This window comes from Pinus tabuliformis, chromosome 8, assembly GCF_031772625.1.
Source record: "Pinus tabuliformis cultivar Carrire ecotype Pingquan chromosome 8, CPIR1, whole genome shotgun sequence".
In the NCBI taxonomy this organism is placed as follows: Eukaryota; Viridiplantae; Streptophyta; class Pinopsida; order Pinales; family Pinaceae; genus Pinus; species Pinus tabuliformis.
This window is the reverse complement of record NC_142294.1, coordinates 52362121-52506299: the sequence shown is the minus strand read 5'-3', so window position 1 is coordinate 52506299 and position 144179 is coordinate 52362121. Positions and strand designations below refer to the sequence as shown.

The window sequence follows — 144179 nt, the reverse complement described above, 5'->3', positions numbered from 1 at the left end:
TCCGGAACTATGAAGACCTATCGCAACTCATCACTAGCATACAGGCTTCCCATGCATGAGTATTCAAAATCATGGAGGTTATAGTGCACACTCATGCGATCCCATCACTTGGGACCCTCACTCAGGCGAAGACCAAGAAGCAGGTCCAATAGGAGCTTGACTCATACTTCGACGAGCTGATGCGCACCACCACCAGCCTAGACTTGCCTATCAATGCAGACATCATGCACAAGTACGTTGTTGGTCCGGCCACACTAAAGACAATGATGCACATGCTCAAAGATGAGTTGGATAGAGGAGTGAGTGATCTAGGTGGATGTTGGTGGTCACCCACCAACCCATTTGGACCCCCACAACTGTCTCTTTCAGTCTTTTCAGTTTCCTAAATTACAGCACAGTTTACTATTTTTAGCAGTTTTTCGGGTCCTGAACTTCCGGAGCCGTTTTGAGGCCCTAAACGACGTTTTTTTGGGATTCTGGGGCAACATGCGTCCGTGGACCTATGTTGCCTCCCAAAGTGGTAGTACTCGGATAGATCTTTCTAACGAGCTATCATACGCGTCAAACGGAGATCGTATGCCAAAGTTACGACCCCGGGAAATTGATGTACCAATTTACCCAAACGGGGCCCACAATTTGGCGTTTCATCTTCTAGGGTTAGGTTTCGGGATGTGAAGGGTTTTCCATTGTTTCTCAACAATAAATAGGCCTTCGAGCCTCATTGTAATACAGTTCGGAACAGTTCAGAGGCATGTAGTCGCACATCTCTTCTCAGGGATAAGCTACCATCGCCCTAGCTAGTTTATTTCCATTTCTGGTTGTAAGCATATTTCAGTATTTTCCATTAATGAAATGAAGCATTATTTCCGCTGCATCTCTGTGTTTATGGTTATTGCATCTCTGTATTTATGGTTATCTCTGTAATCTATTGCGTTCCTGCTTAAATCCGGATCAGCGAGAGCATTGTATCCAAATGCTATAGAGGCAAGGTTTAGGTTTCAGACAGATGTCACAGCAGAACGCACAGACACTCTCAAGGACTACCAATCTTGGCATCATTATGTCACTGTTGATCAGCATGAGGATGTCGAGCAGTTGGACTTCTATGGTTGTCTAAGTCCAAATGATGTCTAGTTTGGCTTGTACAAGCCATTAGTCACATGGGTACATGTGCATTGTAATGTTGAGTCATGTCAAGTGTAAGTCAAGTGTCAAGACTGGATGTAACAGTCATAGAGTAGGTGAAGAGTCATGAGGGTAGTTGAATGGTCACAAAGGGGAATGTCAAGGGCCGCCCCACCCTTTGCTATAAATAGTCCCTCATAACTCATTGTATAGGCTTTTGGTCAGCCAAGCTTCTATTAAGACTATCTTGAAGAAGGCCTAGATAGTATTGTAACGTGCCTTGGCTTCTCCACTGCACAGAGCTAGTACATATCTTTGGAGGAGCAGGCATATGTGGCTGTAACATTCCACTATTGCAGCTAGCAAGTTTACATGGATGTATTGTATGATTGTGACTTACACTTCTTTATATAATAAGAGCCAACACATTTTCATGCATATGTTGTTATTGTAGTTGGATTGTTCCGATTGCCTTAATGATATATGTTGTTTAACTTACGTACTTGTGTATGAAATGATTTGTATGCAATTAGATGAATCTTGTTGTTAATGTGTTGCATATGTTATTAATGTTGTCACCGTCTGTGTCGACTGCTCTGCCGGACATCAGACAAACCTTTCTCATGAACCTTGCTATATCAACCATCACACTCGTCTCGGATTGATCTGTGAGTGTTGTTCATGTTATCTTACCTTGTATGTTGTGACTGCCGCATCCAAGTGGACTGCTCCGCTGGAAGCTGTGCATGTCCTTTGTGTGGTGTGTTCCTAGCCAAGTTGGGACTGATCCCTTTCAACCTGGAACTCACCTTCACCTTCCTCTCCCTCCGAAGTGTTGGAACCTCTCGTACACATTCCTTGACTCTCTGCATCAATCACATCCTTGCTATTGACATAGTTATCTTACTTGCCTCTGTGCGACATCGTGGTCAAGGCGTTACCTTACGACCCACTATTGGGACTCTTACGCCAAACGGTTTGAGGTCTAATTGGGACATCTTACCGGGGAGATCCCCTTGACATGTTGGCGGGTCCAGCACTGTCAACAGCACCAAAGACATTCATCCCATTGATCAAATGGAGATGCACAAGCAAACTGATGAAATGATATCTTATACTTTAACTAACACTGCTTTGTCAGTATCTAAATTGCAGGTTTCATTTGCTAATTAGTCACAGTTGAAAATGGAGAAAGTATCCTCCCTAACAAAAGATAATATGATCAAGTCTTTGGAAGACTTGGTGGTTAAGATAGGATATGATCCTAAAGATGTCAATGCTGCAGAGGAGATTATCAAGAAGAAGAATTTGGACATTGCAGCCTTGAGAAAGCAGCTTAAGCTGCCAGCCACAGAGGATCCATTGACCAAGGACATTGAAGAAAATGAGGCACAGAAGGCTGACATGATGAAGCTGATCATAGAGCAGAACATACAAATTAGACAGATGGAGGTAGAGATGGAGAAAATGATAAAGGAGAAAGAAGAGAGTCAGAAGATGGCCATTATCCCCCTAGATGCCATACCCATTTCTCAACTTCCAGCAACAGGAACAACCACTACAGCCACTTCTTCTACTCATACTGCAAGTGTTGAACAAGTGACCAAGACACTGGAGAACATGTCACTCCAGTCAAAAGAGATCAAGACTTTGCAGGATCAACTCAAAGCTTTAGAAGTACAAAAGGCCAAAGCTGAAGCTTCATGTGTTACTGAAATGCAGAAATCATAGAGATTGTTGGAGAAGTTGAAGAACGTAGAAAGGGATATGTTAATTGGTCAGACCTTAGCCCAAGCCAAGGAAACCATTTGGATAAATATACTAGACTCTATGAATGAGATTAGGCCTTCTATCCAAATCATCTTTGAGCAGAAGGAGTTGATAGAAAAAGCTACATAAAACATTGTGCGGGGAAGAGAGAAGCTTGGAGAAATGCCCATAGAAGCCTCCAAGATTATCAGATTCCTAAATTCTAAGTCCAAATATGAGCTTGAAGAATTAGGAATCAGTGACAGAACTGTTACTATTTTAGAGGTCAAGAAAGTTTTGACCAAGAGGAACCTTATTGATCAGTTGGAAGAAAGATGTGAAACATTGGAGTTGCAAGTAAACAGGTTTACCAACAAAATTGAAGCATTGATCCAGAAAGGACTGCCGAACATTTATGTAATAAATGAGAAATTGATCACTCAGGAAGACTATGTCCTAAAGATGAAAGAAATGGCGAGAAGCAGTATCGAGTTTAGTGGGATTAAGGGCAATATGACAACAAAGACGTTTTTGGAAACCATGTCAAATGATTTCTACGTACAGAATGAGGTAAAACACATTTTTACAGTGAAACCAACTTTTGCCATATACATAGAGGTAGATGAAATTCACCAGAGGGTAATCCCCTGAATGGAAAATGAATGGAAAATGAATGGAAAATGGCATCAACCCATGGTACTCATCGACCCATATTATTCATCGACCCATGGAATTTACCCATGGTATTGTAAATGGCATCCGCCCGTATTTAACAGGAACGCAATAAAACACAGAGATAACCATAAACATAGATATGCAGCGGAAATAATACTTCACTTCATTAATGTAAAATACTGAAATATGCTTACAAACAGTGATGGAAATAAACTAGCTAGGGCGATGGTAGCTTATCTCTGAGAAGAGATGTGGTGGCTACATGCCTCTGAACTGTAAAGGCTACATTGTGATGGACAATATGTCCTTTTACAAAATGTGACTTATTACTTATAGTATTTTTCAGTTACAATACCACGGGTCAATTCCATGGGTGAATGAATACCATGGGTGGATTTTACAATACCACGGGCGGATGCCATTTACAATACCATGGGTAAATTCCATGGGTCGATGAATAATATGGGTGGATGAGTACCATGGGTTGATGCCATTTTCCATTCGGATCAATACCAGATAAAAAGAGATGGGAAGAACTGATCAATTTACTAGATTAAAAAGATAATTTGGGAGCAGTAAGACAACGACTAGTACATCAGCCAGCATGACAGTCAGTACACCAACACAGCATAGTTTCAAGTTGACTTAGCAACCGAATCCATCAAAAGAGAGCCACCTTTCCTTCCAGATGTCTACGTGGCCTATTTTTCTACAATAAATGAATCATATTATTTGTAATTAGGCTAATAATACACTGTCGATTTGACAACGATTTTGTAAATGATTTTATAATTATCAGGATAAATGCTTCACTGTTTGAAGTATTAAGGGTTGATTTCTGAATGTAATTTCTTCTAAATATTGTAATTTTCAAAGTGTTGGAGCATCAATAATATAAGGACCTTTCACGGGATTCACGTGGTGAACTAAACGGTGACATGTCTCTTCTGTTTATTTGTTTAAACATTGTTTTTCCTTCTCTGTTATTCTGAATTACTTAACAGAAACTGTGATAAATAGGATTTGTTACTTAGAGCACCCTATTTTGGCTGTTGGTAATTTTAATGTTTTCCACTAAAGTCAAATCAAGGAATTCTTAATTGCTCCTTGATTTCTACTGAACCTTACACTTCTGTTATTTCACCATCCATTTAATTTCTGAAAAGATCCAAATAGTGCAACCTAGCTTGCCCTGTGAGAACTCCTCTAAAAATTGATGCAAAATCCAGTTTAATTTATAGACTCCATAGCCCAATGGAATTATAACACTTAAATCAACCAAACCTTTCAAACAAAACAATCAGTACAATCATAACTAGCCTAAAATTCACGTAAAACAAAGCTAAATTTTATAGAGAGATCCCTCTCTGAAGCTGGCAGGGCTAGATCCCAGCTTTCAAAGTGGTTTTGATGTTGTCTTATGTGTTTACTCCCTCAACCTCAAAAATACAAAATGACAACATTGTGGCAACCATATTAGGGATGAAAACTCTTTAGATTGAAAAATCATTATTCCATGGTATTCGATCAGTATTTCTATAAATCAAAAATTATATATCATAATGAAATACATGATCTGAGGTTGTTATTTTGTATATATTTTAGTGTGTCATTGATTTTGATTTTTATTTGTGTGATGATTTTTAATAGACCTGGCTCCCAAAAGAATTTTCACTAGAGCTCACCCTAATCCCAACCCTGCTGAATTTGTAGATAATCCAGAGAAATTGGTGAGAAAGAAAAGTCTTACAGAAAGTCAAGGTAGTAATAGTCCTTTGTCTAGATTCAATTCTCTTCCTGAGAATAGTCCTTTTTCAAGGTCTAACTCTCTTCCAGAGAAATTTGAAACTATTCAGGATATAGAGTTTGATTTGCCTTTCCAGCATAGTTTGTTTAGATCAAAATATGAGACTTTTGTAGATCAGACTGTCATTGATAAAGCCCTACTGCAACCATATATACCCCAAACCCAGCTTCTTGAAACAGATCCTGATCTAGAATCCCTACAAAAATTTGATAAATTACAAGGTCTAGTTTCAGTTTTGGACCAAGCTATTAAAGAAGCTTATATTCAACAATTTGTTGAATTTTCTGCTTTAACAGTTGCAACAGCCTCTTTGTCCACCCAATCTTCCCAGTCTGTTCATCTACAACCTCCCATTCCTACTCATTCCATAGTCTCAACTTCCTCACATGTGATATCTCAAACTGTTATTCCTATTATCCCTGTAGTTATCACAACTACACCTACCTCATGTCCATATTTCAGTCAATCTTCCAAACCAATCATGGCAGCTAGGTATGCACCTTTGGTGTTACCAGGCCAGCTAAATGCTATGCCTGGAGATTACCAATCTAAAATTGTGACCTTTGATAACACTGGTTCTCATACTGCTCAACAACATGTGGATAGAATGAATGATGTGTTTGACCTTCAAGAAGTAGATGAAGTCGATGTAAAAATGAGATTGTTTGCTCAAAGTTTAGGAGGTGATGTAAAAAAATGGTTTAGGAGTTTACCTGCAGGAAGTATAGCTAAGCTTGATGCATTCTGTTATGAAACCAGCTCACAAAAAGATAGAAAAGAGAGATCCACGCCTTAGAATTCAGCCTCTTCGAGGGGGAAACCTCCTTTACATTACATAAATGAACAATTCTTGGATGATACAAATGACAAAACCTCCTTTCTATATATAGGAGTCTAAGGAGTCACAATATAATCCAGCCGACCTAACAATAATAATATAAAGCCACAAAAATAACAATAGAGGGATTCTATGGGGCACAGAAATAACAATATGGGGGTAATAGGGGCACAACAATATAAATAAGGGGTATAACTACAATAGTAATGGGGTAATCACTAGTATTATAGGGACCCAACATGCCCCTCTCCTTCAAAAAAGTGTTGTCCTCAACGCTTGAGTAGTTCTGGATACTTCTGCATAAAATTCTCATCCTCCCATGTGGAATCTTCAGCGGATAAGTTCTTCCACTTGATAAGATACTCTGAAATTGATCGATTTCGTAGCTGTCGAGTTCTTGTTTCTGTGACTGCTTCCGGTTCCAATATAATTTTTCCTTCCTCGTCAAGTTCTGGCAATATTGTTTGAATTGGAAGCTTGTCACCTATAACCTTCTTTAAACATGAAACATGGAAAACTGGGTGCAATCGAGAAGCTGCAGGAAGCTCCAATTTGTATGCCATAGTACCAATCTTTTGCAACACCTTGTACAGACCATAATACTTTGGTGATAATTTATTATCCTTCTTAGCTTGCTTTAGGGACATTTGCTTATATGGTTGTAGCCGTAGGAATACCCAATCACCTACATCAAAACTTCTTTCACTGCGATGTTGATCTGCCTGTTGTTTCATTCTATTTTGTGCCAACACGAGGTTATCCTTTAAGAGTTGGAGGACTTGTTGTTGATGTTCGATGTGATGTTCCACTGCCTGAACCTTAGAATTTTCTCTTAAATATGATGTGATGGATGGTGGTTGATACCATAAAGTGCCATAAATGGGGTCATTTTTGTTGTTGTATGGAAGGAAGTGTTATACCACCATTCAGCCAGAGGCAACCATTTGACCCATTGTGTCTGTTTATCAGATACAAAGCAACGAAGATATCCTTCCAAACATTTGTTTACTATCTCAGTTTGCCCATCAGATTGAGGATGATAAGATGAGCTATGAGCTAACTGAGTACCAAGACAAGAAAATAATTCTGTCCAAAAATTTCCAGTGAAAATGGGATCTCTGTCACTTACAATAATCTTTGGGTTTCCATGTAGCTTTTGAACTGTTTCCATAAATGCAGTAGAAACTGTACTGGCTTTAAATGGATGTGATAATGCACAAAAGTGTGCATACTTGGTAAGTCTGTCAACTACCACCATGATGACACTCTTTCCCTCAGACTTGGGTAAACCTGTGATAAAATCCATTGAAACCTCCTCCCAACGTTGGCTTGGAATGGATAAAGGTTGTAATAGACCTGGTGTCTTAATTGTTTCAACTTTATTTTGCTGGCAAACCAAACATTCCGCCACAAACTTTTGAATATCTGATTTAAGGCCATCCCAAAAAAATTCCTTCTTAACCCTGTGGTAAGTTTTTAAAAATCCTGAGTGCCCTCCTAAGGGAGAAGTGTGCAATTCCATAAGAATCTTTTGTTTTAGCTGGGAATTCTTACAGAGGTATAAGCGATCTTTGTACCATAACGAATCATTTTGCCAGCTAAATGTATCAGAAGTACTGGAATCTTGTTGTAGCTTTCGAATAAGTGCCCACACTTCTTCGTCATTCTTCCATTCCTCCCTTGCTTCGTTTATCCAATCTGGTTGGATAATAGAAATGGCACACAACAATGCTTCCACATCCTCATCCTTTCTTGAGAGTGCATCTGCCACCACATTTTGCTTCCCTTTTTTGTAGATGATTTCAAAGTCATAACCCAACATCTTTGTGACCCACTTTTGTTGCTCTTCAGAGGATAATCTTTGTTCTAAAAAGTATTTAAGGCTATCATGATCCGTTTTTACCTTGAAGTGTCTTCCCATTAGGTAGGGTCGCCATTTCTTAAGTGCATGGAGTATTGCCAACATTTCCTTCTCATAAATAGCTTTGCTTAAAAACTTTCCCTTGATTGGACGACTTTCAAAAGCAATGGGTCTTTCATCTTGCATTAGAACAGCACCAATTCCATTTCCTGAAGCATCACATTCCACAATAAAGGTTTTTGTGAAGTCCGGTGTAGCTAAGACAGGTGCTTGGCACATTGCCTCTTTAAGATGTTCAAAGGCCTTTGTTGCTTCCGGAGTCCATGAAAATGAATCTTTCTTCAATAATGTTGTTAGAGGTGCTGCTATTCTCCCATAATTCTTAACAAACTTGCGATAATACCCTGTCAACCCAAGAAATCCTCGCAGATGCTTTATGGATGTGGGGATTTTCCATTCCTTAATGGCTTTAATTTTGCTAGGGTCTACCTTAACTCCTTCATGAGATACAATATGACCCAAATATTCCACCTCTTGGACTCCAAAGAAACATTTGGATCTTTTTGCATATAATTGTTTCTCCTCCAATAGTTGTAGCACCCTGTCAACATGTTCAACATGATCCTTCCAAGACTTGCTGTAGATTAGTATATCATCAAAAAATACTAACACAAATTTTCTAAGGAATGGTTTGAAAATTGAATTCATCAAACCTTGAAATGTTGAAGGTGCATTGGTAAGGCCAAAAGGCATGACCAAAAATTCATAATGACCCTCATGAGTTCTAAATGTCGTTTTCGGAATGTCTTCAATCTTCATTCTGATTTGATGATATCCCGAACGAAGATCCAACTTGGTGAAGTAAATTGATCCATGCAATTCATCCAGTAATTCATCAATAACAGGAATGGGGAACTTATCTTTAATAGTGAGCTTGTTGAGCTCCCTATAATCCGGACACATGCGCCATGATCCATCCTTCTTGTGCACCAATACTACTGGAGCTAAGAAAGAACTTTGACTTGGTTGAATTATACCAGCCTCTAGCATTTCTGCAACCATACGTTCAATTTCACTTTTTTGGGCATAGGGATATCTGTACGGCCTGATGTTTGGAGGAACACTTCCTGGAATCAGATGAATAGCATGATCATGATCACGCATAGGTGGGAGACCTTTGGGAGTCTCAAATACCTTGGAATGATTGTCCAGGATTTTTGGAGATCTGGAGAAATAGATGATTCCAATGTGGAAACATCTAGCGAACATAATTGTGCAATTACACCTCTTTGCTCCTTTTTTAGAAGCTTTGTCATGCCATTAGAGCTGATTATCTTTCCTGGTTTCCCTGCAATACCCCTTAATTCAACTTCCTTTCCTTCCGTAGAAAATTTGATGAAAATTTCTTGAAAATTAAAAGCTATTGTACCCAAGGATTGTAGCCATTGGACTCCTAGTACAACATCAGCACCTCCCATTGGAATGGAAAGCATTGGGCTAGTCAATACATATTCTCCCATGGATAGCTTGATATTATGGCACTTTCCAGAGAAATTTATTGTTCCTCCATTTGCAATCATCACTTGACACTCTGGTGCTGGATATAGGAAGCAATTCAATTCTTTTGCTACCCTACAATGAATAAAATTGTGGGTGCTTCCTGAATCAATCAACACTATTACCTTTTTCTTCTTGATTTGTCCTTCTATCTTGATGGTTTGAGGAGTGGTAATTCCCGCCAATGCATTACAAGATATGGTCGGATTTATTTGTTCTTCATCTAGGCTTTGTTCCTGGAGTATATCTTCTTCTTTTGACCTTTCTTGCTCCTTTTCTTCTTCCTCTTCACAATCTATGTAGAATAATTTCTTCTCAGCACACTTATGACCTTTAGTGTATTTGCTATCACAACTGTAACAAAGCCCTTTTTCTCTTTTTTCTTCCAATTGTTGTGGTGTCAACCTTATAGGTTGTGGAAGACTAGGGGCAACAACACTTCCGTCTTTATAGTTGTGAGTGGTATGCTTCCTGGTTGCCATAATTTTGCTTTCCATTTTTCTTGCTAACCTGAATGCCTTCTCTAATGAATCAGGTTCCCAAAGGCGAACATCATGTTGGATATTATCCTTTAAAGACCCTATGAACACATCAATCCTATGCTCCTCTGGAATATCTTTTACCCTTATGTTCAATTTTTGGAACTCCTCAATGTGCTCCATTACTGAACCCTTTTGTTTGAGACTTATCAATTGGCTAAAAAAAGTGTTGCTTTTTGTATCTTCATAATGTGCTATCAATTCTTCCGTAAAAATTGCCCAAGTGATAAATTGTTTACGAGAGCAAAGCCATTGATACCATACAAACTGATTTGGTTCCAAATATGCAGTTGCCATACGTACCTTTTGTGCGTTTTGCACATTATTGAGATCGAAGAATTGCTCCATCTGTAATATCCATGTGGCGGGATCCTTGCCATCAAACTTCCTCATATCGATTTTTGGAATATGGTGATTCTTCGATCCAACATTAGCATCTATGGAATCATGATTAACATTTCTTTTGTTCTCATCATGAGTTTCCTTTACTACCTTTTCACCATTAGTGACCCTTTCTTGTAGCAACTTCTTCAATTCTTCCATGTCTGTCTTCAAATCTATCTTCAAATCTGCCATCGAATCCTCCATCTTAGCTTCCATGCCCTTTATCTTAGATTCCACGCCATTTATCTTAGATTCCACGCCACTTATCTTAGCTTCTGTTAGCTTTTGTGAGCGTGACATTTGTTGCACTTGTTCTTTTAATTTTGATATATCATGTAGCATTTCTTCCTCTTCTTCATGAGTCATGCTAGAGCTTTCAGGTTCCTTACTAGGTGTTTGCATTTTCTTTCCTCGGGGCATCAGTTACCGATAATAATGCTTTACTATGCCCTTTGAATTCCGTTAAACCAAGCTTACACAAAAAATTAAAAAAAAAAAACTACACACCTTTTTTCACTTTATAGAAGCCTGATATTGAATCTGATGTATCTCTGTAATTTCGGATCATCCAGTTCTGAAATTTCTACCTGTAGTAGCCTTCTGTGTCCTCTTTCCAATGCCACAAGTCTGAGCCAAATTGGATTCTCCAAGGAATAGTTATGTGAAATCTCCCACAGTGACTTGCTTTTAGACTGGTTCAGTAGAGTGAACTTGTACGACGTGCCACGAGTCACTGTTTTAACCTTTGAATCTAAAACACACATACAAGAAACTACAGTCCGTCATCTTTCTGTACCTTCTTACGAAATTTCAATCCGATCCCCAGAGAAAAAGTTATGATGATTTTCCTTAGGTCACCTGTTTTGAATGTAATTCAGGAGTCTGCAAAAAGACCAACTTCCTCAGATCATATCTCCGTAAATATCGTGCAAAAAGCTCTAAAATTCGGACCCAAGGTTCAGCGCGATTTCCTCTCAAATGGGTTTTTTTTTCGACTTTTGAAACGTCACAGAAAAAAAGTTATAGCGAAAATTCCACGATGACCTGTTTGGAGTAGCGAAACCCTAGAATCCAAAGCTCTGATACCAAATGTTATGAAACCAGCTCACAAAAAGATAGAAAAGAGAGATCCACGCCTTAGAATTCAACCTCTTCGAGGGGGAAACCTCCTTTACATTACATAAATGAACAATTCTTGGATGATACAAATGACAAAACCTCCTTTCTATATATAGGAGTCTAAGGAGTCACAATATAATCCAGCCGACCTAACAATAATAATATAAAGCCACAAAAATAACAATAGAGGGATTCTATGGGGCACAGAAATAACAATATGGGGGTAATAGGGGCACAACAATATAAATAAGGGGTATAACTACAATAGTAATGGGGTAATCACTAGTATTATAGGGACCCAACACATTCCATCAAAATTTCTTAGCTAGATGGGAAATCAAGAAAAATCCACTTCAACTTGTAAATGAATATAAATCACTGAAAAGAAAGCCAAATGAAAGTGTGGAAGAATACTGTGAACGGTTTAATATTGTTTACAATTCCATTCCACAAGACATCAAGCCCTCCCCTGGCCTAGCTTTAATTGATTTTCCTGATGGTTTCGATGTAGACATGGAATATCAACTTAGAGAGAGAGACCCGACAACTTTGGAAGAAATGCAAGCTAATGCCATAAAAGTCAAAGCTAACATCTTAGCCAAGAAGGCCAAACTAAAATCTGAACGCAGGGTTACCATTAAAGAAGAGCCTTCCACTTCTGCCTCTGATCATAAAATTGACAACCTAGTGAGAGTAGTGAATCAAATGATGCAAATAGTAAACATAAATGACCGAATTCAAGTGAGAGAGAACCAAAATGCTCCTCAAATAAAAACCAAAACTTCAGAAGAAATGTTCCCCAAATCAAACAAAGAGAACAAAAGGGTCCAGACCAGCAGGTTCAGCCTCCTTTTCAGGAAAACTACATTGATGATTAGGGTAATATTATTGAAGAGCTGGATGATAATCAAATAAATATGATGGGAATCAACAATGATGAAACAATTTTCCTTGCTCAAGAGGAGCAAGAACTTTTTCTCCTAGCTCAAACCGAACTAGATTCTGAAGAATCAGGTGAATATAAACAAGGTTTTGAAAATGCCATCATGGAGGTCCATAAGCAGTATAACCTTAGGAGCAAAAATAATTCAGATACTCTCAACACCAAAAACTCTAATAATCCTGCTAAAAAATCCTCTGAAATTGATCCTAGGAAAACCACAGACAATCTTCTTAAGAAAACTGTGGATAATTTTGGTAAAAAGAAAGTAGAAATTCTTGTCAAGAAGATAGTTGATAGTGTTTCTAAAACTACTCAAACAGATATCCCAACCACCAGTCAACATATAACAAGACAAATCACAGATCAATCTAAACTGCCCAACTTGATTAAGATTTAAACATCGTTCAACATTGAGAATGAATTAGCTAAATTGAAAATCCCTATTCCTCTCACCTAGTTAATGAACAAAAACATGTATAGACCCCAAGTAATGAAAGCTCTAAATATAACGGAAAACACAAACTCTGTAAATCTGAATGATGAACAGCCTGAACTTTTATTTGGACCGGAAGTTGAGGGCAAACCACAGGAAGGGGGTGTTCCTCCATTCTATGTTAGCCTAAATATTCTTGATAAGATCCTTCATAATGGTATGTTAGATTCAGGGGCTTCCCACAACTTAATGCCTAAAGTTGTTATCAAGAATTTAGGACTAGACATTACCAAGCCTTATAAAGAATTATACTCCTTTGATTCCAGTAAAGTAAGATGTCTAGGTCTCATCGAGCACCTATGTGTTACTTTAGGACAAATCCCAGCCAAAATTCTGGTAATGGATATAGTGGTTGCAAATATTCCCCCTAAGTATGGCATGCTATTGTCACACTCATGGGGAGAAAAATTACAAGGAACCCTACAGATGGATATGACCTTTTCCACCATACTAGTTTTTGGGAAACAAAGAATATTATATAGGGAAACCTTGATGAAATTCATGGTAAGTAGTCAAGAGAAGCCTCACAACTATCCTCTTTATTCTGTCCATTCAGATTTAGGCTCTTTCATTCTTTATAATAATGGAGATATCAACACTCAGGTGATTAATGCTGAAACTGAAATTTCTAAAACAAACCCAGCCTAAACACAAACAACAGAACCAAACACTCCTCCTGAACATCTTTCGAACATAATTTTTGATGGCTCTTGTAGCAAAGATGGTTCTGGAGCAGGAATTTGGGTAGTGAACACACGAAATAATCAAGCTGAGGGTCATTCATACAGGCTTAATTTCCAATGCACCAATAACATAACAGAGTATGAAGCCCTTATATTAGGATTGTAATTGTTGAAAGAATTATGTGCCAAAATAATCTCCATTCAAGGTGACGTTGAATTAATTATCAAACAAATTAAAGGAGAGTATTAAGCTAAACACCCTAGAATGAGAGCATACAAAAATGTTGTGCTTGATTTTCTAGAGAGTTTTCTTGGATATGACCTTTCTGCAAGTCCTATAAAAAAAATATCGTTCCAAATAATCTAGCTTTTTCAGCGAGCTCCTGTAAAATTCCTTGCCCTACTTGAGAATATACAGTGGAAGTGAAACATCGACCAGTTGTACTAGATAATATGAGGTATTGGCAGGTGTTTGGAAGTGAACACGGGAAATAATCATGTTGAGGGTCATTCATATAGGCTTAATTTCCAATGCACCAATAACATAACAGAGTATGAAGCCCTTATATTAGGATTGTAATTGTTGACAGAATTATGTGTCAAAATAATATCCATTCAAGGGGATGTTGAATTAATTATCAAACAAATTAAAGGAGAGTATTCAGCTAAACACCTTAGAATGAGAGCATACATAAATGTTGTGCTTGATTTTCTAGAAAGTTTTCTTGAATATGACCTTTTTGCAATTCCTAGAAAATAGAATATCATTCCAAATAATCTGGCTTTTTCAGCCAGCTCCTGTAAAATGCCTTACCCTAATCAAGAATATACAGTGGAAGTGAAACATCGACCAGTTGTACCAGATAATATGAGGTATTGGTAGGTGTTTGGAAGTGATAAACAAATTGAAAGTTTTCTGCAATCTAAAGATGAATTTCAAGATGATAGTATTGATTTGGAATATGAAGTAGAAAATCAAATAGTTTTACATTCTAATCTAGAAAGGCAGTTAGAAAATTCAGATGTAAATACACCCATAGATAAAGTTGTAAATAAATTAGAATTGCTTGAGATAGACCCAAAAAAAGAAGAGTTTGAAACACTTCAGTTAAAAGATAACGTTTTACCTAGAGGTCTAGTTCCACTGGAAGAATTATTTGATTTCAATGATGTGGCAAAAAAGCCTAAGATTGAGCCCACAGGAACAACAATTGAAGAATGTAATTTAGGTACTGAAAAAGATCCGAAAATCATAAAACTGTCTAAATCACTCCCAGCTGCTGAAAAACAAAAATACATTGCTTTATTCAAGGAATTTAGTGATGTTTTTGCCTGGAGCTATGAAGATCTTAAAACATATGATACAGAGATTATACAACACAAAATTCCAATTAAGGAAGACCATAAACCATTCAAACAAAAACTCTGAAGAATAAATCCAGTTCTGATGTCTTTAATTGAGAAAGAAATTAAAAGAATGTATGACTCTAAAATCGTAGTTCCTCCTAGGTACTCTAAATGGGTTTCCAATATTGTACCAACTAGGAAGAAAACAGGTGAAATCAGATTGTGCATAGATTTTAGGAACCTTAATAAAGTCTCCCTAAAGGACAACTATCCTTTACCTAAAATGGATCATATTTTGTAGAAGGTAGTTGGATCTTCTAGGATTTCTTTATTAGATGGTTTCTCATGTTATAATCAGGTTTTAGTCCACCCAAATGATCAAGATAAAACAACCTTTACTACTCCATGGGGTACCTTCATGTAGGTGAAGATTCCCTTTGGGTTAATGAACATTGGAGCCACATTTCAAAGAGTAATGGATATTGATTTTGCTGATGAAATTGGTAGATTTATTGTGATCTATCTAGATGTCATCACTATATATTCTAAAATTGATGAAGTACATTTGTTACATCTGAGAAGAGTATTTGAGAAATGTAAAAGGTTTGGTATTTCACTAAATCCTAAGAAAACAATGTTTGTCCTTGAAAAGGGAAAGCTTCTTGGTCATATCATATCTAAGGAAGGTATTAAAATTGATCCTAAAAGGATTGAAGCTATTTTGAAAATCAATCATCCAAGAAACATTAAGGAACTTCAATCATTTATTGGTATAATAAACTTCCTAAGAATGTTTATCCCTAACCTTACATAACTTCTCAGAAACATAACAAACATGTTAAAAAGAGATTAAAAAATCAGATGGAACATTGAAGCTAGGAAATCATTTGACCAAGTTAAACAAGCATTGAAAAAAACACCAATCCTAATCAGTCCATATTTTACTAAGGATTTTATAATTTTTTCATTTGCTTTTGAACATACTATTGCAATTGTCCTTTTACAGAAAAACGATGAGGGATTTGAACAACCCATTTCTTTCTTTAGCAAGGCTTTAAGGGATGTTGCACTTAAATATAATATAATGGAAAAATAGGCTTTTGCATTGATAAAAGAAATTAAAGATTTCAGAGTATATATCCTTCATTCTCACATAATTGCTTATGTACCAAATGTTGTAGTTAAGGATATTTTAACACAAAATGGACCAAATGGAAAAAGAGGCAAATGGATTGCCATCATTCTTGAGTATGACATGGAAATCAAGCCAACCAAGCTTATCAAAGGACAAGGATTAGCCAAATTGATGGTTGAATCTAACTTTAATGCTTTGGATATTAACTTTGTAGTTGCATTGGATGATCAAGAGGAACATGCGACTCCACAATTAGATGAGGCTTTCATGACCTCACCCTAGTATGCAGACCTTATTTATGTTTTATTCAATTTAAATGATCCTCCTGGTCTAACTAAGACAAAGGCTATATTTATGAAGCTAAAAGCAGTTAAATTTTGCATCATAGATAATGTTTTATATTGGAAAGATGTTGGTGGTATTCTACTAAAGTGTCTATTGAGAGATGATGCAGAAAGAACAATGCAGGAATTCCATGAAGGTGACTGTGGTGGCCATCTATATTGGAAAACCACTGCCAATAAGATCCTTAGAGCTGGTTTTTACTGGCCTACACTTTTCCCAAATGTTCATAAGAAGGTAACCTCTTGCCATAAATGTCAAATCTTTGAGGGAAAAAGAAAGCTTTTGCCTCTACCTTTGAAACCCATATCTATTGAAAGTCCTTTCCAACAATGGGGATTGGATTTCATTGGAGAAGTCCATCCTCCATCCTCTACTTTACATAAATGGATCCTCACCTCTACTAACTACTTCACCAAATGGATTGAGGCCACACCTTCCAGACTAGCCACAAATGTTGTTATTATCAACTTCTTAGAAACCAATATCTTGTATAGATTTGGTTGTCCAAACAAGCTTATTACAGACAATGTTGTAGCTTTTAGATCTAAGAAGATGATATATTTATGTAACAAATACCACATTACTTTGGGACATTCAACTGCTTATTGCCCACAGGGTAATGGGTTGGCTGAATCTTCAAATAAAATTATGGTAAATATTATTAAGAAGTTGTTAGCAGACAACAAAAAGTCATGGCACAACTGTTAGGATATTCCGACACATAGGATATAGTTAAGTTCAACTTGGTCTAGTATAGAGTTAGGTAAAGTGTCTTTCTTTACCGTTGTACATTTTGTAACTTACAATCCGACGGTCACAATATGTAGTGATCCGACGGTTCACTCTCACCTCGGTATTACCGACACTTGATCCGTGGCTTGACACCCAATTGGTCCATGAGTTCTATTTAAAGCGCATGGAGGGTCATTGTTCGGGTAATCCGTGCATGAGAGAAGCTTATGTAAATTTTCATTCTTTGATTAATAAATTGCCTGTAGTACCCACGTTGGGACAGGCCGTGGACTGTTTCCCTCCTTGCACTTTGAGGGTTTTAACCACGTCAAAAATACTGGTGTATTGATTTGAGATCTGGTTGTGAGCGGTGTCCTTTTGGTGTTCTTTCTGAGGAACTTACCCTGTAAATTCCTACATGGTATCAGAGCTATTTGAGGGCCGCGTCCGTTGGTGATCCAAATCTGAAGCCGGTAGAACTGCCTGCGGCTGTCGTTTCCTAGATCTGCTGTTTCTGACTGCTTTTGGGCCGAGAGGACTGCTCTGTTGCGTTCGGAGCATCTGTTCCAATGAGGAACCCCTTTCGTTTCACGCGAAAAGGTTTCCGGTAGCCCTAGCTGCGTCATTTTTCAGATCGGGAGATACAGTGTTTTTGCAGTTTACTATTATTTTATCTCTGCTTATTTCGGTTTCGGTTTATTTAGCCTTTTTTTTTAACCGGATCTATACCTTTCATTTCTGCGTATGCTCTTTGCCCTGTGACTCTGTGCGATCTGGGCAAATCAGAAACAGAAAGGAAGGGTTTTTCTCATGCGTATGCTCTTTTCCCTGCACCTTAGTGTGATCTCGGAAAATCAGAAACATTGAGAAAAATATTTAGTTTTTCGGCTAAAGCTAACTTTGAGATTTTTTTTTAAAAAAAATCTAGTTTTTTGGCTAAAGCTAACTTCGAGCCGCAAGGTTCGTTTTTCTTTGCATATTCGTGTTGGGTTTTGTGTTTTGTGTTTTGTAGGGAAAAAGAGCTTTCTCAAGGCAAGCACGCAAACCAAGCCCCCCCCCCCCCCCCCCCCCCTCTCTCTCTCTCTCTCAAATTTTTTGTATAGATCAATTGGTTCAAAGCTATTTTAAGAGACTAGAGGTCTTGGGTTCAAGTCTCCATTTCGTGGGGGCGGATTTTTTCATTCCCGCACATTCGCGCACTTTGCCGGCAACTTCAACAATTTTTTTTTCAAAAAGCCATAACTTCTTCATCCGGAAGCCTTTTTCAGAGCCGTTTTTTTTAAAACCGCCTATTTTTTCGAGATCTATCCATTGGAACACTTACTTTCAGCATCTTCAGCTTCAGTTTTTTCTAAAAAATGGAAAGTCCATGCCAAGTCATTCTTGACAGCACTAACTACTTCCAATGGGTAGCCTACATGGAAGATTTACTTAGAAGTAAAGGTCTCTTCAGAATAGCCACAGACCAAGAGAAGAAACCAAAAGATGAAGACAAGGCTGCAAAATGGGAAAATAGACAAGATCAAGCACGTGGTTTGATAGGGATGTCTATTTCTCCTGATCTTAGATTCCATATTGCAGAACTTGAGACTCCTCATGAAGCATTGGAAAAACTCGCTAAAGTTTTTGGGATTAAAAATGAAATTAGAGCCCATCAACTTGAAAATGAGTTACTTACTTTGGATCCTAATAATTTTTCTTGCATTGAAGATTTCTTGTCCAAATTCAAGACCCTTAGATATCTCTTGGAAGGTGTTAAAGTTAAGAAAGAAGATGGTAACCTTATTTATTCCATCCTCACTAAGTTGGGACCAGCCTACTTTGTATTTGTTTCCACCTTCCATTCCACAAGGGAAGCTTTCATTTGTCAAGGACAAAACTACAAGGCCCCTTCCTTTGACTCTTTTTGTGATTCTTTAATAAGAGAACAAGAAAAACTCTTACATCTTGGTCTTCTTAATCTTGGAAACTCTTCCACGAAAGCGTTAGCCGCCCAGCAGCAACCAAATTCAAAGAATCCTAAGAAGTAATATCCTCAAAAGAATGGTCCTAAACCAACTCAGCCTCAAAATGAAAGATCATTTCAGCAAAATGAAAGATCATTTCAGCAAAATGATAAGACCAATAAAAAAAAATGGAAGAAGACTGATAGACATTGTAACTTTTGTAATCGAGATGGCCACTTAGAATCTAAATGCTTTAAGAAGATGGAAGCCTTGGAAGCCGCAATGAAGAAACATAACATCCATGTGGAGCATTCTTCTACTTCAACTTCAACTTCATCTTCAGGAATGGCACTTTCTGCATGTCGTTGTCAATCATCTCAGTCTGGTTATGCATTAAATGTATCTTCTTCTTCTCATTCTCATGAGTGGCTCATTGATTCTGGAGCCTCTTATCACATGGCCAAAAACAAAGCCATGTTTTCTTCTTTAAATGATTGTAACACCAAAAATATATATGTTGGTGATGATAGATCTCTTAATGTTGTAGGGACTGGAACTGTTCATCTAGACAATGGTCAGTTTAATGATGTATTATGTGTTCCAACCTTATCCTGCAACCTTCTATCTGTATATCAGATAACTCATTCAGGTGAAGGTAAAATCGTTGAATTTTCACCTCATGATGTTGTAATCAAGGATCTGAGAGATCCTAAACAGATTCTAGCTACTGGTATTGCTGATGATTCCACAAGGTTGTATAAGTTTCACAACTTTGGGTCATCAAATTTCCCTCAGTATTTGTTGCTCATAATGATGAAGTGAGCAAACTTTGGCATGAGCGATTTGGTCACTTAAACTATCGCTCCCTTCAGCATCTATGTAAAGAAAATATGGTGACAGGTCTTCCTATGGTATCTTGCAGAGATGGTGTTTGTTCCGGATGTGTACTCGAAAAACATCATCGGGACAGTTTTGAAAAACGTGCCTCTTGGCACGCCTCAGCCCCTTTACAGCTTGTGCACAGTGATTTATGTGGTCCACTTCCTGTTGCTTCATTCTCTGGCTGCAAGTATTTCTTAACTTTCATTGATGATTTCTCCAGACGCACTTGGGTATACTTCTTAAAACTCAAGAGCGAAGTATTTAACACTTTTTTGGCCTTCAAAGCCTTTGTTGAAAAAAAATCTGGACATCAAATTCTTAAGCTAAGAACTGATAATGGTGGAGAATATGTTAAAAACACATTCATCAACTTTTGCACCGAAAATGGAATTCAAATGCAACATACTGTTCCATACACTCCACAACAAAATGGTGTAGCTGAAAGGAAAAATCGCACCTTAAAGGAAATGGCTAATTGTATGCTGCAATCTAAAGGACTCAGTCTTAGTTTTTGGGCCGAAGCAATTAATTGTGCAAATTATATAATCAATCGCACTCCTACTAAGGTTCTAGAAAATATCACTCCAGAAGAAGCTTGGAGTTCCATTAAACCAGATGTAAGTCACTTTCGTGTTTTTGGAAGTGAAGCATGGGCCCATATTCCAGATGAAAAGCATAAAGCTTTAGAACCTAAGAGTGAGAAATGTACTTTTGTTGGATATTCTGAAGATGTAAAAGGTTATAGACTTATTCCATTTAAGTCCAAAAATGTTATCATTAGAAGAGATGTAAAATTTGATGAAAATAAATCGGCCTGCGAGCCTAGTCCGGCGGATGTGCCACCTCTTCCTATCTCTTCTACCTTTGAAAACATTTCTTCTTCAGATGATGAAAGTGAGGATGATAATCCTCCCCCACCTTCTCAGGATCCTCAACTTCCAAGATGGGTCCGTGCTACTCGGGATGCAGCAGGTGATCTTGCCGGTGATCCTACAGATCAGCGACGTACACGTTCTCAGTTTGAAAGAGCCTCTTCTTTACTTGCTCAAGCTCCAGTAAATCATGATCCTGACACTTTTGCAGAAGCTTCAGGCCATCCACATTGGGAAGCAGCTATGAATGAAGAATATCATTCATTGATGACAAATGATACATGGGATCTTGTTCCTCTACCAAAGGGACGCAAACTTGTTAGATGTAAATGGGTTTACAGAACCAAGTATGGACCAGATGGGAAAGTTGATAAACATAAAGCTCGTCTTGTTGCTAAGGGTTTTTCACAGGTTGAAGGCATTGACTACACTGAAACCTTCTCCCCTGTTGCCAAAATGAACTCTATCCGCCTTGTTCTTTCCCTTGCTGCCTCTTTAAAATGGGAAGTCCATCAGATGGATGTTAAATCTGCCTTCTTGCATGGGGACTTGCAGGAAGAAATCTATATGGAACAACCCATTGGCTTCATACAAACAGACTCCAGCCCTTTTTGTCGACTTAAGAAATCCCTTTATGGTCTCAAGCAAGCTCCTCGGGCTTGGTATGCCAAAATGGATAGCTTTCTTTTAGAATCTGGCTTTTCTAGGTGTTATTCTGACAATACTGTCTACACCAAGAAAGTGGGCAACTCTCTTATCATCCTTGTTCTTTATGTTGATGATCTTATTCTTACTGGTAGTGATCCCAACCTTATAAACCATGTGAAGTCCAGCCTTAAAAAGAAATTTGAAATGACAGACTTAGGGCACTTACACTATTTTCTCGGTCTTCAAGTCTTGCAATCCAAGGAGGGTATTTTCCTTTCCCAGTCCAAGTATGCTTGTGATATTCTTCGTCATTTTCACATGGAAGACTGTAAGCCAGCCCCTTCTCCCTTTCAGTCTGGAGTCAAACTTTCAGTCTCTTGTACTTCTCCTGAAGTTGATGCTACCTTATACCATCAACTTGTAGGAAAACTCTTGTATTTAACCCATACTCGTCCTGACCTTTCCTTTGTTGTTAGCCTTGTTGCTCGTTTTATGAAAAACCCCCGTGAAATTCATTGGAAAGCAGCTAAAAGAATACTTCGTTATGTTCGAGGTACAGTACAGTTTGGGATTCATTACAGTGCCAAAGCAGCTCCTCTATTAGTTGGTTTCACTGATTCTGATTGGGCTGGTGACCCTGATGATCGGAAGTCTACTGTCGGTTATGTCTTCACTCTTGGTTCAGGACCTATTACATGGGCTTGTAAGAAACAGGCTGCCATTTCTCTTTCGTCAGCAGAAGCAGAGTATCGTGGTGTCGTGGAAGCTAGTAAGGAAGCCTTGTGGCTTCGTCAGATCCTATCAGAGTTTGGCTTTGAGCAGTAGCATCCAACCACACTTTGGTGTGATAATCAAAGTGCCATTCAGCTATGCAAAGATCCAGTCCAGCATCAGCGCAGCAAACACATTGAACTACACATGCACTTCATCAGAAAGCACATTCATGACCATGTTCTTGAAGTGCAATATTGTTCAACAGATGATCAGGTTGCAGACATCTTCACAAAGGCTCTCACAAAGGCGAATTTCACTAAACTTCGATATATGCTTGGAGTTCAGGAAGTTGTCACTAAGGGGGGATAGGCTCTAGTGCCTCCTTCCTTCTCCTATTGTGTCATATTTGTAAATCCTTCAATCCTATCCCAAGTTGTTCTTAAGGGGGGATGTTAGGATATTCCGACACATAGGATATAGTTAAGTTCAACTTGGTCTAGTATAGAGTTAGGTATAGAGTTAGGTAAAGTGTCTTTCTTTACCGTTGTACATTTTGTAACTTACAATCCGACGGTCACAATATGTAGTGATCCGACGGTTCGCTCTCACCTCGGTATTACCGACACTTGATCCGTGGCTTGACACCCGATTGGTCCATGAGTTCTATTTAAAGCGCATGGAGGGTCATTGTTTGGGTAATCCGTGCATGAGAGAAGCTTATGTAAATTTTCATTCTTTGATTAATAAATTGCCTGTAGTACCCACGTTGGGACAGGCCGTGGACTGTTTCCCTCCTTGCACTTTGAGGGTTTTAACCACGTCAAAAATACTGGTGTATTGATTTGAGATCTGGTTGTGAGCGGTGTCCTTTTGGTGTTCTTTCTGAGGAACTTACCCTGTAAATTCCTACAACAACAAGCTGATAAATGCACTTTGGGCTGATAGGCTCACAACTAAGAAATCAATTGGCATGTCACCATACCAATTGGTTTATGGAATGGATGTTGTTTTTCCATCCTCTTTGGGAGTTCCAGTCATGAAGATAATTCAGGAATTGTAGGTTGAGCCAAATGACATTCAAAGGAGAATTGATCAAACAATCCAATTGTAGCAATCCAGGGAAGAAGTCTATAATAAGGCTCAGGTCATCTAGGAGAATATCAAGAAGGTTTTTGATAGAAGAACAAAAGCATATGATTTCACCTTGGGTGATAAAGTTTTAAAGTGGGATTCTAGAAGAGAGGACAAAGGGAAGCATGGAAAATTTGACAATTTATGGATGGGGCCTTATGTCATTTATGCTTTCAGAGGGCATAATGCATTCTTTCTTAGAAATTTAGATGGGACAGAAATACCTGGTGGACCTGTCAATGGCAGGATGCTCAAACACTATTTCTTTGAGCAATAGAGATTTTTCTAGCATTAATCATTGTAAATATCATTGTCTTTATTATTTTGATTGGGTGACCTATTAACAGAAGTTGAAGCCTGCAGAGAAGGCCCTAAGCTTCCATTGATATGTTACCATAAGTACTGCAACAAAAGGAATCAGAGGTAGATATTACTGAAATAGAACAGTCAAGGCTATTGATCAAATGTTCTTAACACCTCACAAGGAAAGTGCCATCCCCAGCTGGAGCCACTGTTAGGGTCCTATAATTGGTAGGATCTCAAGGTAATTGAGTATTGTATCTCACGGCTCTTATATTGTAAATACTTGTCAATCTGCCAATGATTTCCAAATAAAAGAAAAAATAGAATAAAAAATGAAAGAGGGTATAAATAAGAAAAAAGAAAAAAAAAAGAAAAATATTGAAAAAGAAGAAAAGATTGAACCCCACCAAAAGAAAGAAAATTTAAAAAAGGAATAATACTGAAAGTGTTGCAAGTCTAAATGCCACTTCTGATAGATAGTTTTCGTCATTATTGTTAAATAAAGGTTGTGTGTAGCTTGTTTAAAAGGCCACAATGACTAGCTTTTGGTTTAATCATGCAATGTAATCATGGTTAAACTTGTTTAAATTTATGTAAATTAGGTTAGAAAATAAAGATTTGCCAAACAATCTAATCTTGGTAAATCAATAGTTAGGTAGAAAATGATATTGATTCAATTGTTTAATTTGAATCAATAGGAGAAATAAGGGATAGGCTAGATAGTTTTTCATTATGTATAAAAGAAAATAATGTGGGTTTGTCTGTCTAAGTGCACCTTATAGGAAAATAAAATGTTAGTTTTAGTTATGGGTAGGTAAATTAGATGATTTTGTAAATATTTGCCTATGTCATTTTTTATCCAAAGTTTTAATCATATGCTAAAAGGCAAATATGCATGATGGGATAAAGTGCTTTTTGTATATATTTCATTATCCACCTTTATCCTAAGTCAGGAAGGTAAAAGCATAAAACGCATGGGACAAATTCGGTTTATCGTATTATGATTAAAGTAAATCTCAGTCAACGACATCAAGATTTGTTACCACTCAGCATCCACAACCCGTTTCATTCTTTGACTCCCCCTCTCCATTCTACCTTTACCGCCGGGGGGATGGGGGGTTCTGAAAAAGTTGTTTCCCCGCCAGGCTCCATCCCTTGTGTGGCAGACCCTCACGATTTCGCACCCCCCATTGCGAAACCACTTACCATTCACTACCCCCTCTGAAATCGCCTATCCTTTCCCCTGCCTTACCACGTCCCCACCATGACTCCTCCACCAGTCACCTCCCGCCACGTCGCCTAACCGTTAGCCAATTAAATGCACCCCGGTAAAAGAACTGTTCCGCATTAATTCATAATTTTCGAGTTACCATTCAGGCTTAACGGTCCCGTGCCATTTTCAACGAAACTTTCGCAACACTGTTTAAAATCTATTGAAACCATTGCTCTCCTCCCTTTTCACTTCTTATCCTTTGTAAACTAACAACTTTGCACAACAACCACTCTCAGAGCATTTCGTGCGATCATACCAACACAGAAACTGATAATTCCCTATCTCATTTCCTTGACAGTTCGTTAGCCCAACTGTTTCCCCGGTAAGCTTTCTGTCAACTTCCCTTACTGTTTCTCCGGTAAGCTTTCTGTCAACTTCTCTTACTGTTTCTCCGGTAAGCTTTCTGTCAACTTCTCTTACTGTTACTTTCACTGATACAGTCATGCCTCCCAAAAGCAAAACCCAAGGTAAGCCTGTTAATCCATTAATCCCTCCCTCTATAGATTTAGATAATGTCCCTTTGGCCGATAGGGATTATAGGATTAGTGAAACCCAATGTGACTGTGATTTTTTGGAGCTATATTGTTGGTTAAAAGACAAAAATGTAGACAAAATTGATGAAATTGGGCTATGGGAGTCCAATCTTTCCCGTTACATCTTCCCATTGACATTCCAAGCTCTTGATTTTACCAGAAAGTGTCAGGCATGCTATGTCCCTGCCCAACGAGCTATCATGGCCCCATCAGGTGACATCCTCTTCATTATAATTGCCCAATCCATAGACCAAATAATGATGATTCCCTTTGTGGAAAATAGTACTCCTTTCTCCTTAGAAGCCCTCACCCAACTTTATCAAAAGCTAGATTTTGCTACCAGAGCTAAAATCTTTGAGATCTTCTTTCCTGAGAATGCCCAGTTACCCAAGAAGAATTCTCCATATCCTTCCTCCATCTTCCCTGATCAAGCCAAACAAATTATATCAATGATTTCATATATTTTAGGTTATTATTCTGATCAGTTGGTAGATGAGCCCATTTTAGGATTCCTCTCCATATTTTCCACAAACAACAAGCCTTCCATTGTGTTCAATTTCAGTCAATTCTTGGCTGACAGCATTCATGAACAATTTATAAAGTTTCCCACAGAACAGGTGTTTAATTACACCTATTTTTTTAATCTGTATGTTCCTTTACTATTAGGCAGATAAGTTCAATTTTGCAATGCAGAAGCTTGATGATGCAGGAAACCAACAACAAGCGATCTTTTGGACATCATTAGTCATGAAAGAACAGTAGGAGTTTTCTTACAAGCAATTCATTGAATATTTTGTTCACCCAGCCATGAACATTCTTAACAATGTGATACAACCCATAATCAATGAAGAAATCAAGATAATTTCTCATCTAACAGATTAGGAAAAAACTAGGGATTGGTATTTATACCAAAACTACACCAAGATCAGGGTTTATGGTTGTGAATTGGCACCCTACAAACTCCCCAAATACCTCGCAATGAGGATTTTTTCCCTGGAGTATATTAGATAGGTGTTAAATTCTGATGACATCCATTTTGTAGTGGCCACGAAGAAATTATTGTTCCGAATAAAGACACAGGTGGGCCAACTTGTATGCAATACCAGGACAGCAGGTGAAGAAGTAGACAAGACGCTTAAAGAAATGAAGTTCAATCTTAGCTTTACATGGTCTTATGACCCTTATGGCATAATTTCAAAGCTCATGGTAGAGAATAAAAGTACTCCTTACATCCATACTTCAAGACCTGAAATTGAGAAGTATGCTAATAAGTTGGAATGGACAGAAAACACCTTGTAGGAAGCTAAAGAACAACTCTTTTCTACTTCCAGTTTGCAGACTCCCACTCCTCAGGAAAAATCAAGCAAAAGATAGAGGGAGGAAGGATCATCATCGACAACAGGAAGTGAAGCCAAAGAGTTCAGGATCAGTTACAGGAAGAGGACAAAATTGACTCCTAGGACAGATGTGGACAAAGAAACAGAAGAGCAGGTTGCCATCATAATCATAGATTCACCACCTACAACCAACAAATTTACAACATCTCCTACTGGACCTTCATCATCACAAGGTCACAAGGAAATAGAGCTAGAGTCACAGAATGTCCAAACAGAAAAGGAGAAGACAGTTTTTGATAGGTACAGGGAGATTAAGCTCAGAAATGAGATTCTAAAAAAATACTTATAATCAGTTTTGGAAGCAAACGTCCATCTCATAGAGTAGATTGTTATCAGTGTTTGAAACGGAGCATGGAAAGATGCAGATGGCCTTCCTTGAGGCCCAAATTCCACAACCAAAAACAACAGCAGACTACAAGAGCACTACATTTGAGTTCAGCACTAAAGACATTCATCCCATTGATCAAATGGAGATGCACAAGCAAACTGGTGAAATGATATCTTCTACTTTAACTAACACGGTTATGTCACTATCCAAATTGCAGGTTTCATTTGCTAATGTTCAGTCACATTTGAAAATGGAGAAAGTATCATCCCTAACAAAAGATAATAGGATCAAGTCTTTGGAGGACTTAGTGGTTAAGATAGGATATGATCCTAAATATGTCAATGATGCAGAGGAAATTATCAAGAAGAAGAATTTGGACATTGCAGCCTTGAGAAAGAAGCTTAAGATGCCAGCCACAAAGGATCCATTGACCAAGGACATTGAAGAAAATGAGGCACAAAAGGCTGACATGATGAAGGTGATCATAGAGCAGAACATACAAATTAGACAGACGGAGGTAGAGATTTAGAAAATGATAAAGGAGAAAGAAGAGAGTCAGGAGATGGCCATTGTGCCCCTAGATGCCATACCCATTTCTCAGCTTCCAACAATAGGAACAACCACTGCAACTACTTCTTCTACTCATACTGCAAGTGCTGAACAAGTGACCAAGACATTGGAGAACATGTCACTCCAGTCAAAAGAGATCAAGACTTTGCAGGATCAGCTCAAAGCTTTAGAAGTACAAAAGGCCAAAGCTGAAGCTTCTCGTGTTACTGAAATGCAAAAATCACAAAGATTGTTGGAGAAGTTGCAGAAGGTAGAAAGGGATACCTCAATTGGTCAGACCTTGGCCCAAGCCAAGGAAACCATTTGGATGAATATACTAGACTCTATGAATGAGATTTGGCCTTCTATCCAAATCATCTTTGAGCAGAAGGAGTTGATAGAAAAAGCTACAGAAACCATTGTGCAGGGAAGAGAGAAGCTTGGAGAAATGCCCACAGAAGCCTCCAACATTATCAGATTCCTGAATTCTAAGTCAAAATATGAGCTTGAAGAATTAGGAATCAATGACAGAAATGCTACTATTTTAGAGGTCAAGAATGTTTTGACCAAGAGGAACCTTATTGATCAGTTGGAAGAAAGATGTGAAACATTGGAGTTGCAAGTAAATAGGTTTACTAACAGAATTGAAGCATTGATCCAGAAAGGACTACCCAACATTTATGTAATAAATGATAAATTGATCACTCAGGAAGACTATGTCCTGAAGATGAAAGAAATGGCCAAAAGTAGTATCAAGTTCAATGGGATTAAGGGCAGTATGACAACAAAGGCATTTTTGGAAACCATGTCAAATGATTTCTACGTACAGAATGAGGTAAAACACATTTTTACAGTGAAACCAACTTTTGCCAAATACACAAAGGTAGATGAAATTTACTGGAGGGTAATAAAATTGACCATACCAGATGAAAAGAGATGGGAAGAACTAATCGATTTACTAGATTAAAAAGGTAATTCAGGGGCAATAAGACAGCAGCCAGCACGACAGTCAGTACACCAACACAGCGTAGTTTCAGGTTGACTCAAAAACCAAATCCATCAAAAGAGAGCCACCTTGCCTTCCAGATGTCTACGTGGCCTATTTTTCTGCTAGGAATGAATCATATTGTTTGTAATTAGGCTAATAATACACTGTCGGTTTGACAATGATTTTGTAAATGATTTTGTAATTATCAGTATAAATACTTCATTGTTTGAAGTATTAAGGGTTGATTTCTGAATGTAATTTCTTCTACATATTGTAATTTTCAAAGTGTTGGAGCATCAATAATACAAGGACCTTTCACAGGATTCATGTGGTGTACTAAATGGTGATGTGTCTCTTATGTTTATTTGTTTAAACATTGTTTTTCTTTCTCTGTTATTCTGAATATCTGAATTACCTAACATGAACTGTGATAAATAGGATTTGATACTTATAGCACCCTATTTTGGTTGTTGGTAATTTTAATGTTTTCCACTGAAGTCAAATCAAGTAATTCTTAATTTCTCCTTGATTTCTACTGAACCTTACACTTCTATTATTTCACCATCCATTTAATTTCTGAAAAGATCCAAATAGTGCAACCTAGCTTGCCATGTGAGAACTCTAAAAATTGATGCAAAATCCAATTTAATTTATAGACTCCATAGCCCAATGGAATTATAACAGTTAAATCAACCAAACCTTTCAAACAAAACAATCAGTACAACCATAACTAGCATAAAATTCACATAAAACAAAGCTAAATTTTATAGAGAGATCCCTCTCTGAAGCTGGCAGGGCTAGATCCCAGGTTCCAAAGTGGTTTTGATGTTGTCCTGTGTGTGTACTCCCTCAACCTAAAAAATACAGAATGACAACATATACAACATGTACACAACACCATCTGTACATGGCATGGCATATACAACATGTACATAGCACCATATGTACCCAACACTGCATATGCAACATGCACATAACACCATAGGTACACAATACTGCATATCCTACATGTACACAACACCATTATTGCACACCCTAACACCACATTGTCCTTACCAAACAACCTTGCTTCTAGTGTCTTATCCATGCTTGTCTTAGCATGTCGTAGATCACACTGCTTTCATTCCGTTGATGTATCCCTCAACATTACTTGCCATATTATAACATAGCCATGGTATAATCACATAATATCAAATCATATCCATATGATATTGACCTCATAGATCTGTGAGGGATACTCTTCCCACTCGATTCCTCATAAGTCCAGGAACCTGTTCATGCCATTCACTTGCATAAGAATTCATTCCTCCACAAGAATGATCCCTGACAACCCTGTTAGACAACAACATACAAACAAACATTAGCATAAAACAATGGTGATCCTTGACGACTGTGTCAGACAAAAACACACACACACACACACACATATATATAATCATGATCACAACATAATTACCATATATCACAAGTTCAAGGTTAAGAGAACTTCCTTTATCCATGCACAACATTGAGAACATCACTTCCTAGCTTAGCTAATGCATACGACGCTTCAAATCCATTTACTTTACCTTTCATGTTACCTTTCTCATGATTGTCCTGACACCGTCCATATACCCCAATGGACCCAACCAATCCAACTAGTTGTCATATTCTTGCCTTCAATTAACTTTCCTCTTTTCCAACCAATGCCCAAGACCATCAAAACACAAAAGGAAAGACCAAGAAGCAAACAAGATAAAACCATGAAAAAACAATAACAATACAACACCACAAGCAAAGGGGAAAGGCTTTGCACCAGACACAATCAAAACCCATAAATCAAGCTCAAACAAATCATAAAATACCAAAGGCACAAAACTCCCAACAAACACGATGACTCAATCCCATGGGTTCCCAATGCTTTCAAGGGAAAGCTCAACGTGAGCATTCTTCAAGATTTCATGGTAGCCTCTTTTGCCATGCAATCCCTGCATCATGTTGCCATAAACACATAATTGTCAATACAAAAATAAACATAACGATACACTAGTTGCCTTACCTTGTTGTGTTAAGTACGTTGCCTTGTAAATGAACACATACAGTTCTCAAGGAACTCCAATTCCTTGATGAATCTAGCTATAACTGGAAGTCAACTGCTATATCTGTCAAATACATATTCATGAATCTAGCACATATCCATATAATCTCAGACAAAATCAAGGTTAAAAAGACTTTCTGTATTCATGCAAGCACTCATTTGTTTGGAATTGCGGTCTCCAAACGCAACTAGAGAAATTCTCACCCAATTCCTTTCTTTTACCTTTTACCTTGCTGCAAATTGAATCTTATTATGCATTATCATATCACCCAATTGTTAGTTATATAAACAAATCAGCTATTACCTTGTCATGTTAATACCAAGCATGTTGCCCTGCAACTCATCACATATGTTCCAAAGATGAAGACATCATGTCTATTGATTATCTTTTACCAAGAATTAATGTATCTCAGGGGATGATCTAGGTGGCTCTAGAGAGACACACAGGACAAAGATGGCTCCAAAATCAAAGTATTTGGATTATGCTCGAAACAGGTTCATGTTAAGTATCTCGTCGTCGTGATTGAGGAGGTGTGAACGGCTCGTCAAACTGAGCTCGTATGCGAAAGATAGAGCTCTTAGGGCCCACAGTGTGCCACATGGCATCCCAGTAAGCAGGTGGGACCCACATGGAAGCCCATCAGCCATTGACACTTGGCGTTCTCTCATTTGTCTCCTAAACTTGCATAAGAGACAAAAATCATGGAAAATGGTTATTAAATAACCATATAACGAAATATGTTTCAATATATAGTTATTAAAAATAACTATATAAGACAATCAAACACATGGTTTCGGGATCGACGACAACAACCCCCGCCGAACCCTTTAAACAACCTTATTGCAATCGCAAACCATAAACATTATATATATATATATATATATATATATAGGCCGATCTTTGCGTCGATCGTTGACACACCCCGAAGCCATGATATATATATCGCCCCGACTCCTTTTATCGCGCCAATATATATATCGGCGATACTCCTCAATACACGCCGATTTTGTCGCCACCCGATATCATATATCACCGACATTCCACAGATCGCGCCGATATGTACGCAGCGCCGATGAACGTGATCGCCGATATAGATATCGGCAAAACCCTATATCGGGCACCGATATATGTGCCAACGCCCATTTTAACCGCCGATTGCAACTGTCGATCACTGATATTAGTACAAGAGTGCGGGGTTTTCAAGGGCGGGCCGCCCAATGCGGACCCGACCCCCTATTTCAAATACTTTGTTGGTTATAAAAGTTATATATGGAAGAGGCGGGATTTGATCTCCTGACCTCTCCGTAACCATATGCCTCTTTTAACCAATGCGCCAACCACTTTACATTGGTAAATCCGCCGATAAGTTTTTATTTAAACTCAATATTTTTACCTCTGCACAGAGTTCGAGGAGGAGAGAGACTGCAAGCACAGATTTCAAGGCAGAAGGAAAATTAATTAATATTTTAATGTAGGAACCATGAATTTTGCAGGAGGGCAAAATTCTCACTTTGTCAAAAATTGACAGATTTTATATGGTTTTTACACCTCTCGTCGCCACGAACGCAATGGTGTTGTTCGTTTCTTCATCAGAGGTCTACATTTTCCAGTCATTCCCATAATGCACGTGGAACCATGATTTCAGGAACCATGAACCATGAAATTTTCCCAAGGAGGTAAAATTTTGACATTTCAGAATATAGTCAAGTTTATACTTGTTTTTCATGGTTTTCCGCTGGGATCACAATGGCGAGATCAGATTCGCCATCTGAGTTGCAGATTTACAGTCCATCAATGGAGCAAAATCTTTGAGGAATCCCGGGGGAATCTAAAAGATTCCTTGAGCCCAAAATTCTCAACTTCTCAAAATTCGGATTTTGGACAGTTGATTCAGCACCACTCGACACCACAATTATGATGGTGTCTTCAGATTTCTTATTCTCTCATTTATTATTTTAGCCACTTTTCTAAGTGCCAACACAGAGGTCCACATTCTTGTGCGAGTAGCCATCTTCATGCGATCAATGCCTTGAGATCGATGGTCCGAGCAACTTCAGTAGTGTGACATCCACTTCTTCAGATGGACCTTGGTTGTGAGGTATATGATGTGTTCATGTACTTCTTCTTTATGCATTATGTTGCACAGATCCTTGATTGATGTTGATGCAGGATCTTGTTTATTACATGTTGTCGTGATTCCAAGCTTGATTTGATGCGGAATATTCTATGTGATGTACTTGTTGTCATAACTCTTTATGTTATGCTTTGAGATCCCTTGTTGTATGTTGCTGGGATACTCTTGTTGTCGTCATGCATGTGTTTTGCATTGAGATCCCTTTTGTGCCATGTTGGCGGGATGCTCACCATGCATGTTTTTGTGTCATACTGATAGGAGTCTTTTGATTGAGAATTCCTGTAGTGGAATATCTCTTAGAGCCACTCCTGCATGAGGGCATTTTTCCTTGCATGATTGAGACATCATCTCTGTGTACATCACCATTATTGACAACACTTAATGCAGTGGCCTGCACCATCTTGAAATCGGGGCCCAGAGACGTAGTCCCTCTTGGACGAACTCCGTTATCAATGGCTTATGTTTTCATGTGTTGATCATTGCTATGTTCCTCTTCTTTTCCGCATGTTGATGTTTTTGTTAATGTTCTTTTAAATGCAATTTAACACATCACGAAAGTAAAAGGTCTTGGAAGGGTCCTTCTTCACACCCGGACCTGGATCAAGTGGTATCGGAACGCCTTTGCGTTAATGTGAATTGTAGTGTGAACAATGACAGAGGATGAAAGAGCGATGTACGAGACCATGCTCGAAATTTCCAAGAGAGTGGAAATTATGTGTGAAACTCTACAGAAAGAGACAGAGGAAAAGGAGTGATTGCAGCTTCAGTTACAAGCCACAGAAGAGGCCATGGGTGAACTGAAGCAAAACAAACGTAATCTTCAAACAGAGAACAATGAATTGAAGATGTATCTACTTGAAGAGAAAGAGGAGAAACAAAGTTTTCTACGACAGCTGCAAGCAAAGGACGAGGCCTTGGAAAAGCTACAGCGTGACCCGTGCAAGGTAAAAAGTAGTTCCCCATCTTCATGTATGTTTCTTGATGATGATTTCGCTGTGTTTGAAAATCACACCACAAGAATTGGCTTCAAACTATTAAAGAGAATGGGGTATGAAGGAAAAGGCTTGGGCGTTAATGGCCAAGGCATTGTCAACTCCATCAAAGTAGAGGAATTACCCCGTTAGGTAGGACTTGGGTATGTTAGGAAAGAACTTGGGGAATGCGTTGAGATAGTTAGCGAACCACCAACGATGGATGATGAGCAACCCTCATTAGTTCTTTCCAAATCGAAAGAGAAGGTAAAAGATGTTGATTTCCTTTCGATTTCATCTTCTCATAGTATGGTGTCTGTTGGAGATTTGGAGATCCCAATTACAAGGACAAACATGAGGCTCCTTACAAAGATGAGGCACGAGGAGAAAGAACTTGGTGTTAATAACCAAGGCATCACTCAACCTTTGGAGGTTGTGCATGAGCATCAATTTGCAGGCTCAAGATACACTAAAGGAGAGTGCTCAAAGGTGTCATATTCATTCGAGACATCGTCGAGGAAAGAGAATGATGGGAAAACATCCCCATCATCCCATGGCAGTTTCCATTGCAGGGAGAGAGCTGAGGCAAGCTCTCATCACCATACTGACATCAGAGACAGCAAAGGAAGGTATAACCACTTTCGATCTTCGAATGTTCATTTTTATTATGATCATGTTGTTAATAATGAACGAAGATCAAGGCATCGAAAAACATGTACTTTTTGTGGTTTACCTAACCATACCTTTTCCAAGTGTTGGAAAAGAATGACAACACTCATGAGGCGTGAAAGACCCTCTCAACGACATGAAAAGAAACAGGTTAAGCAGATATGGAGGAAGAAATCCTATTGCAGTCATTGCAATAGAAATGGCCATCAAATAGCCACTTGCTGGAAGCTCCATCCAGAATAGCGCCTTAAAGACAAAGCGTCAATGCGTGAACCAGGAAGAGCAATTGTTCGACAAGAAAAACCACCTCAAGGAGGTGACCCATTCACATTGATAAGTGAAAAATGGTTTTTTTGACATGTTGTCATTTCATGGTAATTCTTTTGTAAATAATTTGTTGCATTTTAAAGTGTAAAAGTGATGATGTGTTTCCATCACTTGGTCAACATCAATGATGTCTAGTCATGTTTTGAGCCGTATTTTGAGTTGCATATTAAAACTCTGAAAGTGATGTTATGTTTTCGTCACTTGTCAAAACAATAATGTTTGGCCTTATGTATTTAAATCATGTGTTGCAGTGATGAGGTGTTTTCCATCACTTTTTTAAGCAACAATGATATGTTGGCCTTGTTGTCATAGCTGGAGTATTACGTCCATCTTGATGTAAACTTGACCACCGAGTATGTGTTATAAACTCGTGGCAAGTGTGGGACGTTTGGGTCTTTAGTTGGTCATGTCATTCAAAGCATGTAATTTGCAAAACAATGTACTACAGGTTGCAGAGGTAGCAGGTGTCGGCTCGTCGCTTAAGGCTCCGAAGAACAAGGGTGAAGGACATGGAAGCGAGGCCTTTTCAAGACGCTTGTGATGTAGATAGGGTACAAAGAAAGTTGCTGATTATTTTTCATGCTTTTGGAGGACCAACAGCTCCTCAGTAGGGAGGATTGATCCAGGTGGCTCTAGAGAGACACACAGGACAAAGATGGCTAAAAAATCAAAGTGTTTGGACTATGCTGGGAATAAGTTCATGTTAAGTATCATGTCATCGTGATCGCGGAGGTGCGAACGGCTCATCAAACCGAGCTCGTATGCGAAAGATAGAACTCTTCAAAGTTTGATATGACAGGGGAAAAGTAGGGCCCACAGTGTGCCACATGGCATCCCAATGAGCAGGTGGGACCCACATGGTAGCCCATCAGCTATTGGCACTTGGCGTTCTCTCATTTGTCTCCTAAACTTGCATAAGAGACAAAAAATCATGGAAAATGGTTATTAAATAACCATATAACGAAATATGTTTCAATATATAGTTATTAAAAATAACTATATAAGACAATCAAACACATGGTTTCGGGATCGGCGGCAACAACCCCCGTCGAACCCTTTAAACAACCTTATCGCAATCGCAAACCATAAACATTATATATATAATATATATATATATATATATATATATATATATATATATATATATATATATATATATATATATATATATATATATATATATATATATATATATAGATATCTATGTATGTATGTATATATATGGGTGCGACAATTGTGGAGGGTTCGGCGAAGGTTATGGTCGCCGATCGACCATAACCTTCGCCGAACCCTCCACAATTGTCGCACCCATATATACATATACATATATATATCAACCGATCTTTGTGCCGATCGCCGACACACCCTGAAGCCATGATATATATATATATATATATATATATATATATATATATATATATATATCACCCTTACTCCTTTTATCGCGCCGATATTATCAGCGCCGATCGCCAATATATATATCATCAATACTCCTCAATACGCGTTGATTTTGTCGCCACCCGATATCATATATCGCCGACATTCCACAGATCACGCCGATATGTACGCAGTGTTGATCGCCGATGAATGCGATTGCCGATATAAATATCGGCAAAACCCTATATCAGGCGCCGATATATGCGCCAGCGCCCATTTTAATCGTCGATTGCAACTGTCGATCGCCGATATCAGTACAAAAACGCGCGGTTTTCGGGGGCGGGCCGCCCAATGCGAACTCGACCCCCTATTTCAAATACTTTGTTGGTTATAAAAGTTATACATGGAAGAGGCGGGATTTGATCCCCTGACCTCTCTGTAACCATATGCCTCTTTTAACCAATGCGCCAACCACTTTACATTGGTAAATCCACCGATAAGTTTTTATTTAAACTCAGTAGTTTTACATCTGCACAAAGTTCGAGGAGCAGAGAGACTGCGGCACGGATTTCGAGGCAGAAGGCAGATTAATTAATATTTTAATGCAGGAACCATGAATTTTGCAAGAGAGCAAAATTCTCACTTTGTCAGAAATTGACAAATTTTATATGGTTTTTACACCTCTCGTCACCAAGAACACAATGGTGATGTTTGTTTCTTCATCAGAGGTTTTCATTTTCCAATCATTCCCAGAATGCATGTGGAACCATGATTTCAGCAAAAACAGGGAGCGGAACCATGAGCCATGAAATTTTCGCAAGGAGGTAAAATTTTGACATTTCATAATATAATCAAGTTTATACTTGTTTTTCAAGGTTTTCCGCAGGGATCGCAATGGCGAGATCAGATTTGCCATCTGAGTTGCAGATTTGCAGTCAATCCATGGAGCAGAATCTTTGAGGAATCCCGGGGAAATCCAAAAGATTCCTTGAGCCTAAAATTCTCAACTTCTGAGAATTCGGATTTTGGACAGTTGATTCAACACTACTCGATGCCACAAATCTGATGGTGTCTTCAGATTTCTTATTCTCTCATTTATTCTTATAACCACTTTTCTAAGTGCTAACACAGATGTCCACATTCTTGTGCGAGCAACCATCTTCATGCGATCGATGCCTTGAGATCGATGGTCCGAGCAGCTTTAGCAGTGTGACATCCACTTCTTCAGATGGCCCTTGGTTGTGAGGTATATGATGTGTTCATGTACTTCTTCTTTATGCATTATGTTGCACAGATCCTTAATTGATGTTGATGCAAGATCTTGTTTATTACATGTTCTCATGATTCCTTGCTTGATTTGATGCAGAATATTCTATGTGATGTACTTGTTGTCATAAATCTTTATGTTATGCTTTGAGATCCCTTGTTGTATGTTTTTGGATACTCTTGTTGTCGTCATGCATGTGTTTTGCATTGAGATCCCTTTTGTGCCATGTTTGCGGGATGCTCACCATGCATGTTTTTGTGTCATACTGATAGGAGTCTTTTGATTGAGAATTCCTGTAGTGGAATATCTCTTAGAGCCACTCCTGTGTGAGGGAATTTTTCCTTGTATGATCGAGACATCATCTTTGTGTACATCACCATTATTGACAACACTTAATGCAGCGGCCTACACCATCTTGACACCGGGGCCCGGAGACGTAGTCCCTCTTGGACGAACTCCGTTATCAATGGCTTATGTTTTCATGTGTTGATGATTGCTATGTTACTCTTCTTTTCCACATGCAGATGTATTCATTAATGTTCTTTTAAAATGCAATTTAACACATCACTAAAGTAAAAGGTCTTGGAAGGGTCCTTCTTCACACCGGGACCTGGATCAGGGGAAGCTATCACATCTATACAAGTCAGTCAAGATTAGTATGACATAATGTCACAAGTATATCAACTTAAACATGAGTATCATAACCATATCCATCTACACATTCCAATCTAGATTAACATGATACATATAACATCAAGATCTTAAGTACAATGACCATAATCATCATGTGTACAACCACAATGCATATAACAACAAATCAACTACCATGCATGACTAACAAACACATGTGCATATGATTACATTGATCAACTAGCATATATCATGCATGTAAACACAACAACAATAGAATGACATGCATGTACATAACCATAATGCTTATAACAACCATTAATCAACATACCTGCATGCCCAACATACAAACTTGTATGACAATATGCTCTTACCCCAAGGTCCAATGCTGCAACCTTGCTTTGATAATATGCATCTCCTGTTCTATCTTAGCCAACACATTAGCATCATGATGACACAACTGCATACAATGACCTCATGCACGACAACCTTCACCATGACAATGCATGCATAACAACATATAGACACTAACATGCATAACAAATGCATATACAACCGACATGCATTCATGACAAACACATCCCAACAACAATATCATCAACTTCTACATGTCAACACAATAGTAACAATGACCACTACCATGCATACATAACAAGCACATATACAACTGACATGCATGTAAGACAAACACATTCCGCCCATCTAGTTGAAATGTTGAACCATACTTTGATACCAATATGTAACACCCTCCTCCCACACTTACCTAAGCTTACCGGTCCTCCGAGGTAATATGTGATGAAGAGTTAATATGATATGATTCAACTCCCCAAGTACAATTAAGGAAGAAGAATAGACAAAACAAGACCAAGTTGACCTTCCTCATAAGCTACAGGACCCCCAAGGGCTAACTAACCACTCTAGGTACCCAACCCTTGAGTTAACTTGCTTTTAAACTAAACTAGACCCCTAGTTGCTCCCATGACAAGCCCTCCATGTGACTAAAACACTCTAGTCACTCCCATGTTAAGGCCTACATGCGACTGCAGACTTTTCCAGGCAGTTTTGTGCCAATGACCATAAATTCTGAGCCACTTTTTCAGGGCTAGGACTCATGCCTCTGCCCAGAACTTGATGAAACTCTCAGGAATGATTAATAACAAGAAAACAAGGCCTCTAATACAAGACTTGAACAAGGACCTGGCCTGATTCATCCTAACCATGACATGCATTTCGTCAAACACATCATGAGCATGTAATGTATAGGTCATAAAAACACATATGAACATAGGTACCTCATACTTATCTAAGAATCGTCAAGAAGGTCTGATGCCTTCTCATAATAGTTGCATTATCATCTATTAGGTCATGCATTCATTGACATTCATTTACTAATCAAAAGATGACAAGAGCCATAAATCAAGACTGTCATAAAACAATACTTATAACCAACATATAACCAAAATGATAACAATGATAGAACAACCATCAAAGTCACATGATAAAAAATACATTTATTCATGAAATATGAGAGGAAAAGAGAGCTCTTATTAACATATGCAAATCCAACCAAGTTAGGGACTTCCATGTACCACCCGACCATAGATTGGGCTAAACAAAATCTCTCTTTCAGCCAATCACCCCCGTGCCATATTTCAAGCATGAATATGGGATCCCATGGAATAAACCAAGAAAGCCAAACCAGGGCTTCCATAGGCCAAACCACCTCAACCCTCAACCAATGATTCCACCTCACGATTGGACATCACTAACCATCACCAGATTGGTCTCCATCCAAGAAGTCCAGGGCTCTAAAGCGTCTGTTCCAACCTAGCTTCCAGGACTAGTAACTCAACCTACAATTGCCATCAAGCCTTAGATCATTTTTCCAACCAAGGCTTCTAGAACTAGTAACTCAACCCACTAAGGGCTCCAAAGCGTTTGTCCAGCCAAGGCTTCCAGGACTAGTAACTCAACCCAAGTTGTTACAAGGATTCTAGAGCATTCATCCAGCCAAGGCTCTAAGAACTAATAACTCAACCCACAGCCATAAGAAACATGAGCACCAACCATAAAACAAAAAATAAAACCCACAACACCATAACTATCCAGGAAATGGCAAGGCTAGGAAAAACCACTGTCAATCCAGGCAATCCTCCATGCCAATGACAGATCATAACCAAAAAACCACATGCATGCCAAAATTAGCAAGGAAATCATACGTGCAATTCGGTACCTAAAAGAAAAACCCATTGTAGTTGTTGATCCCGCTTTCCTCTTAGGCTTTCCTACTTTTCCTTTGTCTTCTTGCTCCAAATCCCAAGTATGCCACACTCCTCCATGAGTGCTCCAATAAAACTCTAAGTGTCCAAGCGTATGAGAGAGAGAGAGAATAGAAGAGAGAGCTCCAAGCTAAAAATGGCAAAAGCCATGAACTGATCCTCAGAAGTCTTTTTATCATTAAGGCCTCTATTTTCTTCATTTTCCTCCTCATGCAAATCCGCGACCTTTCATCTCCCTTTTCTCCTAATTTCCTTTATTTCCATAAATAAAATGTCAATTAATGCCTCATGCCCTTCCAAAGCCTTTGCCATTGCCTTTGCCAAATTTCTCTTTAGCCATAATACACCAAATAAAAACCCACTAGGATGTTTTGCCCAACTTTTAGCTTGGAATACATGTCCCATGACCTTGGTCTTATTTTGCCTTTATTAACTCTATTACATGAATTTTAACCCGGGGTTGTTACAACTATCAATTTTTATTTTATTTTTACTATTTATTATTATTATTATTATTATTATTATTTGAATACAAAATTTTCCAAGCTAAACAACCTATGAAATAGTTCAATAACTATAAATCCTGGTGGTAATCATTTAAAGAATCATTAGCGTCTTATACAATCGTCTCACTTTCTTTATGAAGGCCAACACAAACCTAAGAAAACATATAACACTTCAAAATTACTTCAAGGTCCAAACTGAGTGAAATAATTGATGCAAAGCTTTACTCTTAACTTACATAGTATCCAACAATGGAGGAAAGCATATGTGAAAATTCCTAAGATGTTTCCTAGTTTACACACATAAATTTCAATACAGTTTTCATCCTAAAATTTTTCCATACATAATATATAAACTTTGCTTCTTTACAACTTAAAGGCATAAGGACTTTGCTTATTTACACACTGAAGCCACAAGGAAAACAATTATGTCTGTAGAGTGAGGTAAAGTAGTGACAAAATTAGCATTTCACCTTGCTTAATTTTTGTAGAACTATATAAGCATTCAAGTTAATTTGGATTTTTTGGGAATCTGTTATGTTTCTTGATTGTGCCAAACAAAGCCATGCACTTTTATGTATAGGTAGGTTATTTAGATTGACGAATATATTTTAGGTGGTTAGGTTATTTATATTGACTAATATATGTTAATTTTCCACTTGTTATTGCACGATCAAAGATTTATAGGATTTGAGCATCATTTTTTTTAATGGCCTTCAAAGTGATGAATAACCTTTAGTTGAAAGTTTACATCAACAAAGTAAATACACAAAATTGATTGGAAATAAATCTTATGTAGTATTTCTTGCTGCACAAGGATTGCATGCTTTATACAATGTAGCGGGTTAATCTGAATAAATTATGTGCTCACTACTTTTTTTGTGAACAAGGATTGCATGCTATGTACAAAGTCACATATTATTGTATTAAAGTAAGCATTTTACCATTGTAATGTAGCAATATTTTCTAGATTTACCCTCTTCGTTATAGTATGGTGATGATCATCATTGTGGAAAGAGTTTCATTCAACTTTATACCATTGTAATATGTTTATATTTATGAATTCACTCACTAAGTTTTCTCGTAGTTGAATAAAGGTAGGTCATTGATTTAATCTATCATGTGATTAATCTCCACTTTTAGCATTTCCAATTCTTTCTCGTGCATTTTATCATGGCCTATATATTTCAATTCTATTTAAAAAAATTAGGCTGTATTTTTTCTTCAATTGGATAGCGTTTCTTTTCTCATTCTTCACAACCATTTATATTCCATCATTCTTTGTTAAAATAGTAATGTATCAAAGTTCAAAGTAAAAACATAAGGACCACTGTAATCTTTTTTCCACGTGTTTTTATGTTTAATACAAAGATAAATATTTTCAACGCCCTTGAAAATATTGAAAATCCAAAGCAAATTGCTAACAACTTATTCTCCTTTATACTGAGAGTAGATTGAGGATGCGGCTGGTAGAATGGTGATGGTCAGAATATGGCATATAGAAATTATACATATTACATATTACCCAAAAATTTAAAGAATCACAGAAAAACATTGAAATATATAATGAAGTAACTAAAAAAATGATATACATTTATAGATATGGTATGCACTTAAAAAAAATGTAACTTTCTATGCTTTTTCTTTAGTGTTTCATCCTCTTGTTTCCTTTTCAAGAAGGACAAATTCAAAGGTTTGGCCTTTACTGATTTGAAAGATTTGGGATCCATTTGAACATAGTAACTATGATAAGAATTCATGTTTTTGCCTTTTATCATATGTAACCTTTTTCCAAAGGTGCATATTTATGTTTTGTGTCAATGTTGGAGATAACAATTTACACCTTCACATTGTATTGCTATTAATACCCATCATGCAAGAATTACATGGTTTGAAGAGCATCTTGCTAGCTAGGGGAAGGTCCTGGGTTTTATTTCTAACATGTCCAATTTTCAACATGGTATTAGAGCTAATTGTTACTCTTAGTTGGTAGTGGGTACAAGGCCTCAGTGAAAATGTTGCTTTAGCCGGTGGGGAAACAGAGTGGGTTGTTGGAGACTGCAATCCATGTCTTTATAAATTGATGGAACCATTACTGGCAACTAGAGTAAGAACGTGACAACATCTTTGTAAATTGATGGAACCTTTATTGAAAACTAGAGTAAGATGGTATCATTGTCTTTGCTCTAGTTTTATTATTTTATATGAATTTATTAATCATAAAAGTTAGATTTAATGGTGAAAAATAAGGAGTTTCTATAGTATTGGACAAGGTTAAATTATTGTGAAGGTTGTTTATTTTAAAAGGTATGAGATGCCTTAAGATAATGATTGAATGTATGGTTACATCCAAAGAGATTATATTAATGACCTTGTGACCCATACACACATAAGTGGATCAAAGCCCATCATCATATTCTTTTAAAATGTTAAGGGTTCATATCTCGGGTGGTAGGGTGGATGATTTGTTCTCCTTGCTCAAATTTAATTTCCACAAATTATATGTTGACTTATTGTGATAAAGCTAGAAAAATAGATACACTTGTAAGTTAACATGTTTATAGATGAATTGATCCCTTCATAAACATATTTATAAATTTCTTAATTCTTATTAAGTCATAAGTTCCTTACTATACTTTTACTGTGCTTTAACTTATAAATTATTGATACTCATCTAAAAGAACTAATTAACTTTGAACTCAAATAACGTTAATATATTACCAATTCCTTTGAACATGGAAAACGCTCAAAAAAGCCTAGGCATAAAGAGCAAGGAAATTTCATATTTTGTAGAAACAAATCATTTGGGTCAAGTCAAAATTGCTTGAGGAGACAAAACAGGAAAATGGATTTGGGTAAACGCAAAGCAATATGAGGGCATTTTAAGGCTTAGGATTGCTCACCTTAAATTGGGACAAATGAGAAGAAAACTGATCAAGAGAAATAAAATAAATAAGAGAAACAAAAATAAAGAAGAATCAATCATTTACAGTCCCACATCTACACCTCTTACTTGGTCATCAGATCTATATGTCCAAGAACTGATGAATGCCAGGACAACGCTGGAGATTTTTGGAAGTCAGAGATCACAGTTGCAAACTGATGTCTAATGGAAGGTAATAGAATTTTAAAAGCATAGGTAACAATGTTACAAGAGGCTCTAGAGACAGGAAAACATGAATGGCAAAACATGAAGATAGTATGGCAAAACATGAAAGATTAATAACATCAAATAGGGATGTGATAATTTCTAAACAAACTCAGGTAGATACATAGGTATCTCAACAAATAGACATTTCCAAAGAGAAGGCAAAAATGAATAGTGGGAAAGATAGTCCAAAAGAAATCAAAGCTAGAGCTGAAGACGCTAATGGTTACATAAGGACAGAGGAAGAAGAAGATGCAAGTGCTCGTAGAGCACAGGAAATAGAACACAAAGAAAGACAGGATAGGAAAACAAACTTTATTATCAGGGGAATAAGAGATTATGGGAAGAATGAAAGTACTCTCAATTTGACAAGAGACTTTCTGAAAGAGAAACTACATTGGAAAGGGCAAATTTGCCAAGCAAGAAGGGTTGGGAAGATATGTGAAGAGATGCCTCGACCTATAAAAGTCACCATGGCAAGCGTACAAGATAAACAACAGTTTTTGGGCAAAAAGAAACTCTTGAAAGGCTCATACTTCTTCCTCGATGAATATTTAACCAAAAAACATCAAGAGGAGAGAAGGGATGAAGCGAAGAAAGTTAGAACAACAAAAAATGAAGGGAAAAGGGCATGGTTGCACAATGGGAAAGTCGTTATTGTAGTGTTTGGGCCTCCAAGCAAATTAGGGCAGCAAGCTGGCATTAAAGAAAAAATAGAGAATTCAATAATAGAGACGAAAACAACAAGAGCAGCATGGACAAAAAGGGGTGAAGACTCAAATTTGAGTCTTATGTGCCAAACTGCAGAGCAGTCAAATCCTACCTAGGTCTACCTACATTTAATTTGTTGGAATTGCAGAGGTTATCCTTGGAGGAGGGGACTTGGTTTAGGGCCTATTGCAGAAGGTAGAGACATAATTTGTCTCATGGAAACTCATGAGCATGATGGTTGCAAAACTCCTGTGTTTAATGATTATTTGAAGTTGGCAGTTTGGAACAAGGTAGCAGAAAATGGCAAAGGGTATGGGGGAATACTAGTTTTAGTGAAAGAAAAAGAACGATGTCACATTTAGTTAATTAAAGAAGATGCAAATAAACAATATTTATGGTTGAAAATATCAAAGAATGAGAATCACATAAGAATTGCAGCATGCTATTTTTCCCCTCAAGTCTAAAAAACTTACAAAAATAAGGGGCTTGACAACAAGGATTCGTATGCAGCTTTAAAACAAGATATTGCCATGTACTCTCAGCAAGGAGAAGTTCTTTTAGTGGGAGATTTCAATGCTAGAACAACAAATAATCAAGCTAGCATTCTTTGTTGCAAAGAGGATAACAATCCTATTTGGCTCACTGAAGAGGAGAATCCCCAATGGGTGAGGTGTTCAGAAGATGACAAAGTTAGCAATCATTTTGGAGAGGAGTTGCTTACATTGTGTGGGGCTTTCAACTTAATTATTTGCAATGGTCTAGATAGATGGAAAAGGTCTGGGAACTTCACTTGCAACACATACAATGGGGCAAGTGTCATTGACTATGTGATGTGTTCACAAAGCTTAATAGAAAAGATAGACGAAGTTAATATTGGAGAGCTTATTTGGGACTTAAAATCATACCATAACCCAATTTATATAAGGTTATCATGGTTAGAAGAAAGGCAACATAGGAGGAAAACCCAATGCTCTCGACAATCACTATCAAGGGGAAAAATTCTTCTAATACAAGAAAATGGTACTATCTTCAAGACAATGTTAGAGAGATTAATTCGAAAGGAGAAAACTGGTTTCAAACGCTTCAACAGTCATGAGTTAACAAATATAATTCAAAGTGCACTTGAGAAGTGCAAAAGAGAAAAAAATAGGAAATCATAATCAAATTGTTTTCTTGTAAATGCTTGGTTTGATGAGGAATGAAAAATGGCAAGGAGAACCTTGAAAAAGGCAGGAAAGGAGAAAATGAATGTAAAGTTATATAAGCATATACTAAAAAGGAAAAAAGATGAGTTCATGCAAACAAGGAGAGAAGAGTTAATATATTTAAGCAAGAATAATCCAAAGCTTTTCTGGCAGGAACTGCAACCAAGGAAGAAGCAAATTGAAAATAATATTACAACCAATCAATGGTTTGAATATGCAAAACAACTCTATGAGAAAGAATATGAGGCGTAGTCCCCCCCAGGATCAACACAAATTCAAAGCTATTCACATTACAGGAGGTGGAGAATAGAATTAAGAAGCTGAAAATAGGAAAGACAAAGGACTTGGTTGAACTTCAAGCAAAGTATCTAAAATGGGGAATGAACGCTCTTGCACCACACACCATGGAAATATTCAATAACATCATTCAACAAGGATTCCTAAGAGACTGGACAACTAGCCTAGCAATACCCCTTTTTAAAAGTGGAGACATTAATAATCCATCCAACTATAGAACAATTATGATCAATCATTTGTTTGCAAAACTTTTCGGTGGCATGATAGATGACATAATTAGCAAGTGGGCAAAAGTAAAAGAAAAGAGGGCAAGAGGACAAGTGGGTTTAGGCCAAAATATTCTACAGTCGATCATGGCATCACGTTGAGACACATTGTTCAAAAGGTTTGGGAGGACAAAGAAGAAGTATTTTGCTACTTTGTTGACTTCAAAAAAGCATTTGACACAGTCCACAGGGATAAGTTGTGGCATAGAATGGGAGAACTTGAAATTCGTGTGCATTATAGAGCTGCTGTCCATAGACTTTATGAAGAAGTGAAATTCAAAACTAGAACCTTAGCAGGTATTTGAGAAAGCTTTACAAGTGACATTGGAGTCAAGAAATGTTGCCCTCTATCCCCTACTATTTTTGGTCTATATATTGATAAATTGGAAGAGTGGCTAAATCTGCAAGGTGGAGATGGTGTTCGGTTGGGGGAGTTTCTGATAAAGCTTCTTTTATATGCTAATGATATTGTATTGATTTCTAAATCGGTCCATGGATTGCAAATGCACTTATATGCTCTTGAGCATTTTTGTAGAGCAGTGGGGATGCAAGTCAATACTAGCAAGACCAAAATAGTTATTTTTTCTAGTAAAAGGAAGCAATGCAATCATACTTTCTTCTTTGAAGACAACATTATTGAAGAAGTAAATGAGTACAAGTACCTTGGGATTGATTTCAACAACAAACTCAATTGGGAGGACTGCAAAAAGAAGAGAATTTTAGGAGGGTGGAAAGCATTATATGCTCTTCAAAACAGATGTAGACAGGCAAAGCTTTGGGATTGGAAAACGATTAAAGTGCTTTTTGGACTCTCCTAGTTTGTCCAGTGATGCTATATGGGTGTGAATTGTGGGCTAGCAACACTCCCGTCTCAAAATGGAAACAAATTGAGAAAATCCAAAAACACTTATCATGAGTAAGTTCGAAATAAAATGTTCAGTACCTTATGAGATAATGTTGAGTGAAACAGGGGCAACTTCCATTGAAGTAATTGCTATGGTGCGGCTCATAAGATATCTAAAAAGAATTGAACAAATGAGAGCAGGTAGATGGCCTAAAGTTATCTTCAATGAAGGAATGAGTGAAAGAAATAAAACATGGATGAAACAAAACTACACATGGATGCAAAAATGGAATATCTACCTCAATCCCTGTCCCACAAATAGCAAGGAGCTAAAGGATTTTGTTATGGAGAAGTTTCGTAAAAAGGTATGGGGAAAAGAGTTGGGTAGAAAGAAGAAATATTACATTGAGGAATTCAACCCTACATGTGATCTACAACAAAAAGAGTTAATAGCATTTTGTAGAGGGCAAAGGTTCCTATTGCTCAATTAAGCACCAACTCACATCAACTTCGGTGTGAAATAGGACGGTGGAAAAAACCTAAAGAAGCTTGGGAAGAACGGGTGTGTACATTTTGCACGTCTCGGGCTGTAGAATGGGAAAAAGATTTCATTTTGGAATCTGATGCATTCAAAGACATCAAAAAAAGTTATGAGAACATGTTAACATCAATTTCTTGGCATTATCTTTTTAGCGAGATAATTCACCTTAAAATAAGTTATGAGAACATGTTAACATCAATTTCTTGGCATTATCTTTTTAGCGAGATAATTCACCTTAAAATATCATTTCATTTCATTTCTTCTCCATGTATCTTAATTGCCAATTTAATAATATGTGGCGGGTTTAAAAGCCAATTGTCAAGCGGTCCAGGTGAATAAATTTGCTAACACAATTCCCGTTTGCTCGGATCTTCTGCTATCGAAAACCAAAAATATAATCCCGGCCCGACCTGATACAGAGCTCTGCTGTTCATGCCTACTCCGCATCGAATGAACTATGTCCACGCCCTGACTGGCTCGTCCGAACTTCATATCTGTTGCTGCCGAAACTCTAGAAACCCTCGACGGCCAAAAGATGGAGAAATCCTGCAGTCTGCTGATCCACTTCGACAAGGGGACGCCGGCTATGGCGAATGAGATCAAAGAATCCCTGGAAGCCAACGACGTCGAGCGCAAGATCGACGCCCTCAAGAAGGCCATAATGCTTCTCTTGAACGGCGATAGTCTCCCGCAACTTTTCATAAGCATAGTCAGATACGTACTCCCCTCAGAAGACCACACCATACAGAAATTACTTCTGCTATATTTGGAGATCATTGAAAAAACCGACACCAAGGGCAAGGTCCTGCCAGAAATGATCCTCATCTGCCAAAACCTCCGAAACAACCTCCAGCACCCCAATGAGTACATCAGAGGGGTAACCCTTAGGTTTCTGTCTAGGTTAAATGAGAGCGAGCTGATTGAGCCCCTCATACCCTCTGTTTTGGCTAATTTGGAGCACCGCCATCCTTACATTAGGCGGAACGCTATTTTGGCAGTGATGGCCATCTACAAGCTGCCACAGGGAGAACAGCTGCTTGTCGATGCGCCTGAGATGATAGAAAAGGCCCTGTCGACAGAGCAGGATCTATCCGCCAAAAGAAATGCGTTCTTGATGCTGTTCAATTGCTCCCAGGAGCGTGCGATCGGTTACCTACTACGGAATCTCGACGCTGTGCCAAACTGGGGAGATTTACTCCAGATGGTTGTTCTGGAGCTGATCCGGAAGGTCTGCCGATCTAACCCAACGGAGAAGGGGAAATACATCAAGATCATTATTTCGTTGATGAATTCGTCATCGACTGCGGTCATGTATGAGTGTGCGTCAACTCTGGTGAGTCTGTCGTCGGCCCCGACTGCGATTCGGGCGGCGGCGAATACCTACTGCCAGCTCTTGCTGTCGCAGAGCGACAACAATGTGAAGCTCATTGTGTTGGACCGGTTGCAAGAGCTCAAGGTGTTGCATAGGGATGTTATGGTGGATATGATCATGGATGTGCTCCGGGCACTGTCGAGTCCGAATCTGGATATACGGAGGAAGACGCTTGATATAGCACTGGAATTGATCACTCCTAGGAATATTGACGAGGTTGTCATGACGCTGAAGAAAGAGGTTGTGAAGACTCAGAGCATGGAATTGGAGAAGAATGGAGAGTACAGGCAAATGCTAGTGCAGGCGATACACTCGTGCGCCATTAAGTTCCCTGAAGTTGCAAGTACTGTTGTCCATTTGCTGATGGAATTCTTAGGGGATAGCAATCTTGCTTCTGCTATTGATGTCGTTCTCTTTGTGCGAGAGATCATTCAAACTAATCCTAAGCTCAGGGTGTCCATAATTACAAGGCTTTTGGACACTTTCTATCAGATCCGATCTTCTCGTGTTTGTTCATGTGCACTTTGGATTATTGGAGAATATTGCCTTTCTCTGTCCGAAGTGGAATGTGGTATATCGACCATTAAGCAGTGCCTCGGCGAACTGCCATTTTACACAATGGCCGAGGATGCCACTGATTCAAGGGGTACGGCAACTAACAAATCTCAACCGGCAAACTCCATAACTGTCTCTTCTAGGCGACCTACTATTCTTGCTGATGGAACTTATGCAACACAGAGTGCTGCTTCAGAAATTGCTGTTTCGAGTGCTGCTATAATTCCAGGATCTGCAGCCAATACCGGAAATTTGAGATCAATCCTTTTAACAGGAGATTTCTTTCTTGGTGCTGTGGTTGTCTGTAGTTTGACTAAATTAATCCTTCGTTTGGAAGAGGTACAACCTTCTAGAGTGGAAGTGAACAAGGCAGCTGCCGAAGCACTTTTAATAATGGTCTCTATGCTGCGACTTGGTCAATCTGCAGCTCTCCCACACCCAATTGACGACGATTCCTATGATCGGATTAGTCTCTGCATACGCATCCTTACATGTCCTGATGATTTCTTCAGGAAAGTATGGTTGCAATCTTGTCGGGAGAGCTTTGTGAAGATGCTTGCTGACAAGCAGTTCCGAGAAATAGAAGAGAGTAAAGCCAGAGCTCAAGTTTCACATGCACAACCTGATGATTTGATTGATTTCCGCCTCTTAAAAAGCAGGAAGGTAAGTTTTATTTGGCTCTTCTCCCTTAGTTTTGTTTCGCTGTTGCGTATAGTTCAGTTTTGACATATGTCATTCTCTGATTGTTTCTATGCATGTGCTTTGCCCACGTGTTGTTAGGAAGACAACCATCGGTACAGTGATTTAGCTCTCTGCAGAAATATAAGATGCCATGATTGTTGTTCCCTAATGTGCTGTTCTAACTGGAACTATGACATCTGATGTAGACTGAGAAAACAAACAATAACTCTGCTACAAATTTCGGTTTATGATGCCAACCACAGTTAGAGTACACAGTTAAAAAAGAGATTTGATCAGACCATATCTATTAGGCTACTTGTATTATGTGATTCATGTAGACAAGCAAATCACAGAACTGTTACACCATTAATTTCTGCAGCTTTTCGTTGTCGTTTTATCTTAAATTGCCCGGAAAATTCACTCTCTCTGTACCAGCAACTCATCTCCATGCTCAGTTTTTAAGATAAGATACTTTTATTATTGTCCAATGAATGGCTACAAAACTAGGTAATTGGGGCTATAATAGTACATCTAATGTAAGTACAATTATGCGAATGCCAAGGCATCTTCTAAAACAACGCAAAAGCAGCAATATATTAAGATTTAAGAATGAGCTTAAGGTTAGATGCTAAATGTCTAGCTAAAAGAGATTATATGATAAGGTGCCAGTACAATAAAAATGTTAGAAACTGAAAATTCCAGAAAATATGGGTACTAAGAAAAAGAGAGAGAGGATGTCAAGGCTTGCTGGTGCTAATGGTCGAGAACGAGTGAGGAGACCTATAATTCAATCAGATTGAAAATAAACAAGATGTTCAAACCTTTTCTTAATTCAAGCTTGCATGCATTATTTGAAACTTCACCAAAATTTAAGGCCCAATCTCTTTAAATTTCAGCTTGTTATACAGTCCTTCCTCAAATGTGCTAATACCATGTCTCCTTCAATGAATTTCTATTCTATTCTCTTAGAGTTTGCACTCTCTTTATATTTCAAGCTGCTTTTTTGTAGCTATCTTTTAACTTTCTCCAATTTTTGGATTATGCAAGACTCGGGGAGAGCCCTTGAACAAGATGCACCGTCACAACCATGAAATTACACTCAAGTAATAACGTGCAACCATGAATAAGATAGAGACAACCATAATATGAAAAGCTAGTAGACAAAGTAGGACAACCTTCTTATTGAATGAAAAATAAGTATTACATTATTTCTTTAAATCTAATTTCACAACAAGATCAAAGGGACTGAATAGGTCTCACCTAACCTTTTTCCTTAGCTTAGACAACCCACAAAAGTGGAGTGAAACAAATCTAACTAGAAAACAATAGTAGCAAAATCCTTCAATAATCCATGGTTATATAAAAAATTAGGGAGGGTTTAACAACATCAACCCTCCCCTCTTTTTTGCTAAACTTGCCCTTTTACAAGATTATTTCAGTAGCAAACCCATAGCAAATCTTGAAAAACCCTAATCATCCATGAAAAGAATAAAGAGATGATAAAACCTCACATTGAACTTGTCTTTTTTTCAATCCTTTGAAATATATTCAGTTAAGTGCTTGGAGGGTTACTCCCAATCTTCCAACCATGCCTGTTGCAAATGAAGTTCTCTTTTTATACCTTTCAACCATGCCCCAATGAATAAAACAGTAATAAAAGAGAGTTAGAAACCCTAGAGTTAGGGTGTTCGTCTTAACATGCTTTTTAGGGTTTGATTCAATTACAAAGTGACATGTGTCCACCTCTCCCTTGAGGTAGCTCCTCCAAATATGTGAATCATGCCTCAAATGCAATATACCCAAAAATATCCTCTAACATGCTTTTAGATGCCCTCTTAAAGAAAATGCCCCTCTAGAGGGAAGACACACTATTCAAGCAACAAATTATCATTCTTCTCAACCCTTGAGTGAAATGCTCCTTACCCAAAGACCTCCTTTTGATCATAGAAGTGCTTCTATCACCACATGGTATCATTCTAAGCAAGGGTGTTTCTCATGTCCTCTTTTCTTGCCACACATCATGCTATGGGCCTCCACTAGTGTGAGATGTTTTGCTCTTTTTTCCTTCGTGTAATGTTTTAGGGTATTTTTAGCCCTTAGGATCCTATGTTTGACTAGGGTTACAATAAATCTCATAGATTATAACAATATTATTTATTCAACAATGGATAGTATTGAAATAACACAAGATTTCCATAGGATTAAATATCTCTAGCAACGATATGAGTTTTCAACGACACAATAAGTTGGGATGATAACCCCAGTGAAAACATTAGATTGCTTCAGCCACTAAAACATAATCTTGATTTCAAGATCAATATTCAATTCTTGCTATTTATAAATTGCTGTCTAAGCTTGATTGCAAACAATAAACTGTAACAACTCACTGTAGGTGCAAAAGAGATCAAGAATTCTTGTTCCTCCCTCCAATGCTTCACGACGTGCTTCTGTTATTGGCTTGTAATTGTAGAAGACCCTAATTTGCCCACAATTCATAGATTCAGAGTTCGTCTCCTAAACTAGCTGTGGTAAGGAGCTGTAATAGAGTTTGGTTATCTTCGCTTTAATGGACTTTGTAAGTTTGTGGCCCTAGTTTGCGGCCCTGACCTGCGATGCTAATTTGCAACATTGTGGCCTTGTCCTATTGTTAAAATTGGCAACTAGCGCCAAACTCCACATGGGTCATCTTATTTATGACAACTGATATTTTTCTTGGATTCCTCTCTCCGAGAGGTGTAGGATTGATCTAAGATCATCCAATTCTGACATGTACAAATGAAATTATAAATTTATTTTGATTATGGTCAAATTGTCAAGGTCGACCAACAAACTTATGTAGGCTCAAAAGCCCAATAGTCACGTCTATTCATCCTCAACGTTGCATACAAATAGAATGTGACTTAGCCTCATTTGGACACACTCATCTTCACACTTCTCTCTCTCTCCCCTCATTGATTGGGTACGGATTTCTGGGCCTCTCTCTTTCCACATGTCCGAAATTTCAAGAGAGAGAAATTTTAGGAGATTGAATTTCTGGACAGTTTGACCAAGCGTTGACCTCCTTTGACTGCATTTTTGTGAGGGCTATCTATGTTTGGGTAGGCCGCATTTTTGGGCACAGAAATCGAGGCTAAATGTTGACTGCAGACCAACATTGACTACAGGTGGGCTGTTTGACCAGACTTTGACTGGGCTGAATTTGACTGTTTTGAGGGCTGTTTTATCTTGCTGTTTGAAGGCTGAAGTTGACTGAAGTTGATTGATTTGCTGAGGGTCAAATCTGCCCTATTGACCAGCGTTGACTTTTCTGGTTAGGGCTCTTTTGCTACTGTTATAAATTATCAAATTTGTAAATTGTACTATCTCTTTCTGTTGAACTATTGAAAACTAAAAGAAGATTTGATCAAGGGTTTCCCCACATTGGGGTTTGTCCGTTGCTGGTGCCACATCTCTTGTCCTCTTGTCTTGGCTTGTGTTCTACTGTTTATGTTTATGTTTTATCTGCATTTTACTATCATGTTGATGTGATTGCTAATCTGAATATTGATATTGGGCTAATAAAGAAATTGAAGTAAAATTGCTCTAAAGCATAGAACATACCATTGCTGCCTAAAATTAACATGGTATCAGAGGTGAGGTGAAGACAAAGCCCAAGCAAGAGTGAAAGAGCAATCACCAAAGACAATTGGACAAAGACAAAAGTTTCAATGGGTTCTTAATCCTACTTCTCGGCTGAAGACAAGCTCTATGATAAATTTGACTATCTTGGATGGAAGATGTCTCTTGATTTGACCTTGAAAGAAAAAGAAGTGATGGACTATGTGCAGGGTAAAATCCCTGAACCTCCTTCAAATGCACCGGCTGCTGCAAAGACCAAGTACAATAGAGCTGAAGTCAAAGTAAAGAAGATTTTCAGGGATTCCATCTGGTGGCCTACATCTCCGAATTGAAGGCCTCAGGAGATCTACGACATTTTAGGTATGTTCTATGCTTAGAGCAATTTATTTCAATTTTCACAGTTAGCTCAATCTCTTTTCCAGATTAGCAATCACATCAGCATTAAAGTAAACTGCAGATAGAACATAAACATAAATTAACATGGTATTAGAGCTGAGGAGAAGACAATGCCCAAGCAAGAGTGAAAGAGCAATCACCGAAGACAGTTGGGAAAGGACAAAAGGATCAATGGATTCCTCATCCCTCTTCAAAATTCACCGAGGGTGAAGTCGAAGCAGAGAATATTAACAGAATGGCGCATCGAAACTTTTTGATGTCCTACCTAAAGGTCACTTCATTGGGAAGCCCGGATCTAAGGGTGGAAGGAAAGGTAGATGCCTTGGTTGCAATAAGTTCGGCCATTATGCGAAGGAGTGTCCGAATGGCAGAGACACATCTCTTGATGAAGATAACAATCATTCCAGGGACATCTTCAATGATCAAATGAATGACAGGTAATGCAGGTCATCAAGGAAATGGCCGACTCTTCAAAGAAAGCAAGGAACCCCAGGTATGAAGAATCAAATGTTGTTTTTGATAAGATAGAGAAGCATTATTTGGTATTCTCCCTCTCCTTCAGATTCTTTGGTAATCTGGCTTATTGATCGTAGTACTTCAAGGCACCTCATTGGATAAAAGGGTGCTCGCTCGAATTTGGTAGAGACAGAAACAACCGTGGGATTATACTTGGAGTCGATGCCACCTATCCCGGAAAGGGTGTAGGGAATGTTACCCCTCAATTGAATGAGGATAACTCGATTCATTTACAGAATCTCTTTTATGTACCGAATCGCAAGAAGAACCTGGTGTCCATTTCGGTATTGGAAGTCAAAGGTTACAGGGTGGCACTCATCGATGGAAAGGTACGTGTTTGAAAATAGAATTTTCAAAGATGTTTTTGAGATCAGGGTTGTATCAAGTTACAGGATGGTCCATTGGGGACCATGTCAGTTGACACATCTCAGCGATAACATCGGAGGTCTGTGAGACAGATGGTGATAGGGATGCCTAAATTCAAAAAGAGCATGAAGGTACATGTCTGAGATGTACCGAAGGAAAATCTTATAAGGGGACCATTCCCCTCATGCAACAGGTCCATAGGTTTGGAACAACCCGAGGAGTTTGAGATTCATGATTGGGAATCTCATGTATACAGGTGGAAGAAAGCCCTCTATGGCTTGAAGCAAAACACCCCGGGCATAGTATGAGAGGATTGATAGCTGTCTGATGAAGCTGAGATTCACTAGGAGTGAAACCGATCCAAACCATTACCCGAAGGTTGTGAATGATAAACCTCTCATACCGACACCTTATGAGGACAACCTATTTCTGACAGGTGCAGATCCTCTCATTTGCAGAAGTAAGAGGGAGTTGGATTCCGGATGTGGAATGATAAACTGCAAGCCTGTGACTACCTCGAGGATCTTAACTTTCAGAAGTTATATGGTAGTGATGTCGGACCAGATTTGGGAAATGCCTTTGAGTTTCATAAACTCATTTGTGTTGATGTTCTTGGTGAACTTCTGTCCGGACATATGTTTTGCAGTTAGCATGGTGAGCTCAAATTTGGTTGAGCCTCATTAGATTGGTGCCAAGAATCTTCTGAGATATCTTCGGGGCACAATTTCTCATAGATTGAGATACACTGCCGGAAATATGAAACTGCATGATTATTTGAATACTAACTGGGCAGGCAGTGTGGAGGATCACTAGAGCACTTTTCAGCGCTGGTTCCCTTTGGGTTCTGCTTCGATATCATGGATGAGCAGGAAGCAGAAGTCGGTTGCTATAAGCACCGCCGAGACCGAATACGTAGCTACGAGTATGATCTCGTATGAAGCTGCCTAGTTGAGTAAGCTCTTCAGTGAGCTGTTTGTACATATGATGAATACCACTGTGATTCTCTGTGACAACCAGGGGGGATTCGATTATTGAGGAATCCCATATTCGATGATTGCTCCAACAGATAGACATCAGATACTGCCTTATTTGGGATATGGTAAGTCGATGAGCGAGGAGGCTCCATTGCATTGAGACTGATGTACAGGTCGTAGGCATCTTGTCAAAGCCCTGGGGAAAGATCAAATCTGTGATTTTCCCGAACGACTTGGAGTTGTTGAGAGACCTTTGTAAAAAGGTCCTGCATGTTGCATACATTGAGCTCTGGGGGGCTTGTGGTACTTACTGGAGCAACATACGACCACAGGGCGACTCACCCTCCCCTGGTGGTGCACTATGTACAGGATGACAGGTTCAACCTTCCTCTGTGATACCCTATGACGACTGTGGAACAAGATGATTAGTTCTCTTGTGGGCCGGGATGATTAGTTCTCCCGTGGCAACTATGGAACATGATGATTAGTTCTTCGTGGCATCCACTTGATAGGATGATTTGTTCTCTTGTGGACAGGATGATTCGTTCTCCTGTCGAGGTATCCTACGGTCTACCCATGCAATCTGGGACTCATGGGAAGTACCTCTCATTTGATCAATGAGCAGGGAAATGAGGATAGGGACCATAGTAGTTCTATCGATGGATGCATCGTTGTATCTACCGTACTCCCTATGCTAGGATGACCTCCATTGATCTGGGATCAGTATGAGTGGTTTGAGACACTCTCTTGTGATATTGATCTGGGATCAATAAAACTGACTTCGGGTCAGTAAGAGTGATGTGACACACTCTCTTCAGATGAAATTGACTTCGGGTCAGTAAGAGTGATGTGACACACTCTCTTCAGATGAAATTGACTTCGGGTCAGTAGAGAATGGTATGAGACATTCTCGATCAATTCTTCTTCTTCATGGTTCAGTAGAGCAGAGCAGAGCTCAACAGATCAGAGCAGAGTAGAGCAGTGCAAGGCACTGATGGCAGAGATAGTACAGTCGGACATATGGATCAGTGGATGGAGTTCTCCCTAGTTGAGAGGGAGTGTTAAAATTGGCAACTAGGGCCAAACTCCATGTGGGTCATCTTATTTATGGCAGCTGATATTTTTCTTGGATCCCTCTCATCGAGAGGTGTAGGATTGATCTAAAGATCATCCGATTCCGATAAGTATTTATGAAGATATGAATTTATTTTGATTATGGACAAATTGTCAAGTCGGCCAGCAACTTATGTAGGCTTAGAAGCCCAACAGTGATGTCTATTCAACCTTTACGTTTTAGTATAAATAGAAGAGGACTTGAAGTCATTTGATACACACACACTCTTCATGTGATCTCCTCCTCTCCACGTCTTTGGGTTTTGGAAAAGGAGAGACACTTAGAGTATACGCTGGCCTAAGTAAGGATGATGCCCTAGCCGCAGTAATGAAGGTTCTATATGCAACTAGAGGAAACTTCTAGCCGTAGCATTTAAGGGGTGCCCTAGCCGTAGCATTTAAAGGTGCCCTTGACTGCAGTCAATGATGATTTGATGCAGCAAGGGGAGGCACTTATACGTAGTCTAGAAGAGACTTAATTCCGCAGAGAAAGGAGATCCAAATGCAGCCATGGAAGAAGCCTACGTTGGCATGGAAATAAAGCCCTAACGTTAAAACCTCCTAATGCAGTCATAGAACAAGGTTTCTAATGTTGTCATGCCCAAAACACAGAGAGACCTAAGCTCTGTCCTAAAGGAATCATGGCTGTAGCCTAACGTTGTCATAATGATGAACCTATGAAAAAGATCTTAACACAGTCTCCTAGCCGCATCACTTAAGATTGCCCTAGGCCGCAATCCATGAAGGTATATACGCAACAACAAGGGAAGGATCTAGCCACCATCTAAGCCGCTGTCATCTAAGGACCTAGTTGCTGTCATAATGATGCCTAGCCGCAGTCAAGTCTTACAAGGAAATTTGGCTACAGTTAAAAAGGAGACCTGTAACTGTCAAGAGGAGTACTAATACATAGTATGAAGGTGTCCCTAATATGTTGTCCCAAAGGTCCTTATTACGCAACCCTTATTCGCTGTTCAAGGAGGCCATTATACGTTGTCCTAAGATGCCCTAAATCAACATATTCTTTGAGCCTTCATTCATAGCTAAAGAGTGATCATATTCGTTGATTAGAGGAGTCACTCATTCCACAACAAAGAAACCCTATACGCAGCAAATGAAGAATCTCCTTATCCGCAACAAAAGATGGCACTTATTCACAATATAAATTCAGATTGTTGTAGGTGACAACATGACAATAGAAGGATTGTTTAGTTTGGGTCTGCTTGAAGGAATCTGGAACTATAGCCTAGCTGCTTTGCTAGGCTGCAAGCCATAGCAAGCAGCGAAGGCTGATATACATATTGCAGTATGATGAAGCAACAGAAGTATAACAGCAGCATGATGTAGCAACAAGGTATTGCAGCATGATGATGTATTGAGTATGCCTTGAGTGTATGATTGGGTGAAACACAGTGACAAGTGCAACTGATAATCAAGTATAGCATAGCAGTCATTGAGTACAGATCAGTGATGGTGCAGCATTGAGTGCAGATCAACAATGAGTACAACATTAGATGCAGATCCGTGATAAGAGTAGCTCAATGAGTGGAGCAGCAAAGTGACAAGAGCATCTACATGAAGTGCAACATGGTGCAGCACAATGAGGTGCAGCATGTGGACAAGATGCAACACTATGATAGGTGAAGGAGTCACCTTGGAGAATCAGTTGAAGTAGCATGTCTTCAACTGATCTCATGTAGATATAGAAAGTCAAAGTGTTGACTTCTGTTGTAAATGTACTATATCTATCTCTCTCTATCTGCTGAACTATTGAAGAACATAAAAGAAGAATTAATCAAGGGTTTCCCCACATTCGGGTTTGTCCCTGGCTAGCGCCACATCTTGTGTCCTCTTGTCTTGGTTTGTCTTCTGCTATTTATGTTTATGTTCTATCTGCAGTTTACTTTAATGCAGATGTGATTGCTAATCTGGAAAAGATATTGAGCTAACTATGAAAATTGAAATAAATTGCTCTAAGCATAGAACATACCTAAAATTAACAGGTTTGTCGGCATGTTCAAGGTTAGTAATGCTAATCAAATTCTATTTCTCAAGAATAAGTTGAAGGATATTAAGAAGGGTAAGGACAAGGATATTCAATCCTATTTCTTGAGGATTACTGAGATCAAGAATGATCTACTCTTGAACAGGGGACTTACACACACTACCCTTGGAGGACTCCCACCTAAGTGGTATGTATTTAGAACCACCGTCCTCAATAATGATTGAATTCCAAGCTTTGAAGAATTGACGTCGAAATGCATTCAAGAAGAAACAAGAATGGTGGAGCAAGAAATGCCTTCTAAAGGTAACCCCACTGCATTCTCCGCTCATGCCAAAAGGAGAAATAATGCAGGGTCTAATGTCATTTGCATGGAAAGCCTAGATCTAAGGGAGGAAGGAAGGGCATGTGCTTTTTTTGCTATAAGTTTGGCCACTATGCAAGGGAGTGTCCAAATAGAAGGGACACATCGCATGATGATGATCACAATCATTCCAGGGGCAACTTCAACAACAACGATCAAAGGAATGGCATGTCCAATGGCAAAGGAAAAAGGAATGTAGGACATCAAGGAAATGGTCGACCCTCCAAGAAATCAAGGAACTCCAGGTATGAAGAATCAAATGTTGTTAACAATAAGCAAAAAGAGTACTATCTTATATCGGCCCTCTCCACTGCCTCTCCTCTGGAGTCTGGACACTTTGGGAAATTGTCTAATTGATAGTGGTGCCTCAAGGCACTTCACCGGATACAAGGAAGCCCTCTCTAATCTGATAGAAAAGGAGACAAACTTGGAGATCATCCTTGGAGACGATGCCACCTATCCCGTGAAGGGAGTAGGTGTTAAAATTGGCAACTAGGGCCAAACTCATGGGTCATATTATTTATGATAGTTGATATTTTTGTTGGATTCCTCTCTCCGAGAGGTATAGGATTGATCAAAAGATCATCCGATTCTGACATGTACAAATGAAGTTATGAATTTATTTTTGATTATGGTCAAATTGTCAAGGTCGGCCAACAAACTTATGTAGACTCAGAAGCCCAACAGTCACATCTATTCATACCCAACGTTGCATATAAATAGAAGGTGACTTAGTCTCATTTGGACACACTCATCTTCACACTTCTCTCTTTCTCTCCTCATTGATTGGGTACGTATTTTTGGGCCTCTCTCTCTCCACATGTCTGAAATTTCAGGAGCGCGAAATTTCAGGAGACTGAATTTTTGGACAGTTTGACCTGTTGGCTACCTATACCAATAAGTTTCATATTTCATGATTGGTTATGGAAGGTCCAAATTTGTTCTGCTTTGATGACTCAAAGATCACATATTTCCAAGAGAAACGCAATCTATGTTTATAGCTTGGTATGAGCTTCAAATTGTGATGGATGATTCAACAGCCTAATCTGGATCATTCCATGGTTTAAATTTGCAGTTGTAGAATAGAGAAAGGAGTCTGTCCAAACTGTTTAATCTTGGCAGACAAGTAGTTCAAGTAGAGAAGAAAGGCTCCCAACAGTTTAATCTGGGACCTTGGAAGAAATAAGGGTATAAGTAGATAGAAAAACAAAAGAAGAAGCCAGAGAAAAGAAAAGGCAAGTAAGGGTCTGCAAGTCCAAGTGCACCCTCCAAGAAGAAATAAAAAATGCTAGGCTAGCTGGGTAAGTAGTTGGGGTTGCAGAAAGGTTGTCTTTACCATTACAGGTGTGGTAACTGTGTTTATCAAAGCAAAGCCAATCAAATGACAAGGTGTTCTTCTTCATCAAGTTGCAGTAGGAAGCATGACTAAACTCCCTCCTTCCCCTCCCATTTCATTTCTAACATCCCTTCATCAGCGGAGATTCATGGAAGAAATTGTGATTTCATGGTGGTTCTTAAGCCTTTAAAAGCCACATTTCTTGTCTAAAAATCTTTTCATTTTGATCTACTCTTTAAACTAAGTAAGTTTCAAATAAACTTAGTGGTTTCCCCCTCATTTCACTATCTCATCCATATTAACTCTAATTCTACTATGTAAATCCCCTATATTACCCTTCCCCCTAATATTATTAACACCATGGTGTATAAACCCCAAATTCTGTATAAATACCCCTCCCCTTGGCATTATAGCCAATAAGTCCTATGTCAGGGATCAAAGTGACATCTGGCCACTTGGATGAACCTATACCTCATCTCCCCCCCCCCCTTTCTTTCAAATGATTCCACTCATTAAACCCCCATCTGCAGAGAAAGACCCTATAAAAACCCCTTCCTACCCATAACCCCTTTTGAAACTATGGAAAAACCCAAGAAATCCTGAAAAACCCATAAAAACCCACTATCCCAAGGTTCCCCGCCCGAAATATTTAACTCAATATTTTAATAGACTGGCGGGACCCCCCCCCCCCCCCAACCTGCTCGATCCGTCGGAGGGCCCGCCAGCCGTAGATCCTCTGCCACCCACGATCCAACGGTGGGCGGGCATTTACAGATCTGGATCTGCCGCCCTTTAGCGTCCGGGGAACAGCGGTATCAGGGTCCGTACCCAAGACGCGTGTCAAACGTTGGGGCTGTTCGGAGCCCCCCTCCCCGATACCACTTATTGCCAAAGGCGGTGCGGGGAAACCGCTTACCCCCTCCCCGTTACCACCCATTCCGCACACGTCACCATGACGCCCTTCTGACGTCACCTCCCTTCCGCCCACCCCCGCGCTCGTCACCCTCCATGCAACCCTGCCGCCACATCCGCCTGCCACCTCGTCCGGGCACGCTGGCCTCCAGCTCAGCGTCCACGTCACCCGTACCCGGGCCCGCCGTGACGTCATGCTGACGTCATTGGCGGGAAGGCGCTAAATACGTATTTTTGCCAAATTAGTCATTATAAACGCCCAAGATAGCCGTTTTTTTCCATTTTTGGAGCTAATTTGCACAAAACTCCTGTTGCTCCCTCACCACCAACGTACTTCCGGGTCTCCAAAGTCGAAATTTGATCGTGTCAACTCATCCATCAGCTGCTACAAAGTCTTCAATAGCTCAGCCCGCAGGCTTGTCGAACGATTTATTCAGGTATTCACCGTGAATCCCATGCTTTGCCCATACATACCATTTCTCTGCTAAAATTCACCATTAAAAAACCGGTCAAAATCCTAAATTTAACTCTGTCTGCTGCTTGAGAGTTAACTAAAGCAACCTGCATTGCCCCTGAACTACAATTTGACATTGAAACAGTCATTCCACGGATCAGAACAATAAAATTGTCCTCAAGGTACTTGGCATTGTTCCCTTTTTCCAAGTACAGGCCAGCTGCAAACCAAATCCTGCACACCCTCTGCACATCATTCCTAACAATTCACAGTCCCTGAGAATTGATTAAAACCTGCAGAAACAGGCTAGCCTTCTTCACTGTGAATAAAAGTTCAAGCATTGTCAACATTGAGGCTGTTACTGAACTCTGAGGAGCCTAGCAAGCCACTGCAATTACACTATTCAGAACCAGATTATACAAATGGCTGCCCTTGCACCTACAACTCTAAATGTCACTCCTTTAAATCCACCAAACAAGGACCTGGAGGCCTTGCCCCTTGTTGACAGGGACTCCCTAATTGAAGACTTTGTGGGTAACAGGGATTTCCTGCAGACCTTCAGACAGTTGAGAGAAGACTACCTGAATGGCAAGGACACCTATGGGATATGGGAGTCCAACCTTCCTTACTACTGCCTCCCCTCTGTCAATGTTTTCCCTCAGATTGTGCGTCTATGTGCTGAAAATTATGATGTGCAGCAAAGAGCCATTAAGTCTCCATCTGGGAGCATTCTCTTTCACATCAATCCTGAATCCATTAATAAAATGCTTCACTTTGACGAGACTGAGCTGCTTTTCCCCTTTTCCATGAATTATCTGCTGGATGCTGCTGCCAAAATGACTAGTGAGGAGCTGCAGAATGTCACCAGGACATTCATGAAGCCTCAATGCCAGCCTGCAGGGCCACCTCCCTACATGGATGTCTCCTTTACAGACACAGGCAGACTGCTACTAGATATGATCTCTTATGTGTTGGGGTACAGAACCAGTGAGTATGTGGATGGGACAATGCTGGTTTTGTTGTCTGTTTATAGTCCAGGCCAACCCCCTGCTCGTAAGTTCAACTTTGCCAAGTTCATAGCCAACAAAATTCATGACCAATTGAGCAAAGTGGACAGACAGGGTGTGTTCAAGTACTCCTCTTACATCTATCATCTTTTCATGTATTATCAGTCCCAGGTCTTTCCATGCTACATTAAAAAGCTGGATTATAGAGGGGAAAGAAGATCTGTCATATTCTGGACATCTGTCTATCACCCGGTCCACAAGTCACCTTATTCCTATTCTGAGTTTATTGACCAGTTTGTATACCCGGTCTCCTGCTTATTAATGAGGGCTCCTCCTCCCAGAATGTCAACTGAAATACAGAAAGCCTTGCAGCTGTCCAAGAAATCCAAAATAGGTGACTGGTACCTATATGAGAATCATATTGTCATCAGAGTGTATGGCTGTGAGCTTTGTCCATTCAGGCTCCCAAAGTATGTGCCTATGAGAATATTTGCCCTTGAATATTATAGGCAGCTGATTCAGTCTGACCTAACCCACTTCCACAGCTCCAAAAAGAAAGCTCACCTCAAGTTCAAACATCAGCTGGGCCCTTTCATCATGAATAAAAAGGAAGGTTGGGAAGAGGCTCACCAGATCCTCAAAGACAAATACCAGCTGTCATATAGCTTTCGATGGGTCCCTTATGACCCTGAAGGTTTCATTTCTGCTAGAAGAGTGAAATACAGACTAGTTGGCATTAAGCACTGCAGTTATCCCCATATTGAAAAATATGCCAACCAGCAGGAATGGCTACAGGATTCTATAATTGACAAATTAACTGAAGAAGAAGTGATGATAAAGAATGTCAAGGAATTAGAAAAGACTCTTGACATAGACTCTGTGCAGCAGGTACCCTTCAAACCGCCTCATTCAGCAGGAGAAGGGACCTCGACCTCAAGGACTGCACCAATCACACAAGCATCTTCTACAACAGCACCAGGATTAGACAAAGGAAAAGGAATAATGGGTGCTGAAGAGGAGGCAGTGAAAGACAAGGCTGCCCCTTCAACTGAGCAGCAAACTGGACAGCAAAATGAGCTGCAGAGAGAGGAGCAAACAGAACAGCAGCAAGATCAAACTCCTCCTCCACAAACGGAGCCACCAATAGCACCAATTTTGCAGACCCCAGCCCATGAGGAGAGGGGTACTAAGAGAGACAGAGAAGAGTCCACTCCTATCAGTGGATCCTCCCATCAGCCAGAGGCCAAAAGGCAAAGGGCTGACTCCCCAGAAGTTGAAGACATCACTGAGGAATTCCTTGACAGTTCAAGGAAAGACAAGGAAGCAAGCCAACACACTGGTACCAGCTCATTCCAACAGGAACAAAGCCTGCAACTTGGTTTGGAGGTATCATCCTCTTCTCAGCGAAGCAAGAAGCCTAAAAGCACTAAGGCTTCTTTCAAGCAAATCAAGGCAGCCAATGAGTTACTGAGGGTGGAGGTGTACAAACAATTTATGAATGCTACACCAGCCCAGCAAGAAAGATTAATGTCTGTCTATGACATTAAAGAAGAGAAAATGATATTAAGTCATTTCAGGCCCACAGTACCACAGCCGAAATCAGCTGCAGACTATGTGAAGACAAGGGTGGAGGTAAGGGCAAAGGACATCCACCCCCTGGATCAAATTGAACTCCACAAACAGACTGGAGAAATGGTCTATGCGACCTTGGTGGAGAATACAACTGTGGCACATGAACTAAAGGAGTCACTCAAAAATACCAACACTCAGTTGGATTTTGAGAGAATGTCCTCCCTGGCCAAAGATAACAGAATAAAATCTTTGGAGGACATTATCATAGACCTAGGACATGATCCTAAGGATCCAAAGGGTGTAAGGGCCCTTATGAAGAAAAAGGAGGATGACCTCAATGCACTAAAGAAGAGGTTAAAGCTGTCACCCACAGAACACCCTCAGACAGCAGAACTACAAAAGGAAAAGTAGGTCGATGAACAACTTGACCTCCTAATACTGCAGGATCAGAGGATCAAAGAATTGGAAAAAGAGCTTGAAGAAGCTCTACAGGACAAACAGGGAGAATCTACATCCCAAGCTCCTCCAACAACCTCGACAACAGCAACAACCACAGGGGCACCACTGGACCCCACAACAGAAGCAGCAGGTACAACAGCGGCTCCAGATGCCCACCCAAGTGTAGAAGAATTGACCAAAGCGGTCAAGGCTATGGAGCTCCAGGCAGATGAGATAAAGAAAGCAAAGGAGAGATTGGCAGAACTGGATGCCAAATATGATAAATCAAAGGTAACTGTAGCAGAACAGGGCAGAGAAATAAAGGCCCTAAAGGATAAAATAAAGGCCCTGGAGAAGGAGCTCAATCTGGACAGTGCCATGGCTGACATAAAAAGAATTCTATGGGGTAAGATCACCCAAGCTATCACCAAACAATGGAAATCCATCAAAACAATCCATGAGTACATGGATTTAGTTGGCCAAGCACAGACAGAAATCCAGAGGGCCAAAACAGTGCTAGGAAACAGACCTGAGCAGGCAAACCAACTGATAGATTTTTTGAACAGGCAAGACAAAGAGGAGCTGGCAGCCATTGGCATCGTCAACAGAACAGAGGCCATCCTCACAGCTAAAAAGGTGCTAACTCTCAGAAGTTATGTACAGACTGTAGAAAGAAAATGCTATGAAATACAGGCTGAGGTGGAGGAGTATAAACTCAAAATGGGAATGCTGCAAGCAAGGGGATTGCCTGGCCTGCTGAACAGCACAGGGAAATTGATTACCAGAGATCAATTCACCAACAGGATGGCTACTTACATTGAAAATCAAATCACTGCATCTGGCAGTACTCCTGAGGAAACAGGGCCTCCAACAGCACAGAGCTTGTACACTAAACTTGAAGGCCTATTTTTTATTGAAAGTGAGGCAAATCATTTGTTTGAAACTCCTCCTAACTTTTGGCGGTATACAGAGGCCGATGAGACTCTAATAAAAATTCGGAGACATCAAATGCCTAAGGAGGATTGGTGGCAAGCAATGCTTCAAATTCTGCCACGGTAGCTCCAGCTGTTTTGTCACTGCCACCTCCAGGTCACTACAAGACAAATGACAAGACAAATATCAACAATCAAAACAACTTAAAAGGTGACTTATCTCACATACATGACAGCTGTGCCAAAATCAAACAGCGCATTTTCGGCCGACTTTAGCAGCCATAAAGACCAAAATATCTTCTGACTTCTGACAGCTAAAGCAAAAAGGAGTTACTGCTACATTCACTCCTTCAGCTACTAAATTTTTGAGATTAGCATATCATGAATGAGGCAATAACTCATCTTCATTGATATTTTGATGTAAATTTTTGTATATATACTCCCCTTAGTAACGCATAAGGGGTTGGTAATTTTTACTCTGAGGCATGTATACTCTGTACTTTCAGAAAAGTGTAATACAAAGAGCAATTTCAGCTCAGTGATTTCCTGGAACTCTGGTGTATTGTTGATGATCTAAGTGCTGTTGCAGAATCCCTGTGTTGTCTGGTGGAATGATATGTTTTCTTTAAACTCTGTTCTGTTTCCCTATGTTATTTCATTTTCACGTTTTCATCATATCTAGCAATAAAGAAAAAGAATAGTTCAGGACATGTTATTCACACCCTGTGCTCAATCTGAGATTGCTGTAAATGTTTTCTTCAGGATTAAAACGGACATGAATTCTTAAATGCTCATGTTATATTTAATTCCATGTTGTGACTATTATCTAGAAATTCTTCAATGCTTCCAGGTAACAATTACTTTCATTCATATCAGTTTATAGAAAGATCCTTAAGTGCCTTTCTTATCCTGAACATATCACACCTCAGCTCAAATTCAAAGCGTTATTTCCCAGACAATTAGCCCGCTCTGCAGTTTTCATTACAGGATCAACACAACACACCAAACCAAAGGACCTCTGACTCCATTGCCCAATGTTATATAAGATTTGATAAGAGCATGCAAGTTTTGACTGAAACTTTTTCCAACCAAACAAATAAACCAAATTTGAACTTAACAGCTAGCCTAAAACACCAACAGAACAGAGACAAATCATAAAGAGAGAGCCCTCTCTGATTACAGTTTGGCTAGAAACTGTGATCCAAAGACTGGTTAGTGGTTACCCCGGCCGTATTCCCTTGGGAGTCATAGGGAACAACCTGGGTGTTAACATAAATGGCGACTCCACTGGGGACTTCTTAGGATTTTTCGATTACTATCTATCTTCCAAGGCTACCATCAAGCCTGAAACCAGCCAAGAGGCCTTAGAACAGTTTCTGTACCACAGTGACAGTTTTAGGGAAGAGCTAGTTAGGGAATCTTCATCTTAGCTTTGAAACATATATAGCCATTCCAAAATCTTCATCCAGTCCTTGCATATATAAAAACTTCCTATAAAAGTCCTGAAAAACAGTTAGAAACTGGCTCCTAAGAAAAATCCTCGACATACTAGGGCTAATCCTGACCCAAATCCACCCATCATTGTTGATAATCCAAATACCATCCCTAGAAACACCAGAAAGCAACAAAAACAGGATCAGCCTGCTGTTTTGACCTCAGTTGCAGATTTTCCCAACCTTTCTACTCCACTTAAAGTCCTCTTTAGGTCTGTCCCAAGTTCTCCTAGTTCACCATCCACATCTCAAAGTCCTCCTCCCTCATCCTCATTCACTGCACATATCCCCTTCGACCATCATTCAGGTTCAACTTCACCTGTTACCCCTGTGGTACCCACTGTTCCTATTATCCCATTTCAGGAAAACTATGCTGAAACTTCCACATTGACTGAGCCAAATGAAGATCCTGAGATTAATTTGATAGGGCTAGACGGTGAAAGTCAAGTTTTCTTAACACAAGAAGATCATGAGGATGAGGAAATAAAACTGTTCCAAACTAAATCAGGTGAATCCTTTGACTTTAAACAAGGCTATGACACTGCTGTTTATGAAGTCCATAAACAATACAAGCTGAGGAGCAGAACTGTGAACATCAACCAGCCTGAAAAGAAAAAGGTTAATCAGCAGCCCGAAAAAGTTATAGTCACAGAACCTAGTGACCAACTAAACTTACCTACCAAAGAAGTGATTGTTGAAGAAATCATTGAACCACTGTCCTCAAGACAGCAGTCTTTGGACACTTCATCCTCTCATCCTAATTCAAATATTACTCCTCAAGAAACAACTAACAAGGATAAATCCCAAAGACAAAATAGAAATCAAGAAGAAGATGTAATGAACAGGGAGAGAACTGTCACCTATAACCCCAAAACCCAGTCTGAAAAACCTTTTGATCTTGAAACAGAAATTAGCAAAATAAAAATAGCTATTCCTCTCTCGGAATTAGCCAAGCATGACGGCTATAAATTACAAATCAAAAGGTCCCTACAACTCACTAGCAACAAAGATGATGTCAATGTACTGGATGACACCCCAGAACTCCTTTTTGGCCCAGAAGTAGATGGAAAAACAGTAGTCACAGGGGTGCTGCCTTTCTATGTCAGTTTACATATTCATGACAAAGTATTACATAATGCAATGTTTGACTCAGGTGCCTCTCACAATCTTATGCCAAAAGCAGTCATGGAAAGATTGAATTTAGACATAACAAGACCATACAAGGATCTGTTTTCCTTTGACTCCAGCCAAGTCAAGTGCTTAGGTCTCATAAAAGACTTATGTGTGTCTCTAGTTCAATACCCAAACAAGACAATCCTAATGGATGTGGTAGTTGCTGATATCCCACCTAAGTATGGAATGTTGTTATCAAGATCATGGGGAGCCAAACTCCAAGGTTCCCTACAATTAGACATGTCATATGCCACCATCTCTGTGTTTGGGCAACCAAAAAGACTATACAGAGAAACACTGATGAAGTACATGGTCAGCAGTGAAGAAAAACCTCAAAATTTTCCTATATATGCTGTCCATTCAGACATAGACTCATACATTCTCTTCAATGATACAACTACTCCCTCAAAAGGTGAAGTCGAAACCAAGATATTCATACAGGAGGGGGATGCATTGGAGAGTAGTATCACTCATGAAACAACAGCCAAACAAACATTTGATAGTGCTGCTGCATTAGTTGTCAAGAACATCCAATTGAATGATGGAACTGTCCTAGAAGACCAGCTAGAGAAACAATCACAACTGCTACTTACATTACCAGCCCATGAACAAATCATAAAATCTCCATCCCAACAAGATATGCTATGGTTCCTTGAATTTGATGGCTCGGTCAACAAATTAGGGGCAGGAGCTGGAGTTTGGATACACAATAAAGAAAATAGTCATGCAGAAGGTAGAGCCTATAGATTGAATTTCAGATGTACTAATAACATGGCAGAATATGAAGCTCTTTTACTAGGACTCAAATTGGCAAAATTCTTACAAGCTGCCAGGGTTTCAATCATGGGAGATTCAGATTTAGTTATCCAACAAGTGAAAGGAAACTTTGTCACCAATGACAAAAGACTAAGGACTTATAGGTCTGCTGTTGCTGAGGTACTAAACTTTTTCTCCGAATTCCAAATTACTAAAATTCCCAGAACCCAAAATCTACATGCTCATAGTTTAGCCACCTTTGCAAGTACCTGCAAGTTGCCCTTTGAGCCCCACCATTTTTTCACAGCTGAGGTAAAACACAGACCTTCCATACCTAACAACATCAATGATTGGCAAGTATTTGAGGATGACAAGCAAATAAACCATTTTTTAACTCTACAGCAAGAATTTGCAGGATTAAATATTGACAATGAGACAGCAAGTCAATCACAAATGCTTGATGGAGCAAGTCCATCACAAATACATTTTCAACAGACTGCTCAGCCAATGTCACCTAGAACTGCAAAACAAATGCTCAATCCAACTATTTTCAATACAGAAAGCATCCAGCAAATTCAACAAGTTGACTGGGAAGAGGGGGTGTCCAGTGCTGAAACTGAAATCATTGAGCTAAAAGACAATTTTCTACCAACAGGTTTAACCCCACTAGAAGACATCTTTGATTCAAATGATATTCCCAGGAAGCCTAAAATGCAGCCCCTGAATGCAGCCATTGAAGAGTGCAACATAGGTACAATTGACAAACCCAAGATAATTAAATTATCGGCTTCCTTACCTCCGGACCAAAAGCCAAAATACATTGACCTCTTCAAAGAGTTCCAGGATGTTTTTGCATGGAGCTATGAGGACCTAAAGTCCTATGACACCTCTGTAATCCAACACACCATCCCTCTCAAACCTGATCAAAAGCCCTTTAAACAAAAACTAAGGAGAATCAATCCTATGCTTCTACCAGCAATGGAACAAGAGGTACATAAAATGTTCAAAGCAGGCATCATAGCACCAATCAGATTTTCTGAATGGATTTCCAACTTAGTCCCTACAAGAAAGAAGACAGGTGAGATCAGGCTGTGTGTGGACTTAAGGAATCTAAACCAGGTATCCTTAAAGGATAACTACCCATTACCCAAGATGGATCACATTCTCCAAAGAGTGGTAGGGGCCTCAAGGATCTCATTACTGGATGGATTTTCAGGTTTCAACCAGATCTTAGTTCACCCTGATGATCAGGACAAAACAGCATTTACAACCCCATGGGGAACTTTCAAATATGTAAAGATGCCTTTTGGCTTGAAAAATGCAGGAGCAACATTTCAAAGAGCAATGGATATAGCTTTTGCCAAGGAAATTCATGACTTTTTAGTCATTTATTTAGATGACCTAACACCTTTTTCAAAATCAGACCAAGAACATATAAAACATCGAAGACAGATCTTCCTAAAATGCAGAAAATATGGCATCTCCTTGAACCCTAAGAAATCCCTCTTTGGTTTAGAAGAAGGCAAGCTCTTAGGACACATCATCTCAAAAGATGGCATTAGAATTGACCCAGATAGGATACAAGCTATCCTGCAAATGCCTCATCCAAGAAATGTCAAAGAATTGCAAGGATTCTTGGGAAAAATTAATTTCTTAAGAAGGTTTATCCCAAACCTAGCAGAGCTAACCAGATTATTAAACAACATGCTGAAAAAGGATTCAAAAGTAAAGTGGACTGTTGAAGCCAATCAAGCATTTGAAGGCATAAAATTGGCCCTCACCCAAACCCCAGTCTTAACCAACCCTCAGTTTGACAGAGAATTTATCATTTTCTCTTTTGCTTCCCAACATACCATTGCAGCTGTTTTATTACAAAAGGATGACCAAGGAAATGAGAAGCCAATTGCTTTCTTTAGCAAAGCTCTTAGGGATGCACCTTTGAAGTATCAAATCATGGAAAAACAAGCCTATGCTTTAGTCAAAGCAATCAAAGACTTTAGGATTTATATCCTTTACTCCCATGTGAAAGCATATGTGCCAAGTCCTATTGTCAAAGACATTCTCACCCAAGAAAACTTAGAAGGCAGAAGAGGAAAATGGATTGCCAGTATCTTGGAATTTGACATTGAGATAAAACCTACAAAACTAATAAAAGGGCAAGGCTTGGCCAAATTAATGACAGAAACAAATTTTCAAGCCTTAGACATCAATCAGCTGGACAGTGAAACAGAGCTGGCGACTCCAAAGATCAATGCAGCCTTTGAACAATCCCCCTGGTATTCGGATATCTGTTATGTGTTACAAAACCTGTGTGCTCCCCCAGGACTGTCCAAAACTAAGTGTAGGTTCTTAAAAATGAAAACATCAAGATTTTGTGTGATGGATGGCAATTTACTGTGGAAAAACCATGAAGGGATATTGCTGCACTGTTTAATTGAAAAGGAAACTAACAATATCATGCAGGAGTTTCATGCAGGAGACTGTGGTGGACACTTGTACTGGAAGTCCACTGTGGATAAGATACTAAGGGCTGGTTACTACTGGCCCACCATGTTCTCTGATGTTAAGAAATTCACTACCTCATGTCATAAATGTCAAGTCTTTGAGGGAAAAAGACAGCTGCTGCCACTTCCCTTGAGGCCTATTGCAACAGAGAGACCTTTTCAACAATGGGGCCTAGACTTCATTGGGGAAATTCATCCCTCATCTTCAGGCCAACATAGATGGATCTTAACAGCCACAGACTACTTCACTAAGTGGATTGAAGCTGCCCCATGCAGACAAGCAAATGATTCAGTAATCATTCAGTTCTTGGAGAACAACATACTGGCTAGGTTTGGCTGCCCTGATAAAATTATTACAGACAATGCTGCTGCTTTTAGATCCAAGAAAATGGTGAACTTTTGCCATAAGTTTCATATTACTTTGGGCCATTCTACTGCATATTATCCCCAAGGAAATGGCCTTGCTGAATCATCAAATAAAAGCCTTGTAAACATTATAAAGAAGGTACTTGAAGAGAACAAAAAGAACTGGCACAAAAAACTAGTCAATGCCTTATGGGCAGATAGACTAACAACCAAAAGATCAATTGGGACCAGCCCATATGAGTTGGTTTATGGATTAGAGGCCAAGTTCCCCTCTTCACTAGGAGTGCCTGTCATGAAACTTCTTCAAGAAAGCCAAGCTGAGCCAAATGATATGCAAAGAAGGATAAATCAAATCATATGTATGCAGCAAACCAGAGATCAAGTTTTTAGCAGAGTTCAGGTATTACAAGAAAAACTAAAGAAAGCCTTTGACAGAAGAACCAAAGCAGAAGATTTCAGTATTGGTGATAAAGTCCTCAAGTGGGATGCAAGAAGAGAAGAGAAAGGAAAACATGGAAAATTTGATTCCTTATGGAGAGGACCATTTGCTGTCCAAGCAGTGCAAGGTAATAACACTTACTTCCTAAAAAGCCTAACTGAAGTTGACTTGGATGAAGGTCCTGTCAATGGCAGGATGCTGAAGCACTATTTTGACTATTTCCCATGAGTGCAACCTGAGGTTCCCTTGTATATATGCAGATGTACATATTATTTTCTGTTTAGATTGTAAAAATGCAGCTTTCCAAGCTATTGACTAACCAGCAAAAGGTAAATAGAATCAGAGGTCTACCAAGAAGGGAAGCACAGAATTTGGCACTTCAAAGCAAGCAAACTTCAAGGATGATATGGGCAGCCATGGAGCAAGGCAATCTGACCTGCTGTTCTTGGTCTTTCAAAAGAAAAACCATCCCCATGTGGAGCCACTGTTGGCTACCTATACCAATAGGTTTCATATTTCATGATTGGTTATGGAAGGTCCAAATTTGTTCTGCTTTGATGACTCAAAGATCACATATTTCCAAGAGAAACGCAATCTATGTTTATAGCTTGGTATGAGCTTCAAATTGTGATGGATGATTCAACAGCCTAATCTGGATCATTCCATGTTTTAAATTTGCAGTTGTAGAATAGAGAAAGGAGTCTGTCCAAACTGTTTAATCTTGGCAGACAAGTAGTTCAGGTAGAGAAGAAAAGGCTCCCAACAGCTTAATCTGGGACCTTGGAAGAAATAAGGGTAGAAGTAGATAGAAAAACAAAAGAAGAAGCCAGAGAAAAGAAAAGGCAAGTAAGGGTCTGCAAGTCCAAGTGCACCCTCCAAGAAGAAATAAAAAATGCTAGGCTAGCTGGGTAAGTAGTTGGGGTTGCAGAAAGGTTGTCTTTACCATTACAGGTGTGGTAACTGTGTTTATCAAAGCAAAGCCAATCAAATGACAAGGTGTTCTTCTTCATCAAGTTGCAGCAGGAAGCATGACTAAACTCCCTCCTTCCCCTCCCATTTCATTTCTAACATCCCCTCATCAGCTGAGATTCATGGAAGAAATTGTGATTTCATGGTGGTTCTTAAGCCTTTAAAAGCCACATTTCTTGTCTAAAAATCTTTTCATTTTGATCTACTCTTTAAACTAAGTAAGTTTCAAATAAACTTAGTGGTTTCCCCCTCATTTCACTATCTCATCCATATTAACTCTAATTCTACTATGTAAATCCCCTATATTACCCTTCCCCCTAATATTATTAACACCATGGTGTATAAACCCCAAATTCTGTATAAATACCCCTCCCCTTGGCATTATAGCCAATAAGTCCTATGTCAGGGATCAAAGTGACATCTGGCCACTTGGATGAACCTATACCTCATCTCCCCCCCCCTTTCTTTCAAATGATTCCACTCATTAAACCCCCATCTGCAGAGAAAGACCCTATAAAAACCCCTTCCTACCCATAACCCCTTTTGAAACTATGGAAAAACCCAAGAAATCCTGAAAAACCCATAAAAATCCACTATCCCAAGGTTCCCCGCCCGAAATATTTAACTCAATATTTTAATAGATTAGCGGGACCCCCCCCCCCCAACCTGCTCGATCCGTCGGAGGGCCCGCCAGCCGTAGATCCTCTGCCACCCACGATCCAACGGTGGGGGGGCATTTACAGATCTGGATCTGCCGCCCTTTAGCGTCCGGGGAACAGCGGTATCAGGGTCCGTACCCAAGACGCGTGTCAAACGTTGGGGCTGTTCGGAGCCCCCCTCCCCGATACCACTTATTGCCAAAGGCGGTGCGGGGAAACCGCTTACCGCCTCCCCGTTACCACCCATTCCGCACACGTCACCATGACGCCCTTCTGACGTCACCTCCCTTCCGCCCACCCCCGCGCTCGTCACCCTCCATGCAACCCTGCCGCCACATCCGCTTGCCACCTCGTCCGGGCACGCTGGCCTCCAGCTCAGCGTCCACGTCACCCGTACCCGGGCCCGCCGTGACGTCATGCTGACGTCATTGGCGGGAAGGCGCTAAATACGTATTTTTGCCAAATTAGTCATTATAAACGCCCAAGATAGCCGTTTTTTTCCATTTTTGGAGCTAATTTGCACAAAACTCCTGTTGCTCCCTCACCACCAACGTACTTCCGGGTCTCCAAAGTCGAAATTTGATCGTGTCAACTCATCCATCAGCTGCTACAAAGTCTTCAATAGCTCGGCCCGCAGGCTTGTCGAACGATTTATTCAGGTATTCACCGTGAATCCCATGCTTTGCCCATACATACCATTTCTCTGCTAAAATTCACCATTAAAAAACCGGTCAAAATCCTAAATTTAACTCTGTCTGCTGCTTGAGAGTTAACTAAAGCAACCTGCATTGCCCCTGAACTACAATTTGACATTGAAACAGTCATTCCACGGATCAGAACAATAAAATTGTCCTCAAGGTACTTGGCATTGTTCCCTTTTTCCAAGTACAGGCCAGCTGCAAACCAAATCCTGCACACCCTCTGCACATCATTCCTAACAATTCACAGTCCCTGAGAATTGATTAAAACCTGCAGAAGCAGGCTAGCCTTCTTCACTGTGAATAAAAGTTCAAGCATTGTCAACATTGAGGCTGTTACTGAACTCTGAGGAGCCTAGCAAGCCTCTGCAATTACACTATTTAGAACCAGATTATACAAATGGCTGCCCCTGCACCTACAGCTCTAAATGTCACTCCTTTAAATCCACCAAACAAGGACCTGGAGGCCTTGCCCCTTGTTGACAGGGACTCCCTAATTGAAGACTTTGTGGGTAACAGGGATTTCCTGCAGACCTTCAGACAGTTGAGAGAAGACTACCTGAATGGCAAGGACACCTATGGGATATGGGAGTCCAACCTTCCTTACTACTGCCTCCCCTCTGTCAATGTTTTCCCTCAGATTGTGCGTCTATGTGCTGAAAATTATGATGTGCAGCAAAGAGCCATTAAGTCTCCATCTGGGAGCATTCTCTTTCACATCAATCCTGAATCCATTAATAAAATGCTTCACTTTGACCAGACTGAGCTGCTTTTCCCCTTTTCCATGAATTATCTGCTGGATGCTGCTGCCAAAATGACTAGTGAGGAGCTGCAGAATGTCACCAGGACATTCATGAAGCCTCAATGCCAGCCTGCAGGGCCACCTCCCTACATGGATGTCTCCTTTACAGACACAGGCAGACTGCTACTAGATATGATCTCTTATGTGTTGGGGTACAGAACCAGTGAGTATGTGGATGGGACAATGCTGGTTTTGTTGTCTGTTTATAGTCCAGGCCAACCCCCTGCTCGTAAGTTCAACTTTGCCAAGTTCATAGCCAACAAAATTCATGACCAATTGAGCAAAGTGGACAGAGAGGGTGTGTTCAAGTACTCCTCTTACATCTATCATCTTTTCATGTATTATCAGTCCCAGGTCTTTCCATGCTACATTAAAAAGCTGGATTATAGAGGGGAAAGAAGATCTGTCATATTCTGGACATCTGTCTATCACCTGGTCCACAAGTCACCTTATTCCTATTCTGAGTTTATTGACCAGTTTGTATACCCGGTCTCCTGCTTATTAATGAGGGCTCCTCCTCCCAGAATGTCAACTGAAATACAGAAAGCCTTGCAGCTGTCCAAGAAATCCAAAATAGGTGACTGGTACCTATATGAGGATCATACTGTCATCAGAGTGTATGGCTGTGAGCTTTGTCCATTCAGGCTCCCAAAGTATGTGCCTATGAGAATATTTGCCCTTGAATATTATAGGCAGCTGATTCAGTCTGACCTAACCCACTTCCACAGCTCCAAAAAGAAAGCCCACCTCAAGTTCAAACATCAGCTGGGCCCTTTCATCATGAATAAAAAGGAAGGTTGGGAAGAGGCTCACCAGATCCTCAAAGACAAATACCAGCTGTCATATAGCTTTCGATGGGTCCCTTATGACCCTGAAGGTTTCATTTCTGCTAGAAGAATGAAATACAGACTAGTTGGCATTAAGCACTGCAGTTATCCCCATATTGAAAAATATGCCAACCAGCAGGAATGGCTACAGGATTCTATAATTGACAAATTAACTGAAGAAGAAGTGATGATAAAGAATGTCAAGGAATTAGAAAAGACTCTTGACATAGACTCTGTGCAGCAGGTACCCTTCAAACCGCCTCATTCAGCAGGAGAAGGGACCTCGACCTCAAGGACTGCACCAATCACACAAGCATCTTCTACAACAGCACCAGGATTAGACAAAGGAAAAGGAATAATGGGTGCTGAAGAGGAGGCAGTGAAAGACAAGGCTGCCCCTTCAACTGAGCAGCAAACTGGACAGCAAAATGAGCTGCAGAGAGAGGAGCAAACAGAACAGCAGCAAGATCAAACTCCTCCTCCACAAACGGAGCCACCAATAGCACCAATTTTGCAGACCCCAGCCCATGAGGAGAGGGGTACTAAGAGAGACAGAGAAGAGTCCACTCCTATCAGTGGATCCTCCCGTCAGCCAGAGGCCAAAAGGCAAAGGGCTGACTCCCCAGAAGTTGAAGACATCACTGAGGAATTCCTTGACAGGTCAAGGAAAGACAAGGAAGCAAGCCAGCACACTGGTACCAGCTCATTCCAACAGGAACAAAGCCTGCAACTTGGTTTGGAGGTATCATCCTCTTCTCAGCGAAGCAAGAAGCCTAAAAGCACTAAGGCTTCTTTCAAGCAAATCAAGGCAGCTAATGAGTTACTGAGGGTGGAGGTGTACAAACAATTTATGAATGCTACACCAGCCCAGCAAGAAAGATTAATGTCTGTCTATGACATTAAAGAAGAGAAAATGATATTAAGTCATTTCAGGCCCACAGTACCACAGCCGAAATCAGCTGCAGACTATGTGAAGACAAGGGTGGAGGTAAGGGCAAAGGACATCCACCCCCTGGATCAAATTGAACTCCACAAACAGACTGGAGAAATGGTCTATGCGACCTTGGTGGAGAATACAACTGTGGCTCATGAACTAAAGGAGTCACTCAAAAATACCAACACTCAGTTGGATTTTGAGAGAATGTCCTCCCTGGCCAAAGATAACAGAATAAAATCTTTGGAGGACATTATCATAGACCTAGGACATGATCCTAAGGATCCAAAGGGTGTAAGGGCCCTTATGAAGAAAAAGGAGGATGACCTCAATGCACTAAAGAAGAGGTTAAAGCTGTCACCCACAGAACACCCTCAGACAGCAGAACTACAAAAGGAAAAGCAGGTCGATGAACAACTTGACCTCCTAATACAGCAGGATCAGAGGATCAAAGAATTGGAGAAAGAGCTTGAAGAAGCTCTACAGGACAAACAGGGAGAATCTACATCCCAAGCTCCTCCAACAACCTCGACAACAGCAACAACCACAGGGGCACCACTGGACCCCACAACAGAAGCAGCAGGTACAACAGCGGCTCCAGATGCCCACCCAAGTGTAGAAGAATTGACCAAAGCGGTCAAGGCTATGGAGCTCCAGGCAGATGAGATAAAGAAAGCAAAGGAGAGATTGGCAGAACTGGATGCCAAATATGATAAATCAAAGGTAACTGTAGCAGAACAGGGCAGAGAAATAAAGGCCCTAAAGGATAAAATAAAGGCCTTGGAGAAGGAGCTCAATCTGGAAAGTACCATGGCTGACATAAAAAGAATTTTGTGGGGTAAGATTACCCAAGCTATCATCAAACAATGGAAATCCATCAAAACAATCCATGAGTACATGGATTTAGTTGGCCAAGCACAGACAGAAATCCAGAGGGCCAAAACAGTGCTAGGAAACAGACCTGAGCAGGCAAACCAACCGATAGATTTTTTGAACAGGCAAGACAAAGAGGAGCTGGCAGCCATTGGCATCGTCAACAGAACAGAGGCCATCCTCACAGCTAAAAAGGTGCTAACTCTCAGAAGTTATGTACAGACTGTAGAAAGAAAATGCTATGAAATACAGGCTGAGGTGGAGGAGTATAAACTCAAAATGGGAATGCTGCAAGCAAGGGGATTGCCTGGCCTGCTGAACAGCACAGGGAAATTGATTACCGGAGATCAATTCACCAACAGGATGGCTACTTACATTGAAAATCAAATCACTGCATCTGGCAGTACTCCTGAGGAAACAGGGCCTCCAACAGCACAGAGCTTGTACACTAAACTTGAAGGCCTTTTTTTTATTGAAAGTGAGGCAAATCATTTGTTTGAAACTCCTCCTAACTTTTGACGGTATACAGAGGCCGATGAGACTCTAATAAAAATTCGGAGACATCAAATGCCTAAGGAGGATTGGTGGCAAGCAATGCTTCAAATTCTGCCACGGTAGCTCCAGCTGTTTTGTCACTGCCACCTCCAGGTCACTACAAGACAAATGACAAGACAAATATCAGCAATCAAAACAACTTAAAAGGTGACTTATCTCACATACATGACAGCTGTGCCAAAATCAAACAGCGCATTTTCGGCCGACTTTAGCAGCCATAAAGACCAAAATATCTTCTGACTTCTGACAGCTAAAGCAAAAAGGAGTTACTGCTGCATTCACTCCTTCAGCTACTAAATTTTTGAGATTAGCATATCATGAATGAGGCAATAACTCATCTTCATTGATATTTTGATGTAAATTTTTGTATATATACTCCCCTTAGTAACGCATAAGGGGTTGGTAATTTTTACTCTGAGGCATGTATACTCTGTACTTTCAGAAAAGTGTAATACAAAGAGCAATTTCAGCTCAGTGATTTCCTGGAACTCTGGTGTATTGTTGATGATCTAAGTGCTGTTGCAGAATCCCTGTGTTGTCTGGTGGAATGATATGTTTTCTTTAAACTCTGTTCTGTTTCCCTATGTTATTTCATTTTCACGTTTTCATCATATCTAGCAATAAAGAAAAAGAATAGTTCAGGACATGTTATTCACACCCTGTGGTCAATCTGAGATTGCTGTAAATGTTTTCTTCAGGATTAAAACGGACATGAATTCTTAAATGCTCATGTTATATTTAATTCCATGTTGTGACTATTATCTAGAAATTCTTCAATGCTTCCAGGTAACAATTACTTTCATTCATATCAGTTTATAGAAAGATCCTTAAGTGCCTTTCTTATCCTGAACATATCACACCTCAGCTCAAATTCAAAGCGTTATTTCCCAGACAATTAGCCCGCTCTGCAGTTTTCATTACAGGATCAACACAACACACCAAACCAAAGGACCTCTGACTCCATTGCCCAATGTTATATAAGATTTGATAAGAGCATGCAAGTTTTGACTGAAACTTTTTCCAACCAAACAAATAAACCAAATTTGAACTTAACAGCTAGCCTAAAACACCAACAGAACAGAGACAAATCATAAAGAGAGAGCCCTCTCTGATTACAGTTTGGCTAGAAACTGTGATCCAAAGACTGGTTAGTGGTTACCCCGGCCGTATTCCCTTGGGAGTCATAGGGAACAACCTGGGTGTTAACATGACCAAGCATTGACTAGCATGCATTAATCTCCTTTGATTGTGTTTTTGTGAGGGCTATCTTTGTTTGGGCAAGCTGCATTTCTGGGCACAAAAATCGAGGCTAAACATTGATTGTTGACCAGTGTTGACTGCAGCTAGGGCTGACCGCAGGTGCGCTGTTTGACTAGACCTTGACTGGGCTGAATTTCACTGTTTTGAGGGCTGTTTTATCTTGCTGTTTGGAGGCCGAAGTTGATTGAAGTTGACTGATTTGTTGAGGGTCAAATCTGCCATGACTTTTATGGTTAGGGCTCTTTTGCTGCTGTTATAAATTATCAAATTTGTTAATTGTACTATCTCTCTTTGCTGAACTATTGAAGACTAAAAGAAGATTTGATCAAGGGTTTACCCACATTGGGGTTTGTCCCTGGCCGGTGCCACATCTTGTGTCCTCTTGTCCTGGCTTGTCTTCTATTGTTTATGTTTATGTTCTATCTGCATTTTACTATCATGTTGATGTGACTGCTAATCTGAATATTGATACTGGGCTGATAAAGAAATTGAAGTAAAATTGCTCTAAAGCATAGGACATACCATTGTTGCCTAAAATTAACACCTGTTGTCTCAGATTGTTGTCTTAGAAAACCACTGTATTGCCTTAGAAAATGCCAACGAATTTGTCTTAGAAAATGCCACCGAATTGCCTCAGAAAAATGCTAGCGAATTGCCTCAGAAATTGCCACCGAATTGTTATTTGACTAGGCAGATACGAGCTCCCATGACTTTCCAGACAAGGATAATAGAAGCTAAGTTGCACGAAACGGGGAAACGGGGAAGCGAAACGAAACGCGACCTCCCCAAATTTTGGAAACGGGGAAACGCGAATATATATAATAATAATATATATATATATATATATATTAAAAACATTTAAAAATTATTAATATATATATGTGCAATCATAAAGCATTAATGATACATTTACTTAAACATTTTAACATTAAGATTAAATTTACATCACAATGATCACATTTACTCATGAGTCATCACATAATGAAAATAAAAATATAGGAACTGGAAAATCCAAAATCAGCCTTTATTTATATTAGTATATGAGGCTGCAAGTACAATAAAGACTATAAGGCTGCAAGAACTATAGAGACAAGTCACAAAAGACTAATCCTCATCATAACAATCCTCATCAAAAATAGAAGCAGCAGAATGCTCAACAGTGGATGGTGGTGCTGAAGAAGATGATGCACCAATTCCACTTCCAGAATCCTCCTCAATATTTAGGGCAGCAAGAGAGAGATCCAAATCAGGATTTTCTGCATCCACATCCCATTCTTTAGAAGGACCACTGTTGTATTCTGGACCCCTACGAGATGCAAGGCGAAGGTTGGAGTGCACATAAACAAGATCCTCTGCTTTCTGTGAGCCCAACCTATTGCGCTTCACAGAATGAATAAAACCATAAGTGCTCCAATTCCTTTCTGCTGATGAAGAGCTTGCCACTTGTGAAAGAATACGAATGGCAAGGCTTTGCAAATGTACACCATTTGCTCCATGACAAATCCACCACCTAACTGGATTCATGGTGCTTCTCTCCTCCAAAGCTGATATATCTGCATAATCATCTATTCCTGCAGCAAAACTGGCAAATTCCTCCTTTACCTCCCTATGTAGATGAGAAGGAAACATTCTCATTAGTGCTTTTTTCACCCCAGTAGCCACCTCTCTATCCTTATGGGGTGCCTTCCTCTTCCCATTGCTTTTAGCAATAAGCTCCTCATCATAAAATTTGGGGTTCAAAGCATGTGCTAAAGTGTGCAATGGTGTATTGAAATTGTTCCCGGAAATACCAGAAAAGAGAAGAGAAATATGGCTGTAGCTGAGCCAAATCTGCTGCTACAGAAATCTCCTGCTGAAATCTCCTTCTCTTGCTGCTGAAATCTCTTTCTCCCGCTGCTGAAATCTACTTTGCTCACTGCTCAAAACACCAGCTACTGAAACAACTGCCAATCTCCAAGAGAAACTCCTTGCTGAATAGTGTGATGAGAGAATGAGAGGCACTGCTCTTTTATAACTTTAGAAATGGTTTCTAGAACAGCTTAGAAACCCTAAAAAAATTTAAAAACTAATTAGAATTTTTTTTTTTTAAAAACAAGTCATTTTTTTGGGGAAACAGGGCCCGTACGGCCTGGAAACGCGTTTCCGGCCGTACGGGCACGTTTCCATTTCAGGAAACGTGCCCGTACGGCCGGAAACGCGTTTCCAGGCCGTACGGTACGCCGAAACGCGTTTCCGTTTCGTTTCCGGCCGGAAACGGACCCCTAGGCAACGTTTCCTGCAACTTAGAATAGAAGATAAATGGAGAAGCTACTAACTAGGGTGAAACCTTTCACCACCGAAATTATTAGAGGAAAAAGGGGTCTTAAAACCCTCAAAGCCTTGGGCTCAAGAAAAATTGATGATCCAAAATGATTCCAACTCTTCTTTATTTATAGATTTTCTTATGGGGTTTACTTTCATGTGACGAAAGGAGACATGACAGTCCCTCCTTCCCGACATTGCTTGTCTTCAAGCAAGGGCCAACTTGGGTGCTGTAAAATTTGGCCTCCTATCTTCAAAAATGAAAACTCCTCTTCAATCTCTACAACATCTCCATTTTTCTTATTCCAACAGTTTCTTCATTGTCACGTTCTTTACCAACTAGCTAGGGTTTATATTACCCTTGCCTCTTTGGGGTTTTTAATACTTTTTGCCTAATAGAATCCATACCAGGTTATTGATCCTGCAATTGCCTTATACCAATGTTCAAGGCCCCCAATTTTTTCTTAATGGTGTACGTATTCTTCTCTATTTGAAAGATCCGTGTCTTCAGTAAATCCAATCCTTGATCCAAAATTTTCCTACGTTCTCGAATTTGGCCAAGTGACCCCTTTATATCATACACCGACATTTTTTCTTCCTGTAATAACATACTCATGCCTAATTTTGTTTTGTATCTAGTATACCTTCTCATTTATTTCTTTTAATCTTTGTCCAACTTTTCCAATACCTGTAAGATCCTCTTCTGCATCGCGACCATTATTCTTACCCTCAAACTCATCATGTCCATCATCATCACCTCCTAAGAATTCTGTGACTTTTGCGTCCCCAATGAAGTCGATTTTATCATTGACATCACTATAATTTGCTGTAGAACATCTCATTGCTTCATCTTCCAGTTTCTGTGGCACCAGTATGAATAACTTCGTGTTGACATTCACTGCAGTCTTCTCTACCCTCAGAAGTCACAGCTCCTGACATTACTGCTCCATTATAATCCATCTCTGCGGAGCTTCCATACATCGAAACTTGTTCATGCTGCTTTGTTACTTCTGGTCCCACATCTTGAACACAAGTACTAGGAGTTTCTACCAGCCTATCCAAGTTCCTCTCCCCAAGCCATCTAGTGCCTACCTCGGCATTTGGAAGGTAACAGTTCCCTTGCAAGGGTTTTGATGTGACAATATCAATAAGCCCCTGGGCTTTGAATTGACAATCTTCTATTCTTGCATTAATGAGAGGCTATTTAGAGACTGCAAAATCTTGACCTTGCTGTTTTGCATCACTGACATTACTTGGTTCTGTATTAATCAATTGTTTTTTCTTGTTGATTTTACTCCATGCACCTTGAGGTTCAACAATTGCCCCTTCCGTTCCCTGCAGCACATGTAATCTGTGATGTTCTGCTGGACAGTTTGTTTCTTTCTTCTCCATCAAACCTGTGTCTGGATTAACAGGGAGGACATTTGGTGTTTCACTTAGGACATAATTTTCAACAAGGCAATGTGATCCTTCTCTGTCCACATGTATCTCATGGTTGTCAGCAAGTTGTTGTGATCCTTCCTTATCCTCCAAAGATGCCTTGTTATTTTCAGTAACACAATTTGATCCATCTTTGCTCCCCTTAAACGTCTCATGATTTTTAGAGAGGCGATTTGACATTTCTTTGTCCTCCTCAAAGGACTTGCGATTTGCAGCAATGAAGTCTGATCCTTCAATATTCTGTACAGAAGGTCCCTGATTTGGCAAATTAATCTCTCTTACATTATTAAACTATTGATACATGTAGAAAATTATGCTCTGGAGTCTGTACCCTTAACCCAGTTTACAAGTTTGCATGTGTTTGTTTGGGCCCAACCCACATGTTTTGTCATGCTGATATTAATTTCAGTATGAATTAATTATAAACATTCAAAGAGTACTTCTACTATTTTTCACTTTCCTATCAAATGAAAATTAACACATAATTTTTGTAAGCATTCACACATGTGAGACACTTATTTTTGGTCAAGGTGACCCCAGAAAAACCCCACATCTTGGGGAAAACTGGTCTTCAAAGGAGGATTTTATTGCTTGAGAAAATTAGTGTAAATAAAATACAATACTCATCTCTCTTAGCAACTGAAGCATTAAGCAAATCTGGAAATTTGTGCACATTGAATTTTTTCAGATTTCGACAATTTTTATGCCCCGAAATTTCTGCCTTGAAATCAGTGCCAAATGTGCCTCGATTTCTGTGCAAAGCTCAGCCTTGATTTCTGTGTTGATGATGCCTCAAAAACTGTGCATGAAGTGACTGCTGTGCCTTGAAATCTGTGCCAGACAGTGCCTCGATTTCTGTGCTGCCCCTAACAGTTGCCCCAAAATTTGTGCCTCGAATTTTGGGATGGATAGCTGCTGAATCTCCTAAAAAATTGTGCCCAGAATCCTCGAAATTTGTGCTGCTGTCTCCTTGAAAATCATGCAGCCTGCTCCTTGAAATTCATGCCTCTCTCTCTGCCTCAAAAATCGTGCCTAGAATGGCTGCCTTCCTCAATTTTCATGCTGCTGTAGCTGCCTCCTTGGAATTTGAGCCCTCCTCTAGCTGCAAACTCTTTCCTCTTCCATGAAGTTTTCCTCTCCTCTTCTCTTGATGCTCTTTCTCTCAAGTGTGAAGTGAAGAATGAGCCTCCTTTTTCCTTTTTTGTGTCTTTGGTAAAGATTGAATCCCTAATCCTAGGATCCAATGGATGAGATTTAATCTCCAAATCTCAAGATGTGTGGTTGAGATTAACTCTCTCAATTGACCCCCCTCACACATTGGTCCCATTACTACAAACTTAAAAAGTCTCCTAGTACCTTTTTTTTTTTTTTTCATAAAGTAATTTTTCAACTCACTTTAATATTAGAAAAGTACATTATGTACTTTACACATAATATTAAAAAGTACAAGTGACTTTAATATTGGAAAAAGTACATGGTACAACACTTTTAAGTACCTTTTCCATCCGTGACATTAATATAACTCATAAATGTCACTGAGACAAAAGTAATTAATGTGTCTACTAGGCTAAAAGGGATAAATGCCTACTAACACCTCTCCTTGGTACTATTTCCAACACTCCCTCTTACCGAGGAAGATGTTGCTCACCACTCCCATCCTGTCTTTGAAGAAAACATGTATGCCTCTTAGTGAAGACTTGGAGAGAATGTATGCTACCTACTCATCTGTGGATATATACTCAAGCTTCACTGCACCTCGCTGAACCCAATATCTGATGAAGTGGTATCTGATCTCTATATGCTTTGACCAATCGTGAAATACTGGATTCTCAGAGAGTTTAATACAACTCTGATTGTCACAGTAAATCATAGTTGGTCTCAACATCTGACCAAATAAACCATGAAGCATCTTGCAAAGCCATAATGCCTCGCACCCTGCCTGACTAGTTGCCATATACTTTGCCTCTGCGCTGCTCAATGCCACTGACTTCTGTTTCCTGCTGAACCATGACACAACTGCCGAGCCCAATGAGAAACAACATCTGAAAGTACTCTTCCGGTCATTGACACTGCCAGCCCAATCTGAGTCTGTGCAACCAATCAATCTGACCCCATCACATCTGACATAGTCCAAACCATAATCCACTGTGCCCTGTAAGTACCTCAACACATGTTTTGCAGCCACCTAATGTACTCTCCTGGGTTCCATCATAAACTGATTCAATGAGTTGACTGCAAAACAAATATCGGAATACATGTTTTGCAGCCACCTAGTGTACTCTCCTGGGCTCCATCATAAACTGATTCAATGAGTTGACTGCAAAACAAATATCGGTCTAGTGTTGACTAGATACATTAATGAACTGATCAGTTGACGATACAAAGTGGGATCCACCAATTTGGAATCAAGATCTCTCTTGCAGTGTTGGATGAGACTATCCTCCCCTGTAATAAACAAGCCATCCACATACAATACCAGAATGAGTGGATCGTCACCTACCAAGATAAAGTATAGGTTCGGATCTGCATCACTCTTCTGGAAACCCATCTGCTGCAAGTAGGCATCTATCCTCTCGTACCATGCCCTCGGTGCTTGCTTCAGTCCATACAAGGCTTTCTTCAACCTACACACATGAGACTCCCTCCCATGCAACTCAAAGCCCTCAGGTTGCTCAATGTACACCACCTCTTGTATAGCACCGTTGAGAAAGGCAATCTTCACATCCATTTGGTGAATCCCCCATCCCATCTTAGCTGCTCATTGCTATGATGGAAGTATAACAAGCAACTGGTGCAAAGGTCTCCTCATAGTCAACTCCCTCTACCTGTGAGAACCCCTGCGCCACAAACCGAGCTTTGAACTTCTCCACGCTGCCATCCGCAGCATGTTTGATCTTGTAGAGCCACCTGGAAGTCACAACTGACTTCCCATCAGGACGTGGCACTACCTCCCAGACATCATTCTTCATGATAGAGGCATACTCCACCATGGCATCCCTCCAGATTTGCTGTCTAGCGGCCTCCTCAAAACTAGCTGGCTCTGTCTCTACAACATCTGCCACAAAGCCACCCAACCTCTCTGGTGGTCTGCTCTCCCTCACTGACCACTTGGGTCTCCCCACTGCCTCTTGAGCCTCCTTCAGGGTCTCCCGAAGCCATCTTGGCTTCCTCTTCCCTGCAGTAGTCTCCTGTGGTGGTATGGGAAAATCCTCAACTGGTGCCTCTCCTCCAGGTGAGGAAGGCTCTGAAATAACCAAAGGAGATCTTGAACTCTGAGATACTGTGCCTGATGAACCTGCACCTGGTGATCTGGTACTAGGCGAAATTGTGCTCTTTGAATTGGTCACCCCTGAAGAAGGTGAATCTCCTGATCCTGATGTACCACCTGATGCACCTGAAACTTGTAGTGTGGCTCCTTGCTGAGGAGCATGCTGCTCTCCTTAATCAACCTCCTGAGACCTCCTCAAATGTCACATCCCTCCTTGGGGCAATCTTCCTCAGTGCAGGAAGATATATACGGTAGGCTCTACTAGTCTCACTATAACCCACTAACATACCCCTCTTTGCTGTGGGTTCCAGCTTCGTCCTCTTCTCCTTAGGAACGTGTGAATATGTAAGGCACCCAAATTGTAGAATTTCCCACTGTAGATCAACAGATTATGCAATATACTAAAGCAAAATACAAGATCTACTTCTACAACAAACTTGCGGAAGCTTAATTGATTTTGAGCAAGATCAATTAGAACACATATAATTGAGAATGAGAAGCAATCACACATGAACACAAAAGAATACTTTGGGGAAAGCCTCAGCTAAAAACCCCGATCTTTGTATTATCATACAAGTGGAAATATGTTCAGATTACACAAAGCATCAGCTCACAAGATATCCTGCTCTCAGTACAATCCAACAATACAGCTCACAGACTGAATAGACACAAGATATGCCTTCCCTCGGCCCTCCATGCCTCCTATTTCCTTGCGCAATTTTCCTTGGGGTCCAATGCTGCCATCTGTGTGAATTGGCCTCATCACACACTCATCAAACCCAAAAGTAACTATGCAATCTCCAAGGAATGAATTCCTTCTGCATGCAAGAGATATCCTCCATGGAATATTCCTGCAACTGATAGTACACTGTCCCATCATCTGATCTCAACTGGGTCTCTGTCTGAACTGACATGCATGAGTTATTTATGAGAGAATATTCAGTTATCTGAAGTGCAGCAGTTACATGCATGCATGCATTAACTAATTGAACTCACAATTAGTTCAACAAACTATTTGAACTAATCTAACTGGACTTAACTCAGTTAACTGAGCTAACTAATTACAACTCAAAGTACAACTCATCATGATCTCCTTTAATCAAGGGATAACTTCCTCAATCAATGGAGAAACTGTTGCATGTCTTCACATAGACTTCATGTTTGATTTTCTACAACTAATTAACTCAACATGAATTAATTAATTATTTTACAAACAGCTGCTAAGATCAAATTCGAATTTTACTTCTCAATTTTAGTTCAGGGACTAACTAAAATTGGAATCTATCCCGAAATGCTATTTATAGAAATGCTATTTTTAGCATGTCATTTTTCATTCCTTGTTGCTATGTCCAACACTGGTACCTGAAATGCTATTTATAGAAATGCTATTTTTAGCATTTCTTGTTGCTATTTCCAACACAAATATCCTGATGTGCCCAACTTCTGGCTTCTTGTTGGTATATACTTCCTCAAGAGTCTTGCTCCCCAAGACTCTGTGTGGGCTTCTATTGCGCAAATAAACAATAGTGTTACACACCTCAACCCACAAGAAGAAAGGTAAACTCTGATCATCTAACATCGTTCAAGCTGCACCCACAATGGTACTGTTCTTCCTTTTTGCCACCCCATTCTGCTGAGGTTTATAAGGCACAATGAGCTCCCTCTTGATGCCAACACTCCCACAAAAATCCCTCATCTCCGTAGAAGTGTACTCACCCCCATTGTCTGATCTCAACACCCTGATCTACCTCCCTATCTGGTTCTCCACAAGAGCCTTAAACTCTTGGAATCTTCGGAAGACCTCATCCTTGGTCTTTAGGAAGTAAATCCAGGTCCTCCTGGAGTGGTCATCAATGAATGTCACATAGTACTCATATCCACTCAATGAAATGAGACATAGGACCACATATGTCAGAATGAATCAAGTCAAGCATACCTGCAATCTGCTGTCATCGCTCTAAAAATGTGTCTTGGTGTACTTTCCCAAAGCACACCCCCTACACACATCATGATGCTTTGTGCTGAAGTCAGGCAACCTTGTAACCATCTCCCTCAACATCCTGAAAGCTCCATGGTGCAAGTGGGCCATCCTCCTGTGCCACAACTCACATAAATCACTGCTACTGGTCTGAGCTACCATAACTTGAAGAGGCTGAAACATGAGTTTGTATAGTCTCCCAATGCGAGCGCCAATCACACGAGCAAACTCGATATCAGATCCCTTGCGATATATCAACACTTGCCCCTTTCGGAACAATACCTCATACCCCCTGTCCTCCATGCTAGAGACTGATATCAAACTCTTCTTCAACCCTGGAACATAAAGAACATCTGTCACCTTCAGAAGAGGTGATGACTCCGTTTGAAATGACACTGCTCCCATACCTACAGCCTTGACTTTGGAGTTGTCGCTAAGCACAACCTCCAAGTCATTGTCATCCTCCAAAAGGCTCGTGAAGTGCTCTCTAACTCCAGTCATATGGTAGGATGCTCCATTGCCTATGAACGATTCTCGGGAAGAAGTGACATGAGTGGCTAAACTCACCTCCTAAGCACACTCTAAATCAAACATAGCCGCAAAATCATCCACATCTGTTGAAGTTGCAACTCCTTGTTTCTTCTTACCCTTTTTGTTGGGACACTGAACAACATAGTGACCCATCTTCCCACAAGCAAATCATTTCACTTTGCTCATGTCTTTCTTCTTAGCCTTCTGCTTCCCTTTCTCTTGCTTTGCTCCACTAGAAGACCCTTCTTGATCTTCTTTCCCTTTTTGCCCTTAGCTACAAGAGCAACATTCTCCTCTTCACCTCCCCCACCACTCTTGCTGCCACCTCTCACACCCCTCCTGATCTCCTTTTGGATGAAATCGTCCCACATCCTCCTCCAACCAGGAACGGGCTAAAGTTTTTAGCCCCCATCAATCTGTCCTCTACTCTCAACCTTGTAGCTATGACCCCACAACCAACGAAATGAAGCAAATCTGGAAGCTAGAACCTTCAGCCCTCTGAACCGCTGAAGTCTTTGGGTTTCTAGCAAAGTTTCAAAGATATGGTTCACTGTTTGAAGACTTTAGTAGCTTGCTGCCCTCTTTATCAGCTGACTGAAATTGAAGATTTAAGCCTCAACTTGGCTCAACTTTGCTCTGATACCATGTAGAAAATTATGCTCTGCACCCTTAAACCAATTTACAAGTTTGCTTGTGTTTGTTTAGGCCCAACCCACATGTTTTGTCACGTTGATATAAATTTTAGTATGCATTAATTGTAAACATTCAAAGAGTACTTCTACTATTTTTCACTTTCCTATCAGTTGAAAATTAACACAATTTTTGCAAGCATTCACACATTTGAGACACTTATTTTTGGTCAAGGTGTCCCCGGAAAAACCCCACAACCTCTTGGGGAAAACTAGTCTTCAAAGGAGGATTTTATTGCTTAAGAAAATTAATCTAAGTACATAAAATAATCACAATACTTATCTCCCTTAGCAGCTGAAGCATTAAATGCAAATCTAAAAATTTGTGCCTACTAAATTTTTTAGATTTCCACAATTTTTATGCCCAGAAATTTCATTCTCGAAGTCAGTGCCAAATTTGCCTCGATTTTTGTGTAAAACTCAACGTCGAGTTATGTGCTAAAGATGCCTAGAAAACTGTGCCTGAAGGTGATTGATGTGCCTTGAAATCTGTGCCAAATAGTGCCTTGATTTTTGTACACAAATTTCGGGCCCCATATAGCTGTTGAATTTCCTCGAATTTTGTGCCTAGAAATGTTCAAAATTTGTTCTGCTTTCTCCTTGAAATGCATGCCTCTCTCTACCTTAAAATTTGTGCTTGGAATGGCTGTCTTCCTCGATTTTTGTGCTGTTGTAGTTGCCTCCTCCTTGGAATTCAAGCCCTCCTTTAGTTGTAAACTCTCTCCTCGTCCATGAAGTTCCTCTCCTCTTCTCCTCATGCTCTTTCTCTCAAGTGTGAAGTGAAGGATGAGCCTCCCTTTTCCTCTATTGTCTCCTTCGAAAAGATTGAATCCCTAAATCTAAGATCCAATGGATGAGATTTAATCTCCAAATCTCAAGATGTGTGGTTGAGATTAACTCTCTCAGTTGATCCCCCTTACACATTGGCCCCATTACTTAAAAGTCTCCTAGTATCTTTTTCAAGTTGTGTACCTTTTCCTAATTTTCTCATAAAGTGATTTTTCAACTCACTTTAATATTAGAAAAATACACTATGTACTTTACACATAAAGTCACTTTATAATGTACAAGTGACTTTAATATTAGAAAAAGTACATGGCACAACACTTTTAAGTACCTTTTCCACCCATGACATTAGTATAACTCATAAATGTCACCAAGACAAAAGTAATTAATGTGTCTACTAGGCTAACAGGGATAAATGCCTAGTAACACCTCTCCTTGATACTATTTCCAACAATACATTAGATAAGAATTTTACATGCTTGGCACCTGACAAACTACAAAAGGGGCATCCTAGCAAGAATCAAGGCAATACTTTTTGTTTGGCATATTTTTAGAGTTAGCAACATTAATTTTAGGATTATTTTCAACATTTGGTGTTTCCCGAGCAACTACAATAGTCCTCTTTTTCCTTTTATGTGCAAAAGTATCTCGTGATGTAAGCAATCTTTTATCATGCTTTGGTAGATTCATAGACTTGCTTGAGATGAAATTTTGGAACCCTTGTATTATCCCAAACTTTATGAACGATAAATTACCTCATCATTAAGGGGTAATAAATGGCGAATCTCTCAAAGCAAGCTTGGGCTCCTGATCTATCCACCCAAATCAAAGCATTATCATAAAGAAGTAAAAGACACACAAGACGGGTAGAAAAATTAGGCCGAGGAAAGGGGTAACTCATGCCTCCATAATTGCTCCCTCCTACATTTATAACTCAAGATGTTGGACCACCATCGTCACCTGGCTTTGGCTCCTTACACTAAAGTCATGCCCATTCCATTGCCACTATCTTCACATGCACTTATGCTTTGAGTGGTTAACTTGGGACCTGTCTTTTCCCCTTGGGGTCTGGAAGCATCTAATAGGGTTATCCATTTAGCCATCCTTAACCTAAGAGAAGGAACACTTGTACGAGACTTGGTATAGTTAGATATTTGAAGGTGATCTTTGTGTGATGTATTAATTGTGCCCCTAACATTAAGTGTGGTCCACTATGATGCATCCATGGTTTTTGTTACCTGATGATTGTTGATTTGCACTTGATCTTGAGAGGGTTTTGTCAGGTGGTTCTTATCACATAAGGAGATTGATTTTTGAGGTAATTTGCTTACCTTCTCAGCAGAACAACAAAGGTTGTACCATCCATTGCAAAGAGGGAGAGATTGACTTTGATGATGTAATGTTGCCTATCTAGAGCAAAGTGTTGGGCTATTTGATGACCCCACATGATGCCTGACACCTTAAGGGACACCTAGATGTTAGGATATTCCGACACATAGGATATAGTTAAGTTCAACTTGGTCTAGTATAGAGTTAGGTTAGAGTTAGGTAAAGTGTGTTTCTTTACCGTTGTACATTTTGTAACTTACAATCCGACGGTCACGATATGTAGTGATCCGACGGTTCACTCTCACCTCGGTATTACCGACACTTGATCCGTGGCTTGACACCCGATTGGTCCATGAGTTCTATTTAAAGCGCATGGAGGGTCATTGTTCGGGTAATCCGTGCATGAGAGAAGCTTATGTAAATTTTCATTCTTTGATTAATAAATTGCTTGTAGTACCCACGTTGGGACAGGCCGTGGACTGTTTCCCTCCTTGCACTTTGAGGGTTTTAACCACGTCAAAAATACTGGTGTATTGATTTGAGATCTGGTTGTGAGCGGTGTCCTTTTGGTATTCTTTCTGAGGAACTTACCCTGTAAATTCCTACATGGTATCAAAGCTCGTCTCGTTGCTAAGGGCTTTTCACAGGTTGAAGGCATTGACTACACTGAAACCTTCTCCCCTGTTGCCAAAATGAACTCTATCCGCCTTGTTCTTTCCCTTGCTGCCTCTTTAAAATGGGAAGTCCATCAGATTGATGTTAAATCTGCCTTCTTACATGGGGACTTGCAGGAAGAAATCTATATGGAACAACCCATTGGCTTCATACAAACAAACTCCAGCCTTGTTTGTCGACTCAAGAAATCCCTTTATGGCCTCAAGCAAGCTCCTCGGGCTTGGTATGCCAAAATGGATAGCTTTCTTTTAGAATCTGGCTTTTCTAGGTGTCATTCTGACAATACTGTCTACACCAAGAAAGTGGGCAACTCTCTTATCATCCTTGTTCTTTATGTTGATGATCTTATTCTTACTGGTAGTGATCCCGACCTTATAAACCATGTGAAGTCCAGCCTTAAAAAGAAATTTGAAATGACAGACTTAGGACACTTACACTATTTTCTCGGTCTTCAAGTCTTGCAATCCCAAGAGGGTATTTTCCTTTCCCAGTCCAAGTATGCTTGTGATATTCTTCGTCATTTTCACATGGAAGACTGTAAGCCAGCCCCTTCTCCCTTTCAGTCTGGAGTCAAACTTTCAGTCTCTTGTACTTCTCCTGAAGTTGATGCTACCTTATACCGTCAACTTGTCGGAAAACTCTTGTATTTAACCCATACTCGTCCTGATCTTTCCTTTGCTGTTGGCCTTGTTGCTCGTTTTATGCAAAACCCCCGTGAAAGTCATTGGAAAGCAGCTAAAAGAATACTTCGTTATGTTCGAGGTACATTACAGTTTGGGATTCATTACAGTGCCAAAGCAGCTCCTCTGTTAGTTGGTTTCACTGATTCTGATTGGGCTGGTGACCTTGATGATCGAAAGTCTACTGCCGGTTATGTCTTCACTCTTGGTTCAGGACCTATTACATGGGCTTGTAAGAAACAGGCTGCCATTTCTCTTTCGTCAGCAGAAGCAGAGTATCGTGGTGCCGTGGAAGCTAGTAAGGAAGCCTTGTGGCTTCGTCAGATCCTATCAGAGTTTGGCTTTGAGCAGCAGCATCCAACCACACTTTGGTGTGATAATCAAAGTGCCATTCAGCTATGCAAAGATCCAGTCCAGCATCAGCGCAGCAAACACATTGAACTACACATGCACTTCATCAGAAAGCTCATTCATGACCATGTTCTTGAAGTGCAATATTGTCCAACAGATGATCAGGTTGCAGACATCTTCACAAAGGCTCTCACAGAGGCGAAGTTCACTAAACTTCGATATATGCTTGGAGTTCAGGAAGTTGTCACTAAGGGGGGATAGGCTCTAGTGCCTCCTTCCTTCTCCTATTGTGTCATATTTGTAAATCCTTCAATCCTATCCCAAGTTGTTCTTAAGGGGGGATGTTAGGATATTCCGACACATAGGATATAGTTAAGTTCAACTTGGTCTAGTATAGAGTTAGGTTAGAGTTAGGTAAAGTGTGTTTCTTTACCGTTGTACATTTTGTAACTTACAATCCGACGGTCACGATATGTAGTGATCCGACGGTTCACTCTCACCTCGGTATTATCGACACTTGATCCGTGGCTTGACACCCGATTGGTCCATGAGTTCTATTTAAAGCGCATGGAGGGTCATTGTTCGGGTAATCCGTGCATGAGAGAAGCTTATGTAAATTTTCATTCTTTGATTAATAAATTGCCTGTAGTACCCACGTTGGGACAGGCCGTGGACTGTTTCCCTCCTTGCACTTTGAGGGTTTTAACCACGTCAAAAATACTGGTGTATTGATTTGAGATCTGGTTGTGAGCGGTGTCCTTTTGGTATTCTTTCTGAGGAACTTACCCTGTAAATTCCTACACTAGATGCTGAAATGTTGAGCTCATGAAGCCTGATGATGGAGATATGGTGACATACCTAGTGGACTTAGAATGCCCCGAGGTTGGCCTTGACATTGTGTGATGGGCATCACTTGTTCCAGAGCCTATGATGATGGTCATCCTTGAGATGACAAGGGAGGGCTTGTACATCACCTTGGTGCCTCAACGCTTGAGTTATTGAGTGCCATGTAACCCCTCTTGCTCCTTTGAGGATGACGTAGGGCACCATGGACATGACGTTTTGGCATTGAGCGACTTTGGAGGCTTGCACTTGATCCTTGAGATGCATCTTGGAGTACAAAATACTCATTATCCCTTATCACACCTTTTGGTGGCTTATTGAGCTCATTTGGAGGATGAGGTCATGCTTTAGGAGCATTTTATTCCACATGTGTGGACTTTTATGGCACATTTGTTATGTTTTTGAGCCATGAGGTTGACTTGTAGCCTGTTTCTTGTGGGGCACGTAAAATAAACTTGTCATTAGAGCTTCTTTAGTTGTTATATTGTAAAAATGAGTGGGAGAAGACTCATAAGAACAAAGCCTCCTCTCATTTTGTATTTTCATCATCACACATTGCATTATTTTCCTCTTCTAAATAGTGTGGGCTAACCTTTTCGTTGTAGTGGGCCAAATGTAGTCTTTTATGGTGCGACTTTCTCATGGATGTGGAACGCTGTTTTGGGATTGAAAGAAGTGTCTTTGTGGAAGATTGTTGTAAGTTTATTGTTCATTTATGATATTGTGCATGCTTTAATGTTTAAAGTAGGGTTTCAATTGTCATGATTAAATGCTTTATTATTGCTGAAAATTTGCTTCCATATTGCATGCAAAATTGCCTTCTTTAATGCCTATAGCGAAACTCTATATGTGCAGACACCATATTTAATTTCTCCCCTCATAAGAGCAGTTGCGAGTTTATGTAGCTTGGATGGTTGTTCTAGTCTCAAGTGGTGTCAATGAGTCCACCAAACCCAAACCCAGTTTATTTTTTGAAGTAAAAATATCTAATTAGATTATTAACCAATTTTTAATTGTTTTCCTAAGTCTAACTTAGGGAAATGGGTTAATTAATTGGTATTAACAGAAACAAGTCGATTTCTCTCTAGTGAATTTCTCGAAAAGTGGTTTGATGGAGTCAAGATAATCTTAGCCATTGATTGTGATTAGGTTGTGGGCGTTGGTTGCTCAACGATAGATTATAAGAGGAAATTGATGGGCATCTTGGAGACACAATTCGAGTGAGCAAGGGCACAATGATAGCGTGGTTTGACACCATAAGAAGGTTCAAATGTGATTGAGATCGATTTGTGGGAGAATTTCTTCACAGTGATCTCTAGTTTCTCAGTGACAGAGGGAGATCAAATTATTTTGTAGAGGCCGAATTTCTCCTAGTGGTGTGAATTGACAGAGAGAGGCTGATTTGCCAAAGAGAGAGAGAGAGAGAGAGAGCAAATTTACCAAAGAGATTGATTTGCAGGAGAAAAATCAAGTTTGCAAGTGAAAATTGTTTTTCCAGTGGAGGACGAATTATTTTTCCAAGTGGTGCGAGTTCCCAGTGGAGGTTGAATTATTTTTCCAAGTGGTGCGAGTTCCTAGTGGAGGCCAAATTCTTCTCCAGGGTCGCATGTCTGGGTTGTTTCAGTGCTGTACAGGAGGGCCAAATTGATTATGATTGGCCGAATAACTTCAAGGAAGTCGAAGTAGCTTGCAAAAGTGAAGGAAATAATTTGTCGGAGCTTTTCCAGTTTATGGCAAGTAGTTGTAATAATTTTCAATTACAAATTTATTGAAAAATAATAAAACCCTCATTTGCAAAACTGGTTTTCCCCACCTTCGGGTTTTTCCAGAGACAGTTTGGCCAAAAATCTTGATGTCTATTTTATTTGAGATTTTTCTTAGTTCTCGTGATTTATTATTTGGTGAAATTTGCAGTTGTGTTTTTATTCAATATTTGCAGTAAATTAATTTGTTGGGACAAATAATCTATAAAGATAGGTGAATAATTACCATATTAGCTACAATAGAATTTTCACATGGTATCAGAGTAGATCTAAGGCGTAACTATTATTTGAGAAGCTCAGCGCAGGGTACAGGAGAGAAGACCGACGGTTGATAAATTTTAGTTTAATTTATTCTAGATTTACTTGGGGATTTTCTGAGGGTTTCAGATATAAATTCAGCTGGATTTAGGGATCAGAACAAACTTGATGGTGCATCGAAATTTGGTATATGGAAATCCAGAAACTTATTATTGCTAGAGGAGCATGAACCGAAGGAGTAAGCTACGTAGTTGTTGCCGTACTGATAGATCTAGCATAGTTAGCAACTTACAAGGAGAATGCCAAGGCTAGGCATATTTTGTTAGATGATCATAGGTTATAAAGTTGGAATAAAATAATTATTAATCTATGATATTAAATTAATAATTATTGATCTAGAATATTTAATTATTTAATGGAGACATTTAGAATTAGTATATTGTTGTAACAAGATATGACTCTACAAATGTGTCGTATCTTAGGCTTTAATTTAGGAGATTTGTTAGCAAGTTGTTTGAATAGCTTTTATTGTAAGTGGACACTTGTTATTTAATAAGTGATCCATAATTAGAGGTAGTTAGGACATTTGAGCTTATCAATAGCTCATTGCAAGAGTGTTTTGTTGTTCGGGTGTAAACTCTTGCAAAATTGCAAATGTCATTGTTTATCTTATTAATAAAATTACGTGTCTGAGGACACTTCTGCCATTATATTTATCTAGGATATGATTAAAGATCATATCGTTCCCCATATTGCAGAGTTAGACACAACTAAGAAGATGTGGGATGCCATCTTGAAACTATTCCAGAGTGCTCTTGTTAACGAAAAGCTGATCCTTAGAGACAAGCTAAGAAACACTAGAATGAACAAGGGCGAAGGCATTGTTAGTTACCTCACCAAGATCAGACTTGTTAGGGACGAGTTAGCAACTGTCGGAGAAAAGGTAGAAGATGACGAGCCTGTGAGAACTGCCTTGAATGGGTTCTTAAAGAAGTGGGACGTGTTTGTCCAAGTGATCAATGGATGATAGGACCTACTTGACTGGGATAGTTTGTGGAGCTATTTCACTTAGGAGGAGCTTAGGTTGAGTCTTGTCAGTGGCAGCAACAGTCGCCAGAAAAGTGAGGTAGAACAAGAAAAGGAGGCTCTTGTTGGAAGAATAAAGCAAAGAAGGGATTACAAAGGGTGTGTTGAAGAAAGTAACTTGTATTGGTCTTCATAATTGTACTTGTGTTATGAGGACAAATCGCAAGTGCAGACATAAGCAATCTCCCAAGACTTCAAAGAACCCTAGTAACAAACAAACAATCAAGCTAATTACTTCCCTGAATCTATCTTTTATTGAATCATAAGCTAGCAAGGTGAGAAAAAAAATTTATACCTTATTACAACATGCTTGATGAAGATCCCCCTTTGTGCTTCAGTGCATCTCCTCTATGTTTAAATCTAGACCTGCACACATAGAAACAACAAAGGATCAAAAGCATATGCAACATAAATGATTCAATAATTCAAACTAGTGATCAAGGAGACTAGTAACAAACATCATTTCAATGGACATAGAAATAACATAAACCATCCATGAAATTCATCAATTAATCCATTAAACAATGCAGTGAGAAGAAACACTTGTTTGTATTAATTTCAAAAACATAAGAGTTACAAAACCTATGCCTTGATGTTGTGAAGCTCCTTCCATTGATCTCAATCCTCTCCAAGAATGATAAGCTCTCCAACCTAATTTCTCCAGCATAAACTTATTCTTAGCAGCCTCTCTCAACTCCCCCACCTACGACTTGATTAATAGGCCAAAAGGAAGTAGTTTGAGATCCTTAGTCTAAGGATGAGATACACTAAAAGAGGGATGAGGGCTCTTTGAAGAATGGGGATTAGCTCCATAAATATGAGGTTAGGCTCAAATAAACATGGGTTCAAGGCTTTCTGTTGGGAATTATTCGCCCAACAATGCTTCTAGATCTCACTTTTTATTTTTACTTTTTATTGAGTCATGTGTGCACTTTTTAGTGGCAGACAGAGCGCATATATGCGCAGGGATCAATGTCAATAACTGCGTATGCGCAAAAACTAACTAGGAAACTGCGCAGGAGACTAAAAGTGGGTTTATGGACCATGTTTCCTAGAATTTACTCTTTATTCAAGGTATATAAGTTGTTGACTTGCAAGGGAGTGCTTCATGACACTTGAATGGATGGCGAGAGATCCAATTTGATGATCATTTGTCATGGTGACAAAATGAAGTGTAACAGATTACCCCCTAAAGTGAAAAGTCAGAAAAGTTTGAGGATTGAAGTACTTTATTATATCAAGGATTGGATCACAGATCATGGTTGGAGACCTGCAACAATCAATCAAGGATTATAATGCAATATAATAATCAACACTGAGGTAGGCATTCCCATACTCAGAACATAAATGTTTCAAAGTACAATATGAAAATACATCTGAAGATCCATGTCAAAGTAGATATAGGATGGACGCAACCATCAAACATAAAACTCTCTGTATAATCATGAATACAAAACTCCTCACAACTTGGATGGATGAAACTAGATCCAGGGTCTTGATCTCCATCTCTCTATCCATAGTACGAATCTAACCATGCGAGTAGATGTCTTGAAGTCGAACATGGTAGAAACCACTTGATTACCGGTCAATGATGTGAACCGTTAACAAGTGCAAGAGAAACCACCAATAATGACAATGGCTCTCAAGGTACTTCCAGTACAATCTATGAAGTGTGAATAGATGATTTGATGTCGAACACTCATAGAATCATTCGATCAAAGGCCAATGATGAGAACTTATCGTCGAAGGTGAGAAACCTGCCTTTAAGGCATGTAGGCCCCAAGGTACTGAAAAGGGTTTCTAGATCAACTTCCTAGATAATGAACTGAAGTCGATAGGAAGCGACCCATCGCAGGAGGGCCTACGACATGAAACTCAATGTCAAGTTTTGAAGAATAGTTTGCAAGGACTGACTCAGGGATGACCGACGCGATTGAAGGCTACAAATTGCAAGGTAATTTGAACTGAGTTTTAGACTTCTCTTGAACATATTAGCGACACGACAAAATGACTTGGCAACATTTGACTCAATGATATAATACCCAAAATCCACTGGAGACTTTCAATGAGGTTCGATTCACCGAGACAAATAGATTCCCCAACCCAGACATATATGTGATGGAGTGTCATGTTCAAGGGCGACATACTGCCTAAAATACAAGAAACAAACTTTTCTTCTCAATTTTCCCCACCATTACTGGCAAGTACCTCTTTATTTTTTACAACGCTGGAGGAGGATAACATATGCTTGTCCTGTAAGCTTATCCTTCAGACGAGTCCTCCAAACTATTTTTAATGAACCTTGCGAAGGAGTGGTTTGGTCTCGTTAATTTTAACGAGTCTTGAACTGTTTAATTTTAACGAGTCCAATAAAGGGGTAACTCGATTTCGTTTTCATGTTTAAAGAGTTTGAAAATACATAAAAAGAAAACTTGTTCAACTCTTTTACTGTAAAATTTTAACGAGCCTGGAGAAAGTAAAGCTCGTGTTTTTCAGTTTTAGGGAGTCAGGAGAAAAACATAAGTAAACTCCACAATGTTCTTTTTCGTACATTTTGTCCTTCAACCTCGAAAAGGGATAAAATAATGTATACCTTTATTAGTCAACGTATACCTTTTTCGTAAATAGTCTGGTTCAGTTTGTAAAAGGGGTAAACTTATACTGAAAGGATGGTTGTTCATTTACTTTTACGAGTTTGAACATTCAAGTACTCGACGATCTTTTTGTTTTTAAGGAGTCTGAAAGGCGTAAAGAGAACTCCACAATTTCACTTTTTCACAAGTTTTAATGAATTTGAAAAGGTGATAGATAATACTCAGTTTATCGACTTTCAATTTAATTAACAAGTAGGAAAAGACATAATGAACTCGACATTTTCATGTACGTTTTATGAGCAAGAAAACAATAAAAGACGCTTAGGATTTTCATGAGTTAAACGAGTCTTGAAAATAATACTGAATTGGACTCGAGGTAGGTTTTATTTTATACAAGCTTGAAACAAAGAAAAACTATGCTTGAAAGTAGTTTCATTTTTACACAAGCTTGAAACAGAGAAAAACTATGCTTGAGGGTGGTTTCATTTTTACACAAGCTTGAACAAAGAAAAACTATGCTTGAGATAAGTTTTCATGCCCCCAACATACTGACATAGGCACATGCCCCCCAAGATTCGTTTCATTCACCTAAGTAGACTATTGGTTACTAATAGGTGGATGAAACGAAGGTTCATTTACGAGATCAGATGAAAGACTCGACTTAATTAGGGAGGATTTGTTTCATTTTTTAACGAGATTGACACAGTAAAAGAACTATCCTAAGAAAGAGCTATTTCATTTTTTTACGAGGTTGACATAGTGAAAGAACTATCCTCATAAAGAGCTGTTTCATTTTTTAATGAGGTTGACATACGAAAAGAACTATCCTCATAAAGAGTTGTTTCATTTTTTAATGAGGTTGACATAGGAAAAGAACTATCCTCATAAAGAGCTGTTTCATTTTTTAACGAGGTTGACACAGTAAAAGAACTATCCTCATAAAGAGTTGTTTCATTTTTTAACGAGGTTGACATAGTAAAAAAAATATCCTCATAAAAAGCTGTTTCATTTTTAACGAGGTTCGACATAGAGTTGTTCATGGCTTCCACTTGGAAGAACCACATGCCAAGGGGTGTTTCTCGATGATGGCTTCCAAGAGATATTCATTAGAAGGAAGAATAACTCTCTGGAAGGAATGCATGTGAAGAGAATCAGAAGGGGTAAGAAAATGCATTTCAAGTTCCCTATGTCAATTACTGGATCTAAGTCATAGGAAGTCGAGCAAACATTGAGAGGCTCGCTTGCATCGGTAACTGAAGACATGGGAATGGTTGCCACATAATTAACCCGTGGCGGGGTAAATACCACTTGCAGGTAAGAAACATTCAGGGATGCCAGATGGCTGGTAGTTGAATCAAGATCAATAAATGAAAGTTGATCAATAGTCACAATGATTCCATTGTGAGAAAAAGACATCACACGAAAGAGCGTTGATACGACAACTTCCATGGCATAGACATAGTCTTGCCCAAGGAGTAAATTGAAATCAAAGGGACCTTGGACTACCATAAGATCGATACAAATAGTCTTACCTTCCAAGGTAATAGGTAACTTAGGAAGGATTCCCAGAGGTTCACTAATGATTTTGTTAAAAGCTAACAAATTATGTGTAACAAGCACAAGCCGAGGGGAACCCAAAGCTTGCCAAGGAGATGAGGATAAAACACTGACAAAAGCACCTTTGTCTACATTCGTGCGTCACACATTCTTACCATAAGCCTTCACAATAATTTGGAAAGGGGTGGAAGAAGGAAGACGGGGTTCTGTCAGTCTACTCCAGTCAAACAAAATAGCCACATTACTTGGATGGGGTTCAAAAACAACAAATGAAATGCCCCCATGTTTAAAAGAATCTGAGGTAACATGAAAAATCTGAGCGGTATGAAGTTCACTCTAAAGGAAGAGTGGGATCGACCGAAGATGGAATCGATTCGACCACTTGATCAACAAATGGTCCATCAATCTGAGTGATACATGTTTCACCCTCTAATGGAAGAGTGGGATTGACTATACTTGGATTTAGATCAATCACTTCGTCAATTGATGGTAGATGGGGAGAAAGTTTACGGTAATTAGTTGGAAGTTGTTGTTGTGAAACAGTAAGTTTTTCAAACAATTTTGAGGCTTCATCCATGTGAGGGCAAAGGTGACTATTATGAGTCCCTTTGGATAACCTACAAGGAAACTTGACCTTAATCTTTTCCCTGGAATTTGAGAATCACTGGTTGATGGATCAACAATAAGTTGATAAGAATTATTGGACCATACTTCCAAGACCTTAGGAATACTAGGACAATTGATAAGGAAGTGGTCACCCTTACAAAGCTTGCAAGGGTATTTTGGCTTACGATGCATTGTGGAAGTTTCCTCAACATTACCAATACTTACAGCCATGGTTGGTTGGTTGACTTTCTTATCTTGCTTCTTCTTCTTCTTCCCTTTCTTCTTCTTCTTAGTCACCTGGTTACTAGCATCAAGGCTTTTACCAAGCGAAGAAGAAGAAAGGGAGGAGGACATGTTGGGTGAAGAAGGTAAAGGGTCAACAATAGGTTGGTGATGTTGAGATGGTGAACTCGGTTGAGGTGAAAAACTTGGTTGAGCTGGTACAATTGGAGTATTTGGAATTAAAGAAGTTGAGAACAACCATACAGGTAAACCTATCGTGAATCCGGGAAGTGACAATGTATCCATATAAGGAGGACTGACATTTGCAAAATCAGGGAGAGGATTAGGGTTCCCGTTAAAAGGGAGGTCTTTATTGGTAACTTCCGACATTGACGTCATTAGATTCAACTTAGATAAATTTACTTTTTAATATTAACAATTGAAAAATCACAATCCACACCTAAAGTCACTAAAAAGTAAAAACAAACAATTAACACACGCTAAAGAATCTAAGGATTCAAACCATGCAAACAAGTTTTTCACAATGAAATCACTAGTTGGTAATGAAATCCAATGTCGCAGAAATCAAAGTGAAAAGTGTTTATAGATAGAGCGAGTGGCAGGGTTGTGGGGGAGCATCCCCCCCTCTCGCTCCTGCTTCGAATTCGCGCTCCAAGCGGGAGCGGCTTCGGAGCGCCTCAGGAGTGCGCTTCCTAAAAAAAATTGCTCCCTGCCTTTTCGGGGGTGTTTAGCTTTTTTTGCAATTTTTTTTTGTAGTAATGTTCCAAATGCAATTTTTTTCAAAGAAACAAAGAAGTTTTGAGTGGAGCAGCTTAATGATCAAGCCTATGGCCCTAGTATTTATATGTGATTCATGGTAATGTTAAATTCTTAAAGTAAAAGTGACATTCTCCTTAATCTTCATTTTCATCCTTTTACTTAGATTTTTAACATTACCATGAAATGACTCAGGATGTTTGAGAGTGGTTCCGACCTCATTGGATTTCGTATGGAGAAAGTAGAATTTTAGATTTCATTCAAAATCCAGCAAACTTATTAGTTTTTCAGGATTTCAGGATTGGGGGATTCAATGTTTCCATTGAAATTTGTCATGTATTAGGGTATGGAACTCACATTTAATCAAGAGCACCAATCCCTCTATGTACCTTGATGTTAGTGACATTGGTTGTCAAACTCCTTTATCATGACCCTCCTAAAAATGTAAGCATCACTCAAACAAAATATTGACTTGACATGCTATGCTTTTTCTATCTTATGTTAATGCTTAGAGGGTGATATTAATGACAAAGATCCCTATACATATCCGAATGTAATGACAAAGATACCTTTGGATATTAATGCTTAAAGGGTGATATTAATGACAAAGATCCTGATTTTCCAACAAGACTAAAAAATTAGACATTTCTCGTAACTCATTAGTAATGAATTATGAATATGTTGCTTCATGAAAGTTGAAAGTTGTTTCATTTCGTTTCATTTCATTTCATGTTAGATATTATTTGTTGTAATGGTTACACTTGGCTTGCAAGTACAACTTTGGTGATCAATGATGATAAATGTTATATATTGAATTTTGAAAGCTTGAAACTTTAATTGATGAATCATGAGACTCAATATGTTGTATGTTACTATGTTACTAACTTGTGGACTGGTTGATGAAGATTATAACTTCTAGATGATTATTGTTATATGGTTCAATCTATGTTTTTAATGTTTTTTATATCTAATTCATCATTCTACATGTTTTTGTTGACATATATGCATCAAATTATAAAAAAATATATTGTACAAAAAACGCTCTGGGATTCGCTCCCAAATCGGGAGCTTCTGAAAATGTTGCTCCCACTCCCGTTTTTGCTTCTGCTCCCCGTTTTCACTCCCGCTCCCAAGTAACCCTAGACATTGACAACCTGCTTAATGAAACGATCTGGCGCAAGTAACTTCACTTATGCCATCTCGAGCGAAGATTACCCTCCAAAAAGTCCAAGTGAGTCTAGTCAACGCTTGTTCCAGGTACAATAGGACCTTTTCTCTCCTGTCACCTCGGGTAATAGCCCTAGGATTATGGTCACTAAGGTTACCAACTATAACAATTCTACTTGGGGGGACAGTCGTAAATTAGACATACATGCAAGGGCAAAGTAACAAAGCTCAATCCCCTTGAAAGCTCCTCAACATGGTTAATTGGAGGTTTACTTTCAAGTGACCCCAAGTACCTTTCGACATTGTTGTAATACATGTAAGTCAGTCTACCATAGCCAATGAAGTGGGTACGATCACTTCAACAGGTCTGATATGATCTCGTGCTTGACTCTTTTGTAAGGGGATCTTCCTAGAGAAAAACTGAAATAACTGGATTTATCTTCCTATTGCAAGATTCTAGTGTTTGTTTGCAGCTTTGGAAAGTTTACTCACTTCTCTATTCCAAAGCCCTACACTTAATCTATTGTAGGTGGTAAGGAGCCGTAAGAATAAAATTTTCTAAATGAATTTTATTAACGTTGTGTTATTTCGTTGTTATTTACTCAAAGGGTAAATGGATGTGAAACTGATGGTATTATGACTTGACTCAAAACTCTAATGCATCAAGTATGAAATTTGTAATCTCTTCATTTCGATGAATACTAGCTAGAGTAAGTAAAGAGGTTCTTTAAAATATTAACTCCAAAATGTACGACTTCTAATTTTTTCAATGCAATTCAAAGCTCTAAGTTGCAAACCACACAATATAATCTATGCACAATTTGCTTGAAAACTATGCAAATGTAATCTATGCAAAATTTCCGTTCATGAAATGAGAATTCTAACCATGCAAATGTAATCTATGCAGGAGAATTCTTCAAAACAAACACAAGATGATTCCAAAGCAGCGAAAGACAACAAAACTATTTCCCTTCCACTAATACAACTAAAGAACCAATCAAGTGCAAGTAAAGGAAATCGGGTGAAAATTCCAAAGATCAAAAACTCAAAGGCGATCAACACTCAGAGCAATGACCAAAGGAAATCGAATTCAAAAAATTGTTAAAAAACAGAGCAATGACCAAAGGAAATCAAATTCAAAACACCCAATGAAATCCTTAAAATAAAAAATGCTTGAACGAATGTTATGAAATCAATGCTTAAAGTGTAATTCTGATTATACTTCCGTACTAGAATAAAAATGACTTCAGTTTTCAATGCAACACAAGAAGCATATCTCATCAAAACCCTAATTCTTGAGAAACCCTACCTTTCAATCCTTGAAAATAAAAAATCTCAAGAAAACTCTTTCACAACACCTAATCAAACACACAGACACTGATTGGAGGCATAAACAAGTGTAATGAAACCTTAAAAAACAAAAATTCAGACTTTAATGAGAGGAAAAGCTATTTTTTCAAAAATTCTTAGAGTATGCGCAGGTAGACAGTATAGTACATTGTGTATACGCATTGTTGCTAAAGGTAATCTGCGCGGATCTGCGCTCTGTTTCTAAACAAAAATTGTGCATGTCGAGAAACTTAAAGAAAAAATAAACAATTATCCAAACAAGTCACAAAATATGAAAGATTATTAACTTGTCAAGACTCAAATAAAGCTATCAAAAAGGTTCGAGAATAAAAAACAAGGAGATGGAAGAGAACAAGATGTTCACCAGAATTTGTTATGAGGACAAATCACAAGTGCAGACATAAGCAATCTCCCTAGGCTTTAAAGAACCCTAGTACCAAACAAACAATCAAGCTAATTCCTTCCCTGAATCTATCTTTTCTTGAATCATAAGCTAACAAGGTGAGAGAAAGAAATTCATACCGTATTACGACATGCTTGATGAAGATCCCCCTTTGTGCTTTAGTGCAACTCCTCTATGTTTAAATCCAGACCTGCACACATAGAAACAACAAAGGATCAAAGGCATATGCAACATCAATGATTTAATAATTCAAACTAGTGATCAAGGAGACTAGTAACAAACATCATTCCAATGGACAAATAGAAATAACATAAACCATCCATGAAATTCATCAATTAATCCATTAAACAATGTAGTGAGAAGAAACGCTTGTTTGTATTAATTTCAGAAACATAAAAGAGCTACAAAACCTATGCCTTGATGTTGTGAATCTCCTTCCATTGATCTCAATCCTCTTTAAGAATGATAAGCTCTCCAACCTAATTTCTCCAGCATAAACTTATTCTTAGCAGCCTCCCTCAACTCCCCCACCTATGGCTTGATTAATAGGCCAAAAGGAAGTAGTTTGAGATCCTTAGTCCAAGGATGAGATCCACTAAAAGAGGGATGAGGGCTCCTTGAAGAATGGGGATTAGCTCCATAAAAAATGAGGTTAGGCTCGAATAAACATGAGTTCGTGGCTTTTTGTTGGGAATTATTCGCCCAAGAATGCTTCTAGATCTCGCTTTTTCTTTTTTCTTTTTATTGAGTCATGTGCGCACTTTTTAGTGGTAGACAGAGCGCATATATGCGCAGGGATCAATGTCAATAACTGCATATGCGCAGAAACTGACTAGGAAACTGCATAGGAGACTAAAAGTGGGTTTATGGATCATGCTTCCCAGAATTTACTCTTTATTCAAGGTATATAAGTTGTTGACTTGCAGGGAGTTCTTCATGACACTTGAATGGATGGTGAGAGATCCAATTTGATGATCGTTTGTCATGGTGACAAAATGAAGTGTAACAACTTGTCAAAAATAAAAATTTATTATTAAAGAAAATGACTTATTAAAGCATGAGTTTCATGCTTGAGTCAATGTTTTCTAGGTCAAAACCTCCATTGAAGGCTTCTAGGTTTTGTTTTGAGTCATTAGTCATTGTCATTTTTATTAGACCCTTCTTGGGCATTTGTATCATGTAAAAAGAATTATTTTTGAGTCAAAAAGGTTATTTGTCACGTCCACACCAAGTTGGCCCTGTCCCTGTGCAGTCGACCTACATTAGGGCAATTTGACCCAGCAGAAAGGCTATATAAGGAGAGGCAATTTCACCTATTTGTCACTTTCACTCAACAAGTTCGATCTTCAAGCAAGAGAGGCAGAAAAAGAGTGCGAAGTAGCTGGAAGAGGATGAATTTTGCTGGGAAGACCTAGTTCCAGTTTCTAGGCTATCTATATCTCACACGTGCAATGTTTTTGGGTAGTTGCCCGGGTCAAAAATCTGTCTGCTGCCAATCCAAAATTTTGTTGCTGGGGGTCGAAGTTCTGCTGCTAGGGGGCCGAAATTCTGGATTGAAGCTGTTGCTGGGAAGCTGTCACTTGGAGTATTTTGTCAAGATCATCTGTTGCAGGGAAGGGCTGACTTGGTGGTTGGAGGAGGTCTTTGTCTAGGTCTAAGAAGTCTGGAAGTGTCTCATCTTGATTTGAATCTACTGAAGGAAGAGTTTGTGACTGGGTTTTCCCCTTATAGGGGTTTTTCCCTGGCTGAGTGCCTACATCTTGTGTCTCTTGTTCTTGTGATCTTCATACACATATAATTTGGTAATTGCTTGATGAAAGATAAACTAATTAAGAAATAAAAAGAAGCCAACATAATTCACAAGTAATTATCAAGAAAGAGGAATCAAACCCTAAATCCTACTAGCATTGATTTCTCAACATGGTATCAGAGCTAAGGTCGAAGAAGGTTGGAGATCACTTTGTTGGCTTAAAGGTTACTCCCTCTATGGCAAGTTACTTGAAGATAGGATTTAATATTATAAGTATTGCATGAAGTTGGATTGGAAGGATCATCTACAAACTATCTAGGAAAGTCAAGAGGGAAGGATTCTTGGCTGCACTTACAACTATTCTTGACGATGACAATGCATGGATCATTGATGGTGGAGCATCAAGATATATGACAGGAGAAAGTGGACAACTTCATACTCTATCAAATGAACCATCATCTCATGTAGTTAGCTAGGAGATAACAACCATTATGTAGCCAAGGACCTTGGATCTGCATCACTGAAGCTGGAAAGTGGAGCAAAGCTACACCTCAACAATATACCCTATGTCCCAGGTTTGTAAAAGAATTTACTTCAATATCTTGTTTAGAAGATAAATGAGATAGGGTTGCCTTTGTAGATGGTAAAGTTCTGGTTTGGGGAAAAGATTCAAGCATTGATAAGGCAAAAGTTATTGGAGTTCGTAAAGGAAGGCTATATAGAGTTATGATGCCATCTTCTCAAGTCCTAATTCACATGGAGATCAAACCTATTGAACTTTGGCAGAGAAGATATGGGCATATTCATTAGAAGACAATACCCTCTCTTAGGCAAATGGTAACCCTCTTTTAGGCAAATGGTAAAGAGCATCCGCAACATCAAGGAAGATCATGAAGGAATATGTAAGGGATGTGCTTTGGAAAGAATACAAGGAAACTTTTTACAAGTAGTGATACAAGGTCTAAGTAGATATTAGACCTCATTCATTCTGATGTGTGTGGGCCAATGTCTAACAAATCTCTTGGAGGCCATCTTTATTATGTGACCTTCAATGATGATCATACTAGAAAGACATGGCTCCATCTTCTCAAGACAAGGGACAGAGTATTTGAAATGTTCAAAGAATTTAGATACGAAGTGGAGACCTTAATCGAAAGAAAGATAAAACTTCGAGATTCGACAATAGAGGGGCATACACTTCAAAGAATTGATTGCATATTGTAAAGAAGTAGGTATTAAGAGGGAGCTCATTGTTCCCTACAACCCTGAGCAGAATGGAGTCGCAGAAAGGAAGAATAGAACCATTAAAGAATGCATAAGGACTAGATTAGGAGGTAACCTCCACCATTTTACCAAAAGATAAGTATCTTGTTCCTTGTTTCCTCTTTTATGTTTGGTTTCCCTCTCATATCAAGATTTGTTTTTATTATATGCTAATAACCTTTTCTTTTTATTTTCCTTGATAGGAAAAGGTTGCAGAATACACAAAGGTTATGAAGGAGACTTCAATTGATAGATTTTAAGGATGGAAGAAGTTCTGTTGCACAGGAAGCCTTTCAAGAATTGAAGTCCTACAAGGTTTGTTAAAGAACAATTTAAGGTATGTTGTAAGTGTGTGGAATGACCTATTATAGAGTTTTTAAACCCAACGTTTTGGACTTCTAAGTGAGTCCATCATCAGGGGAACGCCAAATTCTTGAGAAGGTCAATGTATTATTTGTAGAGCTAATGCTTTATATATATATATATATATAAGTGAGGTATATTATTAATGGGGAATAATTTTGGTCGGCTAGGTTAATTATTATATTATCATTATATTTATTTTTTAATTATATATATATGTATATGTTTATATATACATTCTTATTTAGATTATGTATTAAACGAGGGACCATGGTTTTGGGGCAATGCGGGTCTATTCATGATACCTTGGTTTCTAGGTTTTGATGCAAACACCATGGTGGTATCCAAAATGCTCATGTGGGTCAGGTTACATAATCTACCATTGCATTTTTGGCATCACAAAGTATTAGAAGGAATTGGGAATTCTTTGGGGAAATTCTTAAAGGTGGATGTAGATCGAGTCTCAAAAGGCATTTTCACCTTTGCCAAAATCTTTGTTGAAGACCTTAGTAAAGGTTTACTTAATCGCATTTTGTTGTTTCACAACAATCTATAGTGGTCACAACCCCTTGACTATGAGAATACGACTTTTCGTTGTCATACATGTCTTCAAACAGACCATCTTCAAAGCGCGTGTCCTCAAGTTAAAAAAGATCCCAAAAGAAAAAAGAGACAACCTCAAAAGCCAAAAGGTTGGCAATTTTCAGAAACTCAGGAAGTAGAAGCAGAAGGTGCAAAAACCCCAAAAAACACCACAAACATAAATGATCAGAAATCCTAGGACACCTCGCAGAAGGACGAGGTCGAGCATAATTCTGCATTAGTTCCAATGCCTTCCGTTCAACAACAACAGATTGAGATGATTACATCTGAAAAAGAAGTGGTACCAAACGAATTCATGCATTAGAAAGTTCAGATTCTGATAAAGAAATCCCAGTAAATGTAAAAGAGAATCAAATGACTATTGTATCATCCACGCCCAACTCTAGTGGTTGGCGGAAAGTGGAAAAAAAGAAAGGTAGAAAAGAGTAGACTAGTGTTAACTCTCTGATGAGTTTTTATTGATCTTGGACACCAAGATTTGTTGTTTTATGCATATGCTTTTTAGCATCTACAATATGTAATTTTGTTCAATTATGAATAAAATTGTGATTTTTCCTTGGGGAAAAATATACATTCTTATTTAAACATTTAAAATATAATTCTTATATATTTGTCTTATAATTTATTGGGAAGGATTAATTTATTTGTTGTTGTGAATATGCATATGATTTTTAGCATCTACAATATGTAATTTTGTTCAATTATGATTAAAATTTTGATTTTCCTTGGGAAAAAAATATACATTCTTATTTAAATATTTTTAATATAATTCTTATATATTGTCTTGTAATTTATTGGGAAGGATTAATTTATTTGTTGTTGTGAACAATTTTTAATAAAGGTTTCCATGTATTGCTTAGTTTTAATCCATCATCACGGTTCATGTTATTTTTTCTTTTTTCAATTTCTATGGCTTCCTTAATTTTTCTTTTTAAATAATGGTCTTCTTTTTTGATGAGTTTGGCTTCTTCTATATAGATGTGGTGTGAGGATGAGAAAGCATTTTCTGCTAAGGAAAATTTTGTGGCTCTATCTCTTAATATATCGGCAACATGTTCTTTAAGTCTAATGTTGAGAGATCTACCAGTTTCTCCTATGTATTCTTTTCTGCAGGAACAAGGGACAATGTATACACCTTTTTGTTGGTTAGGGTTTATAGGGTCTTTAACAGAGTCAGTTAATTTTCTAATGGTGTTGAGGAGGGGTGAAGGCCACATTGATATTATGTTTGTTTAAAATTTTTGCAATTTTATCAGTGGTACCTTTTATATATGGAAGGGAGATTTTTGGAATGTCCATGGATATTTTCTTATTTTTTCTATTTAGGGTTTGGAGGATGGTTTTGTTGATGGTGTTTTTGTTGTATCCATTTTGTTCAAAGACCTTGCGAAGATGGTTAAGTTCACGATTTAAGTGTTCAGAGTCGGATATTCTGGATGCTCTAGTGGTTAAGGTTTTTATGATACCAAATTTTTGTTTAGGATGGTGATGAGAGTTTGCATGTAGGTATCTTTCGGTGTATGTTTTCTTTTTGAAAACTTGGAAACCTAGCTTTCCATTGTTCTTGGTTAGAAGGATATCAAGTTTTGTTACAAGGTTCTCTTCATAGAAAAATTATATTCATTCTTTACTGAAATTTGCTTTACATCATTGACATCGTTATGTTTAGGGTTTTGGATCACAAAGATTCTTGTTAGGGTGATTAATCATTAGATTGAATCTACCCTTATTATACTATCATTTGATCATTTTTGTGTAACCCTAACCTTTAGGGTTCATTATAAAACCCTAGCCTCTTGTTGCTAAGGGTATGTTGTTAAATAATGAAACCCTAATCTACTTAGGGGTTGTTGATGAAAATTGTTGTTGTTGTTGTTAAAATTCTATTCTTTTGATGTTTAGGATTTTGATAATGATTATGGTAAAAACCTAAGCCCTTTAGGGTTTGCTGTTAATGTCTAAATGAAACCCTAGATTTTTAGGGTTTGGTGATTTAGGGTTCGTAAACAAAAGCTTTATAGTAAGATCCTAGGAATGAAACCCTAGGTGTATATTCGTCTGTATGATCGAAACCCTAGTCTGAATAAAATTGTATGTGCCTTGGGTTTACCTATTAGATATCGATATGAAATGCGTCTTAGAGATGTATATGCAAGTATGCTAACTTAATTGTTGATGCTCATAGTTTTTAAATTTTAGGATTGTAACATATCCCTAGTAGAGATTGATATTCTAGGATATGATGATATTGTTTTCAATATGATTTAGCTTTGATAATAAAATCTAGTGTTTGCAACAAACCCTAGTAGAAGTTTGACATGTAAAATCATATTGTTGAATCCTTAGAGATGGATTGTTATTTGATTGAATTGCTGATATCTTAAGGCCTTATGTCTCGAAGTTGGAGTGTAGGTTTTATGACAAAACCCTAGCAAGAAGTTGAAGTCTAGAATATAAAGATATGACCCTTGCTGATTATAAACCTAACTAGGTTTAGTTATTTGATGTCTAAAAGCATGAATGAGTTGATGTTTCCATTGTAATGACATGGTTAACTTCATGATTATGTATATTCGTTTTCGGTTGTACTTGCTATTAAAGTTTTGCAGGTTCATAATCTTCAAGATGTTTGAAGATGTTTGTAAGTGAAGATGACTTGATAATATTGGTAAGCATGATGAAGGAAGCTATAAGAATGATGATTATCGAGATGACCTTGATGCCATAAGAAAGAAATAAAGCCTTGAAAGGATGAAGTTACTCCTATATTATGAAGCTGTTGATCTCCCTAAGTTGAGAGGGATCTTGGATAGAAAAAAGGGTATATCTCTCTAGTTGAGAGGAGGGCATATTATGACAATCATAATGAATACCTTGAAGTAAGAATAAAACTGAATGAATGAAAGTACTGCAGATAATTGTTCGTGATTCATGAAGTTGCAAACAAAAGACTTGAGAAGTACTGAGGCTATATTTGGTGTTGCTCAAGAAGTGAAAGAAGAAAGCTTTTGACAAGATGTATTTGGATAACTTGATGATGATATAAGCAACATATGAATGATTGAGGACCCCAAAGATTTGTGTTTACTTGAATATGTCTTTAATGGTTTTGTATTGATTGGGGTTGTGATTGTGGATGATCTCTTCGTAAAAAGGTTGAACATTTGAAGCATGCTTGGAGTGGTAGATATATATTTGATTTAGTTTAGAAGGAGAGATGAAGCATCTTATGGCAAGATGCTTGGGAGGACATCCTTGCCGACCTATGTGTTGATGTCTAGATTCCGAAGAGGCACGGTGGTGTTGGTCATGGAGCTCCGACCTTGGATACGCTCCTAGATCCTTGGGTTGGTGGTAGAGCTTAAATGCTTGATGGTACCTAGATTGGCTAAAGCTTGAGTCGCCTTAGTGCCACCCGGATAGAATACCTTGGCTAGGTATCTAGTCCGTAACACTGAGTGTGCTAGAATTCTGCGTAGTTCATCTCATTTTGAAATCTTCCATGTATATAATTATGAATACCCCCCTAGTTAAGAGGGAGTGTTGTAAAACGTAACTAAGAACGGTCTTCGTAGTTGTACTTGTCAAAAAGAAAAAAATATTATTAAAGAAAATGACTTATTAAAGCATGGGTTTCATGCTTGGGTCAATGTTTTCTAGGTCAAAGCCTCCATTGGAGGCTTCTAAGTTTTGTCTTGAGCCAATAGAGTTATTGTCATTTTTATTAGACCCTTCTTGGGCTTTTGTATCATGTAAAAATAATTATTTTTGAGTAAAAAAGGTTATTTGTCACCTCTACACCAAGTCGACCCTATCCCCATGAAGTTGGCCTACATTAGGGCAATTCGACCCAGTAGAAAGGCTATATAAGGAGAGGCAATTCGACCTATTTGTCACATTCACTCAAGAAGTTCGATCTTCAAGCAAGAGAAGCAGAATAAGAGTGCGAAGTAGTTGGAAGAGGATGAAGTTTGTTGGGAAGACTTAGTTCGAGTTTCTGGGCTATCCATCTCTCACACGTGCGAAGTTTTTGATCAGTTGCCGGGGCAGAAATTTGTGTCCACTGCAGGTCCGAAATTTTGTTGTTGGGGGTTGAAGTTCTGCTGCTGGGGGGCTGAAATTATGGACTCAAGATGTTGCTGAAGCTGTCACCTGGAGTATTTTGTCAAGATCATCTGTTGTAGGGAAGGGTTGACTTGTTGGTTGGAGGAGGTTTTTTTGTTTAGGTCTAAGAAGTCTGGAAGTGTCTCATCTTGATTTGAATCTACTGAAGGAAGAGTTTGTGACTCGGTTTTCCCCTTATATGGGTTTTGCCCTGGCCGAGTACCTACATCTTATGTCTCTTGTTCTTGTGATCTTCATACACATATAATTTGGTGATTGCTTGATGAAAGACAAACTAATTAAGAAAAAAAAGAAGCCAACATAATTCACAAGTAATTATCAAGAAAGAGGAATCAAACCCTAAATCCTACTAGCATTGATTTCTCAACAGGGTCCAACTCCAAGGGGGATAAGAAGAAGGACCTTTCAAAGGTCAAGTGATACGATTGTCACAAGTTTGGCCACTATGTCAACAATTGCCGACAGAGGAAAAAAGGCGACAAGAAGGGCAAGTAGCAGACAATAACTTTAGCAAATGCAAATGAGCTTTCCAGTGGGATGGAACATGATTTCACACTCATAGATTGCCTGAATAGCTCAACCTCATAGGGTGTTTGATATATGGATAGTGGGGCGTCATTTCATATGATAGGAGTTAGGGAGTACTTCTCTAGATATAAGGAGGAGGACATCAAATTCCAGATTGAGATGGGAAACAAGTCCAAGTGCAACCTAGTTGTGAGGGGGATTGTTCTATTTCATAGGGAGTCTGGCAAGCCGATTCCTATCAATGATGTGTTGCATGTGCCAGGAATGGTGATAAATTTGATTTTCATCTATTCTTCATGGTAAGGGCTACAATGTACTCTTTAGAGGACAACAGGTGTTGATAAAACACCAGGAGTGGAAGTCACCCATACTTATTGGAGTTAGGAGTGACAGACTTTACATGTTGCAGTTGGATATTCCAAAGGCGCCAGTGAGCAACAATGATCTTAAGAGATCAAGGAGAGCTTTGGCATAGGAGGATGGGCCATATCCATCATGGGGCACTTAGATTGCTTCACGAGACAATGACAGGTGTTCCAAAGGTGAGCATTGAGCATGACGATGTGTGCAAGGGATGTGTACTAGCCCATTGGAGAAATTTATTAAGGCAACTTTTCTGAGTGACGCCAGATTTAAAGGTGTTCTTGATTTAGTTCATTCTGATATATGTGGTCCAATGTTGAAGTAATCTCTTAGAGGGTATGAATACTTCATTACTTTTATTGATGATTTCTCTAGGGAGACCTGGATATACTTCTTGAAGACCAAGGATAAGGTCTTCAGTCGCTTCCAAGAGTTCAACACTCTTGTGGAGAATTCAACAGGTAGGAAGGTGAAGGTTCTTCGGTCAGACAATGGAGGCGACTACATAGGGAAAACATTCCAAGAGTTCTGTACCAGGGAGGGGATCAAGAGAGTGGTCAGTTCCTTACAACCCGTAGCAGAATGGGTTTGTTGAGAGGAGGAAATGTTCCATATCAAAGGTTGAGAGGGCCATGCTGTATGACCAGGATATGCCACGATACTTAAGGACAAAGGCATGCAACATTGTAGTATATATTCAAAACCTTTATAGTAAGATCCTAGGAATGAAACCCTAGGTGTATATTCGTCTATATGATCAAAACCCTAGTCTGAATAAAATTGTATGTGCCTTGGGTTTACCCATTTGATATCAATATGAAATGCGTCTTAGATATGTATATGCAAGTATGCTAACTTAATTGTTGATGCTCATAGTTTTTAAAATCTAGGGATTGTAACATATCCCTAGTAGAGATTGATATTCTAGGATATGATGATATTGTTTTCAATATGATTTAGCTTTGATAATAAAATCTAGTGTTTGCAACAAACCCTAGTAGAAGTTTGACATGTAAAATCATATTGTTGAATCCTTAGAGATGGATTGTTATTTGATTGAATTGTTGATATCTTAAGGCCTTATGTCTTGAAGTTGGAGTGTAGGTTTTATGACAAAATCCTAGCAAGAAGTTGCAGTCTAGAATATAAAAGATATGACCCTTGCTGATTATAAACCTAACTAGGTTTAGTTATTTGATGTCTAAAAGCATGAATGAGTTGATGTTTCCATTGTAATGACATGGTTAACTTCATGATTATGTATATTCGTTTTTGGTTGTACTTGCTATTAAAGTTTTGCAGGTTCATAATCTTCAAGATGTTTGAACTTTGAAGATGTTTGTAAGTGAAGATGACTTGATAATATTGGTAAGCATGATGAAGGAAGCTATAAGAATGATGATTATCGAGATGACCTTGATGCCATAAGAAAGAAATAAAGCCTTGAAAGGATGAAGTTACTCCTATATTATGAAGCTGTTGATCTCCCTAAGTTGAGAGGGATCTTGGATAGAAAAAAGGGTATATCTCTCTAGTTGAGAGGAGGGCATATTATGACAATCATAATGAATACCTTGAAGTAAGAATAAAACTGAATGAATGAAAGTACTACAGATAAATGTTCGTGATTCATGAAGTTGCAAACAAAAGACTTGAGAAGTACTGAGGCTATATTTGGTGTTTCTCAGGATGTGAAAGAAGAAAGCTTTTGACAAGATGTATTTGGATAACTTGATGATGATATAAGCAACATTCGAATGATTGAGGACCCCAAAGATTTGTGTTTACTTGAATATGTCTTTAAAGGTTTTGTACTGATTGGGGTTGTGATTGTGGATGATCTCTTCGTAAAAAGGTTGAACATTTGAAGCATGCTTGGTCTGAATTTCTCAGCAAAGAGTTATAGTAGCATTAAATCCAAATTTCTGGAATGACAATGGTCTGTCTTGATTGCAAGCAAAGCATAGTGGCTTATACTTCGAATTTTGGGCGTGAATACGATCATAAACAAGTGAAATTTGGAGGTTTAATTGTGGTTTGTGGATCGCAGTCGGAGGTCCTATCATAGCCCGTGTACAAAGCCCTAAAAGAATAAGGAGACACAATTGCACATAATAGCGAGGGTTTATACCAGTGGCTTGGGTTTGTTTCCACAGTTCAACCTTGCCATAGAATTTTCGAAGTTGATAATTGGGTGAACCGGATTTGGTAATTGGAAGGGGATCAAAGTATATGAGAATCATAACTCGTTTAGGAATTTATATTTTTGTGGAACTCTGTATTTATTTTCTGGGACTCAGGATCTGTGTGGATTTTCTGTCTCTCTGTTGCAAACTGTAGCTATTCAGATTGTATTTATGCGTTGATAACATTACATAGTTGGGTTATTATGTTGTGAAATATACATGATCCTATTGTATTGTTGTTTTTTGAAAAATTGTAAGACTTATTTGTTGTATCATTGAAAGAAGGACAAACGGATTGGTAACTAGACTTTTGTTTTGTTTTGTTTGTCAAGATGTCTGTGAACCACCAGGCTTGACCTGTGACTTGAGAAGTCGCGACCCAGGGGCACCTAAGCCATCAAAGTCACTCGGGGATCGCACTAGGCCTGGGCCATAGCATCCCTAAGCTGACTAGATTTTTTTAGCATGTCTCCTCCCCCTAGCACAGGTCACAACCACCCCTCGTGAGGTTTGATCCTGGGTCGCCTTGCTGACGAGGCCCATCCTCAATCGGTTGTGCTAGTGGGTCTTGGCGATTGGTAAATAGACTTAATTGCTATTCTAGAGAAGGAATATTAGCTATTATAGGAAATTCATAGGGAAAAATTACCCTAGTATATTATAAGAGTGTGGAGCAACAAGTACAACAAATTGGTGAGATGCATCAGGAGGATGTGGAAGCTTAGATTCCACCATCTATAATTGGAAAGTGGAACCGAGAGGTTCAACAGACATTGAGGGATGCTTATGAGTATTGTGGGGACTCTAAGAGGTCACACAACAACACAACAACACAACAACTATTAGGATGATGCATGGTAGCAAGTGTGGCGAGATACAATGGTTGAGGAGTACACCTCGATCATGCAAAACGATGCTTGGGAGGTGGTGCATAGACTGATAGACAGGGCGATGGTTGGATCATGTTGGATCTTTAAGATCAAGCACGATGCAGATGGTAGCATCGAGAAATATAAGGTGAGGTTTGTGGCCAAGGGGTGTAAAAATTTCTGTTTTCCCACCCCGGTTTTCAGTTTCACCTTATTTCTCCCATGTAGTTAAATGCCCATTCCCATAACCATACATTTAACAGACTGAAAAAAATAAATATGGCTGAAAACACAAATTCTGGAAATTTTTCAGAATGCTGGAAATTGCAGAAATAAAAATCAGCAATTAAAAACAACCATTAAAACACATTAAAACACTGATATTTTTGGTCAACTTGACCCTGGAAAAACCCCCTACAACTCTTGGGGAAAACCAGTTTGAGAGCTCTTCTTTATTTCTGAAAATTACCTTTTTACAGTGAGAATTATTCAGCAAAAAATCAGCAAGCAAATTTACAACTTATCTCCTTTCCTGTGCCTCACAGCAATCTGGAAATTACAACAAACAGGACAGCAATAAATGCTGTACGACCTCCGTTTTGTGTGCAGAAAAATCAGCAAACTGCTCTTCGATTTTTGTGCAAAAATCTGCTTTTCACTATGTGCTGAATCAGCTGTACAAATTTGCTCAACTGCTGCCTTGGAATGTGTGCCAAGCTGCTGTCTCCTTCTCCTCCCTACTCAGAAATCTCTCTTGCTCTCTTGCTCTCCTTCTCCCAATCTGCTCATGAAAGAATTAATGACCTTTTCCAACTTTTCCTCCTTTAATATAACTCCAAGTGACTTTTGGGTGATCCACGTGACTTTTGGGTGATCTCTAAATCCAATGGCTGAAATAGATTTAGATCAATGGTTGAGATTAAATGCTCATTTAAATCTCACTTTCTATTTTTTAATTCACCCCACTTTAATAAAGACCCACTTAGTCATTTATTTCCAAAGTCACTTTTCCTTTCTAATTTTTCATTGAGTTTATAAAAGTCACTTTAAAATTAGACTTAATAACTTTATCACTTAAAATCACTTTTAAATTAGATTTAACTTTATAAAATTATAAAGTCACTTTAGGAGAAAAAATAAATTCTTTTGGACACTTTTCCCTAGGCCAAGGATCAAAGCCTAAGGGAACCACCTGTCCTTCGGTACCAAATTTCAACACTCCCTCTTACCGAGGAAGGTGTTCCTCACCACACCCATCTTGTCTCTGAAGTAGACATGCTTGCCCCGTGGTAAGGCTTTGGTAAGGATATCTGCAACCTGCTCATCAGTGGAAATATACTCAAGCTTCACAGCTCCCTTTTGAACAGTCTCTGATGAAATGATATCTGATCCCGATATGCTTTGACTTGTCATGAAATACTGGATTCTCCGTGAGTTTAATGCAACTCTGATTATCACAGTAAATCACTGAAGGTCTCAACGGATGACCAAATAAGCCAAACAACATCTTGCGAAGCCAGATAGCCTCACAACTAGCTAGACTGGCTGCCATATACTCTGCTTCCGCTGAACTCAATGCTACTGACTGCTGCTTCCAGCTGAACCATGACACTACTGCTGAACCCAACCCAAAACAACACCCTGAAGTGCTCTTCCTATCAGAAGCACAACCTGCCCAATCAGAATCAGTGTATCCTGCCAATCTCACTCCATCTCCCTGCCTGTAGTCCAGACCATAATCCACTGTCCCCTGCAAGTACCGCAAAATGTGTTTTGCAGCCACCCAATGAACCTTCCTAGGCTCACACATAAACTGACTCATCGTGTTGACTGCAAAACAGATATCTGGTCTAGTGTTGACCAAATACATCAAGGAACCAATCAGCTGCCTGTACAATGTGGGATCCACCAACTCGGAATCCGAAGCATGAAGCTTCTTCCAGTTGGTGATCATCGGTGTCGACATGGGTCTACAATCCTCCATGTGGAATCTGCTAAGGATGTCCACAATATACTTCCCCTGCCCCAGGAAGAAATGCCCCTCCTCCTGCCACACCTCCAAACCCAAAAAGTAATGCATCAAGCCGATGTCCTTCATCTCAAACTCCGCCGCAAGATCTCTCTTGCAGTGCTCTATGAGTCTCTCTGCACCTGTAATGATCAAGTCATCCACATACAGCACCAGAATGAGAGGCTCCTCACCAATCACAATAAAGTAAAGGTTCGGATCTGCCTCACTCTTTGTGAAACCCATCCCCTGCAAGTATGCATCTATCCTGGAGTACCAAGCTCTGGGAGCTTGCTTCAGGCCATAAAGGGCCTTCTTCAATCTGCACACATGGGACTCCTTCCCATGCACCTCAAAGCCCTGTGGCTGCTCAATGTACACCTCCTCCTGTATGAAGCCATTGAGAAATGCAGTCTTCACATCCATCTGGTGGATCTTCCAACCCATCTCTGCTGCTATCGATATAATGGAGCGGATCGAAGTATATCGAGCCACGGGAGCGAAGGTCTCCTCATAATCAACTCCCTCTACCTGGGAGAACCCTCTAGTCACAAACCTCGCTTTGAATTTCTCAATGCTGCCATCTGCAGCATGCTTTACCTTGTAAAGCCATCTGGAAGTAACCACGGATTTGCCCTCAGGCCTCGGCACCACCTCCCAAACATCATTCTTCATGATAGAAGAATACTCCTCCTGCATGGCCTCTCTCCAGACCTGTTGGCTAGCTGCCTCCTCATAGCTAGAAGGCTCAGAGTCAAGGATGCTGGTAACCATCGCCATATAACTACAAAACCTCTCAGGTGGTCTACTCTCTCTGACCGGCCTCTTCGGCTCAGCAACAGATGTGGCATCTCTCAAGGTGTCCTGAAGCCACTTGGGCTTCCTCTTCCCTGAGCATGCTTCTCCCATAGGAGAATGAAACTCCTCCTCCTCATCACCATCAGTAACCTGAACTCCTGACTGCCTGTCTGCTGTCCTCCTGCCTGCACCTGAACCTGTAGAAGTTGAGGTACCGTGTGAACTGTCCATCAGTGGACTCCCTAGTGAACTGCTCTGTGAACTGCTCTGCATGTTGCCCGGAGCACCACCCCTCTGGCTCGATGAGCCACTGCTCACTGACAGACCTGACATCCTCATAGATGTACCTCCGGATCCTCCTGATCCCTGCCCACTGGATCCTTGCGACTGAATCAACTGCTGCTGAGGGTCTGGCTGATCCAGATACTCTAACTCCCGTGACCTCCTAAAGGCTCCGGATCCTCCTGATCCCTGCCCACTGGATCCTTGCGACTGACTCAACTGCTGCTGAGGGTCTGGCTGATCCAGATACTCTTAACTCCCGTGACCTCCTAAAGGCCCTGTCCTCCTCGAACTTCACATCCCGTCTGACAACAACTCTCCTCTGTGCAGGAATGTAAATCCGAAAGGCCTTTGAGGTCTCACTGTAGCCCACAAAGATACCCTTCTCTGCGGTGGGCTCTAGTTTGGTCCTCTTCTCCTTGGGTATATAGGAGTATGTAATGCATCCAAAGATATGAAGATGACCAATATCAGGCTTCTTCCCAGAGAAAGCCTCCTCCGGAGTCATGTGCCCCAAGGCACGATGCGGACTCCTGCTCTGCAAGTAAACAACTGTGTTGCAGGCCTCTGCCCACAAGAACAATGGCAACCCCTGATCATGTATCATGGCTTTGGCAGCCTCTATGATGGATCTGTTCTTCCTCTCCGCAACCCCGTTCTGCTGGGGGTTGTAAGGAACAGTGAACTCCCTCCTAATGCCTGCCTCCGCACAATAGTCAACAAACTCTCCAAGGGTGTACTCTCCTCCATTGTCCGACCTCAAGGACTTGATCTTTCGACCTGTCTGAGTCTCCACAAGAGCTCTGAACTCCTGAAACCGCTTGAAGACCTCACTCTTGGTCTTCAAAAAATAAATCCAGGTCCTCCTGGAGTGATCATCAATGAATAAAACATAGTACTCATATCCACTCAAGGAAACATGAGACATCCGACCGCTCACATCGGAATGAATCAAATCAAGTATCCCCGTCGCTCTGCTGTCACTGCTGGGAAAAGGGGATTTGGCAAACTTGCCCATCACACAACCTCTGCAAGTATCAAATTGATCAGTACTGAAATCTGGCACACCTGTAGTGATCTCCCGCAATGTCCTCAAGGCTCCATGATACATGTGTCCCATCCTGCGGTGCCAAATCTCACACAGCTCAGAACTGCTAGCTCTGCTGTCGGTACTACTGCTCAATGCCAAAAGGGGTTGGAATGCAAACTTGTACACCTTTGCATGGCGTACACCTATCACTCTAGCTGAATCAGCTGGAGTGCCCCTGGGATACATCAACACCTGTCCTCCCCTGAACAGTACCTCATATCCTCTGTCCTCCAAAGCTAAGACGGATATGAGGTTCTTCCTCATCCCTGGCACATAAAGAACCTCTGACACCTTCAAGGGAGGTTTGGACTCCCTCTGAAATGTCACTGTCCCCACCCCGACTGCTCTAACAACTCTGTCATCACCAAGTACTACCTCAATATCAGTGCCACTCTCTGAAAGCTCTGAGAAGTACTCCCGGACTCCTGTCATGTGACGTGAAGCCCCACTGTCCACATACCAGATACCTGAAGATGCTCCGCTAATCGAGGGAAAAGCATGCTCCCTCTGAACCTGTGTGGCAGGTGATCCTGTACTAGAGGACTCACACGTAGTGAACGCAAACTCTCGGTCAAAACGACCAGCAAAGTCCTCAATCTCTGCTGAAGCTGCCACGTCCTGGTTCTTCCCCTTCTTCTTCTTCTTCTCCGGACACACAACTGCATAGTGTCCCATCTTTTGGCAATTCCAACACTTCACCTTGGAATAGTCCTTCTGTGAGTTACCCTGTTTACCTTTACCTTTGCCTTTGCCCCCACCACTGCTTGTGGAAGCCTGCTTCTTCCCTTTGCCTTTCTTGCCTCCTGCCACCAGTGCTACGTCCTCATCCTGCTCAACTGGCTTGGCTGCCCCAAGCTGTCCTTTCCTGATCTCTGTCTGAATACAATCATCCCAAAACCTCTCCCATGTGGGAAGGGTCTCACGTGCACAAACCCCATTAGCAAAGTTCAACCATGAACGGGGGAGGCCATTCACTGCAATCCGCACCAACTCAGTGGATGGAATGGCCTCTCCAATCGCTGGCAACTCATCTCTCACATTGGTAATCTTTGTGAGATATCCAGCTGCACTATCATTCCCCATCTTAATGTTCTTCAGCTTCTCCTTCAGGACCATCTTCCGGTTCTCATTGGTACTCTGGTAGAGATTGGACAATGCTGTCCACATCTCATGGGCATTGCTCTTTCCTCTCACATGAGGAATGCAATGGTCTGATTCCGTCTAGAATCAGCCTCTTACCCTTATTGTTCTTCTTTTTATACTCAGCCAACTGAGTAACATCAGTGGGCACAACAACAGGGTTCTGTGCGGTATGCACCATGATATCCCAGACTTCTGCCTCCTCAAAGATACTCTGCATTCTCTCCTTCCAAACGCTGTAATTTATATGCCCATCCAACCTATCCTCCACCCTCAATCCCAATGACATCCTGCTGTCCTAAAACTGAAAAATAGCACTGCTGTAGTAAAGATAAAACTGCTGTTTATGAAAAAATCAGCTTGCTGGAATTTTTTGAGTGAAAAATCAGCAACTGTAATTTTTCCTTTTGCTGTCCCAAACTGCCCTTCAGCACTCAAGCTCTGATACCATGTAAAAATTTCTGTTTTCCCACCCCGGTTTTCAGTTTCACCGTATTTCTCCCATGTAGTTAAATGCCCATTCCCATAACCATACATTCAACAGACTGAAAAAAATAAATATGGCTGAAAACACAAATTCTGGAAATTTTTCAGAACGCTGGAAATTGCAGAAATAAAAATCAGCAATTAAAAACAGCCATTAAAACACATTAAAACACTGATATTTTTGGTCAACTTGACCCTGGAAAAACCCCCTACAACTCTTGGGGAAAACCAGTTTGAGAGCTCTTCTTTATTTCTGAAAATTGCCTTTTTACAGTGAGAATTATTTAGCAAAAAATCAGCAAGCAAATTTACAACTTATCTCCTTTCCCGTGCCTCACAGTAATCTGGAAATTACAACAAACAGGAGAGCAATAAATGCTGTACGACCTCCGTTTTGTGTGCAGAAAAATCAGCAAACTGCTCGATTTTTGTGCAAAAATCTGCCTTTCACTATGTGCTGAATCAGCTGTACAAATCTGCTCAACTGCTGTCTTGGAATGTGTGCCAAGCTGCTGTCTCCTTCTCCTCCCTGCTCAGAAATCTCTCTTGCTCTCTTGCTCTCCTTCTCCCAATCTGCTCATGAAAGAATTAATGACCTTTTCCTCCTTTAATATAACTCCAAGTGACTTTTGGGTGATCCAAGTGACTTTTGGGTGATCTCTAAATCCAATGGCTGAAATAGATTTAGATCAATGGTTGAGATTAAATGCTCATTTAAATCTCACTTTCTATTTTTTAATTCACCCCACTTTAATAAAGACCCACTTAGTCATTTATTTCCAAAGTCACTTTTCCTTTCTAATTTTTCATTGAGTTTATAAAAGTCACTTTAAAATTAGACTTAATAACTTTATCACTTAAAGTCACTTTTAAATTAGATTTAACTTTATAAAATTATAAAGTCACTTTAGGAGAAAAATTAAATTCTTTTGGACACTTTTCCCTAGGCCAAGGATCAAAGCCTAAGGGAACCACCTGTCCTCCGGTACCAAATTTCAACAAGGGGTTCTCCTAGAAGGAGGGAATAGATTATGAGGACACATTTTCTCTTGTGGCCAGGTATACTTCTATTAGGGCTGTGATCTCACTAACAACACAGAGGGGATGGTAGATCCATTAGATGGAGATGTCAAGATGATGTTCCTTAATGGTAAATTGGAGGAGGAAGTGCACATTAAACAACTAGAATGATTTGTAGCTCATAGTAGCGAGACCCACGTGTGTAGACTGAAGAGAGCTTTGTACCACCTTCAACATCATAAATATCACCTTCCACTGTTCCCCTGGGTTGCTCACTGCATATGCATTGTTCATAAAAGCATCCTTACCTTCATCCTCTAAGATTGCCTGTCTATTTTCAGTTTGCTGTTTACACTCACCTTTACTCTTTCTGCAATTTGTACAGATAACATTGTCTTCAATCTCCAGCTGTGCATCAATGTCTATCGACCTCTCTTTGTGTTCCTGTTTATCCTCTTTTCCTTTCTTCTTCATAACCTTGAATGGATTAACTGTACCTCCTTGGGTTGAATTCTCTTTATAAACCTTGGTTCTATCATCTTCCATAATACATTCTTTAGTAAGAGTCCTATCCATTAATGAATCATTATGTCCTTTCAAGATTATTTCTTGTTCATTAACTATCAATACAGGTTCATAATCTTTGAATAAAAATTGAAGAGACAATTCCATTACCTTAAGTGTTTGTATTTCATCTACACTCTTGGTTGCTCCTCCCATAAGGTTGTCTTCATACCTCTCTTCTACTTCTCCTTTTGCAATGTGCAACTTCCTTTTGTCTTCAGATTGTCTGCCATCTTTCTGCCAAGTCTTATTGGATGCATCATCTTCATCCTCTTTAGTAGTCTTCAACATTTGTCCATCTCCAGTGTCCTTGAACACATGGTCAATCAAGAATTGTTCTATTACTTCCATTTCTTCTAACAGTTTCATTTCTTCAGCAACCTGCATAAACATATCCTCTAAAGGTTGTTCATCACCTGCATACATGCACAAATCATTAGTTTAAAAAATTCTAGGCTCCTTTTTCTTCGATGTTTCAATCATCACATCTCTCTGCTGATTCGAACTTGTCCAACAGTTCAGGAAATCATCAATGGTTCCTTTCTCAGTAAGGTAAACCTCTTGCTTGTGTCTACAATAGCTATCTTCCATCTCTAACTCAGCTGCTCTGAGTTCTTCTCTTAATTTGATATACTTTCTCCTCTTTACTTGTTTCTGCAACAACTTCCACTTTATCTTCTCTCTTTTCATAGTCCAACAATATCTTTGGTTTCCTTCACCTTTTTCTAGTAGCACTATCATGTTATCCATAGTTACCTTCAATTCTATAATTTCTCTGTCAAATACCTCTTGACCCATCTTCTCTCCTTTGCCTTGTTCCTTGGCATCCTCCGTTCCTCTGCTGTGGCTTCTCTTTGAACCGCTACTCTGAGTATCAGTGGTCATTTCCTCGTTATCTCTATGAGCTTCTCACTCACTATGAGCTGCACTAAACCTCTGTGACAACAAGTCCTTCCTACTGTCAATTACCTCACCAATCCCTTCTCTGGACTTAGCCTTTTGGTAAGCATTGGTTCTCTATCTTTGGAACCTCTTGAGCATTCTCTTCTGCTCTCTCTAGGCTTGTATCCTCAACTCACCTTCTCTTGAGAACACTTTAACTGTTCTCCCTATCCAACTTTCAGTTGGAATATTTAGGTTCACTGCCACTAACACAACTCCTCTCTTTCTTTACACAGTCTGCTACTGTGTGTTGCTACTACCACTCTCTTCCCTTTATAAAAACAATTCAAATGAACCAATCATCAAAATACAACTCATACCTGCTGATCTATCTCTTTCACCTTGCTCTGGCTGGACAATACACATGCTGCTTTACCTCTCGCTGTTTGCACTTCAATCCTTCTTTCAACTGAATTTCTGTTCTTGCTGAGTACATCTATATTCGCTTTCTTTCCTTGCAATAGTTTTGTTGTAATTTCATTGCCTGCATTCACCTACACATACCATTTAAAGCTTTAAAACTTACCAAATCCTTTCTGATCCTAGCTTCCTCAAATCCCTTTTCACAGTCTCTCTTGAATAACCAACTGAAGTATTCATTGCCTGTAACATGTCAGAATTCCTCTGTGCATGACTCCTTGCGCTCCCACTGTGTCAGATCCATTACAATGCCAGTTATATATGCTTGAAAATAAAATTCAGTTCCTCAATCAATCTCCATAGGGCATTAATCTTGCTCCGATACCAAATGATGCAGGGCTACCCTTGCACATACCCGCAGTATGCATGAAACACATAAAAATAATTGTCCTAGGAGTTTAACTCGCTAAGGAGTCAAAACTTCATTTCTCACTCTTCCTTTTACTTGAGTTTTTACGCTAATTTTAGTGTTGGCTATGGCTTGCAGCTTTCTTTTAAAAGTTCTGGTCCTTTGGTTTTTCCAATGTGCGCTATCTTCTGAGCTTTGGTTTGATCATTCTAATGGATTCAAACAATCCATTAGAATCCTCCTTGGCACATTCTTCTCGGTGTATTCATCGAATTCCGCTTCTCTGCATTTACGCAATCCGCCTGCATAAATATATATATGTGCAATCCTTTGATGCATTTGGGCTATCATTCGACACTCAATCACGCATTTCTACAGTCCTACTCAATTACTGTATATATATATATATATATATATATATATATATATACAAATGAATAATTACATAATGGAATCCCCGTCCCTCAGGCCTGATTACTCTTTACAGTGGCCTTTTGTTTACAAATCTGCCCGTAGGCTGCAAACCACTCTTGATATCTAACCTCTCTCAAACATCTACCTATCTAACCTATCCAACCTCTCTCTCCTAGTCTAGCTAACCTCTGAATTAGACAAAAACTCACAATTTATACAAAAGTGGATTCATGAACCAATTCTGGTTCAGAACCAAAAATCTCTCACCCTCTCCTAAAAAGTCTCTTCAGCTCCACTCTTTTCTAAACAACCACTAAATCAAGCTTTCAGTTTCCTCATTTTCTATTCAAACCAATTAAATCTAACAGTTTGGCCTGATCTCCACACAGGGAGGATCAATCAGCCACTATACCCCTTTTTAATCATTTTTACAATAAATAAACACTCTCATATATTTAAATAAATAAAATCAACTAAACTCTTTGTCTTTCAACCCCTTGCTAGTCACAACATGTGATCATGCTATCACATTGCTGACTAGGCCTGAATGCTCCTGCATCATTAAGAAAGCTAGCATTGTTATTGAATGATACATTAACTATATTAAACTGTTGTATCAAAAGAAGAGATTTGTTGAAAACCCTAGTGTTCCTTAGAAACCCTAGGCCAAAAAAGTTGCCCTAGGACACTACACTATGTTTGACCACTACTTTACCAGAAAGCATGTCTTGAACACCTCTTGAGGTAGGGTATTCATCTTCTTTGGCTTGTTTCTTGTTCACAACATCTATGCAATGGGTCTTAAGCTTTGGCTTTAACCTAGGAACAAGGCTCCACATTTGTTGAAACTGAGGTAATGTAAACCATGTAATCATGCCTCAAAAGTGTGAAGTGTGCTCACATGAATCGCATGGTGAAACATGTTGAAAAGTGTAACTAGGTTTCGTCTTCATAATGACATGTGTAATTATGATTTTATGTAATTGATGTAAAGAAGAAAAATAAAATTATTTTTTGTAATGCTTGAATCATGGGTTTCATGATCAAGGAATTTTATTTTTAGTTAAGGCTCCCATTGTGAGCCTTTAGGGTTAGTCATCAAGTCATAAAGTTCATTGAGTCAATGTCAAATTTTGAAAACCCTTATTGGGCATGTTATATATGTAAATGAGTCACTAAAAGACCCTCTAAGACCAATGAGCCATTAAAAGACCCTCCAAGACCAAGCTCAAGCACCTCCTTCAAATCGGCCTAAAGATATCTCTAGAAAGGCATGTCAGCCGTGTCACTAGGAGAAATCGACTTATTTGATGGGCTTATCACTATAAATAGGGAAACTTGGCGTCCACTTGAAGATAGAATTTTCGGTCAAGGAAAAGAGGCAGAGAGAAGTGTGAAGTTCATGAAGAAGGAAGCCTATAACCAAGCGAAGGAAGGAAGAACATAACCAAGTTTTTTTCTAATCTATTTTGGGTTGATAATCTTCACATGTGCGAGGTATAGGTGCTACAAAAGGAGTCGAGGTATTGCAATAACACTTGAAGTTTAGAACAAGGAGAAAGTTAGGGTGATACCCAAGCCACATTACCATAGAAGAAGCCTCCATATAGAGCGAAGGAATTCAAAATATCTAACCGAGACAAGTACTGCAACTAGGGTTTCTAAAGTAGAACCGAAAAGTCGCAGGTCTGATTCAAGGAGTCGAAATTTGAAGGTTGCTGAGAAAGAGGAAGAAGCAAGTAGTTTGACCATCGTTGACTCAAGGAAGAAGAAGAGGTCAAAATAAGAAGCTTTGTGACTTGGTCTTGGAGAGGTCAAATAGGTCAAGGGTCTTGGTCTTGGTATTCATCAATTGAAGTCTCTATAAGAAGAAGAATTTGTTTGGGTTTTTCTCTCAAGTTGGAGAGGTTTTGGCCCTGGCTGATCGCCTATATTCTGTGTCTCGTCTCTTTATTGTTTATGCTTTGGTAGCTATTTGATGAAGAAGAATACTATACTAATCTAACTAAAGAGAAGATCCTAATCTAAAGTAGTGAAAAGCATTCACAAGTAGTTATCATAAGAAGAGAAATCAACTAATTACTATGCCCTAGATTTCTCAACATGGTATGAGAGCTAAGGTGACAAATCAAGGAAAGGGCATCTCATCAAGGGACACACAAACACTCAAGCATCAAATCTCGAAAGACACCAAAGCAAAGTCTACTAAGAAGTGTCAAAACCCTAGATTGAAGAAGAAGTCTACACTAGAACAAGTCTCGGGAAAGGGCATTTAACTATATGGGAGAAATAAGGAGAAACTGAAAACCGGAGTGGGAAATGAGAAATTTCTACATAGTATCAGAGCTTGAGTGCTGAAGGGCAGTTTGGGACAGCAAAAGGAAAAATTACAGTCGCTGATTTTTCACTCAGAAAATTCCAGCAAGCCGATTTTTCATAAACAACAGTTTTATCTTTACTACAACAGTGCTATTTTTCAGTTTTAGGATGAGGATGTAGCACTGGTGGCAGGAGGCAAGAAAGGCAAAGGGAAGAAGCAGGCTTCCACAAGCAGTGGTGGGGGCAAAGGCAAAGGTAAAGGTAAACAGGGGAACACATAGAAGGACTATTCCAAGGTGAAGTGTTGGAATTGTCAAAAGATGGGACACTATGCAGTTGTGTGTCTGGAGAAGAAGAAGAAGAAGGGGAAGAACCAGGACGTGGCAGCTTCAGCAGGGATTGAGGACTTTGCTGGTCGTTTTGACCGAGAGTTTGCGTTCACTACGTGTGAGTCCTCTAGTGCAGGATCACCTGCCACACAGGTTCAGAGGGAGCATGCTTTTCCCTCGATTAGCGGAGCATCTTCAGGTATCTGGTATGTGGACAGTGGGGCTTCACGTCATATGACAGGAGTCCGTGAGTACTTCTCAGAGCTTTCAGAGAGTGGCACTGATATTGAGGTAGTACTCGGTGATGACAGAGTTGTTAGAGCAGTCGGGGTGGGGACAGTGACATTTCAGAGGGAGTCCAAACCTCCCTTGAAGGTGTTAGAGGTTCTTTATGTGCCAGGGATGAGGAAGAACCTCATATCCGTCTCAGCTTTGGAGGACAGAGGATATGAGGTACTGTTCAGGGGAGGACAGGGGTTGATGTATCCCAGGGGCACTCCAGCTGATTCAGCTAGAGTGATAGGTGTACGCCATGCAAAGGTGTACAAGTTTGCATTCCAGCCCCTTTTGGCATTGAGCAGTAGTACCGACAGTAGAGCTAGCAGTTCTAAGCTGTGTGAGATTTGGCACCGCAGGATGGGACATATGTATCATGGAGCCTTGAGGACATTGCGGGAGATCACTACAGGTGTGCCAGATTTCAGTACTGATCACTTTGATACTTGCAGAGGTTGTGCGATGGGCAAATTTGCCAAATCCCCTTTTCCCAGCAGTGACAGCAGAGCGACGAGGATACTTGATTTGATTCATTCCGATATGAGCGGTCGGATGTCTCATGTTTCCTTGAGTGGATATGAGTACTATGTTTTATTCATTGATGATCACTCCAGGAGGACCTGGATTTATTTTTTGAAGACCAAGAGTGAGGTCTTCAAGCGGTTTCAGGAGTTCAGAGCTCTTGTGGAGACTCAGACAGGTCGAAAGATCAAGTCCTTGAGGTCGGACAATGGAGGAGAGTACACCCTTGGAGAGTTTGTTGACTATTGTGCGGAGGCAGGCATTAGGAGGGAGTTCACTGTTCCTTACAACCCCCAGCAGAACGGGGTTGCGGAGAGGAAGAACAGATCCATCATAGGGGCTACCAAAGCCATGTTACATGATCAGGGGTTGCCATTGTTCTTGTGGGTAGAGGCCTGCAACACAGCTGTTTATTTGCAGAACAGGAGTCCGCATCGTGCCTTGGGGCACATGACTCCGGAGGAGGCTTTCTCTGGGAAGAAGCCTGATATTGGTCATCTTCATATCTTTGGATGCATTACATACTCCTATATACCCAAGGAGAAGAGGACCAAACTAGAGCCCACCGCAAAGAAGGGTATCTTTGTGGGTTATAGTGAGACCTCAAAGGCCTTTCGGATTTACATTCCTGCAAAGAGGAGAGTTGTTGTCAGACGGGATGTGAAGTTCGAGGAGGACAGGGCCTTTAGGAGGTCACGGGAGTTAGAGTATCTGGATCAGCCAGACCCTCAGCAGCAGTTGAGTCAGTCGCAGGGATCTAGTGGGCAGGGATCAGGAGGATCCGGAGGTACATTTATGAGGATGTCAGGTCCGTCAGTGAGCAGTGGCTCGCCGAGCCAGAGGGGTGGTGCTCCGGGCAGCATGCGGAGCAGTTCACAGAGTAGTTCACTAGGGAGTCCATTGATGGACAGTTCACACGGTGCCTCAGCTTCTACAGGTTCAGGTGTAGGCAGGAGGACAACAGACAGACAGTTAGGAGTTCAGGCTACTGATGGTGATGAGGAGGAGTTTCATTCTCCTATGGGAGAAGCATGCTCAGGGAAGAGAGAGCCCAAGTGGCTTCAGGACACCTTGAGAGATGCCACATCTGTTGCTAAGCCGAAGAGGCCGGTCAGAGAGAGTAGACCACCTGAGAGGTTTTGTAGCTATATGGCGATGGTTACCGGCATCCTTGACTCTGAGCCTTCTAGCTATGAGGAGGCAGCTAGCCAGCAGGTCTGGAGAGAGGCCATGCAGGAGGAGTATTCTTCTATCATGAAGAATGATGTTTGGGAGGTGGTGCCGAGGCCTGAGGGCAAATCTGTGGTTACTTCCAGATGGCTTTACAAGGTAAAGCATGCTGCAAATGGCAGCATTGAGAAATTCAAAGCGAGGTTTGTGGCTAGAGGGTTCTCCCAGGTAGAGGGAGTTGATTATGAGGATAGCAGCAGAGATGGGTTGGAAGATCCACCAGATGGATGTGAAGACCGCATTTCTCAACGGATTCATACAGGAGGAGGTGTACATTGAGCAGCCATAGGGCTTTGAGGTGCATGGGAAGGAGTCCCATGTGTGCAGATTGAAGAAGGCCCTTTATGGCCTGAAGCAAGCTCCCAAAGCTTGGTACTCCAGGATAGATACATATTTGCAGGGGATGGGTTTCACAAAGAGTGAGGCAGATCCGAACCTTTACTTTATTGTGATTGGTGAGGAGCCTCTCATTCTGGTGCTGTATGTGGATGACTTGATCATTACAGGTGCAGAGAGACTCATAGAGCACTGCAAGAGAGATGTTGCGACGGAGTTTGAGATGAAGGACATCGACTTGATGCATTACTTTTTGGGTTTGGAGGTGTGGCAGGAGGAGGGGCATTTCTTCCTGGGGCAGGGGAAGTATATTGTGGACATCCTTAGTAGATTCCACATGGAGGATTGTAGACCCATGTCGACACCGATGATCACCAACTGGAAGAAGCTTCATGCTTCGGATTTCGAGTTGGTGGATCCCACATTGTACAGGCAGCTGATTGGTTCCTTGATGTATTTGGTCAACACTAGACCAGATATCTGTTTTGCAGTCAACACGATGAGTTAGTTTATGTGTGAGCCTAGGAAGGTTCACTGGGTGGCTGCAAAACACATTTTGCGGTACTTGCAGGGGACAGTGGATTATGGTCTGGACTACAGGTAGGGAGATGGAGTGAGATTGGCAGGATACACTGATTCTGATTGGGCAGGTTGTGCTTCTGATAGGAAGAGCACTTCAGGGTGCTGTTTTGGGTTGGGTTCAGCAGTAGTGTCATGGTTCAACCGGAAGCAGCAATCAGTAGCACTGGTTTCAGCGGAAGCAGAGTATATGGCAGCCAGTCTAGCTAGTTGTGAGGCTATCTGGTTTCGCAAGATGTTGTTTGGCTTATTTGGTCAGCCGTTGAGACCTTCAGTGATTTATTGTGATAATCAGAGTTGCATTAAACTCATGGAGAATCTAGTATTTCATGACAGGTCAAAGCATATCGGGATTAGATATCATTTCATCAGAGACTATGTTCAGAAGGGAGTTGTGAAGCTTGAGTATATTTCCACTGATGAACAGGTTGCAGATATCCTTACCAAAGCCTTACCACGGGGCAAGCATGTCTACTTCAGAGACAAGATGGGTGTGGTGAGGAACACCTTCCTCGGTAAGAGGGAGTGTTGAAATTTGGTATCGGAGGACAGGTGGTTCCTTTAGGCTTTGATCTTTGGCCTAGGGAAAATTGTCCAAAAGAATTTAATTTTTCTCCTAAAGTGACTTTATAATTTTATAAAGTTAAATCTAATTTAAAAATGACTTTAAGTGATAAAGTTACTAAGTCTAATTTTAAAGTGACTTTTATAAAGTCAATGAAAAATTAGAAAGGAAAAGTGACTTTGGAAATAAATGACTAAGTGGGTCTTTATTAAAGTGGGATGAATTAAAAAATAAAAAGTGAGATTTAAATGAGCATTTAATCTCAGCCATTGATCTAAATCTATTTCAGCCATTGGATTTAGAGATCACCCAAAAGTCACTTGGAGTTATATTAAGGGAGGAAAAGGAGGAAAAGATCACATTCGATTCAATTCTTTCATGAGCTGATTGAGAGAAGGAGAGCAAGAGAGCAAGGGAGATTTCTGGGCGGTGTATCAGCAACAGCTGCGGTGTATCAGCAGCTGTGTATCAGCAACAACAGCGGTGTATCAGCAGCGGTGTATCAGCAACAACAGCGGTGTATCAGCAACAACAACGGTGTATCAGCAGCTGTGTATCAGCAACAGCAGCGGTGTATAAGCAGCTGTGTATCAGCAACAACAACGGTGTATAAGCAGCTGTGTATCAGCAACAACAGCGGTGTATAAGCAGCTGTGTATCAGCAACAACAGCGGTGTATAAGCAGCTGTGTATCAGCAACAGCTGCGGAGTATCAGCAACGGTGTATCAGCAAGGCTGAGATAAGTTGTAAAAATCTGTTTGCTGATTTTTTGTTGAACATTTCTCCTACTGTAAAAAGGCATTTTCCAGAAATAAAGAAGAGCTCTCAAATTGGTTTTTCCCAAGAGTTGTAGGGGGTTTTTCCAGGGTCACATTGACCAAAAATCTCAGTGTTTAAATGTGTTTTAATGGCTGTTTATTACTGCTGATTTTTATTTCTGCAATTTCCAGCATTCTGTAAAATTTCCAGAATTTGTGTTTTCAGCAATATTTATTTTTTTCAGCTTGTTGAATGTATGGTTATGGGAAAGGACATTTAACTATATGGGAGAAATAAGGAGAAACTGAAAACCGGAGTGGGAAATGAGAAATTTCTACATTTTTTGTTGTAAGATATGGCTATCATGAATCACTAAGGAAAATGATAGGATACATGGCATCATAGAAGCATTAAAAGCAAGAGCTTGTGATCATAGAGAAAAAAATAGCTGAAATAGAAGTCTATGGCAGTCACCTATGGAAGGATATAGCTCTTGGTTACCTCATAAGAAGCATAAGGGGCACTTATGGGAAAAAGAAGAAAAAGTCATCTATCACAAAGCTCATCATACATTAGTTAAAGGGGAACATTTGCTGGATGAGGATACTCAAGATCCTCTATTGGAATCTCTATCAGAAGGTTCACCAATCAAAAGGAAGCAAGGGTTTCATCAAGAATTCCAACTTGTTGGAATTCATGGTATGATGGTATGATGACAAAAGAAGTGAAGTAGATCAAGGATTTGAAACTCTTTCAATTAAGGAAGCTGCTGGAGAAAGTCTAGATGACCTAAAGGAAAATGAGCTATGTATGCTTGTATTTGATAAACTAGAGTCGTGTCATATGGTTGCAGGTAACATAGATAAAAACTCTATCTCGAGAGCGTGATCAAAAGAAAGGATCTCCTCCTTAAAGGATGCAACAATGCGTGGGTCACACATTAACTAGATGAAGTCAACATAATATGTCTGAAATGAACAAAGTTCGTACTTCTCGTTAAATACTCCAGAAGACTTGGAATATGAAAATATCCATTGAGGATACAAATATTATTATATATAAATTGTATGAAGAATGATGATACAATGAAAATGAGGGCCCTGTATATCTAGCCAGGTAAGTACCCTTTCACGAACAGGCATGCCTCATTCTCATTGTTCGTGAAAGGGTACTTACCTGGCTATATATACAAGACCCTCATTCTCATTGTATCATCATTCTTCATACAATTTATATATAATAATATTTGTATCCTCAATGGATATTTTCATATTCCAAGTCTTCTGGAGTATTTAATGGGAAGTACGAACTTTGTTCGTTTCAGACATATTATGACAAATAAGAAGTCCTGAAAGATGTAGACTCTATGACAAAGAAGCAATTCATGACATCAAAGGAAGGAGCTCTACAAGAAGCTGGTTGTCCCATGATCTCCAGCTGAAGATCTTCTGGAAGTAAGTCCCTAGTCAAGAGGGAGCTTGGTCAAGTCCCTAGTTAAGAGGGAGCTTGGGTACATTCCTTCAGTGGAATGGACATGTCCTCCTTAAGTTGAGAGGGAGAGATAGACACATCATTCTTTTCTTCGCTTGGGAAGACAAAATGGAGGATTGGGTAAACATCTGGCATCCGATACTCTTTGATGATGAGTTGGGGCATCCAAGATAAGAGTAGTCGTAGAGGACCGATATTATTTGAGGACTGGGAATCCAAGAGAAGAATAGTTCTAGTGGAACACAATCTAAGAACCCTTGTAGGGTATGTTCCGAGAGAGACAATGATGAAGGTGTATATACATCACTCATCTTGCCAACATTGTGCTATGATCTTGTGGAGGGATAGAGCTATGAGTCAAGGTCTTGCTATGTGACAATGCTGGTTGATGTGATGTTATACAAATGGGTCACGAATTCGACTCTTCTTATGAGAATTCTTCAGATTGAAAATGTCCAAGTACCTTGTATGGATTATGAATACCTCCCTAGTTAAGAGGGAGTGTTAAAAAGCAATGTTGCCAACATTGGCATCGAGATAAAATCGGCAAGGGCCTGAAAAACCAAAAAATCGTAAAAATCGGGAAAATATTAGTAAAAATTGGCAAAACATCGGCAAAATCAAGATACCACCAAAATATTGGTAAAAATCGGCAAACATCGGCTAGGCCAAAAAATCGTGATTTCAAGATAAAATCGGGATGTTATCGAGATGTTCGCAACCCTGAAAGTGTAACCAGGTTCAGTCTTCATAATGACGTGTAATTATGATTTTATGTAATTGATGTAAAGAAGAAAAATAAAATTATTTTTTGTAATGCTTGAATCATGGGTTTCATGATCAAGGAATTTTATTTTTAGTTAAGGCTCCCAATGTGAGCCTTTAGGGTTAGTCATCAAGTCATAAAGTTCATTGGGTCAATGTTAAAGTTTGAAGACTCTTATTGGGCATGTTACATATGTAAATGAGTCATTAAAAGACCCTCCAAGACCAAGCTCAAGCACCTCCTTCAAGTCGGTCTAAAGATATCTCTAGAAAGGCATGTCGACCTTGTCACTAGGAGAAGTCAACTTATTTTATGGGCATGCCACTATAAATAGGGCTTCTCGGCCTCCACTTGAAGGCAAAATCTTTGGTTAAGGAAAAGAGACACAAAGAAGTGTGAAGTTCATGAAGAAGGAAGCCTATAACTAAGCGAAGGAAGGAAGAACATAACCAAATTTATTTCTGATATGTTTTGGGTTGATAATCTTCACATGTGCGAGGTATAGGCGCTGCAGAAGGAACCAAGGTATTTCAATAACACTTGAAGGTCAGAACATGAAGAAAGTTAGGGTGATACCCAAGCCACATTACCATAGAAGAAGCCTCCATCTAGAGCAAAGGAATTCAGAATATATAACCGAGTCAAGTACTACAACTATGGTTTCTAAAGTAGAACCGAAAAGTTGCAGGTTTGATTCAAGGAGTCGAGAAAGGAAGCTGAGATCTAAAGGGTAGCCAAGAAAGAGGAAGAAGCAAGCAGTTTGACCATTGTTGACTTAAGGAAGAAGAAGAGGACAAAATAAGAAGCTTTGTGACTTGGTCTTGGAGAGGTCAAATAGGTCAGGGGTCTTGGTCTCGTATTCATCAATTGAAGTATCTACAAGAAGAGGAATTCGTTTGGGTTTTTCTCTCAAGTTGCAGAGGTTTTGGCCCTGGCTAATCGCCTATATTCTGTGTCTCTTGTCTCTTTATTGTTTATGCTTTGGTAGCTGTTTGATGAGGAAGAATGCTATAATAATCTAACTAAAGAGAAGATCCTAATCTAAAGTAGTAAAAAGCATTCACAAGCAGTGATCATAAGAAGAGAAATTGCCTAATTACTATGCCCTAGATTTCTCAAAAAAACATGCCTCTAGAAAAGCTTCCACCAAGCCAACCATACTCTTACACCCTTGTTCCTCTTGGCCTCATCAACGCTTCCTTGGAGTGCACTAATGGTTTTCCTTCTTGACTCAACGTTGCTCCCATTGATGTTCCATTGGCATCACTATCCAATTGGAACACTTCATCAAAGTCGGCTATCAATCTATATATTATAGCCTATAGGGTGCCTTATTTGTCAAACTTGAACTTTGGAGTTAAATAATATTTGATGAGATAATACTCCTCGTTGGTGGTAAACCAATGGGCAAATTGTTTAAAATGATGACCTCATAGTAGTCTTGTCACTTGGATTGGTATCTCATGCTTCCCTTGAGATTTCTTTCCTTTGAAAGAATCGCATAACAAGAATTTGATTTCTCCACATCCTTCAAAAACTCCTTCATTGAAACCAACATAACTCCGTTGCTGCTATTTTTTCCTTCATCATCCTTCATTGGCTGCAAGTCGAAAATCTTACTATCCTTCACAAATTACTAAGTGTTCTTCCTACCATCATGTATCACCTTTTGGTCATATTACCACGATATTCCCAATAACACATGGCATACATCCATTAGCATATCGTCACAGACAATTTCATCATGATATTTTCCAACATGAAATTTTGCCTTTCACTGTTTTGTCTCATTGATTTGATAATCTTTCGCCAGTTATAACACTTGTTTGAATTGGGATACAATGCCCATTTCAAATTTGAGCTTCTGTTCCATTTTTGAGGATACCAAATCTGTTTGTGCTTCCTCCAGCTATGATTAACCTACAATATTTTTCTCTGGACTTTCATTTTGTTCTAAAATTGCATTTTTGTAGCCAAGGTCCTTCCTTCCTCTTTCCTTTTTGGTTTCAACAACGCTCTTTTGATCATTAAGTGTTTGGCCCTTTGCAGTACATGTACCACTCAATATTATTTTCCTGTTCATAGAGATTAGATCAAATATTTGGTTTTTTTTTGGTAAAGTTAATACATAGGAGTGGCACTTGTGCTCCCATGGAGTATTGAGGTGATAATGCCACAACAATTAAGCATTAAACTTTCAATAAGAACAGGAAGGTGTAGATCTGGGCTGTACTCCTTTACTTTTGGGTAGCTGTTATAGTGCAGTTTTGGTATTATATGTTACTTTCTGGTTGTGTGTCTATACATGTGCTTGCCCATGTGTTACTAGGAAATACAACCATCATGGTATAGCAATTTAGCTCTCCACGGTAACGTAAGATTCCTTGATTGTTGTTCCTTAATATGCTGTTCCAACTAGAAGTATAATATATTCTTTATTTCTTAAGAAAGTTGAGTGATGTACAACTTGTAAACAAACTGATTTTTATTGGTTGTTAGGGTATGAGTCGGCTGGAGTTAGAAGATGAGGTGGAAGATGATTTGAAGCGTGCTACTGGAGGATTTATGAAGGATGGGGATAGTATGAATAAATTGAATCGGGTTCTACAACTTACGGGCTTCAGTGATCCAGTGTATGCAGAAGCATATGTTACAGTTCATCAATATGATATTGTCCTTGATGTTACAGTGATAAACCGCACAAAGGAGACACTGCAGAATCTTTGCTTGGAATTGGCTACCATGGGTGATCTTAAATTAGTAGAACGCCCACAAAATTATACTCTAGCGCCAGAATCAAGCAAGCAGATAAAAGCTAATATCAAGGTTTCTTCAACAGAAACTGGTGTGATATTTGGCAACATTGTTTATGAGACTACTAGTGTGCTGGATCGCAATGTAGTCGTTCTGAATGATATACACATAGATATCATGGACTACATTTCTCCAGCGACTTGTCCTGATGTTGCTTTTAGGAACATGTGGGCTGAGTTTGAATGGGAGAACAAGGTAAATTCAAACGTTTCCTTGTAGGGGCATAGAAATGTATGTAGCCACACAACAATAGCATCGATCTAAGTTTCTGTTATTGCGATTTATAGAATAACCTAATTATTGTTTTTTTTCTACCCCAGTTTATTCTGATTGTGATCCGTTTCCATTGTGATAGGTGGCTGTTAATACCACAATTCAAGATGAAAAGGAGTTCCTAAACCATATTATGGACTCAACCAACATGAAGTGCCTCACACCCCTGTAAGTATTTCAAATTTTATAGTTTTGTATTCCTATGGTTCACCTTAACATTGCTGAATGGTTAGTGACCCAACCTAGATATGACACTGCAGATGTGATTGATTCTGACCTTTGTTATTTGAACATAGATCTGCACTGGACGGAGATTGTGGCTTTCTAGCTGCAAATCTGTATGCCAAGAGTGTCTTTGGTGAAGATGCACTAGTAAATGTGAGCATTGAGAAGCAATCTGATGGCAAGCTGAGCGGCTTTATCAGAATAAGAAGCAAAACCCAGGGCATTGCTTTGAGCTTGGGTGATAAAATCACACTCAAACAAAAAGGCTAAATCAACCATATAAAATATATGATGTCGAGGCAGTTGAGTTGTTTTCATCGTTGGTCTGTATTTTTTATGCACTTTACCACGGGAGTAGTACAGCTGGTGCATTTGAAGGAAAATTGAGCCTTTCATTCAGAATATTTGAAAAATGCCTTTTGGGTTTTGGGAAAGATACTTGAATGTACTACATGAATGAGATGATATGATAGCTTTACTAAGCACATTCGGGAGGGATTTTTTCTACTTTTCATCCAAGGGCATGCAGTAATCATGTCCAAATGCGTTGTTTGATTAAATTAATAAATTAAGGCCAGTAATAATCCCAAATTGATGACAATTGTGATACATGGGTTGTTTATGAAGCACTGCATGCACTAAAACGCTTTGACAATTAGGAAGTTGCCTCTGGGGTGCAAGCCCTTAGGTTTATCTGATTACATCTTGGTTACAGGTATTTGTGTGTTTTGTGAGCCTATTTGCTTGTGATTTTATGCAAGTTTTAAATCTCTTATACAATAATGCAACGCATACATAGATTCTTAATAAATATAAAATTATAACATTGACAATCACATATTACAGAAAGATTTACTCTGGAAACCTAAATTTGGAAAACTGAAAGCGTTTAGAGCCACACATCTAGTTTTTTATTATTATCAATCAACTTGGCATCCAAAACCCCTAATTCATTAACCTGGATTAGATTACAATCTTAATTTTTAACCGGAATTTAAAAAGCATCGGCTGAACCACCATGCACCACAAAACCACATATTCTTTAGAGTAGCAAGTTGAGATTTCTCCATCTTTCTCATTTACGGTTAATGCCTCTCATCTCAAGTCTCAACTTTAGGGCTCTAGTGCACAGAGTTTGGAAGCTCTCCCAAGGCCTTAAGGGGCTAGCTTTTGGGTCCTCTAGTAGGATGCTACCATTTATTAAGTGAAGTTTATAAAGGGATGGGCTGGTTTGTGTCTCCGTGGAGGAAGGAGTTGAAGGATCTAAGTGTTAGCTTGAGGAGGTTCAAGTATTTGTGGAAGAATATATATCCATAATATAGTTCTTTAGGAAGAGGTAACAAACCTAGAATTGGTGGTTTCAAGGGAGGGGGATACATTGCCAAGAGGGATCATGTGCCATGCTTTAGTGGATTGATGAAGGGACGGGCTCCGAAGTCTAGTTTGATTTTTTGACGTGGAAAGCATCTTTAGAACAGGCTTTGGAGAAGAATTCTTCTAAGGTCAAGCACATGTTTAGGCTTCACATGTTCCCAACCTTGATGCCATTGAGCCGGAATTTGAAGTTCTTGGGCAGACCGCCATTTTTGACCAAATATAGTGGAGTTATAAGAATTTGCAATTTGATTTAAAGTCCTCCCCGAGGCCTCAAGGAATTGAATCAATTCTGGAGGGAGAATTCTTGTAGTGTTCGACATCTGGGTGTTGATACCAAAAAAGAGTTGTGCATTTTAATATAGAGATATCATGTATGAAGGAATGGACAACATAGACACAAACATCATGAGCTGAAAAAAACAGTTCAGAAGAATCATCCCTTGTTTCAGTTGTGAATAAAGACAACAATTTTGAACTATTGTGAAGATATGAAAAATAAGTGCACTATTGGGACCTATTTTATATTTAAATTGGGACTAAGGTAAAAAAGGGTTGTTTAATAGAAGATAAAAAAATAAAAAATAAAATGATGAAAGTTATTAAACAATAGCATTAAGCATATCTCACGGGGAAAAGACAAATAAAGGAAAAACAAGTTTCAACAGTGACACCAAGAAATTGCTTTACTTCTTGGTAGCTATCTTGTAAACAACTTTACATGTTGAAAACTCAAAGGAAAGAGATTTTGCCTTTTAGATGAACTTCTTTTTGGGAAGTTCTAGAGACTAATGTAGTTTGGAAAAAAAGGAATCCATTAAAGAGGCCAATTTTGTTATGTAAAAGAATTATTTGGTTGATGATTTTCGACAGAGTTTTGTGTTTATTATTGAATTTAGGCTTCTGTGATCCATATCAAGTTTATTGAGAAGGTTTTCGGCGATAATCACATCAAAATTCATTTGTCGATGCATTTTGAACCAACAAGTGTGCTTCATCATCAAGACAATAGTTCAAAATTTTGTGTGACGATGTTTTATATGC

The 144179-nt window shown here is 39.5% G+C and overlaps 1 protein-coding gene across 1 annotated transcript; it reads left to right on the top strand.

Annotated features, from left to right (window-relative positions):
- Positions 1-48448: 48448 nt before the first annotated feature.
- LOC149234104 (coatomer subunit beta-1-like) lies at positions 48449-142370 on the top strand. Its single transcript, XM_089371747.1, has 4 exons — positions 48449-50733; positions 140949-141458; positions 141619-141704; positions 141833-142370. The coding sequence occupies exons 1-4, from the start codon at positions 48679-48681 to the stop codon at positions 142029-142031; spliced, it is 2850 nt and encodes a 949-aa protein (XP_089227873.1). The 5' UTR covers positions 48449-48678; the 3' UTR covers positions 142032-142370.
- Positions 142371-144179: the final 1809 nt, after the last annotated feature.

What these genes read in the sequence shown, in the direction of transcription:
- LOC149234104 (XM_089371747.1), top strand. Translation starts at nt 48,679, where the DNA reads ATGGAGAAATCCTGCAGTCTGCTGATCCACTTCGACAAGGGGACGCCG. An exon ending in GCCTCTTAAAAAGCAGGAAG is followed by an intron (nt 50,734 to 140,948) that starts GTAAGTTTTATT and finishes ATTGGTTGTTAG; the next exon opens with GGTATGAGTCGGCTGGAGTT. An exon ending in ATGAAGTGCCTCACACCCCT is followed by an intron (nt 141,705 to 141,832) that starts GTAAGTATTTCA and finishes ATTTGAACATAG; the next exon opens with ATCTGCACTGGACGGAGATT.